Source organism: Tympanuchus pallidicinctus, unplaced genomic scaffold (assembly GCF_026119805.1).
Source record: "Tympanuchus pallidicinctus isolate F22 unplaced genomic scaffold, pur_lepc_1.0 scaffold5, whole genome shotgun sequence".
Taxonomy (NCBI): Eukaryota; Metazoa; Chordata; class Aves; order Galliformes; family Phasianidae; genus Tympanuchus; species Tympanuchus pallidicinctus.
The window spans coordinates 13,012,155-13,134,050 of record NW_026294769.1 but is presented as its reverse complement, the minus strand read 5'-3'; the positions used below and the strand labels follow the sequence as shown (position 1 = coordinate 13,134,050).

Below are 121,896 nucleotides of genomic sequence, written 5' to 3'. Positions count from 1 at the left end.
CTCTGACCTGTCTCGCTCTCCACCTTTGCTATGACGCTGCACTGTGAAGCATTACCTGCTCCCAAAGCGTGCAATGCTGGGAACGGAAGAGAGCTTAACGGAGCTGCGAGGGGGCTGCAGGGCACGGGCCGAGGACGAGTTGCCGAGCCCAGGTGCGCTGGGCTGCGCTGCACCTCACTCCTCTCTCTGATTCTTCAGTAACAGCCGCGGCCGAGCCGGGCAGCCTCAGCCCTCGCCCGGCGATTTCCCAAGAGGGAAAGAAGGCGCGGCGGGCTCCCGCCCTCCCCTTCGCCTCGCCGCTCCGTCAGGCCGCGTTTCGGTGGGGCGCGGCCGCGGGCTCCTCTGTAGGAAAACTACATTTCCCGGCACCCTTCCCCGCCGGCAACTCCCTTCCCCGCCCGGGCCCGGAGCCGCGCGGCGGCACTAGAGGCCCCGCCGCCTCGCCGCGCCCTCGCCTCCCGCGGCGGCCTCGCCCCCTGGCACCGGCGGCCGGAGCGGAGCCGCGGGGCGGGCGCCATGGCTGACGGCGGAGAGTCCGCGGCGGCCCCTCCGGGTTCTCCGGCGACGGGGCGGCGGCCGGGTGGCTGCCCCGGAGGGGCGGAGGGCCCGGCGCCGGTTGCGCCGCGGCTGCCGCTGGGCGGCCCGGCCGGGGCGGCGGGGATGTCGCTGCCGCGGCTGGAGAAGCCGATCAAGCAGGCCTTCTACAACACGGGCGCGCTGCTGTTCGCGGGGCTGTGTTGCGGGGCCGCCGTGCTGGTCTACTTCATTCTGGAGGCCTTCCTGCGGCCGCTGCTGTGGGCCGTGCTGTGCGGCACCTTCCTGCACCCCTTCAAGAGCTCGCTGACGGCGCTGGGCCGCCGCTGGCTGGGCCGCCTGCAGCGCTCCCGCACGCCCGTGCTGCTGGCCGCGCTGCTGCTGCCTCTCTGCTTCGCCAACTACGGCGTGGAGGCGCTGGGCGAGCAGGTGCTGCGACGCCGGCGGCTCCTGCTGCTGCTGGGCGCCGGCGGGCCGCTGCTTTACGGGCTGTACTGCCTGGGCAGCTCCCTGGGCGTGCAGGTACTGCTGGCCCAGGCCGCCCGCCTCATCTGCCAGGGGCTGGACTACTTCAGCAGCCAGTGGGTGAGTGCGGGGCCGCAGGGAAGGAGGAAGGGGCGGCGGCGGGGCTGGGCGCGGCCCGGCGCCATCTCACTTGTTGCGCGGCGGAGGTCGCGGGAGCCGTAAGGCGGGCGCGTGTGTGCTGGCAGGTGTCCCGCCGGCTGCTTTGAGCCGCTTACACCAGTGCGTTTGTGGTGTTGGAGAGCGTGTGAAAATGGGAGGAAGGGATGCGCGTGGCTTTCTGCTCCGAATTATTGTCGCGTGCTGGAAAGTGTCGGGGAGGTGTGTTTAGTCCTCATGAGTGTGGCTAAGACTGAGTAGGCAGGATAGGCAGGCGTTCTCTTTTTTATAAGGAGACGAGTTACGAGCGTTTCCATTTATCTGCGGTGAAGTGGTGAAGGAACACAAGCATGACTTGTCAGTACTGACTGGAAGTTTTGGTTAGTTGCTGTGCCATTGCCTTGCTAAGCTTCAGATTTCCCTCTGGGTTGGCAAACGTCTTATGTAGATGTGTTGTTGCTAGGCTGTGTGACTTGGCTAAGTCCAGTCCCTTATTTGGACTTGTTTAATCGCACTGTAACGATGGCTGGTGTGGGAAGGCTGCAAGAAGTTAAGTAGTGCACTACCCCATGGCTGTGCCTTGTTTGGCTGCATCTGATTCTTCTGCTTTGTGCTGGTGCTTCTGAAGTGACCTTCCTGTTTGATGAAGTGCTGTAAGATTTTAACTGGGAAGAAAAAAGAAGTTCCCAGAACTTACAAAGCCTCAAGTTCCTTGGGAGGACATGGGGTTCATGTCAGAAGAGCTAAGTGTGGTCTTCCTTAAGCAAACCAGTTAGCCAGCTAAGCTAGCTAGTGATAGGACTCAAAGTGCCAGAGGAGGTTCAAGTTGGGTAATTAAGAAACATAAATTTGCAGGAGTGGTGAGGCATTGAAACAGGCTGCCCAGGGAAGTGGTGGAGTCACTGTTCCTGGAGGTGCTCGAGAAACGTGGAGGTGTGGCACTGTATGATTCTCTTACTGAGACACTGTACAAGCACTCAGCACTCCCCTTTGTAAATTTCCTCTGCTCAGCCAGGCATCTTCTATACGTTTTGTAGTGTTTTCCTATTCCAGTTTTCATTTCCATGTTGGATTGCAGGACCATGTTTGCATGTGCATGGCCTGCTTGCTAGCTACACAGGAGTTTTGCATATTGCAAGTCAGTTTGCTCCATTGTTCTCTGGGATTTGAATGGTTCTTTCTCTATATTATTGTGCATGAAAATTTGTTAGTAGATACTCTGTGATAAGCAAAAGGGATGGTCATCTCATTTTTTGCCCTTAATTTTAGCAGCCTGGTAAGCCAATCCAGATTTCTGTGTTTGGAAATACTTCAGTACACAACAACTTAATATAGAATAAATAATTTTTTTTCTCTTATCCAGTAGGGAACACTTTTTTTTTTTTTTTTTGCCAGAAACATAATGTATAAATAATTTAGTAAAAGCTTAAAAAAGATACAGTAATGCCTGTTGCAGTGTGGCTGGTTTTGACAGTGAGAGCTGCATCTGGGTAGCAGTGTGCAGTTGTTTATGGCAGCTTTTATCTTACAAACTGTGATTGTTTGTGCTCCAGGCACATGCAATTCTTTCCAGCAAAGGTGTAAAGTTAGTTTCACTGGGAGCTTTGCACCACCTGGCTGCCCCTGCTAGTTGCAGAGAGGATGAACGTCCAGTGTTCTCTCCTACCTTTCTGGTTCCCTCTGCTGTACTAGGGGAGTGAGAAGTGTCTGTTAGAATTTCACTGAGAAAATTATGGTTTATTTGGGTACCATTTAGTGTTCTAAAACTATGATACCTACTAAGCCATGATACAGAGATGAAATTTCTTATTTCCAGAACAGTGTTCTCCAAATGCAGGAGTAGCATGTGACAGTGACATAGAAAACTGCATCTTGGCACCGGTACACTGCAGAGATTTCTGGTGCTGTTGTCCTCAAATCTGGAAAAGCCATTCACAGTGTTGACGAATGAAGATTGAGAAATGATTGCATTCCTGTCTGGGATTTCTTTGTCACTTCTGCAATTTGAGTTGGGAACCCAGATCCCATCATGATAGGCTCCATTCTTTAAGTAGTTGTAAAATCCTGCTTTTGGAGAATAAGCCTAGGATCTTAGGCTAGTCTATAAGCGTCACTTTCCCACCATCTCCTTTCCTTTTTCGCTGTACAGTTAATGCACCTTCTTTGAAAAAGCTTGCTTGAGAAATAGAGGAGACTGATGGGCCTGTTATGTAGAGGATATGTGCTCTACGTGAACATCAAGTAACCTAATAGGGAAGAACAAAGTTTTCCTGTATGTTTTTTGAAACAGGGAGGAGTTTGTTCCGTAGCAGACTGATGATGCCGTGTTTATATACATATATATATATATCTGTATATACTCATGTATACCTGTTTATATGCTGCACCAATTTCAGTAGTTGCCCTCAGAATTCTCGCACTGTTTAAAGACTAATCTTGGCCTGCTGCATCCACTGTAGCTTTGTAAGAGGGATCTTGTATCCACCTCTATACTAAGGCACGGAAAATTTTTCTGCTCTGTGATGACAATTCAAGTTACTTTATCCTGACGTTCTGCAGTTGCAGTGCTGTACAGGAAATGCTCTTGGTTCTATTTGTTTATTTATTTATCTATCACTGGGAGTCAAATGCTTGTGTTTATTTAGGAAATGCTTAGTTTCCCATAAACATCCCAGCGGATGAAATGAATTATACAGCCCTTCTACATTGACTCTGACATTTATCTTCTGAGTAAATTAAATCCGATGTGGTAATAATGGCCAGGATTCTCCAGGGTGAATTTGGTTATGGGGCTGTCAAGATCTTTGTCCTATGGCTAATCTTTTTTCTGTGGTTTGTCATAAGTTATTGATGAGGTTCAGAAATATGTCTTGTTTGTCTTCTGTGTGTAACTGTAGGTTTCTGAAACTGTTAGCTGGGCTGTATCTGAACACACTGGGTACAACTCATTTTATGCTAGTAGCATGCAGTAAGAGGACCTAATTGGTCCTTTCCTCACTACAGTGCTGGGTAAATCTGGAAATACGGTTTTCTGTGACCAGTACGTTGGACGGCGTATTGCCTAAGAAGGTGCTGTATGTCTTCGCCTGACGATTGTCTAATTCTCTCTGTCAAGGAACTGTCAAAGGCATCCACCACGGCTAACACCATTGTGCTGGCACTAGGTGTCAGCAGTCCTTAAGGCATCCGTGTCAGACTGAAATACTCAAATGTGCTTCCTGACAAACATTTGGGGTTGCAGGCATCTATAATGTTCTGCTTCTGTAGTGCTGTTGGGGATCACTTGCAGAGAAGAAAGAGCGTCTATATTTTGCAGAGTTCACCTACTGGGCAATTTCTGTTTTAGCAAAGGAGAGGGTTAAATCTGACTAGAATGTTGGCATAACTATAAGTGAGAAAAATGCAGTTCTGATTTTTGAAGTATTCTTTTTGCCGTTTGTAATCATCCTTTTGGTATTTTGGTGTGACAACCTGTAAAGTCAGCCAGTCAGGAAGTGACTGTAAACGCGTGCTACCAAAACCAAAGTTCAGGTTTGTTATCAAAACATGGTAGAGATAACTTTGTAGTGTCCTATTTAAAACAAGATAGAGAGGAGCAGGAAAAAACTAGGCTGTTCGTAGTGTTTTCCACCTTTTCCTCCATATCCACCTCAGCTTTGGGAGAATGTTCCAGGACTTGCCTATTCTGAAAAGACATATTAGTCTGTTTAGATGTACATGCCTGAAGTGATTTACAGGCCTGAAGCTGATGCAAATCTTGAGCCTAGTAATGAACGCCACGTAAAGATGGATATTTCTTTGTATTTATTATTTGAACGCAATAGTATTTATTTTATTCCACTTCTGAAAGGAATGTTGGTATAGAGCTGACCAACTTTAGCTGCGCTCTGTGGAATAAAACAAGAAGAAGTTAACATAAATTAAAGCTCCATCTGTGGTTACAGTGGCATCATGAGACACTCTCTATCTGGGGGAAAAGTTTGATTCCTGAATAGCTTTTTATTAACAAAGATTCTCATAAGTAATTTTTCCACTGAAATAGGAAACGTGAATTGTAGGAGGGAAGTGTTAGCACCCAGAGCTGCAGATTTCTGTGTCTTAGTGTAGTGTATTTCCTTACATTCATGACACAGGAAATGTTGCAGAAGACATGGAAAATGCTTTTAACTCGTGCGGGACAGTATTGATTTGAAGGTCAGTTCCTTCCTGACTCAGAATTCCAACTGTAAGTTCCTAGTTGAGTCACCTCAGAAAGTTGGAATTTTGCTGAGCACCAGGCTTCTGCTTCATCTGGTTTAAAAGTCATGGCATGTTAAAATCCAATGTATTTAAATGGTTATATATCATAACTGGAGGTTCTAGAAGTAGAACAGATGCAAATTTCCATTCCTGTGAGGGCAGTACAGGGAATAAATAACACAGGTGTACACTTGCTTGCACTTTTTTAGAAAAAATCACAATGTCATTTACTTGTTTAGATAATATTTAAAATATCCATTGTTATCACAGAATGGTTTGGGCTGAAAGGGGCAATTCTAGTTCTGAAAACTGATGGGTCCATAATTCCTCACTTACCTCCTTATCTTTTTTCTTGTTTAGAAAAGCATTTTCAATTAGATAAAGAAAACATTGTGATGTTTGTCATGGCAGAGAATTGGCTTTTATTGACGCATGTAATGCCTTACATGGATTCAATTTTTAAGAATGTACTTTTCTGCTCAGCTTTTGCCATCATTCATTCCTTTGAGGAGGAAGAGGTTAGAAATAATGTCACAAGATCTCTTTTTTGGCTGGCATCATCTGGTGTAACACTGCTTTAAAGTTTGCAAAACAAGCATGGAGTGCCTGAGAAGACTCCATGCTTGGGGAATGACTGCTGATGATTGCAAAAGCCTTAAATGATGAAATTCCCTTGTTTTTATAGGATTTGTATGAAATCTAGATATGCATATACTCAAGACAGCTTGCTTGGAAACATCCCCCCGTTGATTTATAATTTGATTTTGAAAGTAAGTAATGATCGTATGGTCTCTAGGAGAGGTGAGGCTGCATCTCCATCAGTAGGAGAGAAGGGAAGTGCTGCTTTCACTAGCAGTGAAGTATTAAATGAGCTCAGTTGTAAAGCCTCTCCCTTAAAGATCAACTTGCTGATACCAAGAGTGCGCTGTGTAAATAAATAGTGGAATTTACTGTATAGAGTTGAGGAGAAAGAGAGCTCATTCTCATTGAAAGCAGATGCCAGAGCCAAACCATTTCTCTTATTTTTAAATTCTTCCATCTTTAACTGGAACTGAAAACAGTCTTTTGCTAACATGGGTTGAAAAGTGCTAATAAATCTTACGCTTTCTGACAGTAAGATTAAAAAGAGAAATCAAAACGCCAAAGGAGATGCTTAATGTAAAAGCTGCAGCCTTTTTATGGTGTAGTTTTGACTCCAGGTGGCGATTAAAAGAGAACTGGAGCCCCTCAGACTCGCTTAGGCAACTAAAGATCAGCTGTTTCAAAGTTACTGCTGTAACCCAAAAGTGGATGCTGAAATAACAGAAATTGCTCTGCAGTAATAGAACTGTTTGTTCAGAGAACTATACAGCTTATTTATATGTTTGGTTTTAATATGTCTGAAAGCAAAGCAACTTTTTTGTTCATTTAGCAAAGATGCTGGAAAAGGCAAGAAAGATTTGAGGAAGGAGGTCTCTGTCTGCTCAGACATTGAGAATAAATGAAGGAAGGAAGAGGGAAAGCTTTTAAATGCTGATATATGGGAGTTGTTCATTAGTGTAAATATTGAGATCGAATAAGCATTTAAAATGCAGAGTAGATGGTGAAAGGCATCTATGACTGACTTCTGTTTAATAAATAGTTAACGGTAGCTACTGTATTTTGCAGTACCTGAAGAGTGTGCATTAGTTACCTGGTTAACTGTGCCTGCATAAATCACATCTGTGTGCATTGTGGGTTAGGGTGGCTTGTGTATCCACAGTTAAACTTAATTTCAGTGAAAGCACAGTGTCTGTTATTCTTCATTTCCATGGAGACAGTTGTTGCAATGGTCATGTTACTGTTCTCATAGCCAAAATGTTTAGAGACCATTTGGGGGAAAAAAAAAAAAAAAAAAAGAGGGAAAAATTACATAACGAAGGCACTTAAAGAGTTAAAGAAACAAAAAATTCCAAAAATCAGAACTAAGCTGTTGCCAAGAAAGGGATAAAATCCTGTTCTTTGTCAATGTAAGTTAATTTGCTCTGTCAGCTGCTTTCAGCCATGAATTACTGGAAGGAGGCTGGGGTAGTTGCCATTCAGTGTGCCCCTTGTAGCGTAGGGAAGCGCTACTGAGTTTTGAGAGGTGCTTCGCTGTAAGGTAAACTGATGGTGAGTTGATCGCACCAGGGTATCACCGAGGTGGAACCTCTTGAACCAGCCAGAGACAGTGGAGCATGTTTTGGTTTGTTGGCTGTTAACCATAGGCTCATATCTGGCCTCCCACTCTTGGTTTGTTTTTCATTAGAAAATCTCACTGATTGAACTTAGCGTGTCTGTTGTTGGTAATTTGTCACTAAAAGTTAAAAATTGTCTCCAATGGCATGTGCACACAGATGTTGTGTGGCTGGCATTTAGGAGAAGGGCGTTGTCTTGGAACTGAGTTATCTCTTGCAGCTGTGCTGCAATATGACTTCTGGATGAATTTGATTGAAAACCTGTATTGCCTTTAGCATGCTGCTGTGGGTCAAACCTGATTCATTTATTTATTTATTTCAAATCTTCATGCCTAGGACTTTTAATAAGTTTTAGGTTTTAGTCTTTGTTGGAATAGTCACACAGACTCCTTCACTGAGGGTCTGCCTCTTCCGTGTCATAAAGCAGAGTAGAGGTGAATGCTCATTCATTCACTGTGTTCTGCTTTTCTGCCTAATTGCTTGTTCTCTGCCTCTGCCAGTGCATTCTTAGCTTTTGCATTGAAGTCTGATTCAGCAAATGCAGTTAAAAGCTGCTCTGTTCAAGCTTTGTTGGGATTTATGAATTTATGAATGGGAATTCAAAGGTTTTCTTAGCTGGTTATGGATAGGGAATCAGAGAATGTTTTTTGTTGAATTTGAGGCAGAAGTATCTCACACATATGAGGTATATTTAAGGAGAACGCACTATTGAAACTTTCTGCAGGTTTTCATACTTATTTCATCTCTACTGCGCATCAGCTATCTCCTGCAGCCTTTTATGGTTTCTGCTTTTTTCTTTTCATCATTTTCAAGCTAAAATTCTTCAAGATTTAATTATAGAATTCTCTCTCTCACGTCATTAATCTGATAAGCAGATTTATACCTGCTTTTTACAAGTAACATAACCGAAGTAGTGGTACTTAATTTTTTACTGCAGAACCATTTTATGGCTTCAGTAAAATGAGTTTTGATAAAATTTCATGTGACGAGTTTTAAAGTCATGACTTCTGTGAACGAAAGCTACTGGGGAGAGGCGTTTTTTTTTGTTTGTTTTTTTGTCCTTCCTAATGACAGTCTTTGATATAAAGCCCCGTTATTTCTTTGAGCTGGAGCACAGAAACTGGCAAGTTGTGCTGCGGTGGACTGAGTGGTGCTCTGCTGGCTCTGTGTCCCCTAAAGCACCACTGGTGCTACTTCTGGTCCTGTGTATTTAGACTCTGATCTTTCCCTAGTAGTTCCAGAGCAGGTGCTTGGATTCTGCTGGATAACCTCCTTCAGGGTTTCTGTCAAGCAAAGGGTGTCTTCCCTCTCACGTTCAGACCATACTGATGTCAGGCCAAAGGCATGTGTGGCCTTATCTCCTTTCACTTAGCACCGACTTTGCACTCCTCTTGCATGCAGGCTGAAGTCCTGTGCTCAATCCTTCTTTAAGAAGCCTACATTTCAGAATTGGAACCTGACATCAAGCTCCTTGCTACAGCAGCTAGAGGTGTGTGTGCACAATTACAGCTGTACTGTGTGTATGTGTACATACCTGTGTGTCTTTTTCTTACAGATATGGACGTTGGTAGTTGGTTACCTGTTGATGGTTTCATTCAAGTGGAATATAAGCACCGAGCGTTACCTGAAAGCAGTCTCTGTCCCTGTGTGGATCATGCTGCTCTTTCACTTAGGTGAGTAACAAATTATTTTTCTATTGTGTCCGTATGTAAAATACATTTAATAGTAGTACTAGAAGCAAGAAAGCCCATCTGTGTCAGCAGTCATTAAGCAAGTCTGTATCAAAAGTAGCAAATAAATTTATCGGTAGTCTGTGTAATCTGTGATGCAAATACAAGATTATAATAGAATATGACTGTAGTAATTGTTTTACATGTTTAAGAATGTCAGATTACATTATCATATGAGTTTATGGGGACAGTGTTGAGCAAATAATAAAAGACTATAATGATGAAGGATTTCAGAACGTATTCGTGATTTACTTTGCTTTAGCAGCAAGTTTCAGGGATTGTGATGAACACATAGACATGCTTTGCTGAGGTTTGTAGCTGCAGATAGCAATTTTGCATTAGCTTATGTTTTGTAGTCTTGTATTTTCTGGAAATGCTAGATGAAAAGTTGAAACCCAAGAAGGCACTGCTTGATAACCACTCTAGAGATCTAAAATAGATCCATTTCTTTTTAGGAAGGGGGATTTGGTTTGCCTCTGATTTCTGAAATGTTTTTACTTCATGTATGTCTTAATGTAATTTTAGATGTATCAGCATAGTTTAGAGTCACAGCATGGTAACAGCTTGGCTTATTAATAGAGAAACTTGCTCACCTGTTTTTCTTATTCCTCCATGGGAATGCAAGAATCATGTTTTATTTGTTTTAACAGTCATTGTTTTATGACAGTTTCTGCCTAGTTTTTTCTTCGTTAGTGGGGTGCTTACCTTGGTTTTCCTAAATGTAGTGATTATTAATAGTCTCATTTTTGTTGTTTAAAAATACCGTCTTTTTCAGCTTCTGTGGCAGGCTGCTGGAGAATTCCTGTGTTCCTGGTTATAGTTGTTCTGATGACTGTAGGCATGTTGCATGACCAGCAGAATGGAAAGGAATCTTCTGGTAAGAAATGAATCTATCTATTTGAAGTTGAGAACAGGGATTATATTACTGTAAATTCAATATCATGTCGATTGGAAGAATTAACTGGAAGATTTTAGCACATTTATAACAAGGTGGTTTATGTGGGCGGAAGTGAATCTTCAGTTTTTTACAGAAAATCTTTGAAATGGATAGTTTCCTTTTCATAGCAAAGTAGTGACTCGTTATCAAGCTCCATCCCCCTTAACTACAGCTGAGAATATATTTCTATAATTTAACACTAGAGAATCCTATATAAAGCCTCAAGCATAAAGAAAGCCCAGGAAAAAGGGAATCAAAGGCTAATCTTGAAGGAAAGGATCAGTGTGGGTTTAATAGCTCTTGTAATACTGTGTGTGAGAGAAATTGAGACAACTCCATCCAGCAAGTTTCTCCTATCTAATTGTTTCTGGTTAATGTGTGTTTTATGGTTTGTGTTTAGACTTCGAGAAAAAATAACTTTCTCCTGTTGCAAATCAATTTTGGATATAAAGAAATGTCATCTGTTCCTATCCAGTAATAGTTGTATGGCTGCTTTAGGAAACTTCTTTCCTGTTTTGCTGTTACTGCTTTCCTGAACGTCATCATCATCTTGGTTAGTAAAACTATCTGCTGTAGAGATTTTTAGATTAGCTGAACTGTCAGCAACTGCAAATGACTTCATCAGTAGCAGCTCTCTAGCAAGGGAAGTGTAAATAACTGCTTTTGTGTTTTGCCTCCAGTTGTAGTACTAAAATTAATAGCATTCATTCGTGTTTGATAACATTGACTATAGATAAGACATATTAAAAACTAACAGTATCTGTTAGTATAATTTGTGTTATTTGACAGCTTCAGTGGATATCAAGAAACACATAAAGCCTCTTAAGACTTGAGTTTTTTGTTTGTTTTTCTTTTTTCTTAAATTACATATGCATATATTTTACAGGGGCAGAGCTTCCTGGTCAGATGATTTCCATTGCTGCGTCAACAATTGCCATGGCAATTTCCGTGACAGAAGATGAATTCAGTAGTGAACGTTCCTCACAACCCTCAGGTGACTGAATTCTCTGTAAGAAGACATTTAAATTTGCTCTGACAGCATGAAATTAGGGGGAATAAAGAACGAATTTCAAAGTGGGCCCTCTGTTTTTCATTTGTATCAAAATAGCACATTTGTACTTTATCAAAGTGATTTATCTGTTTTGAAAAAAATGCTAAGAAGGCGATATATAAAAAACAGCTTTCAAGTTATAGTATGTGGCTGTCTGTGCATCTTGAAAACCTAACCAGCAAATTTTATTTTCAGAATGAGGACATTTTTTCCTTGCCTTTATTATTTTATTTACTTTGTTTACTCTTCTCTTTGATTTGTTGTCTGTTACAAGGTATAACTGGAGCAGGTACAGGCAGAGAAGAATAAAATTTCTGTACATCACAGTGACAAAAAGACTTCACTGTCTTTTTCAGCTGGCATGATGAATGTCTTTCCTTTAGTGAGTTTACTTGAGGATGTAGCTTGAGTCATGACATTTCACTTGCAACAACAGAAGTCTATAAGAAATGGCTTCAAAATGTTGCAAAGAGGATGTTCAGATATCCATCACTGGTTTTGAGCTTTACCATCATTTTTCTGAGTACGCCTTTATGGAATGGCGTGGGATACTTGAAAAATAAGCTATTATGGAGACCTGACAACCGAAAGGTTTCATCAATTTCCTGTGAAACAGGTTATTCAACTTGACAGAATATAAGCTTCTAAAGCATCAGCTTGAAATTGGTTGTGTCTGAGTGGTCTACTTGAACACAGGATGTTCTTTATATCCTCTGTAATGAGGGAATTGTGAAGAGGAGGAAACATAGTGAGTGTGCAAGAGAGAATCCTTTGAGCGTGTTATGTTAAGAATGTCTAAAGAGTGCCTTTTGTGAAGCTAAGAAGTTACTTCAGCAGATGGGTAGAAAACAGTTGATGTAGAGCAATCTCTCAGAAATCTGTTGTTGAAACAAACACCCTTCCAAATTTTAAATATGTCAGTGTAAACTGTACTTGAAAACAAACTTGTTTTTTAAATATGAAAATGACTGTGGACAATTTACTCTTTTCTCATCTTTATTTCTACATTTTACAAGACTATTATGAAAATAAGCACAGAACACCATGGACATATCCTGAAATTTCAGAATGGAGCATTGTGTGGCAGCCTTCTTTTATTACTCTTTCTTACATTTAATTTTGGAAGTGGGTGGTGTTTTTTTGCCTGGATTTTGAACATACAGTTAAGAGTCAGTCTCCCATAGATCTATAGTGTAAATGGTTGTGGTTTTCTTTATTGTTTTTTTTTTCTTTTTTAACTTACGCGTTAGTTTTAATTTCTTTTCCTCTTCAAGACAACTTCTTTTCTGTTTTCAAATTGTTAAGTTCCCTCTTAGCTGGAAGCAAACTACAACGGTTTCACAAAGGTGTCTTTTTTATTTTTATTTTTTATTTTTTTCCTTTGTTTTGTTCTGTTTTTTGTTATTGAGGCAGTTAGCCAGTTTTGTATTTTTTGGCTTGTGAATGCTGCTGTTCTTTCCCTTCACAATAGAAAAAGGACAAATACAGAGTTTCCTATCTTCTCATCTACAAAGACATTATGGACTGCGTTTAATAAGGTTTTATAGAACCTGAAGACACTCTTTAAGATTCTCATTTTGTTTGTGCATTTTGTTTAAAGGAGTTTCTTTTAAAGGAGTCCTTGAAAAGATTAATACAAAAATTTCTGTTTTCCTGAGGTTTCCAGAGTTTTGTGGTTATTTGCTAAAGTACATCTAGCTTGAATTAATGTGTGGCAATAAGAGGCCTCTTAGAGGCTGTAGCATCTCTTTTCTGTTCCTCCCTGTACTGTCTGACATGGTGATGCGTGATTTGGGAAAGCCTATGCAGCCCTGTTCTAGCTTTTCAAGTCACAGATTGGTGTGAAAGCTGTTCCTGTCATCTAGTGAAATTACAAAGAAATAAAAATAGCAACAACACAAAATCATCAACTGGATAAGCTGGCCGTAGGGAGCAATATTCTGTTCTGCGGTGGAGCTTAATGTGATAACTTCCACTTCTTTGCTTTTGTTTGTTTTAGGTGCCACAGAAGGTGATCCACCTCCACAAGCTTCGTCATCTTTCTCCTCTGCGTCCTCTTCTGGGAACAGACAAAGACCTGAGATTGGTTCTTTTCTTAAAAAAAAGAAGACTAGTGATGTTTACTTCGTTACACTTGTGTGGGCAATTGTTATTGTCCAGATCTGGCTAAATTTATGGATTGTGCAGCTATTGCCAGTGCCTTTTGCAGGTAGTAATAAAATTACTGTGCGTGTTTTTTTAAATGATGACTTTGGATAGCTGTAGACTTTGTGTAAAGTGAAGTAAAAGAAAAGGTCTGTAGGCTTATACAGCTTTTTAAAATTTAAAGCTTTTAAATGACTTTCTATTTTCAGGTGTTCAGAGTTCAAAAACATCAATGTTATCTATGAACTGTAGTTTCTAATAGGATTAATGTGGGCTGTCTGTTACCGTGTAGTGGACAGCTGTCATGGTAAAATTGCTTTGTCTGTTGACTGTTGTTACTATGTACGTTACCTGGAACAATTTAGTGCCACACCTGAGATTGTAGGAATGCTTTTGGTTTGGAGTACTTTTGTTTTCTTCCTTTTGATGTCTTCTCTTTAATGTTTCTGTATGTATTCACAGAAAATATTTTTGCTGTTATTCACTGTTGAAGTACAACTCATACATCTATTTTAATTTCCATTAAAAATATGTTGCTAAATTCTGCGAACAAATCACAAGATAAATTTGATTCTAATTCTAGCTCTCAGGCTAGTTGGCTTTGTCACTTCACGTCTGTGCATCTGTTCTGTTACATATCAAGAAGAATGGAATATTTGATAGATGTCTGAGGAAGTGATTTATAAGCTGAATGCCACTCCAGTAGCCTTTCTTGGAGGGTAGATAGGGAAGATAGGAACTCTAGAAATAAGTCTGGCCTGTTGTAAATCTGAATTGTCCTTTCCCCAACTGTAAACAAAGTGAGTTCCCTGATTTCTTTTGGCTTTTCTCTAAACATTAACTATCAGCATTTTCAATGCATCTAATACTATTTACCCCTTTTCCATGTTTTGTGGGTGGGTCCAGCAAGCAGCAAAAGTACCACAAAGCTGCTTACTCTTTCCCTGTGCTCCAGTGTAGGCTTATCCATAGGCTGTGTTGCCCACACTGAGGCATGTAGGCTAGCACCGCTGTCCCTCTGGTGCGCCTGCTCTCTAATGGGGCGCTTCTGCTCCTCTGCCCTTCTTGTTCCTTCCTCCTCTCTGTTCATTTCCTCCCTGTTCTCTTCTATGTTCCTTCCTCCTCTCCTCCAGCATTTTCTGCTCTTTCTTAAAAACGCTTTCATGGAGGCAGCACATGTGGCTCAGCTGTGGTCTGCTCTAGGCCTGTTGAGGAGCTGTCTAGAACCACCTCGTACTCTTCCCTGGACTCTTTCTGTGGAGGCCACTCTGATACCTGGTACACAAAGACAGTATAGACTCTGCAGTTTCCTAAAAATCTCAAGGGTGGTGTAATAGTTGGAAATAACTGCTTGTGTGGGAGGGGAAAATGGGCACAATAATTTCGCAGTTAGGCAGACAACGGTGGTTGGTTGTAAGCTTGATCCAGACAAATTTAGATGAGAGTGCGAATCTGTAATTGAAATGGATGAATAGTGCTGTTGCCAGTCCCTAAGGTTAAATCAGCTACCTGAGCAATAAACTCAAGCCAAAATAGAAATTAATTTTGAGAATGTTTTGTGACCTGCTGTCTTATGAGAAACACTGGGCAGTAAGTGCTTTTTCTTAGCCGTAGACAATGAATGTAACTCTATCACCACAAAAATGTTATGAGAAGGCAGTATAATGATGAACAGAGCTGAAATTATACCAGTGGATCACATCAAGTGTGAGAAAGCAGATGGGAATAAACCCAGTTTAATAAAAGAGAAGTGGTATTAAAAATACGTAGTAGTGGAAAATAGCAGGGCATATAAAGCAAGTTTTCTTGCAACTTTCCAAGTTTAAGGCTGATAAATATACTTAAATTCAGAGACCTGGAGAAGATTGCTTCTAGCATGTTTAAAAGCAAACGTCATCAACAACAAATCTTGAAGTTCGAAGGGGTTACTTTTGATAGCATAACTCACACTAGTAGAAAGGATGCATGTGAAACAGCATTTAGATTATTAGTAATATCTTGCAACCATTAATGTTTTTCCTTGAAATAATTTTTCATTCAGTGGAATGAGATGCTCTTAAAATTGCTTGATGTAGAGGGCAGAAAGTAATTATTCCACAAAATGAAAAGGTGAAAGGATGACTTTTGAATTCAAAAGCTAAGCAATAAACCAAATTGTGGAACACTCTGTAGCATTTGCTCAGTGATATCAGCCTGGTATTGTCTTGCCTTAAGGTCTTTCATTTGCTTGCTTGTTCTGTCAAATATATATTTCACTTTTTCTCTTGACTCTTCATCCTACTGTAATTTCAGCTGTGTGATTGACTGTTAGACTTGTTGATATCCCATTTGCAGAAAGTGTGCAGTCAGTTACTTTAGAAGATACTGTTCAAATGTTTGTATTTAAATGACAGCAAAAGTTTAGAACGCCGTTTCAAATGTGTCACTTGCTTCTTGAAAATGCAAACTTTCCCTGGTTTGCCATCAGTGTATTTACCATCAGTGGCATTCTGTCATACAAAGCTTCAACCTACAAGTTAAGTGCTGTAGGTTGGCACTTGCGCTTTTCTCCTGTTTGTTCACCTGATGATCTCTGTAAGAAAGCTTACTAGATTATTTAATTTAAGAGGCTAAATCCTGTATTTGCCACATGATGGTGCCAGAGGCAAGCAAACCAAATCTCAGTGAATTGTTGAGTGAGCTCTTCATATATCTGAATTGCTTTAAAGTAATAGGCTTTTGTGGAACCTTGATAAATGCCCCGTGGGTGTTAGAAGTTTGCCTTTGGGGCCACGGATGTCATTTTGGATATCTCCAAGTAGAAATGTAAGGAGTGTTTTGCGTGACGGGAGGATTGTTGTAGTATGGAAGTGTGGCAGTAAGCAATGCATCTAATTTGGAGAAAGAAAATCTTTTTAAAAACTGTGTTTGAATCTAGTGATGGGGAGTTCAGTATCAAATATTGCAGTAAATATGATATATAGGATCATATTATGTTTTTAGCGACTTATATGTTCTCACTGATACTCCAGTAAAATCAGTTGTATTACAGAGGTTGAATAAAAAAAAATGTGACAAAAAAAAATCAGGATATTAAAGGCCCATTAGCTTCTGAGGAAAGTTTTGTATGTAAAGTTTTGTAAGTTTTGTATGTTTTGTATGTTTGTATGTATGTTTTGTATTCTTTCTTTGCTTTCACATTCTTTATCGTGATTTTTTTACTAGTTTTTGAGTAAATACTCAGTAAGCAAGGAGAACAGAGATGTCTTAGAAAAAAACGTATGTGGAAGTTTTTGGGCAGTATCTTATTGGAAGTAAACAGATACCTGTGTGGTTTTTTTCCTTAACTGTAATGCTAGACTTCTAATGTTGTTAAGTACAGTGGATCCACGTTAGAAATATCGGAGAAAAGCGATCTGTGATAGGAAAACTCTTCTTTTCAAAAGGAAAGGGAAGAGTTGTTCATCGAGTGGGTCCAGAGGAGTGTCATGAAAATGATCAGAGGGGTGGAGCACGTCTCCTACAAGGGCAAGCTGAGGGAGCTGGGGCTCTTCAGCCTGGAGTAGGCTCTGAGTGGGCTTTATAGTGGCCTTCCAGTACTTGAAGGGGGCCTGCAAGAAAGCTGGAGAGGGATTTTTTAGAATAGCAGGCAGCGACAGAGCAAGGGGAAATGATTTTGAAGTGGCAGAGGGTAGATATTAGGAGAAAATACTGTGAGGGTGGTGAGGCACTGGAGCAGGTTGCCCGGAGCAGCTGTGGATGCCCCTTCCTTGGAAGCATTGAAAGCCAGGCTGGATGGTGCTGTGAGCAACCTGGCCTAGTGGGAGGTGCCCTAGGGGGCTGGAACTAGATGATCTTAAAGGTCCCTTCCAACCCAAACCATTCTGTGACCTATTTCTTTTATCTGGTTTTGAGGAGCAGTGTAGATTTTTTCTGAAGCTTTTTGTGATGATCTTCAAACCAAGATACAGAGCTGATCTCAAGATAATGTTTTAAATGTTTAAAAGCAAAAATCATCAGTAGTTGTATTTCAGTTGAAGGTTTGTATACTCACTTTGTGATCTATTGTCAGTCTCTTGATAGAAGAGGTAGTTTTAGCAGAAGAGAAGGCCTGGAACTCAAGGAATGAGTGAAGAACTTCTCTTACATTAAATCTTTTAATAAGTTCTAAGCGTGATATCTGTGCTGTGTATGTGAATGTATGATAAACCCACTGTACTGGAATCACAGATTGGCACCTGCTTATCTTAGGCCTTGCTGAAATCTTAGATGCCTAAGTATGCAGTGCATGGGCACTTCTGTTCTTGTGCAGTTTGAATTCAGTGTAGATAAGTGTGTCTGTTAAGTGAATGAGGAGATTAGTAGTAAAATCACTTCAAAATTCTCAAGGTGGTTTCTAATGCAGAATAAAACCTTTTCTTTCTTTTTCGACGGTCTTCCATAGTCGCATAGTTTTGTGGTGCTCCTCTGAAAATCACTAATCCTTTTATTTCCTTCGTGTGGTTGCAGCTTGGGCACTTAAAAAACTCGTGGTTCATTTTGGAGTTCTGAGTTTCATGGCAAAACGTTGCAAAAGTTGGTGGCAACTTGTTGAAAACTTTGTGAAAGAACGTCAGGAAGCTCTTGCACCGCGTCCCATCAGAGGGCTTGGAAGAGTCATGCTGAAGCTTGACAGTAAGGTATTTCTGCTTACTTTCTTAAGCAACTGAAAAATCTGTTTTGTTCTATGTTAACTGTTTGCTAAGGCGCTTTAACTCCAAAATGAACATCTGTCACAAATAGAAATGTCTGTAGTGTAAAAGTATATTTGTCTTACAGTGTAGTTTAGACCTTGTCTCTTCTATCACCATTCACACTGAAGTACACATTTAACTTTTGTTCAGTGTACGCAGAGCCTGACAGAAGTCACTTATGAAAGTTGAGTTAGCTTTAGAAGATTCCTTATCTGAGTCCTGCAAACTTCTTAAGTTCAGTCTCCTTATCTGGTTGCAAAGATTTTGAAGTTAAACTTACTGAGCTTGGAAGTGAAAGATGCAGTGTTTCTTCTTCCGTTGTGCAGACTGAAGGGTCTGAGTTAGCTTGAATGTATTTGTTTATACTAACCACATGGACAAGAAGTTGTTGAACATGGTGGTATGGTAAAGAATGGAGGCTTTCTTTTGTAGGAGAAGCAATATGATAGATAAAATACTTGGGAAGACCTGTGGAATAAGACTTCTGGGATCCTCTCAGTTCCCTTCATCCCCTTCAAAATGCATCCCCACGTGCATTGCAAATGGCAAAGTCAAAAAGCTCAAAAAACTTATGAAGACTCCTCCTTTCAGAATTACAAGTTTTCACTTAACCTGATGAATTATTTTGTTTGCAAGTTTTGCTAGTTTTTAAGAATTTTAAGTACTTTCTGTGACAGTTGTGTTGAATTATTCTTGCTTTAGAAAAAGCTGTTAGGTCAGAATTTCAGTAACATAAGGTCTGCACCCTGTAAGTAAATTTGTCAAAGCATTTACATCTGGACCGATATCTGCAGATAATACCTCTGAATTCCTACAAGAAAAGGAGACATTTGAGCCCAGATCTAATGGATAAATGGATGCCAGTAGGTCAACGAAAGAGTTAATGGGTGTAGGAAATAAATAGTAGTTCCATGGAGTTGAGGAATAAATAGAAAAAGGAAAGCCTTTTCAGAATGCAGCTATGAACAAGTTGAAGGGGTTTTCAGAAGACAGTGGGAAAATGTAACATGTTAAAGAGGAAAAAAGTTTACAGTGTACGAAGATTTTTACTAAAAGCCTTTACTTTGAAAGTAAGAAGGCTGTCTAGACAGAATAGTACTGTATTGTCAGAATAGTAATGTATTGTCTTTCCTGTGTTGTTGAGTTTAGTGTTTTCATATCACAGATCTACATGATAAAGGATGTTTCCTAATTCTGTTAAGCCTTTTTTTCCTTGAAAAAGGTAGGGTTTTTGTCCTAATGTGCACCAGAACTTCCCACTCTTCAGCTTAAATGTCTGAAGGTCAGTTTATACTCATATTGTTCTTGTCTAAGCAAATGAACAGTTTGGACAAAATACACTACTTCATCTTCCCTCCCTTGTTTTTTAGCTAACGGTCATACTTTTGTGTCTGTGCTGTACGTTAAAACAATCCAAGCTCTTTTAGCCATTAAAAGAAATGCATTTGATATTCTGCATGATTGTATTGTCCTTGTTTGTGCCTATTGTGATTCACTTGTCTCAGGAGTGACTGGAGTTATGTGTGGGCTTCCAGTATTTGTCACACTAATGCTTTCGTAATCTTTAAGTTCTGCTGGATATGCTTGTTCTGTGCCACATGGGATCAAGAATGCATCCTGTCTCCAAGAATTTGGGCAGCAATGCCAGTAGAGTTAGATCTATTTCTTAACTAAAATAAAGTTGTTTGTTTGTTTGTTTTAAAAAGACAGCCTGTTCTTGTTCATTGCTCATCAGCTCCTGGTTATCTTATTGGCAACGCAGACAAAATATGAATTGAAGATCTTATCAGAGATAAGTTGGGCATTGTTTTTTATTTTCATTCTAAACAATAGGTCAGGATGTGCCCATACATGCAGATCTGGTTTAAATATGGACTATAGAAACAGTATTATTACTGTATTCATTAGTCTCTAGTTATAGATTTGGCCCCTGGAGCTGATGAACTCAGTGATTCAAATGTAGGGGTTTGCTGGAGAAAGGAGGAGGAGAAAAAGTTTCTGTTGTCATCTGTTTATTCACCTTGCAACTCAGTAGAATCGTGCATGTTCTCATTAACAGTCAAGAACTAATAGTTTGCTTCAGTCTGATAAAATTGAAAAAAGAAAAACACCTTTGTCTTTTAGCACGGTGACTGTAGTTTTGCTTCATTGAATTCTCTGGGTAGTTAGGCAGCATAATCAGAGGATCTGCACTCACTTCTCTATTTTTGGTATACTGTTGCATGCATCCTTTCTGATAGACCAGCAAATCACATGATTATTGCACAGGGCTTCTAGATAGAGCATGCTAGAATTTTATAACTGGAGGACTACAGTAAGGTGTTTGGACTTTGAATAAAGTTGAGGTTTGCTTCCCCAGGTACGAACTGTAGCATACAGTTAAAGCAAGAAGAAGCCAGACAGAATCTCTACCAGTGCATTTGTTATTCTAGAAATTAGTTTCATAGACATATAAGGTATTGTATAAATGGTTTTCCAGTAATTAACTGGAAAAGTTACTGTAGCCTGATTTGTTTTGAATGACCAGAATGTTAATTTTAAGCTTAATAACCTATTCTTAAATGTATGTTTATCCTACTTATAGAACTACTGAAATATAGATATTGGTAAGATAATAGGCAAGTAGAGCCCCCCAGATTTTCTCTTAAGAATTGTTTTATTAATTAACATTTATTTTTAGCATGCAATATGTCCTTGTTAATGTATTGATCAACTAATTACAGGAGGCATACATATTGTAAACAAAACAAAATATTCTGCTAAAAGCTCTGGCTGAGACTGGAGCTCTAACCTTTGCTATAAATTATGCTGTAGGTGAAGAAGGAAAATAGAAAGAAATTGTACATTATCAGTATGAAGCTTTTGAAGCTTTGCTGTCCCTTTTTCCACTACTGTTCTGCTTTCTTTGAGCATACTAAAGCCATACAACTACAGAGGAAAACAACTGGGTGCTTGGTGATGTCTTTTATTTTCAGATTTCCTGGTGTTCATATTTCCTTGTAAATCTTGCTTCTGATAAAAAATTAGTTAACATTGAGTGTTGTTTTCTGTTGTTTGTTGGTTTGTTTTTTTTTTTTTTAAATTAGGAATGTTTTGTTTTCATTGGGAGTTAATGCAAGTTCAGGCAGTTGTTGAAAACTCACTCTGGATTAATTAATAGTTTAATAACCTTTCTTGTGTTCAAGGAGGAGCAAACCTAACTTATTTTATCTTAACTTCTCACACAGATGAGTAATAGCCTTAAAGCTTTTCACTTTGTTGTTATGCTGCTGATTACTAATAGCAAGAGTTAAGAGTATAGTCCGATTGAAACTAGACCTTAAGTGAGTGTACTTGAGTGCTTTGTGAGAGTATTAGTAAAAGATAAAAAATAATTAAAACAGCACAGCTGTACAGGAGAGGAAATGGTCTGTTAAGAAATGAAGAGCCTTTTGTGCAACTGATGGAATTAAATGAAGGCCGTACGTTGATTTCATCTACAGTTTGTTTTTGTGTGTATGTCAGATTTCTTTCCACTGAGACATTGAATGTGAACGTTGTAATAAAACAAATGTGGAACTAAAAAAATATTTCAAAACATCGCTATTATTTCTGGTGTTATAACAAATGAAACTGCCTGGGTGGGAATATAAACGTTATCATTAAGTATCTCATGTTAAATTTTGGTGTTTCAGTAACATGTTCTTCTTGGAGTGCAAATCCTATTCTGAAATCTGAAATATTAACACTCGGAATAATTACCAGGTTATGCTGATTGCTCTGTTAATATCATTGTTTGTTTTTACTTGTTATATCTCCCTTTGTTTAAAAAAAAAAAAATGCATGCTGAATGCAAGAATATGTTTTACTGTTAAAGTTCTTATGCTCTTTTCTTCCTTTTACAAGTTGATTTTGTGTCTGAAACAATTTCATTCTCATTCTGTGGGTGACTGCCTGCCTCTCATTGCTTTACCCTCCCTCTATTACTGTATTTTTCAATAATTTTCCACTGTGTTCTTGTCTTTTTTTCCCTTTTCTTCCATCTCCCTCTGCCACTGACAAGCTGTGGCACTGGCTTAATAAGAAGGTAAATAAACAGCAAAATTGTGATTCCAACTAATCAGTTCTGCGGTTTTGGGGAGGTTTTTTGCAGCATGAACACTCCTTAACATGCTTTGCTTCTTAGTTTCTCTCCCAAGTGTTAATTTTCCAGCTTTTGACATAAGCTACGGAAGGTCATATAATTATACCTGATCTCTTGTCTTCTACTAAAGTAAACGCATATAGTTACACATTTTGTACAACAGAATATTGCGTTAGCTTTTCAACTGGTAGTTTGATTTAGTAGCACTTGTATTTCAAAATGGTTGATCTACTCCTACTCCTGACTTGTATGCTTGACAAAATGAGTTAATTCCCTGACTAGACATCTGTTCTCTGCTCAGGGAAAGCATTAGTTACATGAATTAATGTGGGAGTGGTGAGGGTTAGGGCTTGAAGTGCAGTCTTGAAGCTAGGAAAATAGATGCTTGCACACAATGCATTGCCTGGTTTTGGTCTGTGCTATTAATGTTTCCCTTTGAAGTGCCAAACTGGCCTGTATATTCAGTGATAGTGTAGCACAAGTGAAATGAGAGTACCTGCTGAATCCAGTGACACTCTGAAGAAAACTGATTGCTAGTTAGAGGGAAAAAAAACCAACACACAAAAACAACAAAAATGTTGGTATAGTTAAAATATTAGTGTGTGTTTGGCTTATAAAAGTATGTCATGTGTTATATATAAAATTTACTCCTCGGTAGATGTGGTTCCTCTTGATCAGTCCCAGTGGACTATTGCTCTTTGGGGAACCATCAACCCAAGAAAAATTGAAACTGAATCAGTCTGTGTTTGGCCTCAGGTGTGACTGAAATCTGGGAAACTCAGTGTGGTGATATGTCTGAGACCTGGGCAGTGTCATTGTCGGATGTGTACGTGAAGAACTCTAGAGTTATGGCAAGGAAAATTTAGAATGTGATAAAACATGAAAACTAGGTAACTGAGAGAGAGGAAAAAGATTAAGTACTGTGTGTGGAAATGAGTTACGCTCTCAGCAGTAACTTCTGTCCTTACTTATCACTTGAGTACTACTGGGCTAATCAGAGCGCTTTCTAGGTTTATAAACGCTTTTAATTTTTGATCAACCACTTACCAATTCTATTTAGTAACAACTGAAGAAGAAACCGTAGAACCTGAAATACCTTTGTTGAAAGTGATAATGAAAACAAATAGAGCAGAATAGTAGATCATGTAGGCCATGAAGGGCACTTAGACAACCCTCCACAAGGTTCTTTTAAACCATTGAAGGTAGTTAGATAGCTGACATCTTCTGGATGACAAATGAGGAGTGATGCTGCAAGTAGTGTGTAGGTTGAGCAGTTACAATGAATTCAGTATGTTTAATCACAAGTATTTAATCATTGAGCTAGGACTGAGCTAGGAGGGTTTCTGTGGTTGTAAACAAGAGGGTAGAGTTGCTTGTTTTATGCTTCAGTTATAACTGCCCACTAAAAGGGCAAATTTCAAATTTTCTTTTGCCTTTTAATATAATTTGGCTGTTTTCAAGCTGTACTTTTACTTCCTGTTTTTGCAGTGTTTCTTCGCTCTAGGTGGTTTGTGATCAATAAACACATTGTACCGTAACCCTTCATAAAAATTTGGATAAGTGATTGGTTTGTTTGCATGCTTGAGGTGAGCTGCTAAGTTCAGTGAATCACCAGTAAAAGCTCAGTTTTCACTACTCGTGTCTCTGAATTTTACTTGCTTTTTTTGAAAACTCAGTCATATGGATTTTTATTTTTATTTTTTAAATATTGATATGCTGTAAGAATAATTTACTTGCTATTACTTTGAACTCTGAGTTTTTGGTGTTTTTTATATTAGAAAAGTGAATTATTGGTCAAAAACCTACAGATACAGCTTCTTAGAAGAGGATTATGTAGTTCTCAGGAGATGATTTTGAAACTAATGTTTGACTTCATATTTTTATAGGATGAGATCTTTGTAGTCTTGTAGTGTTGCATATAATGTTGACTTCTGTGCATGATGAGCAAGTAATGATAGCATTATAGTCAAGGTAAAGAAAAAAGCAAAACAAGAAGATACAAGAAATATATCAGGTTCTTGAGGGTTGTTTTGTTTTTTTTCCTCTTAATTTAAAAAAAAATGCTCTACCAGAGGGCAAAGAATGGAGGAGACTTACGACATAGAACAGCTGCAGTCACTTGAAAAGTTACTTCCTCTGGGCCTTTCTCTTTTTTGCTACTCTGCAGGGAATTATGTTTGGGAATGCTAACATAAGTTACCGATCATCCACTGACAGTCGCACAAATGACAGAGTCTGAAGTGATGACTGTCTGGGGCTGCTGGTGATAAACCTTAGCTTTTTTTCTTCCTGTTCCAAGAGCTGTCGAAGAGCTGCTTGAATTTTTCTTTAGCAGACAAGAATGATGTATAATTGTGTTTAATGTGCAGATACCACCCAAAGTGGAGAATAGGTAGGGTTAGCATGATTGGTTCTGTGACATTGTACATGGCAGGAATCTTTAGGATTACTAAATACTGTAGTTGTTGGAGGGACATAACTATGAATGGGCTCATCTAGATTGTTCTCCAGTGTTAACTTAGCTATTCATATGATTCATTTCCGCATAGTGTGAGTTGTGTTACAGTTATAATCTTCCCTTATTCTCACCGGATGATATTAATAAGATGATATCGAATATTAATTGAACTAAAGGAAAATGTTATCAAGTCTGCTGTCTGAAAAGGTTTGGGGAAAAAAAGAATCCTGATAGGTGGTGAAATAGTGTTTAGAAAGAAATCACCCTTGTTGGTAATTTCATGTAAGTTAATGAAAGTGGAACGGATGTCCAGGTATGCGTCACTGTGTGTGAAGTGCAGTTCATAAAATGGTTTAAAAAAATGTTCTGATGGCTGTGCAGTTTGAGGACACTAAAATATGAATTCATAAATTATGGATCTTACTGCGTAACTTGTCTAGATAGTGTGATTCCTGATTGGTAAATGTGATCAGAAGTCTTCTTGCGCTCACTGTAATGGGGTTTGTATCATGATATGAAAATTGTAAGCAGGGCATACTTGAAGATATTTGAGAGGCATTTTAAAAGAGTACAACTTGGCTTAGAAACTTACTTCTACCTTGAGATATATTCTAAAAAAAATCTTTTTAAAGTTGATGCCTTTTCTTTTAAAACCTTGAAAATTTAAGATAGCTTTTTGCAGTCAGTCTATCACAACTTTTTAACCTCTCAGTTTGGTTTTAAAAGTGTGACCTTCTGTAGCTTAGGAGCCTGGCTTTGCTTACCGTTGCATAATTTTGGATGTTGTGGCAGCATCAGCTTCTTGTTGTTAACTGATTTTTAGATGAAGAAGCTCAGAACTGAATTTAGAACTTCATGATCTCTGGCTGATGACTAGTGTTTAGTCAGTATGTTTGTATTTGTGTGTGTGTCTGTGATTTACAGAAGAGATGTAAAGGGATGGCCTGATTCAGTGGTAAGTACAAGCACGCAGGAATTTAGCATTCTAACTTACATGCAGTACTAAGCTAGTACCAATGAATTATTTAACGTGAGTGTGCCAGGGTGAGCGCTTCCTACTGAAGTGTTGCAGGTAAATGTAGAGGAAGGGAGGGAAGCTTAATAGCAAGCAAATTAAAGGAGGCAGAATAAATATAACCTTAAGATAATGTTGTGCATCTGCTTTTATTATGAGTATACTGAATCCAATTTGGATCTCTACTCTGATTTGTTTGTAACAGTTGTGTAATGTTGATCTTCTTAAGGCTGTGAGAGATGTGATTGAGGTACCCGTAGGCATGCTGCACTTGGCTTCCGTGTAGATTGCATAGGCTACCTGCCCAAGAAATAAACACAAAGTGGGCTTGCATGCCTGAGGTTGCTGTCTATGCTAGTGCAGCATCAGCATGGCCATTACTTTGCTAACTAGATTAAAAGTAATTGAGGCTTCACGCATGTTGCAGCTGCACTTCAAAGGCATTATAATTCCAACCTGCAGCGAGAAGCATCAAGTAAAGATCCTTGCTGGTGATGTTCAGAGGGTCCTCATCCTGATTTTTTTAGAGCTTTTTCTTCTTCCAGTAGTCGCTATGGTGGTAAAACACGTAGAAAGTCCAGCCTATGCTGCTGGATGAGATTCTTCCTGTTGGGTATTCTCACACAGCTAGAGATGTTAGCAGTGAGACAGGTTCGAGTTCTAGATGAGACTAAGTAATGAGTTGATTTTGTCTCTAACTTAGAAAGTAAATAAGAATTATTTTTTACTTTGACTAAGGAATAGCAAGGGAAGCTTTATTGTCTTTTTCTATAACTTCAGTTTAAAACGCATGCCATAAATTTTCCCTTCCTGGCCACTGATTGTTTTCAGGGATAGTTTTTGATTCTCACCTTCGAAACAGGGGCTTTCATTTTTGCTTCTCTTGCTTGATTCATGTGAAATGTGGAAGGGCACAGCAAATCCTGTTTTCTGTCTTGTTTCCAAAGAGTTAACAGCCCCAAGTAGAAATTAGTCAGAATTTTTTTGAAAGTTGCGCTATTGCTACAGGCACGTAACCTCTCCCCCCAGCATATGGTATTTCTGATGGCAGAGATATTTCAGCAAAGGGGGGAAAATGTTAAAAATATCCAAGGCGTAAGGTTTTGCAGATTCCTTCCAGTTCTACAGAATTCCTTTCTGCAGGTCATGTAGATCTTGCCGTAGAAACTTGCTGGCTCAGCATTAGTTCCTGTTTGCTTTCTTCCAGCTTTTTTTCAGTATTTTTAACAGCAGTTCTAAAATGCTGAATGTAATCCTTATCGTGATTCAGATCAAACAAGGAATTGGTTGTAAAAACTTTAAGCTTTTTTATTTTTCCTCTCAAAGCTTTATGTGTATTAACTGCTTAAATGTTACAGGATGAGCTTCTGTTCCTTTTCAAGCAGGAGATATAGCTTCTGTGTTAAGAAATTCAGACATACAGCAGTCCATAGTAGTTACTGGTTGTTGATTTCCTATGTAGGAGTGGGGTAAATAGTGAGGGAAGAAGTGGTTTACAAATGTAAACCATTGGTAAGCTCAGTAGTTTGGGAAGAACTCTATGCAAAGAGTTATCATCCTAATCTCTGGATACGTAACTTATACTCACTTGGAAATACTTTCTTCTCCTGCATATTGTCATTAACTTTGGTTCTCTTAAAGCTCAGATTTTACAATTGTATTTTTTTATGCCAGATGGAATAAAAATAAAATTTGGTACTTGAACTATATATAAAAGCTAGAAAAATGTGCTTGGTCACACTTGCATGAGCTTTCTCAACTTTTTGTGTGGATAGTCAATTGATGTATGAGAAAGCTTAGCTTGCACTGTGAATAGTCATGTAGTTCGGCAGTTCTCATGTTTTGAATGACATCAGCAAATTTTTTCTAATCTGAAGTGGTATCATTGTTACCCGTAGACATGTACAGAATGTGCCTTTCCATAAACCAACAGAATAACAAACATGCTTGTTCCATATATAAGTAGTTTTATCTGATTCATATATAATACTGAGAATCTTTCCAGTTTGAAATTTGATGAAAATATTCAGCACAGAATAATTGACTAGAAATTTAGTGATTTATAAAGCCTTCAGCTTAAGTTCAGAAGGTGATAAGCAGCTTTAAATGTTTGGTTATTTGCAGAAATATCTCAGTAGTCATTTGGATAGCTACTAGCTATTCAGGTTCCAAAGTCATGGTCATACTTAACAGCATGCCTTGTTAACTTCTGTGCAAATAGTACCCGTAAGTTTCCAAGTTGGTGAAGGACAGGAAACAAAGTCAGTTTCTACGTTGGTAGTTGAAGTGAATGCAGCCTCTTTAGGTTGGCTAAGTATATGTTGAATTATTATTTGCATTGCAGAGAGCTTGCTGTGTCTTGTGGTAATGTGTAAATGTCGTTTGCAAAACCACATGTCATACCATGGCCTTAATCATCCTAACATTGCTTGTTAATTGTCCATCTCAGAGCTTGAGCATTAATGCTGTTTGATTAGAGCCTAATTTTGCATTCCAGTTATAAGTAAAGATAACAGTGCTGCCAGATAGCATCTAACGTTGCTTTCATTGGAGATTAGTTTATATGCCATGATTTTTTTCTTTTTTTTTTTTCTGCACAGATGATCGTGTGGTTGGAGAAAATGCTAGATAAAATAATCAGCATTTTCATAATATTTTTGCTAGTGATAGGAACCCTTCTCCTAGCCCTGCTCCTTACTGCAAAGGTACGGTGCGCTGAAGAACACTGTCACAGAGCTCATGTTTAAAAGCTGAATGAAAGTTACTGATGTTTATGCAAAATTGTGTAGCTTAAAGAACCTTTTGAAGTATTGAGGAACGAAATGTTCTGTAGTCAAATTTATTACCATTCCAAGATTTCTGAGGAGATATGCACATGTATTTATTTATATATTTATATGTAACAAAACCAATCTGTAGACATTTGGAGATTTGAAATTCATTCTAGAAGTGCAGTTGTTAGCTTATGTATTAAAGTAACAGTTTTGTTTTGCATCTGGTTACAGCTTTCATGGCAGTCGTAGAGTTGCTTAGAATTTTATTTTGTTGTTTTTTTTTTTTTAATTTACTTTGCATCAAAACCGTATTTGTAAAATGCTTAAGGTGTGTTTGTTTGTGTGATTGTCTGTAATAACCCCATAGTATCCCATTCGAAGTTAAAATGTGCTGAGATTCAGATGCTCATTGCAATTCATTTTTGAATTGTGGTTGATTTTCTTTTTTTTCACCAGAAGAGGTCACCCATATTTTCTGTTTTGTTCTGTTTTGCTTTTTCCTTTTATTTTCCTCCCCTTTTTTTTTTATGGAGCTGTATTCTTACTTGGCGCAATCAGTGGAGGCTGGATGGTTTGCCTGAATAGAGCTGTGAAACAAATATCAGATTGATTCTGATGTCAGTCTCATTTCTCCAAAATGTAAACTTGCATAATATTGAGTGCTTAAAATTGAAGGCTTTAAAAGCTGTGCAAATATTCCAGCCTAAAGCTTTTTCACAGTCAGAAAAGAAACATTAAGATATTTATATATGATGTCTTTTATTTTGTTATTGAAGAATTAATTTGGTGAGGCACTTAGTGTGGTTAATCATATTAGAACTGAGCATTCATTAATTTTTATGGTTCTTTGATCCATACCTTGGAAAGTCCTATCTGAAACTTAAATGTTTCGTATTTTAGTACTTCTCTGACAGCACAGCTGTAGTTAGATATTATTTTGCTATAATATCCCCAGGTATTATTTTTCTAGTTGATGAGATGAGATTTAAATTTCCATTTGCCATTGTTAATTAAACAGTGCGTGACCAAAACTGTCAGAACAGACTGTCATTTATTACATTGATTTCTTTTCTGAGTTAATGCTACTTCATGGCTCACAGTGGGTCTTCTGAGTTTTAGGAATTACTCTTTCAATCTGTCAAAAACGGGCTACTAGCCCATCCCCACCCAGTCCAAAAAAAATAAAAAGACTCTCAAAGTAGGTAGAGTTCGAGTTTGCATTACATGACATTTCTTCTCTCTGTGTTTAATTTAGGTACATCAAGAGAGTGTTCACATGATTCAAGTCACGAGCAGCTTGATCAATGAGACAGTAGCCAGTCACCCAGAATGGGCAAAGTAAGAATGCTGAAGTTAAGCGAATAGTATAGGGTGGATGAACAAGCTTCCAGGTGCTCTTACAGATAGTTTGGTTGTTCTGTTGTTTGTTTCTTTTTTGGGGGGAGGGTTTTTTCCTTTTTCCTTTTTCCTTTTTCCTTTTTCCTTTTTCCTTTTTCCTTTTTCCTTTTTCCTTTTTCCTTTTTCCTTTTTCCTTTTTCCTTTTTCCTTTTTCCTTTTTCCTTTTTCCTTTTTCCTTTTTCCTTTTTCCTTTTTCCTTTTTCCTTTTTCCTTTTTCCTTTTTCCTTTTTCCTTTTTTTGTTGTTTTTTTGTTTTTAGCTTAATTCTGTAGGTGAACAGAAATGGGAGTGACTGTTGCAGGCAGATGTAAAAGCTGAAGTGTCAGGAAGTAGTAATGTATATCCATTATTCTGCAGGAGAGGCATGTGGTATCTCATCTGAGAACTGTTTCAGCTTTGGTGGAGAAGAACTGCTGAATAAACCTCTGTAGTTAAAATTTTGGAGGAAAAAAACTTGCATATACAAGAGAATACAGAGAATAGTGGTCAAAATTTCTTCCACTTTTGCCCAGAAAAGAAAAGTAATGGTGAAGAATGCTCTAAAAGACTGAGCTGAAAGCTGAATTATATTTTCCATGTAGGGAGCTGACTGCAGAACAGAGTTGAATTTGCCTTTGACAGAGTTGAATTTGAAAGAAATGTTTCTGGATCAAACCAAAAAAGAGTTCAGGGGATAGAAAGAGTGGTGGATAGTGAAAGTTTGCTGTGAATCATTTAGGAGAGGATATTCCTATTTAGAGCAGATATTATGTACACTGGAAAGACTCTAGATGCAATATACGTAACGATTACAGCTAAAACAAGATAAATATTAAGGAAGGGAGAATATTATGAAGTAAATGAACATAGATGAATAATAAGAGTGCAGTGGTGAGCAAACTGATTGTGTTAACAGTGGAGAGGGAATAGGTAATAAAGGGAGATTATTCAGATTTGCTTTTGTTCTGCTTTGGCTAAACAGACCTTGAGTGAAAGTAAGCCAGGGCACTTCATGGGGAAAAAATCATCTAGATGAGAATTGTTGACATTGTCAAGGGAACCTTCTCACAGAAGTGACAATGGTTTAATAAGATTGAAAGAAACTGTATTGTAAGAGCAAGGGGAATTCTCAAAAATATAACTAAAATGGTGTTGTTGAGAAATGCTGTGATAACATGTTTGAGCAAAACTGAAGTAATCTCAGTCAAAAGAGACCACTTAAATGCATTTGTTTATTCCTTTGTGACATCTGCTGTATCATTTAGCCTTCCCATTTTGCCACAGGATGAAAATAAGTAGGAGTAATGAAAATGGAAGTTTGAAAGTCCAAAGCTTACTCACATGCTGAGGATTCTGGAGTATTAGCTGAGTAATTAGCAGAATTTTATTTAGGATGTTTACTTGCAGTTTCTGCCTCCAAATTAGAAGCATTCAAAACACCATATATTAATTCATTAGGAGTAAATACACCTTCTGTCAAATCTAACAAGCTTAGATTTCAGAGCTTGATACTTAATATGTAGATTATGTTTAGAAATGAGTTACTGAAATGTTCTGCACTGGAATTTGACGACATTTCTGAAGAGTTATATGCACAGGAAGGATTCCATATTGAGTTAACTCAAGAAATGCAGCAGTTTCGATTCCCAAACGTTTTTTTTTTTCCTTTTGTTTTTTTTATTTGAAGGGCTTTAACATCACTAATTGAATGACAATGTCGAAAAAAAGTTGGGGAATGCACTCCCTGTATTCAGAATTGTTGAAATGTTGGCAGCTCAATAAGTCTGTTATTTGAAAGTGACATGAGTCACGTTGTGATTTGTGACATGACATGGAAGTGACATGAAGATTCTTGTAAGCAGATAACTTGCTAGAGTCTTAGAAATAAGTGGTATTGTAACCTGTTAATTCATCTTGCTTATGCAGAGAAGTCACATTAACTGACAATTTGCATTCAGCTCATAATTGAGAAGGATGTCTTTGTAACTCGAAAAGACTGCTTCATGTAATATTTTCAGAAAACTAGAACACTAGAAAAAATTATAAGGGTGAAATATGAATAAGGCTCACTTGAAAACGTTGAGGTAGCAATTGAACTAAGGTTGTGGGTACCGTAGTGAATTACAAATGTAATGGCATATGATATGTTGAATTGTGCTCCGCTTAACAAAAAATTGTCTCTTTGGCACATAAGAACAAAGTACTCTAGCTGTAATACATTCATTTGTTCTTAGCTATTTTTTGTTGTTTCTGTATGTTAATTGGTAATATGTTTCAGGTGTAATGAAATGGGTAAAATAAGTAGCAGATAACTTTGTTTTCTTCTTAAAAAAAAAAAAAAAAATAATGAAATACAACAGCTGGCTTCCAGAAGCCCAGGTTTTCCAGAAGGCGCTCAACTCAGCAGCAAATAATGTGTACCAATATGGCAGAGAATGGATTACACACAAGGTGAGAAACAGTTCCCTTGTTGTTTTTTTTTTTTGTTTTTTTAAATTACGTTCTGGACTCCTGTATTTCATATAAGTAAAAATGAAATAAAAACGTTTTTCTCTGTGACCCTGTTTTTCATGTGATTAACTGTTTTGTTAGCAGATCTGTTCTTTCTGATTTTAGTCTGTGAGTGAAGGAAGGCAGTGGGAGTGATTTCAATAGATTTTCTAATTAGAGAAATGTCTGTTTATAAGAGCTGAAAAATCTATCTTCATTTTACTAAGATTGCCAGTGAAAATATATCAAATAAAGATGACTAATTTTTCATTCGACTTTTAACTGTCCAATTTTAGAAAATGTGCTTTTTTTTAACCACGTGTATTCTAATTTCTGCATGGACTGCACGTGGTAAATTTATATTTCACTTGTTTACTTTTAAATTAACATTCTTCAGGAGAATTTGCCAAGATCGCATGTATCTCACATAGTTTGAAATGTTTACTGTGAATAAGATCAGGTATAAATTGGATTAAGCATTTTAGAGGCAGCATTAGTTTTTCAGTGCAGAAAGAAGCCTTCAGCTTAGTGTAGCAGAATGTTTTATCAAAAAAATCTTTGTTTTGAATCATATTGATTTCAAGAGTATATTCCATACTGAAACTCAGGTCTTCTAATTATTTGGGATTGGATTATACCTTTATTCTGATAATTCTGTGTGATTTGTCTACCTTTGAGTTTGTCAGTAGATGCCAGCTACCTTCTGTCCTGTGTAATAAGAGTTATATATGTTTCAGCTTCATAAAATTTTAGGGGAAAAAGTGAACAACACCGCTGTGATTGAAAAACAAGTGCTGGAGCTTTGGGACAGGCTTTATCATTCTTGGTTTGTGAAGGTGGGTAGCTTGTTTAAATTATATTTATATAAACTATCACTTACTGTCTTGAGACAATTATGCTAAGCATATAAGATTAGCAAGAAGCTTGAACTGCTGAATAAATATCATAATGATACAAAATTGATTTTACAAAGAAACAAAGCAAAATCCCAAGTGCATAAGTTTGAGTATATCCAGAATTATGCCCTTCAATGTGTTTTTATGTCTGCAATTTAATATGTTCTTTGTTCATTATTCATATTTAGTCACTCCTAGTTCAGAGCTTTCTTTTGAATTTTTGTTATACTAAGGGGTTGGGAAAAAGCTGGTATTCTGTGTGATTTGTGTATCTTTCATTGATTTGAATTTTAAATGAAAAAGTTGTTCTTTAAATGCATTTTTTGTGAATTCCAGTAGTGGGTTCTCTGAATTCTGATTCTGCACACTGAATCTTGAAAAGTTAATAAAAATTAAATTTTTGTGATGTCGATGCTTCTTGCCAGTAAAGGAAGAAGAAAGCAATTCATTAGCTGTGATGCATTTGAAATAGCAAAATATAAAAGAGAGAAAACTGTATCTATGGAAGAACTGAAAGTAGAAAGCTGTTCTTTCATTCCCACTCTCTTCTCTGCCTGCTGTGGGGAAGAATGGACAGATGCTGGCAGAATAAAAAGCAAAGTCATGCAGCAAAGAGATGGCTGGTGTGAAAGGACACGAGCTGGTAGAGTGTGCTCACAGTCTGGAAGGCCGACTGTGTCTTGGGCTGCATCAGAAGACAGGTGGCCTGCAGGGCAAAGGCTGTGACTGTCCCCTTCTGCTCTGCCCTCATGACATCTTACCTGGAATACAGTGTCTAGGCCTGGGGCCCCCAGTACAGGAAGCATGTAGAGCTATTGGAGTGGGTCCTCAGGATGACTGGAGGGCTGGAGTATCTCTTCTGTGAAAAATGATTGATGGAGTTGGGCTTGTTTAGCTTGGAGAAGAGAAGGCTCCAGGGAGACCTTGTTGCGATATTGCAGTCCTTGAAGGGAGCGTATAAACAGGAGGAAGACTGATTTTTACGTGGGCAAACTGTGATAGGACAAGGGGGAATGGCTTTAAATTAAAACAGGTAATATTTATGTTAGGTGTTAGTTTTTTACTTGGAGGGCGATGAGGCGCTGGCACAGTTTCCCAGAGAAGCTGTGGATGCCCCAGGAGGCATTCGAGGCCAGGATGGATGGGGTCCTGGGCAGCCTGATCTAGTGGGTGGCAGCCCTGCTGATGGCAGTGGGATTGCAACCAAGGCTTTAAATCTCTTCCTACCTAAGCTGTTCCATTTTACAAGAGATTTTGCTGGAAGAAAAGAATGTAGGACGAGTCGATGTTGTATATTTAGCCAAATGCTAATGCTTTTGGTGTTGTAACTAGATGTGCAGCGGCTCTGTATGGTTCAATTGGGCATGTGCCACAGAAGTACATTGTTGCGTCAGTATGTTGAATCTCTGAGTTACATTATATTATTTCTTTTCTGCAGATTGTTATTTGGGGGGAGACTATGGGGTTTTGATCTTGTAAATGCTGTAGTAGAGCACAGCGGCAAGTGGCTTCCCTAGCAATCAAAACATGAAAAAGATCTGCAGGAGTAGATTGATGCTACTTGTGATCTTAGGTTTTTTTTTCTCCAGTTACTAGTTGCACATTAGAGACCTTAAGTTAGCCAGGGCATGATGGGCTGTCACTCATCTGAGGGCTGCAGGTAACTGTCCCAGAGTTCGATTTGTAATCTTGCTCCTTCTGTCATGCTCCATGTCCATTTACAAGTCAAACTTGGGTGACTTCCTGGCTGTTTCCTCCTGTAGTATTGCAGTTACCTCGTGGAGCCTTTCAGAGTAACTGAAAACTAGTAAACCATATGATATTTCCATGCAAGACATCTGTATCAAATCTAATGGTATCTCAGTGGAGCTTTCAAGTTCTCCATTAGTACAAGCATAGTTATGCTTTATTCTGAGGTCTGCATAGTCCTGTTCTAGGCTGTAAGGTAATATTCTTACATGAAAGCTGTAGAGTTGAGGAAGAATTGCCAACAAAATGTGGTTTCAGTCATTAACTTCCACTTTGAGAAAAGATCAGCAGATAGCAAATAGTATATATTTTAAAAAGTTCTGGAGATGTTGTAAAAGATTAATTGCTATTGAGCTTTTGTATAATAATGGAAGAAGAAATCACTTGGAAGATGATGGCAACTGCAATTAAAGTGTCATCTTCAAGGAGAACCTCTCCTTTTAGCCCGTTCAGTTGTGAGGTTCTTTGTTTGGTTCTGTTGCTCAGAATCTACTTCATAATTCGGATGTAGCCACCTGAGCAACTACCTGCTGTATTTATAACTGTTACGATCAGTTCCTGTTGTTTTGTTGTTTTGCAGCTACAAAGCTGTGTAGTCAAAAGAAATCCTACATACTTCTGGTTTAGTTTGTAGCTTTTGAATGAGTGAATGTTTTCAATGGAAGACACAATGTGAGAAAAATAGTTCTTCTTGTGTCTTCTTTTATTATTCTTTATGGATTATGGAAGAAGTTATGTGTTGCCATCAGCAAATTATGTGTGCAGTAACTGAAATTGTTACTTCTTTGTTCTCTGCTTTCCTAAGGAGCAAAATAGATACCACTGTCTTTGTCAAGCTGTCACACTAATGTTTAAGTGAGATGCATTAGTACAATATAACTGTAATTACATCAGATAATTAACTATAGTTTTTTTGTCAGCTCTTATTTTTCCAGTTGTACAGAAAAATACTTCCTTGGTTCCAGTGATTTTTGAAGATTAAGAGTTAGAGCAGACCTAGCAGTTTAGGTACACAGAGGACATGTTATAAGAAATTCTTAGTCTTCTGCTTTTCATGTTTGTCTTAATTACTCAAATATATGGTACCTTTGTATCTTTGTCTCTCTCTTTAAGAATGTAACGCATTCTGGAAGACACAAAGGACACAAATGGCACATAAACCGTCAGAACAGCTGGCTTGGAGATATTCTGGACTGGCAAGATGTTGCCTCATTTGTTCATGATAACATTGAAACATTTCTTTCGGTAGGTATTGTTTGCCCTTTTTACCAAATTGGTCTTGTTTTAATTCCTACTCCTCTTGCTAAGGATATGGCATGCAGGTACATGGAAACTCTGGTAGAGTTTATAAGTGCCTTTGCAGTAATTTTTGTCTTCTTTTGGAAGTATTCATACTGCAAAGAAGAATTAATTGTGATGAAAAGCTCCTGATTTCAGTGTCTTCACTGATATCTCCTTCTCTAGAGTTATTCAAGACCTTCCCAGACATTTTCCTGTTCAACCTACTGTAGGGAGCTTGCTTTTATCAGAAGGGTTGGGCTTGGAAGGGATCTTTGGAGATCATTAACTCCTATGATTCTGTGGTTCTGTGATTTTGTGATATGAGCTTCAAACTTATTCCTTGTTGAGATTGTTGTAGTATTACCTGTGTCACCTGCAAGTTGGTTTAAATTCTTCATATTCTGTGGTTTACTTTTCTGTTTCTTAGAGATCGTTTGTTTGGAATTGTTCTTACTTCATCTGTCTGTTCTAGGAATTTGTTGTGTGCCAAGTATTAGTTTGCTTCAGTGTTATTTTTATGTGAAATGTATGCCAAGTGTAAATTTGGTGATGTTTAAATTTGTTTTAAATACGTAATCTATCTGGATTATGAATTAAATATATTGACCAATAAGTTTGTGACACGCATACACAAATACGTAAAATACATATGTAAATGCAAGTGTTGTACAGTCTTTTTTTCCTGAAATTATTATTCGTTTGGTTGCTAGCAACTTTATTTCTCTTTTATGAAAGTTCTGTGGGGAATGAAATTAATATTTTACACTGCATGAGTCCCTGGATTAATGCACTGGACCTTTTCACCTTATGAAGAGAAGAAACATGGAAAGTGAAAAGAAGGGAAGCAACTACATTTGTCTAACAAACGATGTTGGATCTGAAGCGTGTAACATGCTGTCATTCCCTGGCACAGTTCATCTTTGACCTGAACTATTGTTATATTTCTCGTAATTGAGAAATATCTAAAGATTAATATTTATCCATTTTGAAAGAATGTTAATTAATTATACCTAACTTGAATCTTTTGTGGATGCAGTTTAAGCTATTATTTGCCTTGAGCCAGTTGTTGGTCTTGAGCGATGGGTGTGTGTGCCTTGTTTTCCTTCAACTCCTGTTTAAATGGTTACAGTTTCTATCATTTAAAAAATAAGAAGTGAGTCCAGAAGTTGAGAGGAACTTTTTACAGTAATGAAACCTTTTCAGCTAATACAGAAAATGTGCTGAATTCTTTCTCAAAGTTGGCTGTACGTACCTGAAGCAACGTTACAAAAATGTGTAGCAAATCATCATTTAAAATCAGTGTTGCCTTTAGGTAAGAAAGAGTAAGTGAAAAAGAACTACACAACAGGTGCTAGCCATTTCCTTTACCTCATTGCTTCGTTGTGCTTAGAAGCCATAGTGTGTGTGCATCAGTAGTCTAAGTAGGCTAAAATAATGGAGAAATAGTGAAAAGAGAATAAATATTTAAGTTTGAGGTAGGTCAATATTAAAATTTTTTCTCAATCTAGTATGCTTTACATTATCTTGAAGTTTGGTTTTAGAAATAAAGGAAAAATGCCAGCAGTTGGCTTGCTTTGCTGTTTATGTCCATGAACTCATTACTAATCATCTCTGGGGAGGCTCCTGTCATTTTTCTCCATACGCATAGATTTGTCATGACAGATTGTAAACCAGTCAGCACTAGTGTATAATGCTAAATCCTGATTTCACTCCTTATTGGGTAGCATTTTCCTTACTGGCTAGCTTATAAAAAATCCACTGCATAAATATTAATCCCACTGTTTCAAATGAAAATCAATAAAGATCTGATGTGTATTTGTCCAGACCATTAAGTCTTGGTGATGATAAAAATAATCATAGTTCTAACTTAAGTCTGGTATTTGATGGCAGGGTTTTCACTTATCCTTAGATACAACAGAAGCTTACTGCTTCCCAGATTTGTGTTTTGTGAGAGAGTGACAGTCTTTCTCTTGATGCTTAGAAAAGGAGCAATGAGTTTATACAACAGCATATTGAACTGGAAAGGATCAATATTTTAAACGATGTGGGTTTTTTTTTTTTTTTTTTGGAGAATAGTTTAGGCAGGTTATTTTTGTTTTGCTGTTTGTTATTTTTCTTTGGATTTTTTTCTTGCACTTTTGTGGATATTGTTGTTTAGTAAGGTTCTTTGTTTCCTTTAGGTTTTGGTTATGCTTTACAGGCTGGAGGGGTTTTTAAGTGTCTTGGCTATAATTGAAACTATAGGATGTTTCTGCTTTTGAACACTTAAAATCAGTGTTAACCTGTAATTCTTAAGCATACAGCAAGATGTAAATTTCCTGAAACTGCTTCAACGTTGTTTTTAAACACAGACTATTGAAAGTGGTAACTGTAAAGAATATGCAGCTATAGGGAGACTTCCTTCACTTCTAAAAAGAATAAGTTTATACTGCTCGCATGTAATGCGTACCTATGCATAGACTGTGGCTAGAGCTTGCCGTAGAATAACTCTCGCTAGTCCCATGACTTTCTGAAATATTTCAGAATAGTACTGATCACTGTATGTTCTTTTAAAACACAGCTGTTAGACCATGTCATCTTGCAATTATAAGCAGATAAGCTCTTTCCCATTTATGGAAATAATAGGAAGTGTTCTTCTTCTTGAAAAAGAGGAGTATCTGCTAGGTGTAAAACTTAAAAAATAAAATAAAATTAAAAAGTTTGACTTCCCATAGTGGACGAAACTTGAATATTAGAGTTGAAAGCATATAGTTACATCACTGGTATACCTGTGCAGGGGAATTAGTGGCACTCATTTTGTCCGTAACAGTATGCACTGATTCAGGAGTTGAACTGTGATTATCAGGTAAAAGCACAGAAGACTTCTGTACTTCCCTCAAAATGTGCTGTTTGTTGTAGTACCTCTAGTAGCTTTAGTTTGATGTAGGTAGATCTTACCATTTTGAAGCAATTTGCCATATAAACATTAAATTGCCTTAAAATTTAATATAAAGGTAAGCTTTTCCAAATCATCATTTTCCTTTCTTAATAGCTTTGGTTTTTACAAGGGTGTTTCCTGATGTGTTTCCTCATTGAATTTTTTCAGTATTAAGTAGAAGCAGTAGAGTACTAAACTGTTCTTCCAGTGATGTATTTCCAGGGTGGATTTGTTCTGTCCTATTCTCAGTTTAGGGGAGAGTAAGTTCTCTCATCTGCCTCAAATTTTTGACCTCACACTGTATCCTGAGATGAGAATCCTTTCTCAGTTGCTTATTTTTCCATCTGTAACTTTTACTCCATTTCTGTAATATTTGAAACCTTGAAAAAGCAAATTGTTGCTGACCAAATCTGTGAATGATCACTTAAAACTCCCTCAGTGTTATATGAGAAATTGCTCATGTCTCCTTAAATTGATCTTGCTTCTTTCACAAGAGTATTCATCATTCTACCAGCAGTTTTTCATTCAGAGATTTCTCAGACAGGAAGACAGAAGACCTTCCATTAAAACATATACAAAAAGCTTTAGCTCAGTTAGGCTTTTCTGTCTGTTCCTTTAGCAGTGACTGATAAATGTATATTCCAAATCGAGTTGGACTGATATCCAATTTCAGATGCTCAATTTTGTATTGTAATGTTTTCTTATATTGTAACGTTGTTTTCTGTCCCTCAGATTTTCTTCTAGTAATTACATAAGCATATAGCTAATACCATCTGTTCTTCATAATGATTCCAGTCCCATGTATTCATTTTTGTAAGAGAAGTTTAGGAATCAAACATCACTGTGAAATCAGAAGTGTAAGGGCTTGTGTTTTGCTTTTTTACTGTTAGTTGATTTTTTGAGTGCTTTTTGATAACATATTCAGCAATGACTAGTGTCTGCAGTGTCTGTTTTCTCATGAGACATTTTGAAATAAGTAATTGTGAATTTATGTTAGGGGGAACTTACTCTACAGATGAATACAGTCTCAAAACATGCCCTTGCTTTCATAGGTCAAACTGAAGATCACTGAGAGGCACTATTTGTGCATATTTCAAAGTATGTGCTAGTGGTAACTTAGCTCAGCAGCTCTGATGAATGACTCTACATAACAAGAAAGTTCTTATAGAAGAAACGTTCTCAGTATTGATTGAACCACCTGATACCTGCATTTGAATTAATTGCAGTTGTTTACTCCAGATTCTGAGCTCCTTAGCCTAAAATTTGTAGTGAAACTGTTACACAGCTATAGCCTATGCTGAGGAGTTTACTGTCCTGAAAGAAAACCTCCCAGCCAGATAATCTGTTTCCTGAAGTTACTGCCTTAATTAGCTTGTTGCATGTGCATCCAGACATAAATTAATTTGGCTATGCTGGATATCCTTTATTTAAAGGCATATCTCAAAAAGACTCTGTAGTATCTGTAATTAATAAGCAGTCAGTTTCCCAAGCCCCTACAAGAATTAATAGGTTGTCCTGCACTGAATGATTAGTTTTACATAACAACTTGACTAATTATTGCATCCCTGTGCAAAATCGTCTCCTGTATAGTTGTCTACAGACATTATGAAAATTATGCAACTTATTTACATACATCTAGAACAAATATATTAAAGTAGTAATTGTATTACTTTATTTGAAGCTGCCTTCAGCTTCATTTCTACTTTGTGATGTTCTTCGTGCTTTAGCATTTCTGCTTTTGAAAAGATGAGTTTTCTCTCCCAAGATGGGATCTACTTTCGATTGGTGGTGACACAGATCACAGTAAACAATGTCACATAGTCTAGATTTTATGCAGTTTTACATGATGAAATTATTTTGAGCGCTGGAAGAAGAATTCCCCAAAACTTTGTAAATATCTACCTAGGGTCTTGTCTTTGGCCAGTTAAATGTTACCTGTTGCAATATAGGGGTAAGGGAAGATGATTGATTTTTATTTTATTTTATTTTTTTTTATTTTAATATATAAATGTCTTTTTTTTTTTTTTTTTTTTTTGTATGACTCTGAATGCAATTCTGTATGTTAACTAATTCAGTCTGATGCTTGATTTTTGCACTCCTTGCTTTTTTTCTAGATCCTGGAGTCTCTCTGGATAGTGATGAGTCGGAATGTGAGCCTCTTGTTCACTACAGTTACAACATTGGTGACGATCCTTTTCCATAGTGGGACAGCTCTTCTCAATTTTGTGCTTTCAGTGGTAAGTACTATGTTATGTGTTTATATGATTGGTTTTACTGAAGGGACCTAATTGCACATACTGTAACATTGAAAATCAAACCTAAAGCGTTCTCTAACGTTACCGAATTGAGATGTTGCAACCTTCAAATCAGTTATTCAGGGAACATCTTAGGCAAAGGAACCCTAAATCCACACTGTAATTTCCATGTTGAGGATAGGGCAGTCTTCCCATCATTCTGTTCATTGAAAGCTCTTTGTTTCTGGCCATGTAGACATTGAGCTGTAACTTGTTATACCCAAAATAACTGCTGAAATCTTATGGCATATTCTTGTAAGCATATCCTTAAACAAAGTAATGCCTTTAGAAGAGGGGAAAAAATAGATTAAATGGAACTTTGCTGAAAGCTTATGAACATCTTGATCTCAGTGTGTGATATTAAGAACTCTGACCTACAGCTTATTCCATTTTAACTAAATAAATACAGATCTTGAAGGCCTCACCGAAATCCATGTCCTAGTTACTAGTTCAACACTGGAAAACATTTGTTAGAAAAATAGATGTTTTGCCAGTTTTACTTCACTACTGTCATGATGCTTGTTCAGGAAAGGAGGCCTTTCTAGACAGTGTTGTAAAATCAAAGTAATGTTTAACGATATTTCAAGGCAGTTGTGTGAGTTCTTTTCAATATTTAAGAAAGAACGAATAGCAGCAAGGCTTAATTTAATGACTGCCTGAAACTAAAGAGAATCACTATTGTTGTTTTCTAATTACCTCTTCTTTAGTTAGTGAGGAGGACAGCAAGATTCCATGGCAGTGTTTCATTTCTTCCTTCATTTACAGCTTCACCTGTGGTGATGCATTGGAAATGGTATCTGAGACAAAGGATAAATTCAAATTGCGGATCATCTTAATGCAGTCATTGCTCAGACACAAAATGTAACATCAGCTGTCCAGTGGCTTTTATCAGATTCATTATATGCTGCTCCTTTTAAAGACTGGATGCCCTAAAGCCTACTCAGTTTCCTCTACTTGTGTTGTGGGCTGAATCTGAGTAACAGTCCCTTTCGGATCTCTGAAATTTACAAGACAACATATTCTGTAAAATAAGCTTCATTTTATGAGCTTATTAGGAAAATATAAACATACAATCCCCTATGTATAGACTGCTCTTAACATGTGATTTCACTCATTCTTCACTTCAACCCATGAGGTTTCTAGTTCACAAATTTTCAGCTTCGTAAATTGCAACTTAAACTCAAATCTACAGTAGCTAGCAACACATATCTGTGAGCAATACAGTTATCTAACCAGCACGGAGTGGTCATGCTTCCTCCTCTGTAATGGCACAGGTGTCCCCTCTGTCACACCAGGAAGGATGAGGGCCTTAGCCTTTCTGGTTAGAATATGCCTAAAATATTAGAGATCTTGTCAAACAGATGTGAACATTTTCAAATGCCTGTAGAGGTAGAGGAGGGACATAACAGTTTTACTGCTGAATGTTCTACTGAAACCGTTTCATGAAAAGTCAGCGAGCTGCTCATGTTAAATTATATTCTGTGGCTGCTCCTTCTTGTCATGTCAGTACTTCTGTGCTAAAGCAAATACATTCATCTACCAAAAACTAACTGATCTAAAATTAATTTTATTTTGTATGATGCTGTTACGTGCATCTTGTCTTAAAAAGGTTTGAGTTAGGTTTCCTGTCTTTTCATAGCTTTTAATTTGCTTTAACACTATTTATTCTACTGCTGTTCATCCCAGATGCCTTCTTTGGGTTGTGCAGTTGAAGTGGGTGCGTCTGTATTGGTGATCCATTGCTCCTTCAGGAAGCAGGTTTCTTTTGTGGACACTGGGAAAGAATAACTTTTCCTGTCAGTACTGGTGCTGTGCTTGTTGACACTTTAACTGATCTCCAGCTCTTGTTCATTGCCTGCCTTAAATTAGGTTTTCTTCTCACATCATAGATAATCAAGCTTTGTCTGATTGCTGCTGTTAATTTCCTCATTCCCTGAATGCACTAAGCCACTCAAGGCGTAGCATTCTAAGAATTTAACTGTAGCTGTACTAATAAAACAAGATTTAATTGAGCCATTTTTCAGTGTACTTTTTGTGAGTGTCAAGATGAGAGGATATTGTTCATATAGAAATACACGGCTTTTTCTGTTGCAAGTTTCACTGCCATGAGGATCTGCAGCCAGGTCCCACCTGAAGGAAGACTAAACAGTATCTGGGTGCCTCCTTGAGGATAGGGAGTTTTGTAGTTACAAAAGAAAACACTGTAGTAGCTCAGGAGAAATGGCATGTCTTACCAAGAAGAAAACAATCATGTTTACAGCATTACTGAGGATGCTAAAACGTGTTTCAGGTTTTAGAATTTACTTGCAGTTGTAAGAAAATATAGCTGATGTTATTACTGGTGATCGGTTATTTCCCACTAAATCAGGGCCTGATTTAGTTTGTTTTTTATGATCTCAAAATCAATATTAACAGTATGCTGATCAAATGGGCTGAAATAGTGACTTGCTTTAGCTGATAGATTGATTTATCATCAAGGCCGAAGTTAAATAGTCAGAAAGATGGAGTACGGTCCCTGTCTGTACATGATGTTTTGGAAAGAGGTTGTATTGGGTGAACAATTGAATGTGACTTCCAAGTTAAAGGTTATGGTGAGGGGAAAAACAGTAACATTTTACTGAGTAGAAATGAATTAGGAACAGAGATGATAAATGGATGGACTTGTTGAGGCTAGTAACTTAACACTGCAAGTTATACTGTTCGCATTTTTTTTTAACTGAACACGTTCAAAGAGAGTGCAGAGGAAATGCGTCTGCAGACAGAATAAGGTATTGAAAGTTGAGAGAATTCTGTTGGTCAGACAATTTGGTTTATGAGAAGATTAGGATTTCATTTACGTGCTGGTAGGCTGAAAATAAGAAAAGTGAGAGTTTTTTTTTTTAATCTTGGAGACAGAGAAAAGAAGTAAGGCTTGCAGATAAAGCAAATATGACCCATACTTTACCAGTGGCATATAGTAGAATGGATTTTTTTTGTTTCAGGTTTTCTATTTCAAGCTGGTTGTATTTTTGTATATTATGTATATTTCTTTAGCTGAAGAAGTTGCTGAGCCCATTGACAGGAAAACAAGTAAACTGCAAGATACCAGGAACTAATATGATTTCATGGTATAGTTTGGTCTTTAAATTAAAAGAGTAAAACTGCTGTGGCTTCTGCCAAAATTATCTTCAAACTCATAGGAGAGGATACTCAGCCAAATAAAAACTGTAGATGTTCTATTTATGGGTTTTTGGTTAATTTATATCCTATAACCAGCCACACAGTAACTCCCCAAACAACTCAGTTTATTTGGCTTTGTTTGTTTTTAAGAATAGGTGTTACTATTTAGTAATATTGTGATCTGCTATATAGATCTCTTCTGGAAAAACAAAAACAGTCTAGATCGTTGATCAATATAGATCAACATCTGGTTGTTTGATCTAGACTTTGACTTTGTGAAGAGGATGAAAAGGGCTAAAAGATGTTTGCTGTTTAGTTAAGTCCTTAGTGGAGCAGGAGTGGAATTACTCTTCTAGCTCTTTGTGTTCCAAGCTTGTGGAATAGTAGTTTGTACCTTCTCAGTCAAGTTCACTGTTCTGAAAAATATGTGCATGTTGTAGTTCTTAAAGTATTTATTGTCTTTCAATTTACAACTCCTGTTTGTTTTGCAGGTGATTTTCCTGACCACACTGTTCTACCTATTGAGTTCTAGTGATGAGTACTACAAGCCAGTGAAGTGGGTCATAAGCCTGACACCTCTGTCTCAACCAGGTCCTTCCTCAAATATAGTTGGCCAATCTGTGGAGGAAGCAATAAGGTATGCTCCTGATCTGTTGCCCTTTCTGGATAATTCTTTAAGAAAAAAAAAGTGTTCAACTGCAAATACTTGTTACTTACAGCAGCTCATTTTTCAAAGACACGAGTTACTGATCTCCTCTTTTCAAGAATCTAGCATTGATCATTTTCCCACCTTGATTGTTAAGAGCAGTTCGATTGGATTTACCTGAAACGAAAATGTAGAGGTTGATGCTGTAGTGAATGCTAGTATTTTATTAAGCAAACTAATCCACTCATCACAGTCCAAACTCATCTGTGAGCATGGTGACAGCAGCTATGATGGTGTTAACAGCTAATATAGCTCTGTATGAGCAGACTCATACAGTAATGTAGTTGAAATAGAGGACAGTGCTCATTTTGGAGTGAGTTACTTGCAACTATTTTTAGTCTAATCTTGGGGACTAAGTACCCATGTGCAGCTGGACTGTGTGAGATTGGCTCCTGGTGTGCATTTTCCAGTTCAATTTTGTCTGTTGGGGACCCAGTTCATAATCTCCTCAAGACTTCTCCACTGTGTCTGCCAAACTACAGCAAAGTGGAAAAGTGGGGAGCATTATCCTTACCTCACTTGAAACACTATTTTGCTGTACCTGTGTAGTGCATCCACATCATTTCATGCTTAGTTATCCTTCTTACATTACTACCATTCTAAATTACTACAAACTATTACTACTACTGAAGAAATATTTTTTATGTTTTTGTATTCTGCAGGGAGTTTTTACAAGAAAGCAATTTTGACTTGGTACAGTAATACCTGTTCACCTGTTAACAGTGTGAAATTTTAACATTAGTAGCATAAATACTTTATGTAAATCCATTTTTTATATCATAGCTCCATTTTGCAAAACATTGATGGACTAGACAAAGCCAACAGTGTCTGTTTTAAGTTCTGTACAACTATCTCTTACAGTGCTATATATACAAAACATGAATAGACTTTAAACCATTGATGCATTAAACTCACTGCCTCAAGTTATGCCAGGGTAAGTTTAGGTTGGATATGAGGGAAAACTTCTTTACAGAAGGGGTTGTTAAGCACTGGAATAGGCTCCCGGGGAGGTGATGGATGTGTGTAAAAACCATTTGGATGTGGTGCTCGGGGACATGGTTTAGTGGAGGGTTGTTAGGGTTAGGGTAGTATTGTTAGGTTGTGGTTGGACTCGATGATCTTTAAGGTCTTTTCCACCCTGAGCAATTCCATGATTTTATGTACCACACAAGTGAATGTTGTTTTTTGTTACTGAAGTTAAGCTATTTCTAGGTATGCTGTGCAGTTAAAGATTAGATCATGTAAGACGCTGAACAGTGATAGTGCTTTAGCAGTTTGAAATGAAGGAGCAGCCTAGGTATGAGGACTGCTCCAAAAGCAATGCCTCCTGTTTTATTATGTTGGCCCACAATGTCAGAGGCAGATGTTGGTGATAAGGCAGTAGAGGTTGAAGATTCCCACCAATATTCCGTTATATTTTGTTGCTGTGTGACAGATGGCAGCAGAGGGGCAGTCTAGCAGAATGGCGTCCGACATGGAAGTGTATATGAAGCAAAGGTGCGTCACTGAATTCCTCATGTAGAAAAATTTGTGCCTGATGACATTCATCAACGATTGCTGAACATTGATGGAAACCATAAAGTGGACGTGAGCACAGTGAGATGGCTGGTGGAGTGTTTCAGCAGGGGTAACAGTGACATGAAAGACAAGCCGTGCTCCAGATGGCCGTGCAGATATTTATGAGCAGGCTCTTGCTCGTCACTCGCAAAAACGCACTGTGACTGTGTTGAAAAATAGTGTTTTGTAGCTGAGAATTTGCTCTAGCAAATACTGTTGCTGTGCTCTTCATCATAGTTTCCATGGAAATAAATAGGAGGCATTACTTTTGGAGAGACCTCCATGGAAAAAACAAATAATAATTCTGCCAGAGAATTATTAGCCGTTCTCTTGAGAAACTGCTGTTGAGTTTTCATTGATCATGTGGTTAACATCTCTGTTTTTCTGAAAGGTGTTGGCAGATTTATAAGCTGAAACTTCCTTGTCTCACAAATTGTTCTTTTTACTGTGTCTCTGGGTGGATGGGAACAGTGTCAAAAAATAGATTGTAACTTCCCTAGGCGAGGGTATTCTGCAAAGAATATTGTATTAAAGGGGATTTAAGGTTATGGGTCTGTTACACAGATGACCAAAGATATTTGTCAGTGCTGAGAATTGGTGGGAAGAAAAAAAAGATGTTAGAGAAGCAGAAAGAAAAAGAGCAGGAAAGAGTGTACATCAGTAATTGGTAATGTGATGGGAGGTAAGGTCTGCAGAATGTGGGATATGAAGCTACTTTTCACATGTTTTTATTTTTAAAAAACTGAGAGGGTGCTGAATCTGTGTGTTCACTAACATAGCTTGAATCAGTCTCTTGTATTTTTTCATTTGGAGTGGGTTGTGCTTGATGCCTTATAGGAGTTATTTGAAGAGCTTCTGAGAATTTCTGTTTTGATTCTTTTTTTTTTTTTTAATCTTTTTTTTTAGTTTTACCAAATTATTTTTCATAATTCTTCTGGATTAGTTTGTATTCCACTGAATACTTACTGTTATTTTCAGTATGTAGATGAAGGTTGTACCCAGCAATTTTCTGTGTTGATGCATGCAGAATTTAGAATTATAGAGCCAGATTCATCCACCAAAACTCTCAAGTCCTTTTTGCGGGACTGATTTGTTTGCCATGCAAAAAGCAGTTGCCACTGGAGGTCTGTTCTTTTGTTAGAACGTAGCAGCTATCCTTTCTTCCTTTTTAAGATTAGTTGTTGTTAGAGGTGTAAGATCCTAGTAATGGCTTGTTCAGCTCATGTAGAAAAGGCATACAAATGTGTAGGTAATGCTTGGTGGTAGATTGGGGCTGCATTTGTATTATGAATTACCAAACAATTAGCCCTTTGTAGTTGCTTTCATCATTAGGCTCTGATAACATTACACAAATGTGAATGCAGTCTCAAAATACTTGTGTGTTTGATCTGATTTAGTCAAAAGTCAGCAACTCTTCAGCTCCATCACTATCCAACAGGACATAGCACACGCACAGAGCTAGAAGTGCATGTAACTAGTACACTGTGAGGGACCAGGGATACTCCTGTAAATTCTGTTGCTTTGTGTCCTTTCCTATCTGTCTCCAATCTAAGGTTAGGGAAAAGCTGGGAGATAAGGAAATAATTTCTATAGCTTGAAGCATCGCTGAGCTTTGAGTTATTACCTAGCAAGCACCGGATCAAACCAAGATCTTTTCCATGGCAGTTTGTCTCTTTAGAGTTGCATTGCAATTTCATCTTTCTATTAAGTACCTGTAGATTTTAGAATTACTTTTCTAATTCCTTTGGTGATGAATTTGCAAAAAACAGTAATAATTGTCCAGTGACACGGATTGAACTGTGTATCATTTGGCTAAGAACAACTTTCCTGCCTATTTTGAGCCAGATGGTGAATCTGTCTGTTTCTGCCACGATGCCTTAAGCACCAAATTCCTGCTTGAGTAGTGGAAGTGGTAGAAAGACAAAAAGATGCATCTCTAAGAATTTTGCAAAAGTTGTGAAGATAGGGAAAATCTGTGAGATAAAATGCAGAAGCAGTGTTGGAGAGACTCTTAGAGGTCTCCAGTCCAGTCTCCTGCTCAAAGCAACCCTAGTCAAATCAGATTGCTTGAGGACTTGTTCAGTCCGGTTGGAACACCTTGAAGGACAGATTCTCTACATCCTCTCTGGGCACCTGTTGTGTGTTTGAGCAACCTCATGGTTACATTTTTTTCCTTTTATTTAGCTGGGAATCTTCATCTGCCATACCAGCATGGGCCTGGTGCTGCTCGTCCTTACACAACAGAGTACCTCTGAGAAGACTCAAGCTTCATCTTCTCTACGTGCTTCCAGTAGTCAGCTTTAGTCAGCAATCAGGTCCTCTCCTAAGCCTCATCATCTTCATGCTGATCAAAAGTGTTCCTTCAGCATGCCCTGTATGCCACATACCCCAGCCTTTCACCATCTGGAAAGTCCTCACGTCACATGCATCAATATATTTCCTGTACCGAGGAGACCAAAAGGAGATGCAGGAGTCCAGATGCAGAAAGTACCAAGTAAGAGAGGAGAGCGTATTTTCTGTTCTGTTTACCATTACCTGGAAATACCATTTCCTGGAAATACTGTTTCCTGGAAATTACCGTTAGGAAAGAATTCCTAATGAATCATCTTGAACAGACCTTAATGCTGCACTCTAGCACTCCGTCCTACCTGACTTGAAGTCCTCTGCTTCTCCAGAGGAACAGTTCTAAGTTTTTTCACTGATCTGCTGCTGTTCTTTCTGTGCCTGCACAGAGAGTGTGGCCTTGTTTTCAAGCATCCGCTGAGTAGCCTCGTAATCCTCAGGCTGAGTCACCCCTACCTCCAGGACCCAAGGCCTATAGTGGGGCCCTCTTGTCTCCCAAACTCAGCTGCTGAAAGGAGGCCAAGTTCACATTTGTCTGCTTTCTTGGGAATCCATGCAGAAGAGATGCTACCTCTTCATGAGAAATAGGGATGGGAAAGGAGGCTATCCTGCAGGCAAGCCTGCAAGGTGTTAATGGATAGCACAGCTAATTTGTCTGGGGACTACACACAGATGATATAGTGGTGGGCACCTGAGCCTTTTAGTGATGTTGCTGTGAGCGCACCAAAGGGAGCCCTGGCATGCTGGTATTGTGTCAGGTTGGCTGTTTTTGTTCTTCATCTGGAGATGAAGAGACTCCACAGTAGTGGTCACAGAGCTGGCTGTTGCTTGAAGGCCTCAGACTTGCTTCAGGGAGATTTAGACTGGATGTTAGGAAATACTACTTTTCTGAAAGACCGGTCAAGCACTGGAGTGGGCTGCCCAGGGAGGTGGTGGAGTCACCAAGCCTGGAGGTGTTCAAGGAACGTTTGGATTTTGTGTTGAGGGACATGGTTTAGTGAGTACTGCTGGTGATAGGTGGATGGTTGGACTGTGGATGATCTTGAAGGTCTTTTCTAACCTTGGTGATTCTCTGATTCTGTGACTCTCTTCATCTTCTTCCACATAGTCCTCTTCAAACTCCTTGGTTCCACGGATACTTCTTGTTCCCACATAAAAGTGGGCAGCCGCTACTCCAAGTCCTCTTGATTTCGACTATCATTAGCTATTGCCAGGGGCCTGGAAGCTCATGAATGTTGGACAAGCTGTAGGCATGAAGGTGATAAGAGCCCAAAACAGAAGTTGTTTGGTGGAGGTCATTGTGACAGTGACCCCTCACATATGGCAAGACATAACTGTTGGGAGTGGTGTTTTGTGGCTTGAAAGATGCCCTTTGTGTGGAAGGAGGAAGAGGGTTAGAAAGTCTGAGTGCCCCTTTCCTGAAGATAGTTTCTCTGTGTTGTTTTGCTTGACAGAGACAAAGGCTACTCCTTGGGCGCAAGGACTACCTTTGTGTCTTGTCTTTGTCTTCAAGCACCTGCTGGGTAGCCTTCTTATCTTCAGGCTGAGACACCCCTGTCTCCAGGACCCAAGGTCTATAGTGGCGTGTGAGGGAGGCTTCCTGTCACTGTTGGAGCTGCCAAAAGGAAGCCAGATTCACATCTGTCTGCCTTCTTGGGAATCCATGCAGAAGAGATGCTACCTCTTCATGAGAGACAGGGATGGGAAAGAAAGCTATCCTGCAGGCAAGCCTGCAGATGTTAATGGATGGCCCAGGTCTGGAGACTGCACGCAGATGATATAGTGGTGGGCACCTGAACCTTTTAATGATGCTTCTGTAAGCACACCAAAGGGAGCCCTGGCATGCTGGTATTGTGTCAGGTATCCGTGTTTTGGACACGGATTCACCTCTATTGCTTTTTTTATCTGGAGCTCAATCTACTTCCATTGGTTCTTCATCTGGAGGCGGATACATCTCCATGGGCTCCACAGCAGTGGTGACAACACTGGCCATTTATCAAAGGTGTGCTCTTCATCCTCCTCCTCCTCCTCCACTGTGGGCCTCCTCCATCTCTTTTGTTCCAGGAACCACTTCTCTTCATTCCCGTATAAAAGTGAGGAGTTGCTGCCCCAAGTCCTTTTCATTCCAGTCATCACTGGCAATTGCCTGTGGCCTGGAAGCTCAGTGAGTGGTGGAACAGACACAGAGTTTTTATAGGATCTGGAACAAAGGGTGGGATAGTGGTGACTACTGTGACATTATGAAGACTCTGTGATGTCCACTGTGATGGAGGGAGTGGTGCTGGGTGGCCTGAAAGATGCCCTTTGTGTGAAGAGGAGGATGGTTGGAGGGACTGAAGGCCTTTTTCCCAGGATGACTCCTTAGTGCTATTTGGCTTGCCACAGAAGAAGGCTGCCCATCAGGCACAGGGACAGCCCTCCTCCTCTGCTGCTGTGCTCTGTCCTTGATCCCCCTCCTCATCCCATGTTTGGGATGCATGTACCACAAGATGGTAGCAGCAGTGTTTCTGGAATGTCTGCCATTACCCTGCTGCCACTGACCCAGCTCTCTGCAAGTGTCGCAGCTCCTTCTATTTGGCAGAAGCTAGAGGATGAAGCACCCAGGTGACCCATGAGCAGGAGACAGAGGCACAGCTGGTCTGTGCAAGCTCTTCCAGCGGTCTGTAAAGGTGCTGCTGAGCCCTTTTTTGCTGTCCCCTTCTCCTGCCTATCTCCTTGGAGCGTGAAAGTGCCATGCCTTGTGTCCTGAGCCCTGAGGGAGAGGGGAGGGGTGGACCTTCCCTGGGCTGCTGTGCACCGTTTCTGTTGGCAGCACTTCCAGTCAGAGTTAGGAACATGAGGAACATGATTTACTTTAGGAATGTGAGACCCAATAAGACTGGTTTATTGGATTTAGATATTTTTGTTTTCAGTGTTTGACAGTGAATTGTGTTGAGGCTTAGAGGAAATAACCTGCCCATAACATATTGTGAGATTTACTTTCCTCAAAAAGCTTCTGTAAAATTAAGTTAGTTTGTAAGTCACCCAGCTCCCATGTAAGCAGGAAAATTATGTCCTTCAAACTTCAACCCTGAAAGAAGGAGGTGGTGCTTCTGTCTGGACTTTATTTTAAAGTAGCAACTCTCCAATTTACAGGTCTCCTAAGTAGTAGCATGCACACCTTTGCCTGAACCATTTTCCTTTCCCTGAGCAGCATGTCGTTCTCTTCCTGAATGCACCATACCCTTCTTCCCTGAAGCTCCCATTCTGCTTGCTCTGGTGGAGATATTGCACATTACTAAGTTGCATGTTGTCACGGCCTCAGTGCAATTTAGTGTGTGCGATACTTTCACATGAGTGCATGCACACGGGTATGGCTGTAGCTTAAAGTTTCTGCAGCTTTCAATTTTGGTGGGGCCTAAATTACATCGTAAAATGATCTAAAACCCAGATCAGTATTTTGAGTGATGTCTTGAAATACTTGTTTGTAGAATTTTGGTTTGTACTACTAGGAAGATGAGCACTGTTTTCAATTTGAGAAGGGTTATCATTATTTGCTTCATTTTCTTCATCTGTCATGTACGCTTCAAATTTGATCAGATTTTTTCATGGACTCAATAAATTTTCTTAAAATCTCAGGCATTTCTAAAGAAGGAAGTATTTCAGTCCGGAAGTAATCACATTCTTAATTGAAATTTGCCAAAAAGCCAAAGGGAGATTTGATATGAAGATAACCTGTGTACCTGGATAGCTGAAATAGAAGCTTAAAACCATTAAGACTCTATTTCTTAACATCTAGAGTGGTCAGAAGTGAGGAGAAAAAGAAAAGTAACTGTTTAAAAGTACCTGGCTTATTTATTGTGGCATCAAAGCAGTAATGATGAAGAAAATGAAATGGTGATACAATTCCCACAGAAAACAATAATCTTCCAGCATGTTATGCTAATGCTTAGAAAAGCTAAAATATCTTTATTTTATTGCAACATTAATAATGTCTTTCGGAGTAATTTTTCAAAGCCAACTGTTAACTGATTATGTTTTGACTGAATTTCTGCATGCGTTCTGTGTTTCTTAGTAACAGGAGTATCTCTTGCAAAAATCTGTTTTGTCATTAAAAGGATCCTACTGAAATAAGCTCTACTTAGTGTGTGTCAAGGGATGAGAATAGATCTAAAAATGATTCTGCTTTAACTAAATGATTTCCTTGTCTAAAACTGTGGGAGTAACAGATTTCTCAAAAAATTGATGGAGGAAAGGAAACCAATTGAGTTACTGGGGGGGGGGAAAGAGTGATATTATCTTTAAATCCAGAAGAGATGCTGTTCTGTTTCTGTATGTTTGTAGAACAAGCTGACAGTAATTGTAATCTGATTATCCTACTAGGATAGATAGCAGTTTTTATCTGCTGAGAGTTTTGACTCACTTATACCACAATTTTGAATACTCTTAAATATTGTCCTATAAGGAAGAAATAAAAAGAAATTACATGTCTTTTCTTGTATTTCCTTTTTATGTGTTCCTAATACTTGTTCTCATTAAGTACAGCTGTCTGTTATTTTACATACACACGATTTTAAATAATTATTCAAGGAAAAACACAAAGAAAAAAATAAAGGAATCGTTTTGCTCCTGCTTAACTGTTACTTGTTTTACTTCCAAAAACACATCCAAAACTGTAAAAAAATTATTTTACACACATAATTTGGGTCGAACGCATCACATAATCGGTAGAAATTTTACAGTGTTTTAGGCTTAATTCATGAGATGATGTAGATGTACAGTCTGATACTAAAAGCAGTTCTTTTTTCTAGACTGGGCAGATAGCAATACTGTATTTTCAAGCACGTTGGCTAGATATTGAAGAGCTTCCTTTTTTGTATTGGGCAGTGTCATCATTCTGACATTTGCTTCTTCCATTTTCCAGATGGTGTATTCTGAATGCTCCAAAACATATTTATTTTAATGTGTTTCTGTAGTTTGTGGTTCTGTGACTGTCTGGTCTATTTAAGTCTGAGGATATCTGTAAACAAGCAGAGGGAATCTGTTACTGTGTGTGTATGTGTGTGTTTAAACTCTTGCATTTGCACACAACCTTTAAGAATAATGTAACTGCATAGCATCTTAGATATTAATCCTTTAATTTTGTCTTGCACAAAGTAATCAGATTTTAACTATACAGTTATACATGCACACTGCTTTTTTTCCACACCAGGAATTAAAAACAAACAAACAAAAAAAAACAGATTACTTGCGTGTTGTAACTTTTATTAGACATCTCTAGGAGTGAAGTGCTACTATGATAATAATTTTTTTAGTGTAACGTACTGCAAGTTTCCGTGCTCGCATATTTAATAGTTCTTTATCTCTGTATTTAAGGCTGCAGTATGTATTATTGTAACCTAGGACAGATTTCTGCTGTTTAACTTAAAAATTCATTGTAATACAAGAAGAAAGCATTAAAACTGCTGTATATCGTCAGGATTTCCTGACACTTTTTAACATTAACTTTTGCCTTTCTGCTTTATTGTCATTTTAGGTTGAATTACTAGGTTTATCTATTATTTATTCTCTACATAAGCAGTCAGAATACTTGCTTTGATGCTTATGATTCAGAAGTTTATAATGGTGGTAATCAGAGCAGACTAGAAGGAAGTGTCTTAATATAAGACTGGAGCTGATCTTGATCTTTTTATACTGAGTCCAGTCAGCCATTTCTCTCATGCATTAAACTTCTGAAGCTAAAAGAGGTGTCTAAAATGATTAAATTCTTTCAAGTTGTGGGGTGAGTAATCAATGTGCAGTGCCAGCGAGTGCTAACTGCTAAGAAAGGCTTGAGTAAGGTTAAAGGAAGCCTGTGCAGGTAAGCAATTAATGAGGGCCACTGGAAATGAGAAAGTACTTGGAAAAAACTGAAGTTCTATCTAAATGGACAAAACTCTAGCAGATGGAAATGGAATCGTTAAGGTTGGAAAATACCTCTTAAGTTCATCTCATCCAGCCACCAATCCATCCCTACCCTGTCCCTCTGTGCCACATCCAACGATTCTCGAACACCTCCAGGGATGGTGACTCCACCACCTTCCTGGGCAGCCTGTGTCACTGCCTCACCATGCTTTCTGAGGAGAAATTGTTCCTAATAGCCAACCTGAACCTCCCGTGGCACAACTCTGAGGCTGTTACCTCTCATCCTGACTGTTACCTGGGAGAAGAGACTGACCCTCACCTCTATACAACCCCCTTTCAGGCCATTCTAGAGAGTGATGAGGTCTCCCCTGCGCCTCCTCTTCTCCAAATAAGCCAAAAAAATGGTGGGGTGTGGGAAAAGAGTTTGATTAATTTGCTCAAAGCTCCCCCAAATGCCACTGAAACAAAATTCCATTTTTTGCATGCATCAAGACTTGGAAGTGTTCAGAGGGCCTAGGGCTGGTGAGGGGTAGGCAAGGAGTACACAGCGGTAACAAGATTTATGTGGGCTTTTGTTGAATGATGCTGCATTGTTCTTTATTGTGAAGATAAGAGGAGAAAGTCACCTTGTAAAACCATTCTTAGATGGGAACAGCAGAAGAGTCTCTCAGAAATCAGAATGGTTGTAGATGGTGTTGTGACAGGAGTGTACAAAGTGAGCAGTAGCAAATTGCTAAGAATGTATGATATACAGCGCAGAAGGCTGAAAGACAGAATTAAAAAGGGGAACTGAAGAAGTACAGACAGAATTCAGTGCCGCCAGGATTGTTGTGGTTTAACCCCAGCAGGTGGCTCAGTAGCACACAGCTCTATGCTCAGCCCCTCCCTGGAGGTGGGGAGAAAGTAGGAAAGGTAAACCTGTGAGAATTCCTGGGCTGAGATGACAGTGTTCAGGGTGAAGTGGAAGCTTCATGCTCAAGCAAAGCAGAACAAGGAATTCCCTTGATACTTCCCATCCAGCGGCCCAAGTCCTAAGCTGAAGGACCTATGCTTTGTTCAGGACTGTATGTCTTTATCTGATTAGTGGGATGTCTAGAACCCCCTATATTAGATTCAGTTCCTCTCCTTTTTTGTTTTTATGTTGCATCATTCCTACAGAGAAATTTATTTCAACAGCAGAGTTGTTAAAATCATCTCGTAGAGTTGTCTATGAAAATCATTTGCACATTTATATTGCTCCAGAGATGAAACTCTGTCAAAAACTCACTTACTGCCACTTCTGCTTTATTCGCAGCTGGAGTCTATCTAGCCACTTGTTTTCATGTGTAATTTGAAGCTGAAAAATAATGAGGATTTTTTTTGTCTCCCTAAGAGAGCAGAACCCTTAAACAGATTAAAAAAAAATGGGCTTAAGAGTATTTTGTGAAAAGACTTTTCAGTCCTGGCACTCAAGAATGAATTTGACTTTTTCTAATAATATTCTTTACTTGGGGTATTCTAATCACTGTAAACCATTTTATGGCTTGCCTTATGTTTTGTTAGTTATTTAGAGAAACTCTAATTCTTGCAAACATTTTTCTTAAGCAAATGCCACTTCTGTCCAACTTTTAGTCCCTTACAATAGTAACTAGCATAACTGTCTTCTGAAGTTACCAAATTCTTTCTGTAACCTTTTTAGAAAGTCTGATTTTCATCGTTTCAACCCATGCATTCTTCTTTCCTACAATGCTCTGGGAAGATGGAGAAAAGGGAATTCAGAGGTCAAAACTGTGAATGCTCTGAGTTGAGACTTGAGGCATGCACTGCATCCCAGGAGCCTTCATCTTGTTTCCTTCAAACTGGGATTATTGCAGCAGAAGTTTGAAAAGTTTGGAGATCTTCATATGGGAGCCAGTTCACATGTAACTAATGGAGAACAGACCTTACGTGTAGGCTCTGTCAAGTGCACCTGGATTCACCTGTGTATTTTAGGAGACCAGCGTACATGTAGTGTAAACTGCAGTAGAAGCAAAGGGAAAGCTGTAGACTTTTTACAATAAATCAGTAAAAATGAACGACCAAAATTCTCTGAGAACTTCTACGCCTGCCCCCCTCCAAACCCATACATTGGTCTCGCTTTTCCTTGTGAAATTTAAAAGCAGCTCCTTAGTTTTTCGGTGAAATAAAGTTTAGGCCAATTATGCAGAAACATCTGACAACTTGACAGAAGTTAATTCATTTATAATCTCAATAATGTGAAGCGTGACTCATGTTCCTCTGATTTTTTTTTTTTCCCCCCAGTTTTACCTACTTTTCAGAACTCTATAAAAACACGTATGTCTAAGTGTGCCTTACACTAAGTTGCCTGAAGTGCTTATAAAGTAGGTGTTGGCAGATGATAACTCTTGTAGCTGGAGCGGCTCATCCAAATACAGTACCTGTATGAGATGTGAACTGTAATTGGATTTTCTGATTTCTGAAACGTAGAGTTATTTTTATGTATGAAAGGAATCTGTGTGTATACCCAAAGGTGCTAAGAACCAAAATTCATTTATTTACTGTCCTAGTTTCATCAGGAAGTTACTCTTTGTACAAATGGTAATAAATTCATTCAGTGTTTGGCACTCGCGTGCCACAGGTATCCCAGATGCAAAGTAGTGAAAATGCGCTGTTTGTAAACGTTCTGTTCTGTGTTCTAAGCTGCCAAATGAATGTGAATTTCTAGAGTCTTCAAAATGCAATTCTTAGTGTTCCTGATAGCAGTAAAAAACATGAGTCTTGAAGAGACTTTGGAGTTCCCCCGAGCCACAGGGTTGGATCCACTTTTTTTCTGCCATTGAGGGAGGAGGCAGGCATAAAGAAATAGAGAAGGAGAATGAAATCAAATGCAGACTCCTCTCACTTTGCACTTCACCGCTGGCACCTCACAGGTCTTCTGCACTGAGTGATGCCTTCTCCTTTTAGCTTATTAGTTTGATGCAAGGATCTGGAGAGATGCCATACTGTACTATCTGGAGAGATACATACTATGGCCTTTTAGAGATAAATACTTCTTGCCAGCCATGAGCATGCATTGCAGACCTGCTGTGACATTATATGGGCATGTGGATTTGTGCCTCGTATCACAGCAGCTAGCACCTTACTCTAACTTGGTATTGAAAGCTCAGAGGTGGACAGCCCTGACTTACGCGTGAAGAAGTTTAAATCAACATCTAACCGAAGCGTTTCTTTTTCTAGTTCAGATATCCTCCTTCTTGTCCAACCCACAGTGGGGAAGAAGCAGCATTTACTTCATCATTGCAGCTGTCTTTGGTATCTTTTGTCCTTTCCTCAGATTTTCCTCTCTGGTGATATCTTTGCTCAGAGATCACCTGTTCTGGACTGCCCATCATTCTTTCTGCTTTTCACCATAGATTGCAACCATGCATTTTTCTTGAAGCATTAGTAAATCAGTCTGGACAGCAGTCTCAGAGCTGATGCCTGGACATTGCTAAGTAAAATTGGTACTAGAGATGTGTCTCATAGACAATCCTAGTGTATGTGCAGGTCATACAGTGTTTCCTATTTTTGCATTAATGTGATATTGACTTGCTTGTAATCTATTGCAATCATTAGCTCTGGTGATACAGATACATACATATGTGATATATACATAGAGCTACTGGTGATTCCATTTACTGCACTCTTTTTTTATTTTTGCTGCTGAAATATGCTATTTTTTTTCATTGTTTCAACTGCATTTTTTTTTAAGGTGACCTTTTCAGGTCCACTTTGATTTGTGATCTGTGCCCATAAATTACCACAGCTCCTCCCATCTTTGCAGAATGGTTTACAAACTTCAGTAACTAATGAAGGTTGCAGAATGACATTAGGTTCAGCCACAGCTGTTGTCTGGAATTAACTTTTCAGTTATTTTGCTGCTGCTGCATCTGTGGGTTGTGGATTTACAATGTAAAGTTTTCCTACAAACCGCATGATTACGTCAGCAGAAAACATGTCTGAACTGGAATTTAGACTTGAATAAAATCTATCTGAAGATAAAAATGAAGCTTGCCTGAACTGAAAAGTTCAGAAAAAGTGCCTGGATGGAAAGGCAGAATTAGTTTTAGTCTTGGATTGCTTTTGGATAGTTCTGCAGCTGTTCCTTGACATGGTTAAATTCACAGCAGTTATTTTGGGCCATTGGGATAATTTTCCTGTTTATTTATTTATTTGTAATTAGAATAATAAGAGACTGCCCACTCTTTTTTCTGAGGTCTCTGGAGGAAAACCTAAAGTGACTGCTTGTTTCAAGGTATTTCAGATATCTGTCAGGGCTTTGCATTGCATCCTGTATGGTGAAATGTATTTTAGAGCCATGCTCATAGAAGTTAAGGCCTTGTTTCTTCTTCTACCTTACAGGAAATGTTTTTACAGGCAAAACAAGGAGATACTTCAAGGGCAGCCTTAAAGCATATTTAATAACTGAAATGTATTTGTGCCACAACTCCCATTTGAAAGGAAAAAGATTTACTTGAGGATTTAATTATAGTGTGCTGATATCTGAGTTCTCATCAGTGCTATTAAATATTTAGATTTAATATTTTCTTCTGACAATACACATTTTTCTGGCTTTGTTGTTTTGTTTTGGTGGTTTTTTTTTTTCTCTGTCTTTTTTTTTTTTTCTTTTTGGTTGCTTGATTTGCTTTTGGAAGAATGTGGAAAACTGTGTTAAAAAAATACACTTTTGTATCACCAATGAGGGGTTTCAGTGATGGTGAGGTAACCAGCCTTCTTTGTATCGGGCAGGTGTTTCTGTGGGACAGACCTAAGATTTAAGAGATCGACAGGGCTGTGGAGGTTGGCTGGACAAAAGCGTAAGGGAACAAATGTATCCTTACTGCAGCCAGAAGAGTTTTTGCTGCAGTCTCCTGATCAGTGCAGCTCAGCTTGCACTTCATTGCACCAGCTACCTTGCGTTTTCCATTGCCAAAAGCTCCATTGAAACTGTTCATCTTTTGAGCTCTTACAATCCAGCCATTTTTGGATAGCCTCTGAAGGAGCATAAATGTCACAGAAAACATAGACAAATCAGACTTTTGAGCAGCTGAAGTGTGAGTTCTTAGTGCAAATTCACATTGAGCATTCTTTCTGTGGTTTTGGGTTTTGGGATCCTTCTCTCCTTCTTGATAGTTCTTACTACACCAGAAGCTTGCTTCATGTATGACTAAAATGCGCAGAAGTATTTCACTAGTCAAAACGTGCAGATTATATGTGCATATAGGTGTGTCACTTCCCATTGTGATGTTATTGAAGCTTTTTCAATCTGTGAGGTATTCTGTCTGTCTTTGCTGAGGCCTCACAAATGCGTAAGCACTTCTTCTCTATCATCTTCAAGTATTGGGTCTGTTATTTCAAGTAATTGCTAAGGCTTTCTTTTTCTTTTCCCACCTTTGTTTTTTTTGCTGGGAAAATGGCTGGCAGCAGCTGTTTCTTGTTAGTCTATCAAGAGAATCTCACATTCTAAGACCATGTGGATTTGTAGGGCTTGTTATGCACTCCTAAATTCCAGTGGATGAATTTTAAACAAGGTAATTTGGTTCAGCATTCACTTGGGAATCTATGCATGCTTTTAGGTGGGAAAGAGTTGCAAAAAATTATGCACTGTTCCTGGGGCTGATAATGAGAATACAGCCCAAAGATGCCAATGTTGGAATTCTTGCTGATGGCTAAAAAAGAAGATTCTTTTTGGTAGTTGGGAAGCAGAGAAGTTTTATCAGTTCAACAGAGGATTGAAATTGTGTTCTTAGGGGTGGTTGTTTCCAGGAGGGGCTGTTTCCCAGGCAGACTGTTATTGCTCAAGGTGCAGTGACAATCTTCTAGCTTATGATCTGACTTCATCACTTCTGTTGTGTTAAATGTAAGATGGGAACTTAACATCAGCCAACTACATTTATGGCTGCTAGGAGGGATGTGTGCGACACCTCTAGGGTAGTGATGTCCTGTTGGATGCTCCAACAGAGGGGTTTAAGGCCAGGTTGGATGCAGCCCTGGGCAGCCTGGTCTAGTATTTGATATGGAGATTGGTGGCCCTGCCTGCAGCAGGGGGGTTGGAGATTCATGATCTTTGAGCTCCCTTCCAACTCAAGCCATTCTGTGATTCTGTGTAACTTTTATGACTTCTTTGAGGGAAGGAACTTAGAGATAACAGAGGGACTTTAGTTACTTAGATCCAAGCTGGAATAGTGTTTTCAAGAGAGGCAGCGTCTTTCTCAATAGGATTGAAAAATGAGCATAATACAATGGTGAGATATTTGAGTTTTCAGTTACGGAATATTTCACTTTAGTGAATGTGCCAGTGCTGTAAAAATGACACAGCACTGAGCTGCCTGCTTGCTGTCTCATGAAGCTATGCTGACACTTAACAGAGGAATACTTCATTTTGTGGCCAGCAAGTTGGATGTAAGTTCACCAGGAGTTAATTACATCGGAAGGCTTTTTATTCTCAGTAGTGTGACATAATAAGCGGCCTAAAATCTAGGAATATAAAGATGCTGAGGCTCAAGACCAGTAATAAATGCCAAGTGCTCGGTTATTTCCATGTAGAAAACTGTGTATATGAGTAAGAAAGTGAGAGCTTAGTCAGCCTGTATCACTTCTGGATCCTTTGTTTTATTCCAATGAGAGTGAGCGAGTATAGAAATACAAGAAGATAAAGAAAATGAATTGAGAGATAGAAATGGAAAAGGACAAAGAAAAAGTAGCTCATAAATAGAACTGTACTGTTTCTCATAGATAAAAGATTACTTTTTCCAGAGAATGTGCTCTGATTCCTGAGCAACTTTTTTCAAGGAATTTATCCAAGGAACCAAGGCTGTGTAGTAAAAAAAACCGTCTGGTATGTTGTTTTTTTGTTTGTTTATTTTCTCCTGCAGATGACATGATTGATAAATATGATGAATGTTTGTCCTTTTCATAGGACAGACCAAAGGTACACATTTTGAGTTGTGTGATTTATGGCACTGATGGCTTTGCAGTTTATCAGAGCGCCTTATAGTTAAAGATGCACGTAAAGATACCTTCACTGTTCCCAGAATGGTACTGCCAATAAGAGTTAACAGAGTTTCTGTGATTGTTTTAGAGGTGTATTTGATGCTTCCCTCAAAATGGCTGGGTTCTATGGACTCTACACTTGGCTGACTCACACAATATTTGGGATTAACATAGTCTTCATACCATCTGGTAAGAATTTGAACAATTGTAATCTATTTATACATAGCATTATATAACTTTATTGTACAAGAGCAGTAGGATTAAATGTTGCTGACAGGATTAGTCCTGAGGTTATTTTTAGTGAACGTTCTATCAGAAACTGGCAACTATCAGCATTGGAGTTGTGTATGCAACCGTAATGTTATTGATTTGTGCAAATGTCTCTGTAGTTTCTGACTACAGAATTGGGTTGGTTTTTATTTTTTGCTTTTCTTAACCATGACAGCCGAGTCAGTGGACTCAGTATATGATCTGAACTTAGTGAGTAGCTGCTCCGAATTTTTATCTTTATTATACCCATTCAGTATGTAACTTCATTTTTATTTCCTGTTTATTATTCAAACAGATGTAGGAAGTACTGTGACAAGTTTAATACTTTCGTGTGGTATGTAGGGATTCTGTAGAGCTCCTGATCATTAACTGATTCCTCCAAGTTTGAATTAAACTACCACAGATCAAATTAATCAGTCGCTGATTGCTGTCTTATCTCTTAGCCATACTTTTTTCTGTCTTCATAGCATAGCCCCAGAAAAATGTTTTACTTCTGTTTCTTTTACTGGTTGTAATTTTTTTCCATTCTGTTTAATCCGGATCTTTCCATAATTTATATGTGCTATGTTTCTGGGATACCTAAACAGAACAAGTTCTGGTATCATGGAAATGCTCAGTAGAGGCATGCTTTCTGTTCTCAGTGCTGTTTCCTGACAGCATTACCAGCCTCTGGTTTTACCAGCCTCCACAAATTTTAGCTATGAAAGTGGCTGCACAGTTTCCACTGAAAAATCTCTCTGTTCCTGTTTTCCCTCTATTCCTCTAAAAAAACCCAAGCAGCAAGCCACTTGCACCTTCATGTACAGAGCAACAGAAAGGGGACCTGCAAACAAAAAACAAAACAAGAAATGCAGCCAATAGCTGTACCACAAATTCCAGCTTCCCTAAAGATATTGGCTGGTGTTAGACATACTTACGTAATCATTACTTTTGTTTTGGCAACTTGCAAAATCTTGTTTTGTATTCTGTCTAATGAGGCTAAAAAGAAAGAAAAAACTTTTTTCTCTACTATAGTTACTCATATTGGATTTAATTAAGATGACAGCAGTACTACATAATTTGAGATTACAAGGAGCATTTGTATAAACAGAAGGCCGTATGCCTGGTAGAGACTTGTATGCATGCATAAAGATGTGCAAATATAAATACTTGAAGTCAGGGGTTTTACGCTTGGTTTCTCACGGTACAACTGACGTTGTAATGTCTGAGGTCTGGTAAGTCACAGTGCTTCACTAAGAATTTCTCAGTGTATACTTTCTTGTCCACATTTGCTAGGTCTGTGGTTATGTAAAAGCTTGAAATGCAAATGATTGGTATCTTTAATTTTTTCTTAATTGGAAGTAACTGTGACTGACAGCTGGTAAGGCTTTTCTGTACGGGGAATAGTTCCATTTTCCTGAATGTGGTTCTCTTTTTCCTTAATCACAGTTAGAAAACAACAAGAGCCTTATGTGCTGTCTTTTCAGTATCTTATTTACAGCAGCTGATAGAAGTGAGACTACTGGTGTGGCAAAAGTCAGAATTTTTGTGAAGAATATTTCCCTGGTCTTTTTCTCACTCCTCCTTCTGTGTTCTTTAGCATTAGCAGCAATCCTTGGAGCGGTTCCATTTCTGGGGACGTACTGGGCAGCCATCCCTGCAGTCCTAGACTTGTGGCTTGTGCAAGGAGAGGGATGCAAAGCCATTTTGCTCTTGGTTTTTCACCTGCTGCCAACCTATTTTGTAGATACAGCCATTTATTCAGATATATCAGGGTAAGTATATTGAAAACTTTTTAAGTTTACATACTGTAAAAATGCTTAGCAGTGATGCCTTTGAACTTACCTCTGTGAAGCTGCAGAGCAGTGCCTTGAAACAGAGAAGGACGTGCAGTGGTACCATCTCGTAGTAAAACTGGCCTAAGTGCCATTACTTTTGCAGGCCTCTTTTCTGTCAGATTTGTTGTTTCAAATGTTTTGAGCTTGTTCTCAGTCAGAGAATTGTTTTGAAGCCAGCTTTCATGTTGTGCCGCTATACCCCCGTGTAAAAATCTGTTGATTATCAATTGATCTTTAAATGTGTTGAAAATCTGAACGCAGGGAGAGGCTTATAGCGAGACAGCATTTGGTTTTGCTTTCCAGTTCTGATAGATAAGCACAGAAGGTTTCTGGAAAAATCTTGCTAGGTGTTTGGCTGCATCTTGCTAGGTGTTTGGAATGCTTCCTGATTTCAGCTTTGAATAAAGAAAAGCTAACTCCAAACTATAGAGACAGAGAGTCAACATCTGCAGTTGTATCTAGAGTACTAGAAATGCTGCTGAAATGTCGACTGACACGTAATGCTGCTGAAATACCTCATGAATCCCTTCATGGAATTCAAATGAGAAAATGCTGGAGTTCTACAGACCCAACAAAGATACGAACTGTCAAAGTTCATATGTGCAAGATGTGTACACAGCCATGTACATTATAGATAAAAAAATGTGCTCTTTAAAGTCACTGCTTCCATCTTGGTCATCAGAAGCTAGCCTAGTAGTAAACTATGTGAATTGAGAACTTTGTCTGACAGACTGTGACTGCTGATCCCAGTCTTTGCTGTAATTCGTGCTCCAGGTACGGTTGTGTGCTGGAACGCATTTGTGTTAATTTGTATTGTAGTAAATTAATGTAGACTAAGAACATTAAATGTTTAAGTTCAGCATTAAGTTTGATTATTTTTTTTTCTCCTATAACTGTTAAGTATAGTTAAACTAAACAGAGAACCTCCTGATAGTGAGATCGATATTAAAAATCTTTCGTAGACTGTAGCAATAGTTATTTTCCAGGAGTGAAAGCTAACAGGTGAAGTATAATCAAATTACATTTGTTTTCAACAACAAACCACAGATAAATTTAAGGCCAATAGCTATTTAACTAGCCAATAATTCTTCTACTTATTGAAATAAATTTGTGACTGTAGGGTTGCAGGCTCTGTTCACCATTCAGAAAATATATGTGGCAAGAATAGATTTTCTAACAGTGGAGAAAAATTGTATTTTACCATTACATAAATCTGCTGTCTTGCAAATTGGGTTAATTCTATTTGAAATCACTATAATTATGTTATGCAAGGTTTTCCAAATGTATTAAATATATATTGCAGTCCTACTTCATCAGATGATATGTGGTCTGAATTGGCAAACTAGCCAGAAAAAAACTTGGAAGTGATGCAACTGTTGGAAAAAATTGTTCCAAATTCGTAAAGGTTTATAAACTAATTGTGTGTCTTCTGCTGGAGAAGTATAAGATGTTAAGGTCGAGTCTGTCTTCTCAAAAAGTATTCTGCTTGACACTTCCAGTATGTTGAATTTGGTCCAAGAAAGACATGATTAATAGGTGTGTATGATGTGGTAAGTCACTTTCTAAGACCTGATAGCGGCCATAGGAAAGAAGAGGGTAGGCTCTTTAGTAGGATCTGTTGTGATAGGATGATGGAAAATGCTTTCAGATTAAAACGGGGGAGATTTAGAATGGATATAAGGAAGAAGTTTTTTACAGTAAGGATAGTGAAGCACTGGAACAGGTTTTCCAGGAAGGTGTGGATGCCTGGTCCTTGGAGACATGCATGGTCAGGCTGGACAGAGCTCTGAGCAACCTGATCTAGTCTGTGTCCTTGTTCATTGCAGGGGATTTGGACTATATGACCTTTAGAGGTCCCTCCCCTCTCAGATTCTATCATGATCTTATGAGATCATAAGCAGAGAGGGAAAATACAGATTGGATATTTGGGGAAAATGGCAGTATTATGGAAACAGATGATCTTTAAGGTCCCTTCCAACCCAGACCATTCTACAATTCATAAATGATGTATCCTGCCTTTTGTTCAAAAGGCTAAATATTCTGATCATTGTATAAAGTAATGTCTCTGCTGAGGAATGCTCATAGTAAATACTGCTAGCTATCTTGAAATGTAAGAGTTCTTGTCTGTGAAGCATGAATAGTCTTCATAAGGAATCATCTTTCCGTTTTCAGAATGGAAATATTTGTGCTGTTAATTCCTTCAGATCCCCAAAGGTGTTCACAGTCAGACTGGATGGTGCCTGGGGTAACCTGATGTAGTAGTGGAAGGTGTCTGCCCACAGGAGGTGGAGTGGAACTAATGAAGATAACGTTTGTTGTGTTGTGTGAATGTTGTACAAGATGCAGCTTAGGGCATTTATGCAGTCATTCAAACAGCAGTTTAGTCTGAGTATGGGTATCTATAAGTAGATTGCTGTATAAGCTTAATGAAACTGTGATTAATATGCTTTTCAGATCCGCAGCCAGTAGTGTTGTTGTTTGTCATTCTTGTTTTAACTTTATTCTGCTTGTGCTGTAATTCCAGAGGTGGTCATCCTTACCTGACGGGTCTTGCAGTAGCTGGTGGAGCATATTACCTGGGACTGGAAGGAGCCATCATAGGACCAATTCTACTTTGTATACTTGTGGTTGCCTCCAACATATATAGTGCCATGTTGGTTAGTCCAACAAATTCAGTGCCCACTCCATCACAAGCAGCATGTCCACTACAGATTTACCAGTAAGCGTTGAATGTCTTACGTTACATATTGCAGTTTTCAAGTGGATCAGCGTATGCCCACATCGCTGTAGGGAATGTAAGCATGAGTTTGTGTATATTTGTGCATCTGCACACATACGCATGTGTGGAAATAGAGAATGATCAGCTTTTATTCTAGAAAAATATTTACTGTAAAATAAGTAAACTTGAAATGTTTGTTTAATATCTCTAAGCTTCTTACAGAAGGCTCCTTAAGAGAATTCATTAATAATAGCTTTGTATCTTTACATGCACTGCCTTCGTGCTAGAAAATAACTGATGATCCCTGTTTCCCTGTTCATAACTATTATTCATGGATACCAGATAGTGTTTATTGGTCTGAGAAAGAGACCTGTCTGCAGATACTGCACTTTGTGTGACTGCACGAAACTACAAAGCATGCCGTTATTCCATTAAAGTATGGTCTTGATAAATCTCTTTATTGAAGTTACCAAATGTGGAATATAGAAATGGATTTTTAATCTGTACAGTTAAGGGATGGGATGAATAAATTCCTCATTGAATATTTAATTAGAGTTGGAAATCATGTTGTAGAATTATTAATGACAGTAGGCATTGTAATGTCTCTACTGTTTTGTTTAATTACATAGGTTAGCTCATTATACATATATCTTAGAGATTATATGCTTGTGAGCAATAATCCTTTTCTTCATTCACATGAATAATGTTGTCATCTTTCATATGGGTAATTTAGGAAAAAAACACTAATGAGCCTGTCTGTGCTCTGTGACTTGTGGATGTTATGTTCCTAGACTTTCCACATACACTACACATAGAGCTTCTGGCAGTACATACAGAATTTTACGCCTGGTTTTTTCCTGTTTAATTCATAGGGAACGAGACATTTGAAGTCACTCAGCAAATTTGAGTCCTTTTGGTTTTTTTGCAGGTCAGCTAGAGAAAGTCCCGAGGAGACAAAAATGGCTGCTGAATGATGAAGGAGCTATGCTGCACCTGTTCAAGATGAGAGAATCACACTTTATTCTTTCTTGAGCTCCCAACAGCCATGGCCTTTTGCCCCTCTGCTGCTCTGCTCGGGGCTGTTCACAGGGATGCATAGTTTGAGTGTTAGGAGACACCACTCCTTGAACATCTGCTGGCCTTACATTACTGTGCACTTTGCCTCTTTGAGAGAGAATGTCAACTTCCCATGGCTTTCTGTACTAGCCAACAGTTCCACAGCCACTTTGTATACCTTCTATCTTCTTAAAAAGAATGGCTAAGTGGAGAGATAAATCCACTGAAGTTGTTATCTGCTGAAATGACTTACTTGGCTTTTATTTATTGGGTTATTTGTGTTATTAATTTGTAGTATGTTTAAAGAAAGCTAAATCCAAAATATTTATTCTCTGTTAATCTGATGGCAACAGAGGTGTAAACCACTCATTGTTAAATGAAGATTGAATGCAATTGTTTGCTGCTCCTTGAAGTATTTCTTTAGAGGTTTTGACCATCATCTCTAACTCATAAGAACAAATAAATGTTATCCCTTTATGAGCACTGAAAATTAGTGTTGTTGAAGACAAGTATTTGTAGTATCTTCCTGAAATTAGTAGATGAACAAATTGAGAAATGTGAATTTTTGTCGTTTAGAAATAGGACTTGTTTAAGTAGTTTAAATCTTGCCCTTATTTCTGGTCAGATCTGGTGATATTCCAATGTCAATTTACTGTCTAGTGGGGTCACAGTATCAGCTAACTTTGATTAAAGGCCTTAAATACTTTAAACCTAAGGTAACACACAGTTATCACATCTTCTTCCAATAATAAAAAGAGCTTGAGTGGGATTGTTTTATATCAGTTTTCAAATGCTGTGACCAAGTAGCATTTACTTTTCAAGCAAATAGTATATTTCAAAGGAGGAAAGGGAAAGAGTAGAGATTTTGTTATGTTGTAGGGTTGGTTTTTTTTTTGTTTTTGTTTTTCTCCTTATAAGCCTCTGGCCAAATATCTTAGTGATTTATGCAGAGTTCTTAAATTCTTGAAGTGGTATATTGCCTCAATCACAGAAACAAACTACTTCAGTGTTTTTCTTTCATATGTAATTCTGCTGAAACTGCAAGTTTGGTGAAGTTTAAGGCCTTTTGTATTGTTGGTTGAAATATTTTGACACAATGGATCTTTATACTTTTGTGAAGACAAAGTGTTTTTTTGGTCAAAGCTTCCACAAATGCACTGAGGCTCTTCATACAAAGTAGCAGTTGCACGTGCTTAACCAAAGAACCACCTTTCAGTTTCTGGTAACTTCTCTTGAGTTTAATTCAGTTTGATTGACAAGGTTTATGCAGAGTACAGGCATGCCTCGCATTTATTGTTTACCATAATGCAACTGTTGATACACAACATAATTCTCTAACTTAGCTACTGTGGTTTTAGTGATGAAATGTTCTGCCAAAACGTGAGGTTTCATGTGTGCTGGTTTGGGGCTTGCAGGCTTCCAGGTATGTGTTTGGAGGACAGGCTCGGGCTTGAGTTAGTGGTTTGACTGCTGGTTTGGTGGTTCTTCGAAGTATGGAAGCATCCTATTTAATATTTGAAATTCTGAGAGATCAATTCCAACTAACTTAACATGGAGAGTGTATTGCTTGAATTATGTAACCAGCCCATGTTTTAATTTCCTTGGGTTTGTGGATTGCTTCATCTTTACTAAGATCCATTTTTGTAATTGTTGCTGGGTAAGGAGGAGGATGACAACCTGAGGCTGCCCCTAAATATTCCTGCAGCATTCTAACCAGTGTAAATGAGACCACCATGACACTTGGGAAACTTCTTTATTCTTGTTGTTATTGTTCAGAATTTTGCACTGAAATACTTTCTTCACATTCTAACTTCATCTAGTGAGCATTTAAAGATTACTAGCAAGAAAGATGCATTCTTAATGTATTTCTGGTTTTCTGTTGCTTCTCTTTGCTCACTGGTCAAGACATTTAAATTGCCAGCATTTTTTATCCCAGTTCTTTCTGAGACAACCTTTTCGAATCCTGAGGCAACGTAGTCGTTGTAGAGCGTCATCATAAGGCAATCTTTTGTTTGCTTGCTTTTAAGTTTTCCTCTCCTCCCTCCCATTTGTGTGTGATCATTTGTGTTAGATCAAACAAGGGTCTCTACTACAAAGATTAAAACTTTCAGTTCTTCAGTTATCTTCAGTAATGGCAAATTAGTGAAATCAGCTGAGGATGTGCATTGCAGTTTTGAAATGTTCCTTTCCCAGTTTGAAGAGAAATCATTTTGTATAGAGGATGAAATTCTCACACAGTCTGTTAGCTTGTCCTCCTTTGAAATGAATCTTCATACTCGATGCTTCCTGTTTCAAATTCAACAAGGACTTGCCAAGGAGAACTTTCTGTAGTATAGTCTTTCTCAGGTAATATAGCTTAAGGGCCTCATGCTACATGCTGTGTCTGATATAGAAATAAGTTGTGTGACTTGGTAATTCAGCAACGGTACGCTGCCAAAAGGAAAAGAAAATGGTAAAGCAAATCTCCAATGAGACCTTCTTAGGATAGGAAATATTCACTGAATTCTGACATATTTAAATATATATATATGTATATATATATATATATGTATACTAAAAAGCATACTTTAGCAGTGACAGTCTCTTTCTTAATGTCTTGTAGGTGAGAAGTTGATGTTCTTTAGCTTTGCTGTAAGCAGCCATTCCAGGGGCGGGTACTTAGGTGTATTTGGTATAGTTAGTATTCAATTTAGAACAAAGACAATGATTTAGAGTTCAGAAGGGAATGCTTGTAGTAATAAACCTGGGTGGTACTGTGTCATGGTATTGCAAAGTACACTGATAATGTTTGTTACCACTCTCTGCTAGCTGATCAGGCTCATTGCAAGTAAGCACAGTGTCGAAGGGCTGGTGATAATTGCTTAACTGTTTTTGCACAGTGCCAAAGTTAGCCCTTTCTCTCCTTCCTTTACCTTAGCTGAACGTTACTGTACTGCAGCAGCACTTGCAGAAGTTCGTGTGTGCCCGTTTACAGCCCAGCTTGTTAGCTTCAGGTCACTGTAGGTAGTGGCTTAGTTGAGCACAATACAGCAAGTTGCAAAGGATGAGAATCTGGCACACGCTTGTTTTGCCAGCTGTAGCACAAGACAGTGACTTCCAGCACTGTGCACTGATGGCTGTGCGCTGTGACCAGCTGGGAGCAGTAATGGCTTATTTTGAAACTACTTACAAAAAAAAAAAAAAAAAAAAGTGTATTATTCTAGTCATACAATATGCAATACATACATACAGTGTGCCCTTTTCAGAAATTAAATTTATGCCCATTTGTCTCATAATAGAAGTAAGTCTGATGTTCATGTACACGGTAACATACAAGTTTGTTTCAACTAAGGTACCTTGAAGCTTGCCTCATTTCAAGGAATGTATGGATTTGTTTCAAGACTTTGGAGAGGAAGATGTACTTTCATGTATTTCATCAGTGGTTATTGAGTTAGGAAATCCAAAATCTGAATAAAACACAAAAAAGAGCATTGACTGTGAAGGGAAGGTTGGGTGCTGTTTCCAATATTAAACATAGCGACTATCAGTAACTTCTGAAATAGCTGTTTGGCTGTAATGTTCAGTGTTTTTCAGGAAGTCTGAATGTGCAAAAGCCCAGAACCCCTGTAAAAGCAGTATCAGAACCAACTTACTGATGCCGAATACTAGTGGCAGAATTCTGTACAGTGTTGCCTTCCCTGTGGACCCATACAAAGGATAGGAAAATAGCATTCTACAGAGGCTCTGTGGCTTTGCATCAGTGGTAGAAGGTGCTTCCACAACTGCTTTTATTCAGACATTGTGTTCCTATTGTATCAGCTTAATTTTCTCAATATATGTAGTGCTACCTTTATGTAAATCGCTTCTGGAAACAGCCAGGCTTTCTTCAGAAGGTGCAGAAAACTGTTGGAATTGGAGTTAGCATTCATTAGGTTTCATAATGGAAGAGGCGTTCTAAAGGTGCAGTTGTTTTCCTTGCAGTTTGCAACTTGGCATGGAAAGATTACTTTTCCAAATAAATACTCTTCATTGAAACCTGGTGCCTCTTACTCCTACACACAGATCATCTTTCAAAGTGAAATAAAAGCGCATCTGGGGCTTTTATTTCAATTTTATTACTATTTATGTCTTATACTTTTTGGTGAAGCATGCTTTGGCAGGTCAATTCCCTTCTTATTTCTAGTTTACACTACTACAAAACTAAATTTACCTAATAACAAACCTCGTGGAGGTTGTGTCCTTAACCTGTTGCTATTTATCTGTCTTTTTTATTAAAAGCCCTTAGTGCTTTATGATCAAAATCTCCAAAATAGCTTTTAAGTAAGAAAATTGGAAATTTAAAAAAAAAAAACAACAATTGGAATGTGGAAAACCAGCTTGATATTTTGAAACCAGAAGCAGTGACAGAAGTGTTGATCATATTCACGGATTCCATGTGGGTTTGAAAATGTATATACTTATATGCACCATTATATAAATAGGAGCAATCTTTCTCATAATCGGACTTGAACTGAAATTGTCTTTTTTGGGGGAGACGGGGAGAGGAGAGGGGTCTTTTTAAAGATATCTGAGAACAAAGCAGTGCCTGTATGTAGTGAAAACAGGCACCATTTTCTAGAATTAATGTTTACTTTAAAGGAAGTTGGAGGGGAGCCAAGCAGATGCTGGTGGGATGAGTAGAACTGTTTTGCTGCAGTTGATGTGAAGTTGGGAAAGACTGCTCTTCTGTCTGGTGAGCCATTGCTGAGAGATCACTGGTCCTGGAAGAATTTGCACACGTGCAGTTTTGGGGTAGATTCCGTGAAGGGCATGCTGTGCATATCTGCTGAAATAGCATGTCCAATTCAGGAAGGAATAGCTAGTTGGCAAGTAAGTGCATCGTAGAATCATAGAATGACCTGGGTTGAAAAGGACCACAATGATCATCCAGTTTCAGCCCCCTGCTATGTGCAGGGCTGCCAACCAGCAGACCAGGCTGCCCAGAGCCACATCCAGCCTGGCCTTGAATGCCTCCAGGGATGGGGCATCCACAGCCTCCTTGGGCAACCTGTTCCAGTGCGTCACCACCTTCTGTGTGAAAATATCTTTATTGTGCTCTGCGTATGGATGAGTCCAAACAAACATAATTGGTGTTTTAATAAGTTAGAGGTTGTTTTTTGAATATAGAATTATGCAGCAATTCCAGAAGTAGGTTTGAGTCAGAAGCAGGGCATATTTGCTTGCAGCAGGATGCATTTGCTAGCTAATAAATGCAGCTTGAGCGTTCAGGCATCCACATACATATCTGAAAGATTTTCAGCATCACGATTTTAGAATAAAAATACTGATTTACTTTCCTAGCCTCACTTTTTGCTTCTTGACTTTCAATGAGAACCTTAAGTCGTAGTCACTTCTCATGGTTTGTTGTGGATTAAGTGTAAGAGGCGTCACAAAGCTAAAAAGTAGCTGCAGAACAGAATTTCATTCAGCTTAAGAACTGCCGTCCAGACTGTGCTTTTGGGAAAACATCATCCAAATTTTTGCCTTCCTTTCTGCCAGTCGTAGCCTCAGACTGACGCTTTGTGAGGAAGTATCAGTAAAACAACAACTTCATGTTGTTTGGCTGGCTGGATAGTTCAGTGTTTTCAGTTTCCACTTTCATCGCTGGTACATTCTGCAAGCAGACAAGTTGTTCAGATTGTTACCTTTAAAAATAAAGACTATGTTTCAGTGATGGCTGGAAATAAGCTTTCTTTACTAATACAAGATGCTTACCTACACATTAGTTAACTAGTGTTTGATGTTTTGGTCAGAAGAGTAGGGAAGTTTTGTTTTTTCTCTTTGGTAAATTTCACCAAACCAAATCCAGAGGAACTTGTGACATTGTGTGCAAAGACTGGCTAGATCCTGCTGCAATCTAGAAGCAGATCTGTTGCGTTACAGAGCGCAAGTTGTTCTGATATGTGCATTTCTAACCAGAACTTGGGTGGATTTGGAGCAATAACTTCTGTCTGTTGACTCAAATTTGTCTGTGAATGTACACATGATACAATTCCAGAATGGAACTATGTTTGTGACTAATGTTACCGTAGTTGGTTTTGGTCAGTGCCTGTTTTTGCATGTATAGTATTGGAAAAATGATCGCTGTGTCCGTTGGTGGTAGAACACAGAATGTGGTTTAAGGTTAAGAAGTACTCGTATAGCCTGCAGAGGTTAATTCGTTAATTTTGTTAATTTTGATTGTATGCACCAGTCCTCTTCCTAATAAAGGGTTTTCTTTTTTTTTTTTTTTTTGTAGCTGGTGTAAGAAGCTTTTAACTTAATATTGTGTTCACACTGCAGTCCTTTGTAAACACAAAATGTTTAATATATTTTGAAATAAAATGCTGTTGAAGAAAACGGAGTTGGATTTTAATGATGGAGCCCTTGGTCTACAAAAGCAGTTAATTTGGTGAAATCTGAGGCTTGCCTTAGGTGAAGCGCAGATATGCAGTGCATCACTGAACATCACTTCCTTTGCTTCCATACTTCCCTTTCTTCTTCACTTTTCCCACTGTCAGATGTGTGCCTCAGCAGTAACTGGTTGGCTTGGCTGCCTGCAGTGGTGTGACCATGTGTCCAGACCCTGTGAAAGCTTGCATTCAGCAGTTGAAGGTAGTTCAAGTTACTTTCATTGTGGCTTACTCTGTGAAATGGCAGTGTCTGAGCATAATTTAGGTCGTTCTATTGACTATAAAGCAAAAGTGATCAAATCCTTTTCGCGTGACTGCTCTCTTCGTTTAGAAAGAGGTATGGCTGATGTTCCACTCAGCCTTCTCACTGTGCTGTGGCCAGACTCATTGCCCTCAAGTAACTCATACAGCACAGCCCATTTTAGTTAATGTCTCTTTAAAGAAAGATGAATGATATTTAGTTCTCTGAAGGAGTCAAACATTATTTATTTCAGTGTGGGCAGGGATTTGGGGTGATTTTTGCTAGCAATGTAAGAATGTTTTTTTTTTTAATGTTACTTTATTCTGTTTGAAAACCGGGGCTTCCAAGATACTCAGAATTCGGTAAGTTGGAACCAAGACAAACGTACCTGCAAACCTGTAGCCCACCGTGCAGAGCTCATGCACTTCTGAAAGAACTCCTTTGTTTTCACTTTTTTTTTTTCTCTCTATTTCTTTAAATAGTTTTAGTGCACAGATTAAGAGCAAATGACTGATTTTTCTCATGTTCAGCACCCTTAGCACTGGTGAAGGGACCGGTTTGCTCAGTCTTAGCTATTCCCTCAGGGTGCATCAGGAGGTGTAGGTGCAATATGACTTGCTAACTCCATGGTGTGGGAAGCTAGATGATACGAAAGAATGATCAGGTAGATAGAAAAGCTGAAACAGTGCTGAAAGAAATATGTTATCAATGTATGTTGAGCTTGACCAGAGAAACCATTTAAAACGTAATGGTTTCATTGTAAGAAGCTCTCATCATTTTCAAACTATAGATGTATTTCTTGCAGAATTCAATTGGATTGTTAATGCAAGTTAAGATTCTCTGGTACAGTCATTTATACTGTAGTTAATTTGGCCCATACTGATTCCCTATTTATTTTTATTTTTTTTAATTAGTCTTTTAACTTCAGAACAGAATCAGCTTTGCCTACACAGTGTTTGTTACAACTCCCCTTACACTCTTGAGGAGGTCATGCATTGAGTGTGTGAGCCTCAGGGGGCCTTACCACCTCCATTGTCTCCTCAGTTCTGCTTGTTGCAATTTGGTTAGCATTAAAAATTAATTGCTGGGGAAGAGGGAATAAAAGCTTCTGTGTCCAAGAGTTTAAACTGATAGCATTTAATTGAAAAGTGGCAGGAAATCTGTGGCAAGAAGCTGATTGCTACTAGCAAAGATGAATCCATTGTTTCTTAGGGATTCATGGAATGGTTTGAGTTGGATGGGACCTTTAAAGATCTTCTAGTCCAACTCTCCTGCAACGAACAGGGACACCTGCAGCAGATAGGTTAATGGGAGCAAAAGCTCCCATTAGAGCTCCAGAAGCTCCAAAGAGTTGCTTTTACTACCAGTGGGTTTCTAACCCTTGCCCCAAAACTCTCTTCAAGTTGACATTGAGTTCAAGTTGGCATTAGAATTACCTCTTCCTGCTGAGTGAGGCCGAACCATGCAATTGCTTTACTGAACAAGTTTTACTGAATGTTGGTAAATTTTTCTGAAGATTACTTTCAACTGTTCTCACTCTTACCTTTTTAGAAGACTTCAGTGATGCACACAATGCATTACGTTTTTTCAATTGAGCAGTGCTGAAAGCTAATAGTCGGTAAGATTATTTTTCCATCTTGAGAACATTAAAGTCCCTTGTTCACAATGCAATTGCAGTCTTTTGGCTTTACCACTCGTAAAAATAGCAATCATCATTCCGAGAAAAAAATACCCCAGAGACTCAAGTATTTTTGTCTGGTTGACATAAATCCAAGCACACAGTGAATGATAATAAAGAAGATTGTACAAAGAATGAAAACAGTTTGGGAAACCACTGAACTGGTGTCTCATGCTGCCATTTAAAATTTCACAAGGTGGCTGAAATATGTAATGTAATCCTAACATAACTTGTAAAAATAATTGAGCTTGCATATTAAATATTAAGTTTATTCTTCCCTTTGATTGAAGGATGTTTAATTCCTTTGCCATAGCTTTGTGTCAAAAGTTAGTAGCTCTCTTCCTCCATCCAAATCAGAAAGAACTCCATGCTAACTACTTTCCTACATAAATTCACGAAGAAGTTCACACTGTGTGTCACAGCAACTGGTTCTTTGTTTCTTTGCATGAGATAATCTTTGAAAATGTAATGCTGCCGCTGTTTTCATGGTGAGGGCCTCAAATATTTGAGGATGCAGTTCCCTAAAGTTCTGAATATGTATATATATGTATATGTATCTCCTTTACTGTGAGAATGGTGAGGTGCTGAAACAGGCTGCTCAGAGAAGTTCTGGACGCCCCATCCCTGGAGGTGTTCAAGGCCAAATTGGATGGGGCACTGGGCAGCCTGGTCTAGTATTAAATGGGGAGGTTGGTGGACCCGCATGAGGCAGGGAGGTTGGAGATTCATGATCCTTGAGGTTCGTTCCAACTCAAGCCTCAAGTTCCAACTCGAGCCATTCTATGATTCCTTCATTCCTTCAATGTAACTGGTTTTCAGAGGTTGAAGGCACTTGCAGTGCATGCAGGTGAACGCTGGGGTCCAAGTGTGTACTAACACCTGTTTATTGTTTTTGTTTGCTTGTTTCTGGAGCACCTAGAGCACTGCACACATTTGTGTTCTTGGTACACAGCTGGAATCTCATCTTCGTGCCTGAGGTGAGTAAAGCAGGCTATTGGACAGGCAAACATCTGCATCTGTTTATGAAGGAAGATAAATAGCAGAGGAAAGCACACTGTGATTAAAAAAACCTTGGTGATATGGTTGATATACATCTTTCAGATGAAGTTGTCTGACGAGTTTTAGGAAAACTCCCATTTAGTGTTGGCTGTGCTGACTTAAGGCTTTTGTTTAATTAATTAATTTATTTTTTAATGAGAAAAAACGTTTGTTGGAAAACCTTGATGTAACCCTGTTGGGCACATCATTTTTGTGTCACTGCTGTTGCTGACAGCTCTAAGAACTGGAGAGAGGTGAGGGTGCTGATCTTGCATCTTTGTGTTTCTCAGTCCTCAGAAGAAACACGTTTGTCTTCATTGTCAAGGTGAATGTAGTCGAGCTTTGTTCAGAAAAGACATCCTTTGGTAATTTTGGCTTGTCTGAATTTCTTGCGGCATTCAGCTTTGTGATGTTGAGTTAAATTTGCTGTTCCTGATCTGAGACTACAAATTGAAAAGCTAAGGGCATTTCCTGTGGAAACTTGAAAGAAAGTAACTGATCACCAGATTAACAAGGAATATCATGACAAACAAGTATTTATATGTAATTCTCTTCTTTCTCTGCTTTACCAACGAGGGAAACTGAACTGTTGCAGTTTAGATAGTTCTCTGAGATATCACAAAGAGTCAGGTTTATGATTATTACCTAAGGGAGACTTGATCCAGGTAGATATGTCTAACTATATTGATTTTCAGTAAAAGAACTGTCCTCAATAACTCTAGAGCTGAACTTTACACTGGCAGAGTTAGGCAGTGGCAGCTCTGCTGGCCAGAATTGTAAGATTTTTACCAGAATGATGACATGAAGGCTTCATAGACTATATATCAATACAGCACGTACCCAGCAAGTGGCAAGGCATAGCAGTCCCCTGAAGTGCCCACATACAGGTTGTACCTCTCAAAAAGAGGGGTCTCAAAAAAAGTGGTAGAATGATTGATTGATAATTAAAGGATCACTGTTACTTTGTTTGCTGATTGGGATTGGAGGTACGCTGCAGTATTTGGCGACAATGAGATATTGGTGTTGTGGGGAGAAAAACACCACATAGCCCTCTTGAAGCACCATATGGAATTCTGTTGTGAGTTTTGTCATAAATGTTCTGGCAAAAAATATGTGGGTTGCTCCAAAAGTAATGCCTCCTACTTATTTCCTTGGAAATTACAGCAGATACAAAGAGTATAATTGACTCTATTTGATAAAGCAAATTCTCATATACAGAACACTGTTTTTCAACATATTTGCCATCGTTAGCCTTTTCATCAGCAATGAGCAAGAGCCTGCATGCCACACTTGTAAAAATTCACACCGGTGAAGCTGACTCACTGTCACAGTCGCCACTGCTGAAACACACAACCCAGCACCTCACCGTGCTCATATCCACTGTTCTCCACAAACGTTCAGCAAGCACTGGTGAATATCAGTGGGCACCATTTTTTCCACGTGACACAATTCACTGACTCACCTTCACTTCGTACGCACTTCCATGTCAGACGCCGTTTTGTCAACTGCCCCTCTGCTGCCATCTGTCACACAGCAACCACATGTAATGGAAAGCTGGTAAGAAGGTTCAACCCCTACTGCCGTACCACCAACATCTGCCTTTGACGTTGTGGACCAACATCATAAAATAAGAGGCATTGCTTTTGGAGCAGCTCTTGTATCTCTAAAAGAAGGGAAATGTAGATTTGATTTGCATCGAATGAAGTTTTCACTCAGATTCCTCTCAAAGAAGGGTCCTCAGAAAACCATCTTTCCATGAAACATTCCAACAGTTTTTCTTTGTTCTGACAGTTCGTTTCAGCTCATTTCAATTCACGCAGAAAAAAAAAAACATTGCTTCCTGCTCCTACTGAACAAGAGGCCATAAAATGTATGTAGCACCATCAGGAGGCAGCAATGTCAGGTTTTATTTGATAGATTTCATCTTTCAGTTAATATTTTACAGAATTTGGGCCTTTTTTTTCCCTTTTTTTTAATCCGTTTTTTGAAATCCAAACTGCTGGTTTTCATCAAGTGTGGTTTAGCTGTAGACTTCCAAGAACTGAGACAGCATCTTCCACACCATCAATGTCAAATATTTTATTGTGTATTTCTCCTTGGCCTGTAACTGACATGTAAGAACTTCTTTCTTTCTTTATAATATACTACCAATAGATAGCTATAGGGAGATGCCATTGCTGTACCACTGAAGTCACTGCTGTGGTTACTCTTCTCCCATTTTTCCATACATCCTGACCAGGAGCAGCCTGTATGCTATAAATCTGATTTCTTTATGAGATTTAAATTAAATAAATGTTTTTCTCAAGGATGAAATAACTTTGATTTTCTCTTCAGATGATTACCAATTATTGCAAATTGATGAAGTCTTGTATGTTTTTCTAGCTGGATTTATCTGAGGAGTTGTGAACCTGATGCTTATGGATTCCTAATAAAGCTACAGAGATAGAAGTGAATTTTATCTCTTTGCTTGCCATCTCCCCTGACTTGCAGGCAGCAAAAAGCTTGCCTTCAAAGCATTCTGCTCTCTTATGAGAGTAAATGAATGTCCTCTAGCAACTGAAACTTCCAATATATTTAACTTGGGGGTCAGAATGAGCTGCCTTGCATGGGTCTTTATAAAGTAGCTAAATGGAAATTTCTCAGTACCATCACAAGAATATTGGGGTTGCCTTTGCAGTTTCAAATGCCATTGCTTTCTTCATCTCAGGAACGAAAAAAAAACATTTGAAGAAAGGATTCTGGGGTTAAGTCCTCCCAGACAGGAAAAATCCAACATAGGGATGGCCATAGGACAAAAGTGTTCATTTCTTTCAGAACAAATCAGCTTATTTCTACAGTTATATTTTTATCTTTTATAATAGGTGGATTGTAAGTGATTGTATTAAATAAAATACAAGAAAGGTATTATTGGTTAAACTGGAATGATCATTTGATTAAAGGATATTCCTGTTGTCTGAACCGTCATGCACATGAGAAGTCTTGTCTCTGGAAATACTTCCATTTTGATTGACTATAAAGGATTTTGTTGACCTGATGGTTCAACTGGTGTTGGATGACAGTTAAGACAAATGCAATCTTTGAATATGTAAAAATGAGAATATTGGGTGCGTGTCTCTGACACTAACAGGAGAATGGAGAAAATTGAGCTAGACCAGAGGCTCACGCATTGAAAAGGATGTTAGCTGGTAGAAAATGTTTCGAAGCAGAATAAATGAATGATTCAGGCTTGGCAAATTTTTCTTCTAATGTGTGATTAAAAAACACTATCTTTGGAGATAAGCAAAAATGACAAAGGGGGAGGGGAGTTATTGGTAGTGGGTTGATGATGTTCTACAGGGAAACAAATTAAATTTAAAATACAAAGAGTCTTCTTTTCAAGTAGTATGAAAATGGCAATATCAGAGGGCTAGACTCTATTTCTAAATAAATTTGGACTGTAATTATAGCACATGTTTTAACACTAATGAACAAATGCAAAAGTCACACTGATTATGATATTAATTATCACAGAGGAACTAAAATCTGTGTCCAGGGCAACTGAGTTTCTGAATGAAAAATACATACAGCTTCTGTTATATAGGATGGAAAAGAAGAGCTAGAGCAATCCCTTTAGCACAAAAATCTGTGAGTGCTCCAGTATGGGGAATGTTTGCTGAAAACTGTAATTTCGTTCAGTTAAACCTCCTCATATACTTAAAAGCATCTGTAGTTTCCTGCAAAGCTAAAAAAAATGCCTGCTGTCTCGGGAACTGTGAGATCAACACCTTTGATTTCACTGTAGTTCCTTGCATCGTACTGGTCTTTGTCCTTTATTGTATCTTTTTATTGTAACATAAAAATGGTGGTTGCAAAAAGGCCTTTTACTATACCTAAGGATTTAGGAGTGGAAATGGGTTCATGAGTCATGCTGAAGAAAGATATATTTTTCAGCTTTGTGTGGCTTTACTTTGATGTTAGCTTGTTGACTTTTATGTTTTCCAAATAAGCATCTGGGATGTTGAGCGAAAAACATTCTGCTTTTTTTGTCTTGTTTTCAAGAAAGCAATGCCATGCCCTGATCTCCCTTAACAGGAACATTTGTCGCTTGTGGTTCTGGAAAATGCTGTCAAGTTTTCTGGCGTGTGTAGGAGCTCCCTCATTTTCTACTAGAGTCAATATATTTTGACATGTCCATCTCTCCTCCAGGTATAAAATGCCCATCAGTGAAGGAATAGTCTAATCTAGTGCCATAGGATGCACAGGGATGACCTTGTAGCTTTGCCAACTTAATTTGTCAATTTATTAAATTAATTAACGTGTGGGAAAGTCCTACTGGAACAAACTGTTGGCTTTTCCTTTTCTTCCTGCAAAATCTAGTTCAGAAGAAGAACAGGGTAAACTGTTGCTGGCTGCAGCATCTTTAAGTGATACAGAGGTGCTGGTGCTGGTTTTCAGAAGAGGCTGACTTTTTTCATGAACTCTGCCTATATTTGGATCAAGACTTCTTATAATTTTTGTCTTTAAAACAATTGTTTCTCTCATAATCCACGAAAACTAAGAAACCCAGCAACACACCAGCTGAAGGGACCAGGGCAGGATGGCAAAGACTTTCCATCAGGTTTTGCTACCTGAATTAACTAGGCAGGGCCAGCCAACAAGGAGCCAATGTGTTGCTGGAGGGATGAGACCATCAGTGGAGACACAGCAAGGATCTGCCTTGCCTTCCCTGACCACCATGTATCTCCTTGGCCTTGTTTTGCTGTGGGCCCTGAAGAGAGAGCAGCATCTGGGAGCAGACGTTGACATCCCAGATCTGGACTTGTGCTGTATTGTGGCACAGTGGGCACCCTCGTAACTCCTCTAGGATGGTGTTATGCTCATGATGGTTGTGAACTATTGAACATCTTTTGTTGCCTGCTGCAGTTTGTATTCATTTTTTACCTGCTAAAACATCACCTATGGCTCTGTTAGTGGTTCTGGTGGTGCTGTGGCAGCGGGGTTTCCTCAAAGTCATGACAGATGCTTGACATTTTGGGCTCTCATTCCAACCCATTGTTTAAATTTTCTTTTATTTTTCATTTCTTTCTTCCTTTGCAGTTGACCCTTTGCTTTGTTTGACATGCACAAGGTACTGAAAAGCAATGGAGGTTGTTAATTGTGTGCATTGGTCTATGTTCAAGCAAGAGATTCAGAATAGAGGTGTAGACTAAAGGTCAGATCTGGAAGGGGAATTAGGATTTTTATGCACGGTTTCACTGATGAGATCATTTTAAGAGGCAGCTAAGATTTGTAGGAGTTGATGGTTTTAATACCTCTGTATTTCCCAAAATTTGTTCTTGGATGAGCCTAGAAGCCCAATGGCTTGGCAGACACAAGCAGCTCAGTAACAGATGTGCACCTGAGCTCTTCCAAGTCTGTAACTCGGTATTGCTCCTTGGATTCTCTCTAAGTGTATGTACTCACAGTAGGCTTACTCTGTGTGTGTGTATTTGGTCTATTGGCCCAAGAGAGCCATTCTAGTGGGAAGGACAGCCAATATCAGTTATATGTTTGTTTTCTTTTTCTCTTGTATGCTATCCTGTTGGTTTAAATATTCCTCTGGGATACAAGTTCAGTTTACTCTTCTTCCATATATGAAGCCTGCGTAGAAGGAAGACCCTGCTCTGGCGGCAGTTTGATATAAAGAAAGTGCTAGATACTGCTGCTTGCTCTTAATGATTTACTACAGGAGGATTCATCTGAGAAAGGAAGCTATATTCCCTTTTGTAGATGGAGGAAGCTGTGAACAGGAAAGAGACCTACCCTGTTGTGTCAGAAAAGAGTGCCGAATCTACTCAGGTACAAGGCAGGTGTTCAAATATCTAACAGATAGATAAAAAAGATGCTGGATGCAACCCTCTTAATTGTCTGATTTATAAGAAAAGAGTAATTCCCTGCTGGCCTCTGTCAGAAACCTGATTCTAGGACAGAGTCCTCAGCTTTTAGTTCTAAACCAAATAGTATTTCCCTAATAATGACAAGCATTTGGGAAAATGGATGTAAAACACATCTTCGCCAGAGATACCCTATGGGTAGTGCTCAAAGAATGCATGTCTGTCTGCTGGAAGAGAACGAGAGAAAAAACTTTTGTAGGAGTTTTCAGTTTAACTTGCCGTCAAAGAGCTGGAGAGTGTTGAGATTCTTCAGCCTGGAGAAGAGAAGGAGATCTTATAAAGGCACTTTAGTACTTACAGGAGAGCTACAGGAAAGCCAGAGAAGGACTTTTCATCAGGGCATGTAGTGATAGAACAAGGGTAACAGCTTTAAAATAAAAGCATAGATTTAGATTGGGTATTAGGAAGAATTGTTTTTAGAGTGAGGGTGTTAAGGCACCAGAGCAGGTTGCCCAGAGAAGCTGGAGATATTCAAGGCTAGGTTGGCTGGGTGCTGAGATGCTAGGTGGCAGTCCTGCCCGTGGATGATCTTTGAGGCTCCTTCCAACCCAAGCCATTTTGTGCTTCTTTAGTTTCCAGGACATCAACTGAGTAATGGGATCTGATTGATCACCTGAGGCAAGCACCAAGTCAGCTGTGGGAGCACGGGTGGAGGCAATTCAGCTGTGTGACCAGAAGGGGTGGAGCCTGGCTGCACCTCTCGTAGAACCCATTTAAGGGCTGACTGCCACTGGGGCAGGGTCTCTTTCTGGAGATCCGTCCTTTGGAGTTTTCTGCTATCGGACTAGGACATGGGTGAGCATTTCATTTTTCACTGTCTCTTTCCACCGTGATAATCTTTTTAATTATAAACCTGTTTAATACCATCCTAACCACACTGCTCTTCTAAATGTATGTTTGTTAATTCAACAGTTCCTAGATAAATTAAAATGTGAAAGCAGTGTTTTTTATTTGTCGTTTATATCTGCACCAATAATAATGTCCTTTCTAGGAGCTGTAGTTCCTTAGAAAGGTAATCATCTCATAGAAAACTTGATCACTTCAGAAAATAAGCGATGTTCATATCAAACCAGTAATTTTCACTTGAATATTCCTCGTTACCTGAAATGTTGGTGTGGAATTTTCACCTCTCTGAGGAAAAAAAACAAAATCAGTTCAGAAACTTCCGATAGAATTTCCTATGAAAAGTTTTGGGTTGTTCCTTTTAGGAAGATAGAACTGGGAAGCTTTTGGTTCAGAGGAAGAAAAAGAACTGAAAAAATCCACGAACGGAAAGTATTGCTGGCATGTTGTGCTAGATCAAAATACAAATTTTGGGTTATCTTCAGTAATAGGCAAAAATGGAACGTGGAGGTATGTTCTTAGTAGTATTCTTGTTTCAGAAAGCAAAAAAGTCAAAATAGATATTTTTTTCTTCTCTGAAAAATCCTTTTTGGTAAGGAAGATTGTAAGGATTATTCTGGGACTGTTGAGCTTCGTGTGTGTTTATGATGATTCTGTCAGACAAATGTTTCTGTAAGCCAAGGGAACAGTATTGACACCAATTCAGGCAGTTTTAGCAGATACTGCTGTAGTGGCTTTTGACTGCAGGAGAGGTGACCTGAATACAATTTTGTCTTTAAACAGCAGTCTAAAGCAAACTCTGTAGCAATTCCAAGACTCTAAACTTTCTATATTCATCTTGGTAACTTTGACTTGGATTAATACTGTGTGATCAGGTAAAGGAAGAGTTAAATGTGATATTCTGGAATGAAGTGAATGGTAAGGAGGAATGCTTGCCTTTTAAGGACCCAAAAATTCATAATAAATAATAATAAATTAGGAATTAAATATGAGTAGTTATGTGAGTTATTTACAAGCAAAGGTAGGCTTGGGATATGATTAGTGTGAAGATTAGTTCAAACAAGTGTAGTTTTGCATCAACGTGATTATTTACAGAAGTATATATTTGAGAAATATGAGCAGACTTCAATAAATTAAAATATAACAGGTAATGTCATAAGAATTCTCTTAAGAATTGTGTCTGATATGCACTACCAGCCAAAATAATCTCTTGCTGGTAACCTTAACCAAAGGCTGCCCTTGGTTTGCAATTGCAGTATGTTTTTCCTGAATAGAATGGTGCTGCCAGGGGCACCAACATCTTGGAGTCAAAAATGCACTCTACAACCAAAGCAACAGATAGACTTTTAATTTTTTCAAACTGAAGTATTTTAATGTAAAGGCATTGCTACACGTCCTATCTTTAGCTTGAAATTAGATGATTTGGAAGAAAGAACGGATTAAAATAAACTATTGTAGTAGTTTAAACAAGCTAGGAGTTTCCAGCTCTCCTATATATTTAATATTCTTTATTCGAAAAGCTTTTGTGTAATAGGGGTCCACTGACAACCTTGGAAATAAAGGTATTTCTTTTGGTTGAGGAGAAGCTAGCTTTGTGAAACTGGTCTCACTCTATCATTAGAACAAATAGTGACTCCAAGAAAAAGCTCTGGTTTGAACTGAATTTATCTAATTTCTCACTGTGGCGCGATAAACCATATTATCTTTCTAAAGTGTACCATAAATCCCTTGGGACAAATGTATTGTATCTGCATATATTACAGTTATACTTCACTGACGCTTGATAAACAATAATAATCTCATGATCTTCAGTGTGAGCAAAGAGTTTCATCCTGGGAGCAGTGTGCTCATCAGATGCAATTACTGGTTAACTCCTAAGCCAACAGTACTGGAGAAACTACTTCTTCCAGTGGATTATTTCAGCATTTACTACGCAGTCCAATCAACAGAGTAACGCTGTTGTGAAGTAAGGCTGTTATTTCTCAGGGAAAGTATCTATATTGATTTGCCTGGTCTTACTAGAAATTCAGAACTCGGAAGATTTCTGATGCATAATTAACATTTAAAAGTAAAGGTCACTTGAAAGCTTTACTTCAGCATCTAACAGAGTTGACATGCATTTGATTCATTTTTTATTTCTGGACTTTGTAAAAATATTATTATGAAAATCTACACTACAGCTTTCACATGAAATGGGACAGACAACTGTTCAAGTTTTCATTGGATTTTTCAGGCATTTCTGTAACTTTTTACTGCTCTCTTCTACCATCTTGCTTGTCTTTGGCCAAAAGAATGAAGAGACTCAAAGGACGCAAGACATGAACTGCTTGGTAGCTGATACGGTATAGGAAGCAGTCTTTTTGAGTGGTCTACCACTATTAACCTTTGGATGGCTTTGCTGAGGGGGAGAGGAAGGTTTGTAGATGTTTGCCTTTTTCCTTGATCTCTGACTCTAGTTAGCAAGCAGTTGTCTGACAGTCACACTGTCAAAACTGAGGACTGAGGTGTGGGACTGAGTTCTGACATTTCTGCACATCTCTCTGTGTACTCTCAGCCCGAGGCAAATGCAAGGGACGTTGATTTAATAAAGGTTGCTTCAGCAGAGTGGCCTTAACCTTGCACCCTGCTATTAAAGCATGCCCACCAGCTATTTTTAGTGCTCATCTAATCCGTGGTAACTTGGTTGCATGTGTGAACCCTGTGGTGTCACCTCTGGAAAAGATAAGGAAATTTTTTGCATGCATGATAAAGCACAGAAGTATAAATATTACATGCTGTGACTTTCCATTATAACCTTTGTTTTAACAGCAGAAAAGAGGAAAAGTTAAGAAACCGCTGCATCTACTTCATGTTCTAAAAGTCACTTTTCTAAATCATACTCGCAGTCTTCCCTGTGAAGCCAGAAGGCAGTGCTTCTTAAAAATTGTGTAGTAAAAGAGAGCCAACATGGAGTTGCTATGGTATAAGCATATGATCATCTTGAGATTTCAGTTGCAGGAAGGATGTAATTCAGCCTGTATTTTAACAAAGGAGTGCTCCGAGGTGCAGGAGAGATGGGAACCAACCTGGCGTATGCTATTTTATCTTGGTTTTTAGTTGCCATCTTTCACTACGGCTAAGGGCAGCAAGACTCAGATGATTTATGCATTCTTTGCAGCGAAATGAATAAGGAAAACTTTTTTTAATATCGAGTACATTTATCCAAAATAATGAAATCATCTTTATTGGATGAGCAAAGAACTGGAGGGCAGTGTCCAGCTAGTTTTGTAGGTGTTGTGTTTTTGTCTCGGCAAGCACTGTGGGGAGTGAAATAATTTCTTCATCTGTAGCTGAAAAATCTGAAGCAGTAATTACATCTGTGTGTTGATCAAACATCTGCATGTTTTCCCATTTTGGTGAATGAAGCTGGTGCATGCAACTGCCAATTTGTAATCTTTTCTCTGAATCAGTGTAATGATGGGTCTGCATGTTTTACAGTGTAGGAATGCAGGTTGCCACTGTGGAACTGAGTTATGTGCTGCCTGATCAAATGTTCACCGATGACTACTTCAGCCCCACTGTTTCTTTGTAGGGACCATGACATTCTCTTAACCTATCTGCTATGTAACCTGAGTCTGTATTTGAAAGAGTTTTGAAGCAAAGGAGTAGATCAGTGCATTTAAAGGAAAATCTTTTGTTCCTGTTTTTGAGTTGTTGAAGTTACATCTCCATAATGAAATTTGTGTTGAGACTTCCAATGTTAGCTCTTTGAGAACATTTCAAGGCTGATTAATAAATACCCCTTCACTAGATATTATATAATGGGGCTGATAAAGGACAGATAAAATGATAGAATTTCCTCTGCTCCATATTCTCTTGCTTTATTTTTTTCCCCACTGCTGCATATCTTGAAAACTATTGTGTGTGTGTGTATATATATATATATACACGTGTATACTATTACATGTATAACTCTCAAATTTCTTTCCTCTTCCATTGGCTGCTTTGGTTTCTATTAACACAAGCCGTTGAGCCCAAAGCTGCCTCTCATCTTGCAGTGATGTAAGCGATCCTTTCACTGTAATTTACTAACCTTGTGTTACAGCAGAACCTACAAATTACTTTGTTTCCAAATGAGGGTCAGCAACTTTGAGGAAAGGGAGGAATCCAAGATGCAGGCAATGAATTAAAGAAGTTTTTGGTTAGTGATGAAATACTAATTATTGCCTGGTGCTAAGAGATGCTGTGCTGGCTAGCAGCTATGTAAATGCTATCTGCACTGATGTTCCAATTCGAGGAGCAGGGGAGATGGAGCTGGTATTGATTTCTTAAGACAAATTGTGCTCATGAGGGAAATAAAGCTAACAAACCGTGGTCCTGAGCCTATGAAGTGCAGTAGCTCTTCAGGTGCACAAAAGAACTCTCAGCTTTGGTCCTGCTCTTAAGAATTGTGCCATCCTTGTACTGAAAGAGAATGTGGGGCGAAACATTATCCCAAAGCATTTCCCGATACCCTTTTGTGGATGAATTAAATGCATTTTTTTACGAGGTGCTTGTGGAAAAAAAGCAAATCACTACTCAGTATGTCTTTCATGAAAAGTTGTGGGTTTTTTTCACAGATTGATTTTAATACAAATGCAAAACATAGCTGAGGCTACATAAATGCATTGTCTATTCTTGAACATGTGTGCTGTGGTGTTTGGAATGCAAAGCAAAAATACATCAAACTGATTGTGTGTTCAGGTGTGGTGATCACACCCACCCCAATTGAGATGACTGAAGAGACCTGAGTATGTGGGATGTGAGGGAAGATGAACTGGATTTTGGTAGGAGTGCTGCACGAGGGTGCAGCAGGGAGATAAGGAGTCATGGTTGAAAGAGGTGAGCAACACCTGAATGTAGTGTAAGAAGATTTCTGGAAGATGAGTTTTGATACCATTTTGGTGCAACTGGAGAGCCTTGAAGGAGGAGCTAACACTAGATACATTGCAAAAGCACTTTGATAAGGAAATTCAAAGGACAAAGTGATGCTGGCAGCAGTGGTAGGAGACAGTGTGTGATTATTTTCAGCATGCCAGGCAGATGGGAGAGAAGGTGAACAAGTGTGAAGATCAGAAATGAGGCAGATGCAGGGCAAGAGACAAAGGATTTATAAATGGAGAAATGTCATACCAGATCTTTTTTGTTTTGGAGTTATCTTCTGAGACAAAACTTGCAGAAGTGCTTTATATCCTTTATGATACCTATATTTTTGATGTATATTTTTGGATTTTGGATTTTTGATGGATATTTTTGATGGTGATATGCAGATATGAGTAAAATGAAATTCAGGTTTTGTATAGAGCAAGTTTCAGGATGATGAATGTAAACTTTTCCAGGTTTCTGAATTTCTCAGGGAAGGGGGGAGGATAGGTGATGATTAACTCTTTGTCCAGAATCAGTTCAACAGTTCTGTGCTTTAAAGAGAGGGAAAGAAGAAATGTCAAAGAACTTTAAAAGTAGAGTTGAGCATGAATAGATTACAAACTGTGTCTGGGATAGTTGTAAACACCCATCTTGTTAGAAAAGCAGCTGCTTTATAACTTAGGCAACAGCATAAACTGACAATTACCTAGAAAACACCTTACTAAAAAAAAATCTTGTATTTTGCAGTTCTGTTTTATGTGGTAGGTTAAAAGGTTTTCTTAGTTATAAACTACAGGAGATAGTATTGTCAGAAATGCTTGGCTCCATTGAGTCAGCTGCTAGGGCCAATACTGAGCCCCAAGCAAAAATTGTCATAAACTGTGGTATTTCAGTAAATCCTGGGAAGGATCCAGCTACCTTGCTGCTGAGGAGAGAAAGGTAGATGCTGTAGACCCATCAAAAAGCTACAATATCCTGCAACTCAGAATGTTTAAGACCTGCTAATGGAGAAAGGAGAACAAGGGAGGAGGTGGGAGTTTGAGTTAGTCCTTGCCTACAAGATCATAGCTGCAGCGGAGTGCGGTCAGTGCCTGAACCTTCCACTTCTGATCAAGAGAAGGACTTGGGTGCCTTGAGGAATGCTGTGAAATGTCACTTGATACACCTATACAGAGGCAGCAGCAGCTCAGAATGGGTGAGGCCTTGGACAGTTTTTGAACTGCTCTTTGTGTTCACAGAAACAGATTGAGTTTGTGACCTTATAATGAAAAAAATCTGGTAGGTACAAAATCTCTGTAATAGAGTTGACACAAATACAGATAGTCATGGAAACAGAATAGAACAGATCCAAGCTAAAAGGCACTCAATAAAAAAAAATCCAACCAAAGCAGTTGTGTCCCTTCTGTTACTAAGGAAGGTATTGCTAACCATTTTTGTGGTTGTTATGTTGCAATGGCTGTTTCTTTGAAAACATCAGCAGCAGGAAAAAAAAAGTTTGAAAGTATATTTTAAGTGACCTAGGAAACCTGGGTAATGACAGTTGGAAATAGAATCCAACTTTATGATGCATGGGATGGAAAACCATCCAACATTTCTTTAATGATGATTTAAAGCACTTAAGTTGGCAGCATGGCATATAGCTCTGTGGACACAGTGTTGGTTTCCCAAGATTCCTCTAACTTAATTTCCATTTTTGCCATTGCATTGGTACTTGATGCTGGTGAAATAATTTTCTGCATAAGGTTTGTTTATTTTCATCTCCAAAATGAGAATAATGATACTTGGCTAGCTTGGGAATGCCCTGTGGCCTTCTGATGAAAAAGCATCTAGATATGAGGGTGGAAAATGGAAATGAATTTTAGTTCCAATTTTCTCACAAGTGTAGAGGTAGCCTGCATCCCTATGATTTATAAATCTTCCTGTTTTTGGTAGCATGCTGTGTAAACACTGACTGTATGTTCAACAATGACTAGTTGAATCTGGAGAATTTAGGTGAATGCTAGGTAATAGTTCCTTTTTTTTTTTTTTTTTCCCAAGTATGTCATTCCGTCTACTTTCTCCTTCATGTTTGATCTATGAGAGCTGCTCTACAAGTAATGCCTCCTATTTCATTATGTTGATCCACAACATCAGAGATGGATGTTGATGTGGCAGTTGAGGCTGAACCTTCCTGCCAATATTCTGTTATATTTTGTTATCATATGAGAGGTGGCAGCAGAAGGGTAGTCTGTCAAAATGGCATTTGAGTTGAGGTGCATATGAAGCTAAAGTTTGCCACTGAACTCTTCTCCGCAGAAAAAAATTGTACTTGCTGATATTCATCAGTGTTTCCTGAATGTTAATGGAGACCAACCAATGGATGTGAGCATGGTGAGGCAGTGGGTGGTGTATTTCAGCAGTGGTGACAGTGGTAGTGGGTCACCTCCTCTGGTGCAGATGTTTGCAAGCATGGCGAGAAGGCTTGTCTTCATCAATGGTGAAAATGCAGAGCTAAAGGTGGTGGTTATGCTGAAAAATAGTGTTCTGTAGCTGAGAATTTTCTCTATCAAATGGTGTTATTGTGTTCTTTGTGTCTGTTGTAGTTTCCATGGAAGTAAACAGGAGGCATTACTTTTGGAGCAACTACATATATCTGGGGAATACGTGTAATGGTTGCTTCCAGGTCACTGCAAAGAGGATCTTTAAGCACAGTCCTTTGAATTCCTTTCCTAAACAGTGATAATAATGGGTATTATAACAAGCAACATTAATGTTAATAAAATACAGGAATTATAATGGTCAGACCTCAAATTAATCACTGTATACAGATTGAAACATGGCTCACATGCTTCTCTGTGTTTCATGTAGGCTTCTAAAAACAGCAGCATTACTCCTCTTTGTTTATATATTCACGAGGTCTGGCTGTTGCTTGAGATCTTTATGAATCTTAGATCTGTCTTATCTTTCAGCTTGGGTTGTTACCAGATTCCCCAGACCTTTTTGGTGATCTACATCTACAGGGTGGCTCAGTTCATTTCTGCAACTGCTGCTCCCTCTCCAAGTCACATTTGGTGTTTCTCACTCGACTTTCTGGCAACTCAGAGGACTCCAAATTGTAATGATCTGCCTTTGTCTTGCTGGTCTCTGCCTCAATTACTTGTAGTACCCTGACATGTTTCTTGCCACCCCAACATTCTTATTTCCTGCTGAAAGAAATGCCGGCAGCTCATGAGGCAGATACTGTTATTGCTATTCAGACTTGTACTGTGCCCTGTCAGAAGCTTTTCTTTCAGCTGAGAGACTTCTTCAGGCTTTATCTTTTTCTTTTATTCACTGCCCTTCCAACATGTCCAGTGAGTCCAGAAGTGTTAAAGACAGTACTTGTCCACCTGTGCTATTTAGTTGAATGATCTGTTTCACTGTTTCAATGAATGTTAGTTCCCTATTTTCAGGCTTGTAGATACATTTTGTGGCATCCATTTCATTGCTTATGTCCTTGGTTCTGTCACTGCATTGGTTGTGTTCTTGTCCACCTGGAGCTATCCAGTAGTTTCCAGGCTAATATCTTCATCTGCTGCCACAAAATTGTCTTACTGATTTACCATTGCCATCACAGTCTTGTCTTGGAGATAGTAAATATATATCCACATGTGTGAGAATAGTGCTGATTTTTTTTTTTTGATGATGCTCAAATCACAACCAGTAAGAACAACAACAACAAAAAAAATCACAATATTTTTTCTGCCATTTTGCTGCTGGATTCCCAAATACTCTGTTTTTTTTTTTTTTTTTTTTTCTCAAAACTTCTTTCTAGCTGTTATAAATTACAAGAAAATACTGATCTTGTCCAGAAGCTTGGTTTAACGTTCTTTGTGATTCACTAATAAACATATGAGCTGCTACTTGTCTCTGAAAATATCCTGGTGTGACTTGCCATCGATTTTTGCTCAACTTGAGGAGCAAAAATGCTTGTCTGTTTGGTTTCTGTTACTCTTCAGTTTTTGGTTCCTGCTGTGAGCTAACAAAAAGTACTTTAACTGACTTTTCCAAATAAACCTTCCCTGAGGGTCATTTTGTAAAGCTTCTGGAAACTCCAAATAATTTCTCCTCCATGTCACCTTTACCAAATTCACCTTTTTGTGTTTCGTTACATAATGGGTGACTCAGAAGCTGTTTATATGTTTCTTAGTTATTTGGTTCACCGGCTTAGGGAAGGATTTTATTTAGACAAAAATTTTGGAATGATCAGGGACCATTAGTTTTGATTTGCCTCTGAGAAGTTCTACTAGAAAATTGTTATTTTCCCTGGTGAACAAGACCTTTTCTTTTTTAAAAAAGAAAATTACTCACATACTTTTCTGTAAGCCTTGATTGCCACAGAAATAATGTTCTGTGACACCACTGGCCTCCTCCCGAGGTCACAATTGGATGTAAATTATTGTCTCGTATTTAGAGGTATGTACATGTATTAAAGAGATTGTTTATAAGACTTGCAGATTCCACATGTGTGACATCAGTTGTCTGAAACAGTTTCTGTCAATACTTTTGTGCTACTTGTAGAGGTATTTGTGACACACTTCTGGACAGGACTGACAGATTGATGAAATGTGATTATTAAAAAGTGCATGCATGAGTGATGTGGTGTTTTTTTTTCCACAAATAAATATATGTTACATGGCCATCTTTTTCTATAATATGCTTTGGTTTTAGAGTATTATTTTCTCACTAACAGTATACGATTGTGATTGAAAGGAGATCTTTCAAGGCTAGTTCCACTGAATTGATTCAGTCAGAAAGTTTCAAGACTCACTTCTCTCTGTCCTTGATGGAAAGAAGATACTGAGCTAAAATCAATACTGTTTACTTTCTCAATTATTGCGTCTAAATTTGAGTTAACTTTGAGCTTTTGCAGTTAAATTACAACAACTCTTAGTGAACCACTTGCCAGTCCGTCATTGAAATATGTTCATTTTTCTCATGTACTTACATTCATTTGAAGAAGTGAGAAAATGAACCTAATTTTACTTCTAAATCATGTCTACCTGAGAGCTGTCTGTATTTGACATGTTACAACATTTCTAAGCAAATTGTACCCCTAGGTCAAAATAGAACTTCTGTTTTCAAGCTTAAATGATAAAAAAGCACACTAAATGCAAAACAATAACCATATATTTCTGGAGTCCTTAGAATACTTCAGACTGAGTAAAGATCACTGATAAGATGGCAGATCGTCTAACTCATGGTTAGGGATGATGAAAAATATTTGGGTAAAAAAGTGATAGTTCTTGAAAATTTTCTTTACAATCTGCAGATTTCTTTTTTTTTTTTTTTCCAACTGCATCTTACTTTCTGGAGAGAAGGATGAATATATTTGCAGTGCTGAGATCTGTCTCCTGTTGAACCTATGAGAAAAAAATGAAGATATGGATCATGCTATTTACAGTGATTTTACAGGAAAAGTGAACCTGCTGTACTCATGCATATCTTTACCAGGCAATGTATTTTCTGATTTTCATATCATACTATCATGGAATATTTAGGGTTGAAAAGGATCTTAAAGATCATCTAGTTCCAAACCCCTGCCATGTCCAAGGACACCTTCTTCTAGACCAGGTTACTCAAAGCCCTATCTAACCTGTCCTTTAACCACTAGGAAAGGGGCAACCAGAAGTTCTCTGGGCAACATGTTCTAGCATCTCACCACTGTCTAAATAAAGGATTCCTTCCTAATACCTAATCTAAATATACTCTCTTAAATTAAAACAATTACCCCTTGTCTTGACCCTGATAAGAGTCCCTCTGCAACTTTCCTATAGGCTTAATTTAAGTACTGAAATGCTGCAACAAGGTCTTCCCAGAACCTTCTCTAGGCTGAACAATGCCAGCCTTCTCAGACTTTATTCATAAGAGAGGTGCTTCAGCCCCGTGATTAACTTCCTTGGATGTGTTCCAGATGTTCCATGTCTTTCTTAAGATGCAGGCCTCAAAACTGAACACAGTATTCCAGGTGGGTTCATGTGAAGGCACAGTAGATGAGGAGTATCTCCTCCCTTATGGTTCTTTTGATACAGCCCAGGATACTTCTGGCGTTTTGGATTGCAAGCACACAGTGCTGCTTTACATCCTTAAATCCTTCTCTGCAAGGGTATTCTTAATCCATTCATTCCCAGACTATATTCATGTTTGGGTTTGCCTCAGATAAGGTGCAGAGCCTTGCCCTTGGCTGTGTTGAACTTCATTGGGTTCACATGGCCCACTTCTCAATCCTATGCAAGTCCCTCCAGTTAGCACCTCTTTGCTCCAGTGTGCCAAATGTGCTACTTAGCTTGGTGTTATTAACAAACTTGCTGAAGATGCCCTCAATCCCATTATCCATACAAAAAGAGAGCTGTTAGGTAATGCTGGTCTGAATACTGACCCCTGAGGAATGCCACTTGTCACTGATTTCCATCTGGACATCAAGCCTCTGACTGCGGTCACAGGGTGCAACCACCCAGACAGTTCTTCATCCACAAGGTGGTCCTTCAATCAAATCCTTTTGTCTTCAGTTTGGGGACAAGGATATTTTGCAGATCAGCATCAAATGCTTTGCACAAGTCCAGGTAGATGACACCAGTTTTTGTTTCCTTATCTGACAATGCTGTAACCCTGTCACAGAAGGCTACCAACTTTGTCATGCACAATTTGCCCTGGTGGAGCCGTGTTGGCTATCATCAATCACCTTTTTGTTTTCTATGTGCCTTAGCATAATTTCCAGTACAATCTGCTCCATGATCTTGCCTGGTACAGAGATGAGACTGACTGCATGTAGTTCTCCAAATCTTCCTTTTTAATTTTAAAAATAAGAGCTTAAACTTCCCTGTTTCCAGTAAGTTGAAACTTCATCAGATTGATACAATTTAGCAACTTAATCTGCCGTCTCCCTCAGGTTCCTTGGATGCATCTCTGTTCCAGTGATGAAGCACAGGAACAGGTTGTCCAGAGAAGTTGTGTATGCCCTGTTCCTGGAGGTGTTCAATGCCCCAGCTGGGCCCCATTGAACTGGACGGGGCCCTGAGCAGCCTGATTTGGTGAGTGGTCCCATCACAGTAGGCTGGAACTAGATGAACATATAGCCCCTTCCAACCCAAGCCATTCTATAATTTTGTCAGGTCCCATGGACTTATGCACATACACATGGTCTCAAACCTGATATTTTCCTGCAGTGGGCAGTTCATTGTGCCAGTCCTTGCCTTTACCTTAAGTTTAGGTAGTGTGGTGAGAACTCTTATTTGGAGGAGTCTGAAGAAAACAAACTCTCTATTTTGCTTCTCATTGATTAAGTCCCACAAGAACCTGTCCAAAGCTGCTTACAGGGGTCTCAGAACTGTTTGTGACCACTCTAACCACATAATACTCCTGGGATAATATGGCAGTCAACTACTGTACAGGTCTGTATGAAGGTGAAAATGTATGCAGATCAGAAGACAATATCCGTCTTGCTCTAAACATAATGCTCACAAACACAACAATCTGCTCCTCTTTATAGAACAGCATTAATGTAATGCTGGTAAAAGGTGTCTTGATGCAGATGCCACTGGGGAAAATACCTAAAGATACTGACATTGTGAGCATTATAGGAGGTCATGGAATTGCTTTTCTGTACATTTTTCAGGTGTTGCCCTGAAGAGGGAGATCCCAAGCATACAGAAATTTCTGCGCTATCGAACTGGTGTTTGTATACATCTTACTGTTGCTTCAGTCCATCTGTGATTTGTAACAGTGTCTGTGTTCTGTATTATTATCCTGCTATTTTGGCTCTATACTGAAAAAAAAAAAGAGTGGTTCATGAGTCGTATTTTTTTTTTTTCTTTATTATAGTACAGGGATGTGATTTAGCAGTGGGCTGCTGAACTTAGGGTAGTATAACTTAGGTCATGGTTGGACTCGATGATCTTTAAGGTCTTTTCCAACCTGAGCAATTCTGTGATTCTATGTAAAGCTAAACTCTGTGGAAAGTTAACTAGAGTAAAAACTCTCATACATAATTGCACAGTCATGCCCTCTTGAGAGGGGAAGTTTAAGGAATTTTCTTAGAAGTTGTTAATTAGGTTAATTTCCATAATCCATGTAGATCTGGCCTGTTCCTCAGTCTGCTAATTACTGAAAAGTGCAGTGATGAGCTAATCTAGAAGACAGAAAGTTTACTGCACCCACATGGCACCCCATGGCCTAAATCAAAATAGAGTTTAATCCTGGCCAACAGTTAAAGCACAAACTGTTGATTTTGAGCTGATTAGCCGTGGCTTAGGGACAAAAACAGTTACTTCTTGAAAATATTGAAATTGTGCAGTTGAAAACTGTAAAAAGGAAAGCCTACTTATCCTTATTCAATCATGGACTTGACTAGTCATAGCCAGTAGATGTAGGAGATGGTGGCACTTTTTTCCTGGGGTAGCTGTCCTGGGCTGCTCTCTACTGAGCTAACATAATTACGATAAGAGAAAAGGGTCTCTCACTGATGTGTGAGGACCTGTAGAGGGCATGTCTCTCAACCTCGGCTCAAAGTGCCAGTTTGCCAGCACTGTATCATAAGCAGTAGATTGTCTTTCTAGAAATGTGTAGTGTGGTGACTAGAGCTGCATCTATACACAGAACACTTGGCATGTTTGTGAGAAAATCTGTGAGACCCTATTGGAGAATAGGATGCAAGCCCTTATTCATGTAAATTCCAAGAGAAGTCTTTATAGACATTCTCACAGCAGAAGTCCTTATATGTCTCAAGCGTAAACTGGGTAAGAAGATGTGGCTTCCTCCTTACGTTGGAAGCAGTTATTTGGGAAGACATTTTCAAACATATTTCTTAAAGGTGTTGTTCTCTTCCATTCAGCATTATGATTACTAAGCCCTGTAGACAATTGGAAATGATACCAAATCCTACAGGCAAGTACAAAAGAAGCCTGAACATTCCAGAGTCAGGTCTTAATGGGAAACTTTCAACTGAAAGTGAGGCATTCTAACACATCATTACAGTCATGACGTTATCTTTGTAACTTCTCTTTTGATTCTTAGAAACCGACTAACGTGTTTCAGTGACAATTTTTTTTTCCCTCTGTGGTTCCTCTTCCTCTCTAAATTCCCATGAGGAAATATTTGTCATGTTTGGCAGAAGGTTGAATTGCCTTAGGTTCTCCTGCCTTACGAAGAACTGTGTTATTGTCCTGGAGTGCTTTTCCCATCCCTGGGTTATAGGCAGTGAACTCATGAGATTCTTTGCTCTTACCCTCTTGCTTTAAAGGGAAGAGGTAGCTAATGACGTTACAAATGTCTTCCACACCGCTGCCACATGCACTTCCACAAAACCAAAAACAAATGTACAACAAAAGGAACACAAACCACAACCCACTTCATAACCTTTTCTAAATTGCAGGATTCAGCCATGTTCTTTGCATGTACCCGGGAGAGATGCAGGGGGTAGACATCTAGGGAAGCAAAGATCCATTCCAGATTTTGTACAACAATTAACATAGCTGTGAGTAAAGAATCCAACAGAGTGGGCTGAAAGAAAATTGAGTATCAACCCTCCAAGGAGTTGTATGGTTGTTATGCAGTAGGAGCAATTCCTGGACTGCAGCCAGCAAGACCAATGCAAGCTGTGAATGCCTGTAGCAAAAAGGTGGTGAGAAACTAATGCCTATGTACATTCTTGTTTTGTTGGATATGGAATGAAATCTTGGCTGAGCTTTTAAAAACTGAATTAGAGTTGCTCAGCTTGAGAACTTAATATATTGTAACTGGCACACAGGTTCTTAGCTGTCAACTGATTTTGATTCAGTATGAGCATTTCTGTAAGATAACTAGAGAGCAGTGCTGTTGTGAGTGGACATTCTGTTCCAGCATTAGAGCACTGTTATTTGCAGTGTGGTTTTCTGGAGTGATTGCTCAAGGATTCTGAAGTGCAGCACAAAGCAGCAGCATTTGTAACCCTCTAACTCTCACTGTGCAGGAAATCTGTGATACCCCTCAGTTATGAAAGCATCCTTCAGCAGCCCTCCAGTTTCTTGTGGAAGCCACCAGATCTGAATAGAAATAGTAGGTGAATATAGCCAGGTCTTAGATGGGTGCATGCAGGCAGTAAAAAGGATTGCATACAACCCACCTGTATAGGTGCATTTGTCTTATATCGTTCATCTTGAATTTTATGATGACAGTCAGTGAGATTATGTGGCCACCTTACTTATATATACAGTGGAAAATTCAGGGTTTTCCTATTGATTAATTCCTTGCTTATACTTGAAATTTTTATGACATTTGAGTTTTAAGTCAAGGTGAAGATGTTTCTTATGAATTAAAGACAAAAACAGACAAAGACTTTATCTGTGCTGGGTGTAAGTCCAGATAAGGGTGAGATTTGAATCACTGCCACTGAAATCTACTTGAAAATGGTCTGTTCTCATTGCATGTTGAAGTTGTCTGTTGCTGCAGATGAGTGACACTGGCAAGGTCTAAGTGCGAAGATGAATGAGAAGGGGTAGCATGTCTCCAGCTTCTTTGAGTGGTAGGAATATGAGGGAACTGCTGGGGAACTGCACTGCTCGAGGGGGAAGGCTGTGTGTGTGGTAACCTACTGGAGGCTGGAATGAGCGGCTGCTGTTTTTAATCTGATCCTGAACTCCATCCCAGTGCATGTGGTCTCTCACTAACAGTAGCACTTTTCTGTTGGACAGCTTAGCAAGGAGGAAGAAAGTCATGCACACTAGTTCCATCGTTCCTTTGCTCCTGTCCTTAATACAAATCCATCAAATGTTGGAAATAGTTTTTGTACCAGATTACCTGGTTGCTGCTGTAGTAAAGTCGTGAGTTTTAACCATGTATAAGACATGAGAATTAAGTCTGTGAGCAATCTATGTACTCATATCCTGATGCGAGTTCTTTCTCTTTGGGCTAATCCAAGTTCAGTGTCTTGGTTTCATAACTTGTAAGGTATATGGGAGTTCACTGGCATATGGAAGGTTATGGCATACATGGTTCTCCTGTGCACACTTCAAGAACTATGTTGAAAACATAGAGAAAGAGTCTCAAAGCAAGACCAAAAAATGTTAACGTATGCCTTCCAATGGGAGACCACTAGAACTTAATTTGCTGACCTTTATTGCAGGGAGTTAACCAGGTGAGTGAAGTTTGCAAGTGATTTTGCAAGAAGAAAATGATGCGTTCTGAAAAGGCCCTTTAATCTTGCAGGAGAATCATAACGAGAAGGAAAGGCTGAAACTGAAAGATAAGTGGAACTGAAAGCTAGATAAACTCATAAGAGAAACAGCGCACGTGTTTTAAACAGGGAGAATGATTAGCTATTGGGACAAGCTGACAGGTTCTTGAAGTTTGCAAGTAAAGACTGTGATGCCTCACTGGAAGATGTGCCATAGCAAAATGTAAGTTGTCGGGCTGAAGCAGGCTTGACGAGTTTTTATGGCATAGCAGATTGAAGTAAATGATCTGGTAGTCATTTCTGGTTTTATAAAACAGAGTTCTACAGACAAAACGGATTTTTTTATCCATATATACATACGTATGCAGACATTTTTAAATAGTAAGTATTAATCTACGCCGCTAGATTATAGCTCTAAAAAATAAACATTTTTGGCTGAACCTTTTTTGCTGAACTTTTTTGTTAATTACTGAATAGCAAACCGGCATGCAACTTCTTTTGATATAATTGGCATGTGGATTAAAAAAAGTTTGCTTCTGGATATAAAGGTAATTATCAAAATGGAAACAGTTTTGCTCAAAAGCACCTGTGTTTCCACCATCTGCATTTGTTTTCATTGATATTTTTGCCACAGTTTTGCTTTCCCACAATCACCACGGGTGAAATAATATATTTGAACCTGAAAAAAGGGTGTCCTCCCAGGGACATTTCCAGGACCACGTGCTGATTTTGGATTATTTGTACTTTTTTGTCCTTTCAGTAGTGAAACACGATCTGAAAGTTCATCAAGCAAAAGAATTAGTCACACCAGCCTTGTAGTTTTGTAGTTCTTTAGAAGGAAATCTTCCTCCTGTTCAGTTCTACGTTTCACTGATGTAGCAGTGATTTTTACTGTTACTTTCTATAAATCTAGTAAATGGCTCAAAAGGAGGTGAGCAGAACTCATTTGCAAATTTTTTGGCTTAAGCAGCATCCACATATTGAAGTCTGTATGAATGCCCAGATTGCTGGCTGAAGTGCGCACTCCAGAGCCACTGTGGTCTTTGCCCTGTCTGTATGGTAGGGCATGCCCCGATCACTGAAATATTTGGATGTTTTGAATGATGCTGACCACATGTATGGAGTAGACATTTTTGTTTTTGTTTTTTTTTTTCTACAGATGTAAATGAGGTGTTTGCATAGAAGTTACTTAGAATGGTCAGAATCTAGGAGAGGCAACTGTACGTCACCCAAAATATGCAAAATTAGGTGCATCTTAAAAAAAAAAAAACCACAACAACAAAAACAATCCAACATTCTGAGGCTGGCACTCAGACTTCTCACATCAGCCTATTTATCTCCTTAATAATAGAAAAATAATGAAGTATCTCTCCACTAGCAGCAGCTAGAAATGGCTACTGCATTATAAGATGCAAGTAAATACATGGGCAGAGGGAGAGGGAGAACTGGATGACAGTAAACAGGAATTAAAGAACTGATACTTCTGATTTGAGTCTGTGCGTGCACAATTCAGTACAGTTGAAAGCTCCTGCAAAAAAAACAACAAAAAGAAAAACATTTTGCAAATGAAAAAGCAAAGAATACTCGAACTTGGAGGAGTCAGAGATGAAAAGAAAACATATTTTTCACTGCTATTGCAGGACATTTTGGGAGTAGAAGGAGCACCAGGGAAGGTTTTGGCTTTACAAGCAGGCATAGAAATGTCTGTCAGCTCAAAATGAATCTGCTTTTTGCTTTGCTTTCCGCCTGAGTTGTCATTATTTGTGTTTCCCTTTTTCCTTCCTCACTGAATTTTTTACTTGATCAAAGCTCCTATTTTATTTTTAAACTTTTTGTTCCTGTAAATGACTGGATGTTCTCCAGCAAAGCTCTGCTAAAGCCAGAGGGGACTGGAAGCAAAGAGCAAGGACAGTTCTGAGGACAAATTATAGACAGTTGGAGGACATTCTTTTAGAGCTGCAAGAAGCAACTTCCCTTCCTCTCCTTGTATATTATAGCTGTTTCCAGTCCCTTCAAAAGAGCAGGGAATTTCATCCTACATCCCAATGCAGGAAGAGATGTCAAGGAGGCAGGGAAAGACCTTGGCAGTGAAAATAACGTCAATGTTTTTAAAGGATGTGAGTTCTTATTTTTGGAAAGTTAAAATAGACTGCTCAATCTGATGTAGACAGCTGTGTGTAGGGTTTAGGCTGGAATGGAGGTTCTGCATGCAAAAACACTAGGACTAGCCAAAGGGCACTGTCACCTGAACAGTTTATACCTAAACAACAAAGGATAGTGACTCAATATTTAGCTGGCAAGAAGTTACAGGCAGTGTAGCTTTTCTGCTCTGTGTGACAGGATGTAGAGAATGATGACCCCTCTGTGCTATTCAGGCCCCTTCTTTGCTTTTTCCTGGGGCATGGAGTGTACCAGGCAGACAGAGCACAGAGTGAGGTCACCAGGTGCTTGGGCTATCTTTACATTGTTGATGCTGGCCTCGCATGACCAATCTCTCTATTTCTTCCTCTGTGAGAAATGGCATTGATTCCCTTCAAAAGATTCATGGAAGAAAGATGAATGCAATACTATTGTTGCAAGTGATAATGGCAGTCAACTGAAAGAGTTTTTTAACGTTAAAGCAGCTGAAAGGGATTCTCCTGTCTCTTTCACAAAGTTTCACTTCAGGCTTATTTAAATCACTTTATTTTAGCAACTTTGCCTAATCAGTCATGCTCTCGCTATATATTGTAAGCCATGTTTCTTGGGCTTGTCTGCCCGTTAACCTTCTTTAGTATCTCCATTTTAAGAATTTGATTTCTAGCAATAATGCCATTGTACTGGCAATAGATGGGGAGTATGTACATGTGCATGTATGTACTATGCTGGTTGGAAATCCAGTTCCTTTCCATCATAATAATGAGATTCAAAGTGTGCTCCAGCTTTTGAATGGCTCTCCGTTCCTGTATCAGCTTTGTAAAGAGATCTGATGACCTTTTCTTAAAGAGAACCATGTTAAGATAGTCCAGATGTGAAGAAGTTCATGTTTGTGGGAACGTTTATGTTTATTAGACTGTACAATTAACTAGTCTTAACTTGAAGAGACACTACCAGCTTAAATCTTACCTATCGTTAACATCTTATAAATAAACTGTAAAAATACTAAACCTGATAGAAAAAAAAAAATCATTTCTTTTTAAATACAGAATACAGAGATGTTTTCTTGGACTGTGTGAAAACCCATATTTCAATGCTCAAAGAATTGATTCTATCTTGACAATAAGTGCAAACAGAACTGAAAGACATTTTCTGATTTTTTTTATTTTTTAATTTTTTATTGCTATCTGTGCTAGTAGAAAGGAATTTAAAAAGAAACAAAATAACAACCCTCCCCCCCCCATCCAATTAAAAAAAAATAATACTTCCTTTAGGGGAGTAGTGCATCTTGAGCACCACTGCTGCTCTGCAGTAGTATCTGAGTCCTGTATCACTGTGTGGGTGCCAAGATTACAGCACCTTTATGAATTAAAAACCTGTTTCCTGCAAACTGTTCTATCAGTGGTGTAGATGCCCCATGTGGTTTGGATGGGGCAGGTTTTGTGTCATGCCACAATTAGCCCTGGTCTTGCTTCATCCTGCTGCAAGGTGAGCACAGTGCTGTGGTCCAGACCTGTGGGGGGTTCTCCTGAGCAGATGTGCTGAAGGTCAGGTCACAGTGGGTATCGCTAGTACCAGGGAGATGCAGGTGCAACAGAAAGACTTGGAGGCTTCAGAGAGTACCTCAGCCACCACCTAGTGATGCAGCCCTTCTACCAATTTATGACCTCACCCTTACCTGAAGGTCTCCTGCTCTAACAAATTGTCCCATGACTTTTAGGTGAGTAAAACTTTGAAGTACCTCAGGGCTACAGCACTCAGTTTCAAAGTACTGAAATGTTTGGTAACAATTTTAGAGCCATAGAGTTAGAAAAATGCAGGCAATGGCAGTTCTTGGTATCCCAGCACCATTACCTGCTGTTTGTTTCCTCCATTTCATTAGTCTGCCTTCACCTCTGAATAATACTCCTGAGAAATCTGTCTCTGATCCCTCTTGACTTGAGAGGGGACCAACTTTAAAATGGAAGTTTTTCTGTCAGCTCCACAAACCTTCTGTGGCGCTTCATACATAGAAGGGACCCAGGGCCCTGCCGAGGGCTATTTTGGCCAAAAAATGCAATCCTTTGTTTTGCTGTTCAAATGGATGTGTAACTCCTGGCTTCAGCATGCCAGATATTCGAGCTGTGTTGTAAGTTCTGTGAATTATTTTCAAGCGATGCTGCCATTCTTTGGCAAATTGAGCATATCTAGTCTCTTCACAGCAGGATTAGTCAGAATGTCACAGAGTGGCCATAAAGCAGCCAAGAAGTGCTTCCTGAAGGGAGAGATTTGGAGCTACTGAGCTCCTCTGTAGCTAGAACACCTCGGGCTGCTGTTGCCTTGACAACTGCAGGCAGAACATGATTTGTCCTGCCTTGGATCTGAATCTTATTGTAATTCCTGGCGTAGACTGGGCTATCAAATCCACATCAGCGAAACACCTGTTTTTCACTGAGAGTTAGAAATGAATTTTCTGGGTTTTCTCTCAACAGACAAAGGATATTTTTGTGCTCAGAGTTCAGTTCTCAGCTTTGACTCAGGCTTTGTGTATGACCTTGGGCAGATGCTTAGCTATAACTCTTTGCATGTAAGTACAGACAATGATCCTGTTTCTTGTCCGAGAAGTACTATGAAGTTGAAAAAGCTGTAGCTATTCAGTGACAACACCACACTGATATCTAAATTCATGTTAAAAATACATATATCCAAATATTACTATTCAACTCTTACTGTAGATGTTTCAGTTCTTTGTATCCATGGTGTTTCTGAAGGAAGTAGCCATTCTTCCAGTGAGAAAATGACACATACTCACACCTGAAACGTGTATTCAAATAACGCTCAGAAGGTCACCTTTTAGTTAACCTGGACTGCTGATGTTGAAAACTAGTGACAGATGGGGACAAGCCAATGTGACATTACAGAGGTACAAGTTTGTCCTCTCAGGGAATAAGCAGAGCAGAAGATGGACTTTTAAGGGCTATCCTTCTAGTTCTGATTTGCAGATCAGAGATGTTTCCTCAAAAGCCTTGTGGCAGATTACATTTTAAATTCAATTTTATTCTTTTCTTTCCAAAATGAGAAGCCTCTGTGACCCATTTGCTGACAAGACAGCTGATGGATGGCCTTTGGTGCAGTGCTTAGCAAGCTTCGTGCCAAATTCTAATGGCTCTGTGAGAACCCCATAGCTGACAGTGAGACTTAATGTCAGAATGCTGTACTGGAGCCAGCAGCATCTGAGCTCCCTACCAATGTCAAGGATAAGGGTTTGCGGAGGCCAGGTATGTTGACTCCTTAGCAGACCCTCAAGAATTTCTTAAGGATACATCCCCTCTTGGACTTCATCATTTTATGTTCAGATCTGCTTAGACTCTTTTTATTCTCTCCATTTGAAAGCAATCTTTTTTACTCCTAGTAAGCAGCCTACTATACACCAAAAAAGATCAGAGATGTCTCAAGCTCACAGTAAAACCTAATTCAGAAATGTCTTTTTTCTTATGGAAAAGCTCTCATTAGAAAGAGAGATGGCATCTAAATATTGTTGTGGCTGCTAACTAGGCACATTGTGCTGGTTTCTAAATAAGTGATTTACACAGGAAAAAGTCTACTGTTATTTTCCCAGGTCTCCCTTAGGTGTGGACAGAGAAAAATTTGAGCAAATACTCCAAAAGGCACTTTTTTTTCCCCTCTGTAACTGCAGATTCTTTCAACATTAATTTTTGTATTGTTTTTCTTCAGGGAAATATGTTAAGAGTGAAAGGACTCAATGCTGGCATTTTCCATACAGTCATCTTTTATAATGGTTACTTGCATTTATCACCCTCCTTCCTCTTCAGATCTGCTGTTTAAATTATACTGTTGCATACTTACATTCACAGCCTCTCTCTGCTAATGAAGGAGAAGAAAAGCCATCAGATTGTTCCAGAGAGGATGAGCATGAATTCTAATTCCAGCATAGCTGGCTTCCTAGGTGATAGCTCATTTTTATCATAACAGAGTGACCTCTCCCCTCTGAATGCAAGTATTAGTAAAAATCAGAGGTATTTCACCAATGTCTGAGAACTTCTTCTGCTTTGCAGCAATTGGAGAAAGATTCCAGCAAGAGAACTACAGCTGGACAAATCAAATATGTATTTCAAATTCTGTCATTTAGCAGACACAGAAGTAGCCTACATGTTAACACATTAACAGCTCATTTCTGAAAGCCTTACTGACTTCAGGGTGTCAGTAACATAGAAATCACAAAACCTTACTGTGAGGGAAAACAAAGTTTATTTTGAGCAAGGTTTTGTCTGTGCTGTGATTTCTCAAAGTTGTTGCAGAAACTGAGCTCAGAATGAGCTACTTCTCCCCCTCTCCCTGCCAAAATTACTTCACATATTCAGCAGGAGCTTTTGAAAACTGTTTTGCCATCCTTGCTTTCTAAGTAGCATTTTGGGGTTCAAACTCAAGTGGACAGGAAACTGTCTTGTAAAAAATGACTTGAATGTATATTAAGCACTGTTGGATCCCCAAACTGATGTCCCAGTCAGTGTATGGCTGTTGGATGTGATGGTGCACATTTCTGTATCGTCAGAAACACAGAGAGAACATATTCTGAGAGAAACATGTAGCTAATCCCAATTGATTTTTGTCATGAATGACAAAGTTTTCAAATTACTTTTTCTTTCCTCTCTCTGACTTTTGTGATGTAGCTGTTTTTTGTCCAAACATATGGCATTCAAATAAGTGTTTTAAATAAGCAAATGAAGAAATAAGTTCATCACACTACTGCTATCATCTCTGCAAAGTACTGTTCTACATTTGTACTTTCTCACTACCTTCAGTGCTCCCCAGCATGGTCCTACACCCCTTCTAGTAAAAGCATTGGTGGTTTGGACTTGGTATATGTACTGGACCCCTCTAATCCTAATCTTTGCAATGCCTTAAGCAACATTTCTGCCAGTTTGCTGTGAATTACTAGTGTCAAAAATGAAGAAACTCACTAGGCTATGTAGGGTCCCTGTACTGGGAGAAAGCCAGTCAGGCGATTTCTCATGCCCTTAAGTGATAACCATTCTCCCTCACTTTCTGTCAAGGCTGACATTTAGCACCATCTAGCAAGGTAGATTGTTTGACTTCCTGTGGTTTTCCTGGTCATACATAGCATTTTGGTATCATGCCCTGGACATTTTGCACATATCCTGTTGTTGAGGAATGATTTTCCCACTGTTGCCTTCACTGTTTGTTGTATTTGGCGAAAGGCCCTGGCAGTACTTCATATTAACTGAGGCTTTTTCCACCTTGTACACGAAGCCTCAGAAACACAGTACAGACTTGACGACTCTCCTGTCTCAGACGTTTAATGAATTCTCCCTCATTTCACGTGTATTTCTTCACTGTGTCTGTTCTCTAAAGAGCCAACGCATTTAATAGAATTTTTTCTCTTGTTTTGCACTGAACCCTTCTGTTTTCGTTTTGAGTATTCACATTGATATCTTCTAATTATAGATTAATATTTGTAAGAAATTCAGTTAGTCCTGGGAGAAATTCCTCCTTTTTTGATTTCTGCATGCTTTTGTTTTTCTTAGTGATCCCATTGCAACCCGTGTTGCTAGAAGCCATTTAGATGTGAAGCGTCACATTCCAGTTTGATGCCAGAGTGTAATCTGGTAGATCATCATAACCTCCTTGAAAGAGGACAGTCAGCTGTCTGTGTGATAAGCAGGTCAGAGTGTCTGTGTGCTACATCTTCTGAGGCTGCTGATTGCAAGAAGGAAATAATTTGTGAGATGATACCCATCTGTTCGAATTTTGGCAAGCAGTGATTCAGTCCCTTGCATTCTTAAGGGTAGCTAGAAGCCAGGCAGTGACTCTTAAGTCGTGGGCTAGGACAGGGACTATTGAGTGATTCATTTGTGCTGATTTAAAAGAGCCAGTACAGTGAAAAGTGAGGAATTAACTCTCATTTGTTTCATAAACACTGATCAATGTGAAGTCCCCTTCCCTGTGTCATTGTCATTTCTCACAACTGGCTGTGCTGCTGCTCGTCTTGGGCAGCCTCTTGTCCGATGAACAATCAAATACCTTGCTTTTTATTTATATATATTAAAAAAAATACATTCTGTATATCTATATATATTTACCTAATGGAGGGATGACAGCAACAAAGAATATTTCTGGCCAGAATGATTGAATACATATTTGTTGATGAAATCAGAACTGAAGATAATACAATGAAGGTAGTCATGGAATATAGCTAGATCACAAAACTTTCATTTTTATTTTTCATTCATGTCATGCTAATTGAATAGTCTGCTTAGAATCCTTTTTGAAGTGATTTGAATAGAGGATTGAGATGTGTCAGGTAGCAGATTAGACCATGCACTTGGAATAACTAAATGAGCAAGTGATAAAATGAGAAAACCACTCCTAGTACAAAAATCTGCTAGTATGAAGGTCTGAAATGAGGGAGTTCTTTCTTAGAAGGTGTGAGATGGAAAGAATACAAAGATGTAGCAACAGGCCAGCATTATCCAGTCCCACCTTGGCAAGGAACAAATTTGGCTTAACAACTGAATGCTTTAATTAAGAACCAAACTGGTGATTTTTGACATAAGATGAACAAGAAAAGAATTCAAATGTTTCAGGCAGGGAAGCAAGAGGAAAAGAAACCTCATGCTGAAAGTCGTTAAGAGCTGAAGGTAATTAATCACAGGCATTACTAACCTTATTACAGGAAAGCTGTGTTGTTTTCCTGATGCAGACATTAGTTCCAACCTAGGAAACAAACATGAAGACATGCTTAGTGGTAAAAACAAAAATATTCAGTTGTTCCTGAAAATAGTAGCTGTGCTGTTTACTTCATTAGGAAGGATAAAGAGACTGTTTAGGGAAGTACAGACAACCAGCATGAGGAGTGTATTTTGTTAAATTTTAATTAAAGACAGAGACTCATTTCTGCTGAACGCTGTCCAAATAATGAATTATTTTTTTAAATAGAAAGCCTGGGGAAAAAAAAGCAAAAAACCTATATATTCATATTTAGCCATGTAGATGTCCCCCCAAATTTTAGTTAGTGAGTTACTATCAGGGTTAACTGTTCAGTTACTAAAATTTCTTGCCTATAAGTACTAAAGGGAGCTCTTCATTTTCTTTGAGTAGGCTGTCTGGTTGGCATGTTAGCTAAGGGTCTCTTCTACTACTGTGTATAAGCTGAAGATCTTGTTAGAAACCAGAGAGGTGAATTAGTCTGTGGTGCAGACAAGCCTGGCTTGTCTAGATCTGAGAGAGAATTCAGTGTACATCTCAGGCCAGTAAACCCTACTGACATGTGTACTGACATCACAGTGTCTGCACTGTGTTTTTCTGTCTTGTGTTACCCAGGATTTCTGTATTTTTATGGTCCTTGATTTCCATATAAAATTTACTGAACCAATGAGGACTTGATCGTGCATGCTTGAGAAGTTAACCTGAATTGAAGAAATGCAAAGCTAGGAACATTTATGCATCTCAGTTCTGATTGAAAAAAGGGATGTTTAGTTCACCAGCAACTTGTCCTGAGACATGGTTGAGAATATGAGCAAGAGCAAGAGAGATTCCTAGATGAATACAGACTGAAGGAGCAACCTTAGGAACAGAGCGGGTGGACCAGATCCCCTTCAAGATTCTGATAGAATTGGGTACACTCCTGTTAAAACTTTATTTCACTCAGAAAATAAGTTTGGTACAACTCTGTCATTTCCATACATACCAAAGAGGAGGGCTCTGCTCTCTTGCCTCAGGCTGAAGTGTGTGATGAAGTTTCTTTCCAAGCCAGTAGACATGTTAGACGTAGTGTCCTGGACTGTCTTCTGCAACATGTGTAAGGTTGACCACTGACAGACCTATAAACACTGCATGGGACTGGGGGAGAGGTCTTGGAAGGCATGTGGCTCCTTTGTTGCCAATGCTAGCGAGTTCCTTCAAGGGATACCAGGAAGCAGGAGGGAAGGATATGCATCCTGATCTCATTCTCGTTGTGAGTTTGAGCAGAGGATAAATGCAGTTCTGACAGGGAGTCAGAACTGCTGGGAATACCAAAGGAGTGCACCTTTCCACAATTTAGGGACACACAGTTGAAAGCCAATGATAGTTCTGCATAGCTGAAAGTCTGGGACCCTAAAGAAGGTGTTCTCTGTGGTTGACAAGCTGAAGTGAAGGGGCTTTGATTAAAGCAGAGGACAGCATGAGGGGTCTGGCGTTACTTTGAAGACCTTAGCCTGCTGCCTTTACTGGCATCACTAAGAACTGGCATCCTTAAGGCCCTGCTCAGTGTCAGAGCTGTGATTTGATTCTTCTGAGATAGGGAGTACTTCAAAATGTGGCTCCACTGAGTGGGGGGACAGACCTATCTGCAATTAGACTCTTTCAAGCCTGGTTAATAGGATATAATTAGGAGAAAAGAACTGTTAATGCTGGCCTAGCAGCAACTTGCAGATGTTGAGGAAGAGGATGGGGTCAGTCCTGCTGCTGAAGTATCTGATTTATTATTTGGCCTTGCCAAGTTTTTGTTGTTACTTCTTTTCTTTCAGTGAAGGAGTTGTTTGTTTAACCCTGGGATTTCTTGCACGCAGGTGGGCGTGCTGCTTATCATGAATGCACACATGGTGTAATTTAATTTCTGATTGAGGACTCTGTGACTCCGCATTTTTTAAAAGAACATTAGAAGTCAAACTGCCTAGGAGAAGGATGAGTACATGACAGATAAGAAATTTGATAAAAAATCGCCATACTCTAGTAAATCTGCAAATGAGGTTGGTTAATAAACCATACAAAGAAGTTAAACTGTTTTTCAGCTTGAAAATTGGCCAGGATCATTCAGTTCAGTGCTAAAGAAGCATGAATTATGAGGGTCAGTTCCTCTTCAAAAGCAAGCACAGTCCATGAGAACTAGGAGTTCAAGCATCATTCCATGTGAGTAGCTCCCTACTGATGTTGTAGTTGCAGAGACTTGGAGTTGCGTTTGAACTTTGCTCTTACCAGACTGAATCTGTTAGCACTGATGTCCCCTGAGTGTAGTAAGGGTTCAGAAAGTGTGCATTCATCCTTCCAACTTCCAGGAGCTTAATCAGATTAAATAGATTTCAGTTAATGCTTGCTTACAGAGAATCGTTCACAAGAAGCAGATTTGACCACATCGTTTTTAAAGCAGTGGGAGTAGTGTGACACTCTACCTATAAATGTCTTTTGTATTACAGCCTAATTGGCTTGAACACATACTGAGAGTGTGTGTGACCAGGATAAATTCCTTCCTCAGCCTGAAGGGGTTTCAACTGTTCTTTCCAACCTACCATACCAGAGTAAGTGCTGAGTGGAAGCTGTTTTTCCAGCCTAAATCATGCTCCTTTCTTAGTGTAGGACTAAGAAGGCAAGAATCTTTGGTTAAAAAGAGAGAGAGCACAAGGGGAGCCTTTCTGTAGTGATCAAGACCTTCAGCTGGCAACAAGAAGCTGTGCCTCCTGTTTGTTTCAGTGACTCTTACAGGAGGAAGAAACGGAACTCAGCAAGACTTAACAGACTGATTATTCTCTTCTGCACTGTGGCCCAGAGTGCCTGGATGGAAACTTTCCCCATTTAACCATGCTTAGCAAGTGATTAAGGTTTCCCTTGTGGAAGAAAAACAAAATAATAATAATTATATAATCCCTAATAATAATCCCTTCAGGCTCAGTTCAGCATTGACCTCAACTCTCCTATTTGCTGGTTTACTGTTTTAAAAAGGAGGCAATTTAAAGGTAGCTCACTGCAACACCTTCTTTCTCCTTTCTCAAAAGACAGTCATTCTAGCTCTATTTTCTTTTCTTTCTTTTTCTTTTTTTTTTTTTTTTCCTTTGCTTTAGTGAGTAGGTATATCTCATTTGCAGGAGAGAAGTTAGGACTCACAGATTGAGAGGAAAGATGTTTGCTCACGCATACGGTTCTACTGCCTCATTTTATTCTAATTAATATATTCATTAAATTACATTAACTAGTTATTATTATTATTAAAATATTAATTGCATTTGTTCAACTTAATTTTCATTTTCCAATGGAATGTGAATTCAGAATCGTTGGTTTTTTGTTTTTTTTTTTTCCACCATCTGTTTATCTATAAACTAACTTTTTTCAGCTTTTTTTGTACAAACTGTAGGATTGGGGGAAGAGGGCTGATAAATTTGGAAAGCATTTGGGGATGGTTATGTGACTGATTTTTGGTGCTGTGCTGGGTTAGCCTTGGCTAGTAGCCAAACGTCTGCCCCACTGCTCCCTTATCCTCCTCCTCAGTAGGATGGAGGAGAAAATTAGATGGGAAAGCTCGTGAGCTAGAGTGAGGATGGCAAAATCACTTTCTTAGGCAAAATATTCAACTTGAGAAAAAAAACCACAACATATAATGTTCCTAATTAAAATAGATCTGAGTAGTGAGAAACAAAACCAAACATTGAATCAGAACTTCTCTTCCAGCAGAAGTCCCTGTCAGGGCTCTCAGTGTACCACAAGTCGTTAATTTCCCTAACCAGCCTCACCTGCGGCCTCCACCAGAAGCTTCACCCAGTGTACCCACGCTGAGTCGATCCTCTTCTGAGCTATGCTGCAGGTACAGCTGGTTTATTTTTGTCTCATCTTTGGCTGGGCTGCCAGGAAGCATGCTTGGTTTGCTCCTGGCTGTGCTGGGGTCTGCTTGGTGCAATCTGTTGTTAGCACCTGGCTCGGCGTGCCCAGTGAGACGCTCTGGGTCTGCTGCTCTGCTTGGTGAGGTTGCTGCCTGCACTGCGGTCACCCTTGGCTCACCTCTCTGACACCGCATTGGTGAGTTTTTGCTTCTTCCCTTCTCACAGTGGTGCCAGTGATGTTGCTGTGTGCAGAATTATCTCCCTGTTTTGACTAGAAATCAAATCACAGATGGCAGTGGGAGTGAATTTTCACGTGACTGTAATCACAGGTTTGCCAGCTCTCTCATGAGCTGGTCCGTGCCTGATGAATGCCTGACTGCGCAGAGGAGAGGCCTCGCAAAGGGTGGCAGAAGGGCAGCATGTTGTGCAGTGTTGTGATCTGGGGTTAATCTAAGTCCCTTCTCAAACTGTATCCTGCTCAAAGCCAATCCCTAGTCTGTTTGCACGCAACTATTAAATCTAGCCCTCAGGCTGCTGGGGTATATGACTTTTCTGTGTTAAGTTATGGATCCTTTTCATTAGCACCAGTCCTCAGCCAGCACTCCAAGAATCTGCTTATGACCAATTGAGGTACACTTATTCATAATCATTACTGTGCCTCTGTATCTCTGTAAGCACCCCAGTGCTGCTCAGGCCCACAAGTATCCTGTTGTGCTGCGACGTTTCTGCTCCTTGGGTAGACAGTGACACACCACAGGCTCAGTTGCTGTCTTGGTCTTGTTTCCAGTCTTCAGCAGTCATGTCTGTTTTGTAGAGGTTTTCTGAGTTCTAGGAGGGGATTCTCTGCATTATTTTGCTGGCTTGCATAACTTCACGCTTACTCAATTTGAAATTCTTTAGGGCTCCTCTTTTCTTTGATATATCAGATAAACACAATAGAAATTGTCCCTGCAGTTTATTTTTGAAAGATTCAAAGAGGATAAACTATCTGAGTGACTGAAAACTTTCTAGCACTGGGTTAATTCAGGTCCAGCAGCAATTCCTCAAGAATATCTCTTTAAAAATCTGCCTAATCTACAGAGAAAGTAGGCTGTGCTTTGTACCACCTGTGTTACACCTGATTTGGAACATCTTTATCTGGTGCTCCTCTTCTCTAACTAAAATTGCTGCTTCTTATGGAGGCCACGTAAGCATGCAAATGACTGAAGAAGCTGTGTCTGCTCAAAAGTGCTTTTGAAAATTTTACTGATAATTTCCAGCTGTTCTATCTACCCCACCTGTATTTGAGCTGTGTAAATCCTCCACTACTTTTAATCTGATTTGTTGCTCTCTGGTCTCTCTCAGTCATCATCCAGACTTGCTACCGAGCCAAATTTGGTTTTATTTAACCTTCCATAGCCAGGGAGGATTCTTGCTGCCAACATCCATTATTTTTAGTGTAAGATTTTTCCACAATCTATTGAATATTTCAATATTTACATCCACCCTGTAGGAAGAAAATAGGCCTGCATCACAATTCACATCTCCTTCTCCACGTGTCTGGATAGGGCTTCTAGTTCTTATGTGCCAGAACCAAGCAGTATCTGCCAAATTAATTTTTCTGATTTGGCCTGTGATGATTTTGCATTTTTGTATTAGGACAGCCTTTGTTTTAAGAAATATGCTGGTTGAATATTTTTTTTGCACTGTCTATGAAGGATCTGAAGGTGAACAGCTTAAACCTGCATATCTCATTTTTAATTGGTCACGTTCTTAACTTTTGCTCAACCTGGGAATCTTAAAGCAGATAGTGACAGATGGATCCCACCCGAAATTATTTGAAGAGTAACTGAGAAGCAGAACAAAGCATGGATACTCTGAGAAAAGACACATACCACTCCTTTGTCTGTTCGTTTGCCAAGCTAGGGAAAGATGATTTTCAAAGTCAAACATGTAAGTTGGAGCTGTTCAGTCACAATTCTTATAGCACATGGTAATAAGAGACAGCTTCCAGTGTGTGATTCATCTCCTTCAAAGGTATGCTTCTGCTCCCACTCTCTCCTTTAGTGGTCACGCTAGCGAGTTGGTACTTCTGACATCTGCACTCAAATATGCTGCATAATTCCCAGAAATCTGTTTCTGTTTTGTACAGTAGCATGGGGAATTTACCCTCACCATCCTTATTTGATGCTAGTACTTCTATTAGGGAAAAATTTGGAAGTGCTGAGAGCAGTTTCTCCACTTCTAACACTTAATTTTTCAGAAACAGTGGACTGGTTAATTGCTTTTGTGTGCCATGTTTCACTGTTCTTTTTTGAAGCTATTTAATAACATGGTAGCAGGAGATTGAATTGCATTTCCTAATACATAATCCCCTGACTTTCTTTGGCTTTATGAAAGAACATTGATGTTGTGTATTGGGGAATCAGTTGACCAGTTTCAGTAGCTATTTCAACAATGTAGCTCTTTGCAGTTATTGTCAAAATTGTTAAAACAAATAGATGTTTCCAATGTAAACCTGCTGCTTAAATGCTGTAAAGTTGTAGGGCTTCTGGAGCTGGTAAGTATTCTATCAACTTTGCTGCAGCATCAAGAGATATGCAGAATATAGCAAACTAGTTTTAAAAATCATAATCTCTAAATACGTTTTATCGGACCAAAGATGAATACTTGAATGGATGTAGCTTGGGTTTTTATTATGCAATTACTCTGGCATGCTAGAATCTAATGAAGCTCTCTTTTCTGCAATAATCCCTGCTTATCAGCCTCTCCAACAGGAGAGACCCTTATCATAAAGAATTTCTTCCTTGTGTCTGACTGAAATCACTCCTCCTTTAGTTTGCCCTTGTCCTATTGCAACAGACCATGCTAAAGAGACTGTCCCCTTCTTTTTAACAGCCCCCCTTTAGTTACTGAGAGGCAACTTTCAGGTCTCCCTGGAGCCTTCTTTTCTCCAGGCTGAACAGGTAGTGACTATGAGAACTATTTGTGTAGGCAGTGTTTGCTGGTCGCTATTACAGGAAGGAAGATTTGGGAGTTGTTTTCACACTTATGCTATTTAAACATAGCACGGTCGGAACAAAAGTTGTGCTGCATCAGTGTAGTGAATGTTCAGTTGTTAGAGGCTGTGGTTGGTTTGGGTGGTTTTGTTTTCTTGAGGTCTTATTACAGCTAGTGGAGAAGCAAAAATAGACAAGGAGAGGAGTGGGGCATCTGTGAGATAAACATTCTTCACCAGAGTCTGTTCCAACTGATTCTTATGATTGGAAAGCACTTGTTTCTCTAGCGTGACAGCTTCACAACATTATGCTTAGTGTGACGGTTCCATAACATTATTCCTGACTGATTCTATGATACATCTTTTTAACCTTTCAAAGATACAGCTGTAATAGTTGTGCTGTCCGGTTGCATGCTGTTTGAAGTAGCACTTACAAACTGGCTGAGGCGCCTGTAAGCAAAACTGTAGCATGTACTCCTCACTGTGTTGTAGAACTATGCCAGTGGGTGGTATAATAGCTTGAACTGCAACTTCTTGAATAGTCTGTGAGTGACAGGGAAAGAACAGAGTTATAATCATTTTTTTCAAGGTGTTGCCTCTAAAACACACCATGTTTATAGACTACTATTTCTGTTGGTCCCTTGGCTGGGTCTTCAAGCTTTTCCAATTAGCAAGATTCAGTCCCAGACCTGGGACAACTTTTTTAAAGAGCAGAATGGAATGGAGAACTGGTTTCTCTGGGGACTTTGCACATCTATCTGGTATGATTTTTTGGATAATTCATTTAATTTTTCTTTCTTCAAGCTTGCCAAAATCTATAGCCAACTTCTGTACGTTTGTGATTTTTTTAAAATATATTCACAAATACGTAAGCTTTAAATTTGTGGTTTTCAGCCCTCTCACCATACAGTGAGAAGTAATTCTCATGTAGTTGCCGGAGTATGGAAGCTAATAGGGAGTGTGTCTCAAAAATGCCTGAAAAACATCACAAAAGTTTGATTCTTAATTTCTTTAGCTGAAGAATGGGGATGCTACAGATTACAGATAAAATACTCTCAGTGGAGAAAATGTGGCAGAAGTTGTCTGGAGCCTGCTTAGTTTCATTAAAATATTCTGGCAGAATTAAAGATGTTTTGTTCTCAAAGTTCTCAGGTAACATCCTGCTTTGCTTCTCTGAAGTCCAAGATACTTAGTCTCTGATTTATTTTTTCACTCTCAGTTAGAGGTTGGCTCAGGAAGGTGGTTGCGCTGTTGAGGAGATCTAGTAATGTGAACAATTACTGTGTTGCAGAGAAACAGTAGCAAAATAAATACTTCAAAGGAATTACATGCAGTACTGATGTAGCACATTCTTTGTATCTTACTGTTTTTGAAATATTTTGAAACAAGCAAATTGAAACATAATATGCTTTTTAAAGGATGTTATGAATTAGCAAGTCATTAAAACAAAGTGCAAGAAAAGGAGGTTTTTGGTTTTGGTGTTTTTTTTTGGTGTTTTTTTTTGTTTGTTTGTTTGTTTTGTTTTTTGTTTTTTTTTTTCCTTGCAATTCATAGAATCATTAAGGTTGGAAAGACCACCACAGTCATCTAGTTCAACCATCAACCCGCATCCGTGACCACTCAGACCATGTCCCTCAGTGCCATGTCTACCCTTTTCTTGAACACCTCAAGGGTTGGTAACTCCACCACACTGACTCTGATGTACTTCATACACACGCGCATATATATATATAAGGTCTGATTAGAATAATTTATAGTATGATAAATTAAGTAGTACTTGCTTTGAGCAACTGGTGCTGTCATCAAAGTGGAATCTTTGAAGCAAAGTTGGAAAAAGTGCTTTGGAAACCTCTGAGATGCTCTGAAGTGGCAGCATTTGCACAAGAAATCTTCTATGGCTCTTTGTTTCTGGGTGGTGTCATCACTGATGTTACCTTGAAAGTAACGTGATTCAGTGATTGTTCTTAGAACTTTTATGATGTGGGGTTTTTTGTTTGTTTGTTTTTGTCTCCTTTTGCTATAAAGAGAAGCTTGGAAATAGCTCAAGTTTATATGCCTTTTAGCTGCCTGGGTGAGATAGACTGAATCCCTCTTTCTGCCACAGGAAGAGTTGAATTACTCCCCAGGTGCAGTTACTTGTTGCTAAGGAAGTTCACTATTACTTCCCAGTAAGGATGGAATCAGAAATAACTGAAAGGAATATAGTTCCCTACTTGTAAGACATTCACAGCTGTGATATGAACAGTCACAATTTCTAATTTGAAACAGCCTGGCTTCTAGATCATAGATTGGGCTAATTTATATCACAGTGCTGCCTCTGAGTAATGTCATTCATCATTCCTTGATGAACATTAAAAGTCTGTTTCTAACCTCCCTGAAATGCCAGGAATGAAAAATATGTTGCATTCAAATCCTCCTGCTTTGGCAGCAGGGACCAAACCTGACCTGTTCCATTAATAAGGCTCAGGTTACAAAACTGGGCATCATATAGGCAGAGTAGGAAATGAATGTCAGCTTACTAGTACAAAGCAGTCCTTGAAGTACAATGTCACAACACTTGTGCACTGCTGAACAACACCTCAACTTCCTGCTAATGTCCAGCCTGAGATTTGCTGTCAGGACAAATTAAGGATGATAATCCATTGATTGTTCATTTCTCTTTGTGACTTTCAGGTGTGTGGAAAGGGTTGAGACTACTTTCTAAACAGAGACTTCTTTCCACATTTTTCTGTGAGTGAAGGTTATCTAAGAAAAAGGTATTGTTTGACATTAAGAATTCCTATCTGAGTTGGGTTAGCAGCTCAGCAGTTGCCACCCAGTGTAAACTGTGTGCAGGCATGGAGATGGGCAAGATCCTCTGAGGATGGAAAGAGGCAGTGAAGACACACAGAGGTTGCAAGGTGTACTTCAGCATGTGAGCGATGGTTATGTACAATGTGAAATGCTCAGAGATTATTACTGACGTGGTTTTAGTTGGATTTAACTTTGTGCCTGCTGGTGTGTTCTTTCCATTTTCATCATTTCAACTTTATTGGCAGAAGCCGTTAGCACTAATAGTGGGATCCAAACTGGCCATTGACTTGTAAAAGGAGGTCTTTGTCCAGCCAAGTAGATACCATGTAAATGGATGTTTGTTTCTAGAAAACAGCAAATAATCACCAGGTAGGTTGTGTGGGGAATGTGCAGTGTGTAGTGTCTGTGACTAAATGGGGACGAGTGTGGATTTTGTTTTCTCAGCTGATTTCTTCTTCCTTTTACTTCTCTTGTTTTTGAACACTTCAGATTATGGTGGGAAAGGGTTTACAGTCAGTTTCTGTTTTAGACAGTTTGCCATGGGATATTTCTTTCATTCATTAGGGACTGCATTCACGCTCAGCTGAGGTTGTATTGGGGGTTCCTACTCTAAGTTTTTACTCTGGATTTATTGTTACAATTTTCCTCAGCTTTTGACGTGCTTTCCACTCCACTTATTTTGATAATCTCCAGTGAAATTCATTAGCTTAAGGAGGCAGCTTTCTTAATGTCTTGCTCACCATCTGTTGTTTTATTTTCAGTTTAGAGTAGCTTTTGTTTGTGATGCAGTAAATTCTCCAGATATCTGCTTCTTTAATTATAGTGAAATGTGTAATTCCTCCACAGTCATATCTTCAAATTAGGGATTATTTAGTACCTAAACATCTTGGTTTTAATCATGTGAAGGAGCACAAGGTAAGACCAGAGGATGGTAATGGTATCTTTCTGACATTCTGATCTCAGTCTGTTTTTCAGTCACTTATAGAAAGCTGCTGCTGATGGTCACTGTGTTGTGTTGTTTTGTTTTTTGTACTGAACACCGGCATGCCTTTGGAACACTGTTAGGTGAAGGAGGGGAAAGGTTGCAAATTTAAAATGGAGCAGCTGCTATTGAACCTCCTGGTTTTTAGAATGCGTTAATTGACCATGAAATGTTAGGTAGCCTGCGTGTACCTAGAAAGAGATCTGATTAATGCTTTCTCAAATGATCATTCTCAAAGTGAATTGTGTGTTAAATGCAAAATAACTTTTTCTCTCCAACTACATTCAGGAACAAACAGACTATAGACCTTTGGTTGCTTTTTCCTTGGCTGTACTGCCATGATGTATGGTAGAAATATTACTTTTTTTTCCCAGGAATGCTTCCTCTGAGGTTTAGCTTTGAAGTGGCTTTCCATTTCCCCAGTTTGTTTAAGCCTGAATCCTGCAATCACAATGTGTATTCAAGGTGTCCATCCTGCCTCCATGCAATTGTGTAACTTTGTCAATGACACAGAGTCAACTGCTTATGCTATCATGAATTATTGAGCTATTTGCTGACTTGAGAGGATATTATGCTTAGTCCACAGCTGGCAAAACTCATAGTCTCTAAGGCAGAAGCTGTTGGTGTACGAGATATTTCACTGTTTGCTTTATTTTGGGGTGTCTCTGGCCTCAAGTCATACTGAGTAGTTCTAGAGGAGAAATATGAACTTCTCTTTCTCAGTTCTCCATTAGGTTCCTTTAGATGCTTCACTGTACAGGAGTTCAGCTCTTGAAAGTGTAATTACCCTAAGTAGTAAATCTCACTAAACTGAATTTGATCCTTTTCTTTTTTTCCCCTGTATTGAGCTGATTAATTATTGTTTTCCCTCAGGCATAAACTAAATCACTTCATTTCCTTTCCATCTGCGATAATAGTGACGGTGCTGAGATCTTTGCTGCTTCAATTATAGTGAAATGTGTAATTCCCTCACCAGCCAACCAAGTTCCACCTCTTGCTGCAGTCAGAAACTTCCTGGTCTTCCACTGTGAGCATTTGCTGTGTTGGATGAACTGGAGGATCGCATGTGTTTGGCAGTGCAAGCCTGAGCCATAAGTTTGCAGGCAAACTTGGATTTCAGTGTGGGTGCCACCTATAAGCTGTGCCCTTGTGCTAGGAAGGTGACAGCAACCACTTCCTGTTTTGTTGTTGTCGTATGTGCAAGTTTGCTGCAGTTTGCAGGCAAGTTGCCAGTATAAATCTTACAGTTGAAGTAGATTGCAAATAACATCACTCATCTTGGAATATGTACCAAATTGCTTTATTCTAGTCCTTAATCTACATAATTAGCGTGGAAATGAGAGCAATAAATATACTTAAGTGTTTGGAAATGACTTTCTTCCTGGTGATTTTTCACAGGATGGAAATTAGGATTAATTCTAGAGGAGGAGAACTGACCTTAAAAGGCCCATTTTAACTAACATTTAAGCTACACTTCTTTTTAGTTACCGAGAAACTGAAATGATCTTCTGAAATGTGATTGAAACTAAAACCCTGTGACCTGTGTTAGAACAATATTATTAATTTTTTTTTTGCCCCCTTTTCCCCCAGTTTCTCTTCATTTACACAGTTATCTTAAAAACAACATTTGTCATTTCTGTAGTGGTCAGTGGTGAAGTTCAAGGGACAAAATTGGTGTGCAAGATGTGTATTAGTATTTACCATTTCTCTTCTCCATTTTTAGTTTTCCTTGTTTCACCTGTCTAAAGAGCTGAGAATAATGTGTGCACTGGAAGGCACAAAGCGCATCCAATGAATCACTTTCCTGTTCTATAAAAGTTGTAGGAAGCCCTACTTAGGCAGCTTGGTTTTTTGGAGTGTTTTGAGACATCTTTTGTTGAGTCAAATAAGACTTTACAATTAGCCTTTGAATGACTCTGAGTTCTGAAAGCTTGTTCATCATGCTGCAGTTAAAATCAAGCACGAGTCTTTTCTTGATGCAGCATAATGAGGATCTAAGCAATAAAATAAAAGATTAAGCTGCAGCCGATGTCTTATTACTTCAGGAAGGTTCTGAAAACCTCTTTTAAGAGCTTCTCTTGTAAAATGTTAACCTAGAGTTGGACAGGATTCAACATAAAAATTTAAAATTTAAATCTGTATCCAATTTACTTCTGTTATATTTCAGTATGGCCACATTTAATGCTTT

At 38.9% G+C, this 121,896-nt stretch overlaps 1 protein-coding gene across 3 annotated transcripts; it reads left to right on the top strand.

Moving 5' to 3' along the window:
• Positions 1-516: 516 nt before the first annotated feature.
• TMEM245 (transmembrane protein 245) lies at positions 517-74,415 on the top strand. Of its 3 annotated transcripts, XM_052704236.1 has the most exons (18): positions 517-1,119; positions 9,145-9,262; positions 10,095-10,196; positions 11,143-11,250; positions 13,307-13,516; positions 17,941-18,110; positions 22,207-22,230; positions 28,361-28,465; positions 29,790-29,872; positions 32,271-32,361; positions 33,138-33,236; positions 36,159-36,290; positions 41,358-41,480; positions 45,188-45,333; positions 62,285-62,385; positions 64,046-64,220; positions 66,808-67,002; positions 67,931-74,415. In XM_052704236.1, the coding sequence occupies exons 1-18, from the start codon at positions 517-519 to the stop codon at positions 67,974-67,976; spliced, it is 2,631 nt and encodes an 876-aa protein (XP_052560196.1). In that variant the 3' UTR covers positions 67,977-74,415. The 3 variants fall into 3 exon arrangements, with proteins under 3 accessions (XP_052560196.1, XP_052560197.1, XP_052560198.1); XM_052704237.1 differs by lacking the exon at positions 22,207-22,230 and having other exon boundaries at positions 635-1,119; XM_052704238.1 differs by lacking the exons at positions 62,285-62,385; positions 64,046-64,220; positions 66,808-67,002; positions 67,931-74,415 and adding an exon at positions 49,144-50,066 and having other exon boundaries at positions 635-1,119.
• The last annotated feature ends 47,481 nt before the right edge of the window (positions 74,416-121,896 follow it).

Bases quoted from the DNA above. Each gene is read 5' to 3' on its own strand.
- TMEM245 (XM_052704236.1), top strand. From the start codon at position 517: ATGGCTGACGGCGGAGAGTCCGCGGCGGCCCCTCCGGGTTCTCCGGCG. The intron at 36,291-41,357 runs GTAGGTATTGTT...CTTTTTTTCTAG, and splicing joins ACATTGAAACATTTCTTTCG to ATCCTGGAGTCTCTCTGGAT. The intron at 41,481-45,187 runs GTAAGTACTATG...TTTGTTTTGCAG, and splicing joins TCAATTTTGTGCTTTCAGTG to GTGATTTTCCTGACCACACT.